Here is a 144,179-nt window from a genome sequence, read left to right as displayed (position 1 = left end):
AATACTACAGTTTCTGGAAAATCAGAGAGTATAATATACTTCACTTATCCGGGCAGCTTCCCAAATAGATCACGAGGCAGCAGTAGCTGGCATTGCAGACGTTAACCTCGTAGAAGGGACCCTTATACACAACCCTTTCCTAACAACAACGATGGTGAGAGCACTCAAGGATAGGCTCTGCGTCCTGCTGAGAGACCATTTGGCTGGTCTTCGCACGTTACTCACACAGTGTGGCAGGAAATTGCTTATGCGGCATACTTCCCAAGATGGCGCTGGGTCATGGCTGAATATTATTACTCCTATCGAGTCCTACGATGTGAGCACTGACACTCAGGTCTGGATGGAATACAGTGGGACCGCAAACATCTGTATCGCATCGGAGACATACCTGCCAAAGGGGCACCGACAGTCCAGACAGAACTATAACCCAATGCTCACACAGCCAGACATCGCAGAATCTACTAGAACCACCCTCCAAAACGGCAAAGTGAAGTTGGCACAGTTGGAGGGTGATACTTGGATGGCTGCTTAAGGAATTAATATCCCTAAATACTCACCTGCTGCAATAGATATGAGTAAGAAGGACAGTCCTGACCCTGTGATGATGATGAATGAGAAACCAAAAACAGCAACTGACTGGAAGGATTACTCCCGGTCACTAGAAGGCTTTATCTCAAGTGTATGAGCCCAGCTCATCTCGTTATTACTCTAGCACCTGATACCAGTAGGAGAGGAGTTGGGTGACTGTCTCCTGCATAACGGAACCTGCTTTCATAGCTAGTCGGACATAGAGGGCATAGATTGAGCCATTGATCTTGCCTCATCCTACAACATCTTGTCCAGTACGAAGGCTGTGAGCCGGATCTAATTGATAATTCTACAAGACTGAGACTTACTTCTAATTATAACAAGTTACAATCTACCCTGCTAAACAGGTCTGGAAACTATACTAATCTGTTTTAAGACAAAGTTTACATCCATGTGGCTGATTTCTATTTTGGGACTTTTGCAACCACAGATTGACTTTTCTAGTCTTTATAGGTATACTTTGCACCATAACTGTCTCCAAATATGTGAGCCATGCAACCACATTTTAAGACCTATCCTGCAGTTAATTCTATATCCTTTCTTTATATATATCTCAGCGTGATGTTTATATGGTTTAGGTAATGTTATTTTCTATATTGTTTTAAATAAGCCTGTTCCTAAGTTACAGTTCAAGTAAGAATTATCTCCTAGTAGTCCTAGGCCTTACACACAGCCTACTATATGGCAGCGAACTGAGTGATATTTGTGAATATCTAGTTATCTATTGGGTTATACTGACCAAAGTTAGTGCTTAATTTTGAGCCTTAGGTCCATTGGGATCTCATAGATCAGCAGTATTGATAAGTTTAAAAACAAGGCTAATTTAACCCTACATAACCGTAAAATGTGCATGTATAATGGAATGACATTAGTAGAGGGATACAATAATACTTTATTATCTACTAGTCCTAAAGCCTGTTCACACGGGCCATTTTTTACAGTACAGCGATCCCACCCCTTGCTCTCTTTCCCTCCCCTTCTCTTTTGCTCTCTCTCCCCCTCTCTTTTGCTCTCTCTCCCCTCTCTCTTTTGTGCTCTCTCACCCTCTCTTTTGTGCTTTCTGTCGCTCCATCTCTCTTTTGCTCTCTCAACCCCCTCTTTTGCTCTCTCTCCCCCCTCTCTTTTGCTCTCTCTACCCTTTATTTTGCTCTTTCCCCTCTCTTTTGCTCTGTCTCTCCACCCTCTCTTTTGCTTTCTCTACCCTCTCTCTTTTGCTCTCTCCCCCCTCTCTTTTGCGCTCTCTCCCCCCCTCTCTTTGCACTCTCCCTCTCCCCCTCTCTTTTGCACTCTCTCTGCCCCCCCCTCTTTTGCGCTCTCTCTCTCCCCCTCTCTTTTATGCTCTCTCTCCCCCTTTCTTTTGCACTCTGTCTCTCTCCCTCCTCTCTTTTGCGCTCTCTCTCCCCCCTCTCTTTTGCGCTCTCTCTCCCCCCTCTCTTTTGTGCTCTCTCTCTCCCCCCTCTCTTTTGTGCTCTCTCTTTCCCCCCTCTGTCTTTTGTTATTCTTCAATACCTCAATAAAAAAAAAATATTTTAAAAAAATGTGTTAGCGATGCCAAATTAAAAAAAGTATAAAACAAATACATATAGATTGCAGCATTATAGAAAAACATTAGAAATCACCCCATATGGCAAAACACGCCTGTTAAAATACTACCATTCATATTCAAATTAAAATAGTGGAGAATATATGAATGTGGGGGCATTATAACTAAAATCAAGGAAAGATAAACTCTGTCTTGCAAGTAGTGTGGGGGCGGTCTCTACAGTGTACTGCTCTTAAAAAATCTACATATAGATAAAGATATCACCTATCTTATCTTCTAAAAAGTTATTCTGTATGTATAAAAAGGACATCCATATATATGAAAAAAGAGACATCCATGTAATGGGTCAGCTTATAACCATACTGATTATATATATATATAGATATAAATAAATGTGATAATGGTCCCAAATGCCAATACTCATACCACCAGTACCTGGTACCATATGATACGAAGAAGTAGAGGGATTCGCCCCCAAGTAACCTAGATATGGTTAATCCCCCGGGCAGGCCAATAGTGTCAGGGATCAGGGGCCTAACCACCAAATTATCTGAGTATGTTGATCAGATCTTAAAGCCGATGGTACCTTGTCTAAGATCCTATGTAAGAGATACTCTACACATCTTAGAGCTCCTAGAGGACTTAGTTTGGCATGATAATTATATTTGGGTAACCATGGATGTGTGCTTCTTGTACACATCAATACCCCATGCCTAAGGCATTACCGCAGTTAAATATTTTTCCAACAAATGTGATTATGTAAATGAGACACAAATGGGATTTCTAGAATGTGCAATAGATTTCATTTTAACAAAAAATGATTTCATGTTTGAAAACAAGTATTTCCTACAAACCAGGGGTACTGCAATGCGGACGAAATTCGCCCCTAATTTTGCAAACCTCTATATGGGCTGGTGGGAGAATCTATTTGTTTTCAGCATAAAAAAAAGTCCCTTCAAAGATCAAATTAAACATTGGTATCGTTATATAGATGACATACTCCTTATCTGACAAGGAACAGCAGAAGAACTAGGGGAGTTTGTCAAATATGCGAATAAGCATACACTTAGCTAAAATTTTACCATGGAATGTAGTACTAAAAAGGTTACCTTTCTGAACTTAGAAATTGTACAAGAATGAGGTGGGGTATACACAAATCTGTTTAGGAAGCCGACTGATACCAATGGGTTCCTGCACGCCAAAAGTGGTCACCATGAGAAATGGAAGAGGAATATTCCTCTAGGCCAATTCCAGAGAGCCAAACGTAACTGTACCAAATGTGATGACTTTCTGAAAGAAGCTGAGGTGATCACTAATAGATTTTTGGCAAAAGGATACCCAGAAAATCTATTGGTATAGACACAAGAAGAGGTGGGCAAAATGGATAGATGCAAACTCATTAAGAGTAAGCAAAAAAAGCGAACACAACTAGGAGAAATCTCCGGTAAGCGGAAAGTACAACTTGTGACTAAATATAATAGAGCCGCAAGGGAAATAAAAAAGGCCATTAAGAGATTCTGGCCTATTCTTATGCAGGACCCTGTGCTCAAAGAAACTCTAAGCGAAAGAGGACAGGTAATCTTTAAGAGGAATACCAACCTCAGAAATAAAATAAGTCCTAGTTTGTTGAAACAGAACAAAGTGGATAATTGGCTCGAGAGAAATACTCAGGGCTTCTTTAGATGTGGGAGGAAAGGCTGTACGTGTTGCACCCACATGGACACACATAATCAAGATTTTAGCATCACTAGGGAGGATAGACAATGTAAGATAAAAGGGTTAATGACATGTAAAACCAATTATGTTGTCTATCTCCTTAGCTGTTCGTGTGATAGGATCTATATAGGGCGTACTAAATGCCCTGTTAAGACAAGGTTTATCGAACATCTCAGAAATATAGAAGCAGGCTTGGACACCCATGGAGTCTCAGCCCATTTCCTAGAAGTTCACAATAAGGACAGTACAGGTCTAACAGTACTAGGTATTGAGCATATTAAAAGAGCTGTGAGAGGGGGTGATCGCCTTATACAGGTAAGACAGCGAGAGACCTTCTGGATCCATAGATTGGGTACTATGGGTCCAGGGGGTCATAATTGCGATATAGATTTGGCAGCTTTTCTGGATAGCTAGATTACTTGGGGTGAATCCCTCTACTTCTTAGTTATAACCTATCATATGGTACCAGGTACTGATGGTAGGAGTATTGGCATTTGGGATCGTGATCACATTTATTTATTTTATATATATATATATATATATATAATCAGTATGGTTATAAGCTGACCCATTACATGGATGTCTCTTTTTCATATATATGGATGTACTTTTTATACATACAGAATCACTTTTTAGAAGCTATAAGATAGTTGATATCTTTGTCTATATGTAGATTTTTTCAGAGCAGTACACTGTAGAGACCACCCCCACACTACTTGCAAGACAGCGTTTATCTTTCCTTGATTTTAGTTATAATGCCCCCACATTCACATATTCTCCACTGTCTTAATTTGAATATGAATTGTAGTATTTTAACAGGTGTGTTTTGCCATATGGATTTTTCTTTATGTTTCATAATTTTCCGAGAAGAATTCTGTCTGTATCTGTGTTCAAAGAATATCATATTGTCATAGTATGTCTGTGCACCTTAATATATAAGTGCAGTATACTCACAGAATAATATCAGACAAACGGCTTCAAAGGTGATTTCACAATCTTCCCAAAAAGGGGTTCTGTCTGTATCTGTGTTCAAAGAATATCACATTGACATAGTATGTCTGTGCACCTTAATATATAAGTGCAGTATACTCACAGAATGATATCAGGCAAACAGCTCCACAGGTGATATCACAAAAAACAGCAGGTGATTTCACAAAAAAACAACAATCAGGAAAGGAAAAAAGCTGGCTTTTTTTTTTTTTAATAAAATGTTTATTTTGCTCAACGCAAAAGCGTTTCAACGGCTATACCGTCTTATTCAAGAGCTATTTAAAAACTTTGTATAGCTTACAAAAAATCATATACAATGCCACATCGCAGGTGACCTTAAATACACAATCATGGGCTGTATCTGATACCTCATTGGTTGAGGTCAGATTTACACTCGATTTTAAAAACATTTAAAATAAAAATAAAAAAACAAAATAAATGGTAAACACATATTTAACAATTCATTTAAACAAATGTCTCAAAGTAACATTATTTAAAAAGAAAAAAATATAAACCAATCCTAGATCGTTGTATTTCTCAGTTCCCTTTCAGGTTGTCATCTGTGTGCAAGTTCTCAACCAGGTCCGTTTCTGTATGGCTTGGTCACATGATATTATTCGTCCAATAGTGTAACAGATAGTTGTTGGAAAATATATTCAGGAAAAAGTCTATATTGAACTAAAGCATTAAAAGAAAAAAAAAATTCCACCAAAAAGAGAAAGACACATTGATTAAATTATTGCATTTAAAAAGTCTTTTAAATAGATACAATGATGTTGTTTAATCAATACAATAATGTTGTTAATTTATATCAAAATATATCCTCTCCTTCTAAACATTATGAAATCGAAATATACATTAAGATATAAATCCCCATATGTATTATATTGTATTTATATAGGAGAGTTGCTACTTCATGTATATTGTCCTATCTTGTATGTAAAAGATTAATTTTATACATTAAATACAAAAAATTAATTAAACATCATGTATTTTATCTTATCTTTTCTGTCAAAGTGTCTGTTGTTTATAAAAACTGACAGACATTTGATGTAGTGTTATAAATTCAAGATTTATAAATTGTATTTACACAAAAAATACAAAAAATTAAACATTATGTATATATTTTATCTTATCTTTTCTGTGTGCACCATTAAGTTCTCTTTAAATTCAATGACTTCTGGATGATAATCTTTTATAATATGCCAATTTTTCTTTAGAATGCCAGTAATTTTGTTACTCAGCCTATTGAACTGTGTGACAAAAATGGTCTCCAACGTCGCCCCCACATACGCCAACATTTTCATGAATAATTTTGAGGAATACTATGTATATTCCCATCCATTATTCCAACGCTATGGCGCCTCCTGGTGGAGGTATATTGATGATGTGTTTGGCGTGTGGGGGGGGGGGGGGGCGACGTTGGTAGCCTCTTGTCATTTGTACAAGACTTAAATAATTCAGTTACAGGACTTAAATTCACGTTAAATATGAACGAAGTAGGGATTGAATATTTAGATACATTTGTATATAACAAAGGAGGGTTTTTATATACAGATCTTTACATCAAGAGCACAAATAGGAATAATTTTCTAAAATATGGTAGCTATCATCCTGAAAATATTTTTCAAGCAATCCCTAAAAGATAATTTACTAGAGTCAAACGGATAGTATCAGATAATGATCAATGTAAATATAGCCTAGAACAGATGGCGAATAAGTTTATAAATAGGAATTATCCTCCATCATTGATTACTAAACAATTGGATATAATTTCCAAAGAGAGTAGTACAGAAAAGATAAGAAAAAAACAAGAACCAAACCGTATGCTTTTGTCACACAGTTCAATAGGCTGAGTAACAAAATTACTGGCATTCTAAAGAAAAATTGGCATATTATAAAAGATTGTCATCCAGAAGTCATTGAATTTAAAGAGAACTTAATGGTGGCCTATAAGAAAAATAGGAGTATTAGGGACATGTTGGTGCATTCAGACATTGGTAGCAATAAACAAGATAGCCAAAGAACCATTGGGCCTAAGAAAAATGGTTGCTACCCATGTCTGAATTGCAGCAATTGTAGTTCTATGAGAAAAGGAGAAAACTTTTGTCATCCCACTACTGGGAAAAAAGTCAAAATAAATAAATACCTAACTTGTAGAGCTACATATTGTGTCTATCTCATTAAATGCCCATGTGGCCAAATTTATATTGGCGAGACCTGTAGGGAGGTAAGGGAGAGGATAACTGAGCATAAGTCTAACATCAGATGCAAAAATAAAGAAGCTCCAGTTTCCTCTCACTTCCTCTCTATGGGTCACAATATTAGTCAACTTAGGTTTCAAATTCTGGAACAAGTGGATAGGCCAAGAAGGGGTGGCGATAGAGAGCGATTACTAAAGACCAGGGAGATGTTCTGGGTATACAAATTGGAATCAATGAGGCCAAAAGGAATGAATAAGGATTTTGATTGGAGTCTTTTTTTCTGAAAAAGTTTTTCTGTAGGAAGAATTTCTGCATATATTTGAAATAATATGTAAAACAATATGAGTTGATTGAAACATCTATATAATAGGTTGTGTGTTGTACCTTTTTTAATATTTGTACATAGATGTATATGTTTTTTTAAATAAATGTTCTGTTTATGTATTTATTCACTTCCTGTAATAACTTTGTGTTATATTGAATTATTATATCCACAAGATGGCACTGTTGTGCAATCAGCTTAACACAGGATGTTGAATAACAGGTGAGGGTATATAAAGACATTTACCTGTGTATGTTCAATTATACATGATTAAGAGCCTGTTGAGGCTTGAAACATTGTAATTTTCTGCTGAGGACCCTATGTGAAAATAAAGGTCTTTTAAAGAAGTTTGGTGGCTGGAATATACTTTGTACTTGCATTGTTTGGGACCTGGCAAGTCCTTTATTCCGTGCCCCACTACAAAAGAAGAAGGTGTGCTGTTTTTCCTAAACCTTTTGGTGACAAAGCGGGGAGAAGACCATGAAACACGTTAGGCAACGCCCATTGTTTGTACCAAGGAGACGTGAGTGTGTTCACAGTGCAGTCAGACTAAAGCCGGTATTATTACAGTTCTGCTGTGCAGTTCTTTCATACAATCTCCTTTAATTCCTAAGACTCTCTGACCCTGTTAGCCATATGAACTTTACAGCCATAAAGGACCACACAATACTTTTGGGAGACTTGTGACTGAGACAAGGAGTATGGACAACGGACGGACCCAGTGTGATTGCCTGGTTGAACGGGTTAGAAGGGACAGAGTGACTTTTATCATTGCAGCTACATACCTCATATGTTTGAGGGCACCTTTGTGAGTGCATACGTTTTTATGTTTGGAAATAAAGTGTTACTTTTAATACTGCACTTAGATCTTTTGTACGCTCCATCCATTTGTTCTGTTTTACAGATATACTCATTTCGCAATATTTAAATAATTCTGAAAAAAATAAAATATTAAATATTAAAAGGGAACAATGTAAAGATAATGTAAAAGTAAAGACCTTAATAAATATTCACAAAATTGCAGAAAGGTCCCAATCCCTATTTAATCCTAAAGGTTCAAGTGTACAAAGCTCATGTATCCAGAAAGACTCACGTTGTTTCAACATCAATTCTCTATCCCCACACCTCCTAGGTTTAATTCTATCTCTAATGCATCTTGTTATCTCTCCAACATAGCTCCGCCCACATGGACATTTAACCCTCTAGATGACAAATTGTGTATGACATGTATGATAACCCTTGATCAAATATTTCTTTCCAGTATTAGGATGATAAAATACGAGTTCCTTAATCATGTTACTACAACAAGAGCATCTTAAACATGGATAACATCCTTCATTTTTACTAGTAATATAACCTTGTTTATTGGTTTTAATGTTAGACACAAAGTCTGCTCTAATCAATTTTTGTTGGATGTTGTGACCCCGTTTATATACCGGCATAGGTATTTCAATAAATTCAGGAATTTCTGGATTACATTTAGCTAGGATACCCCAATGTTTCTTAATGATCCCCTGGATTAAGTGACTGTGCATTGAAATCAGAGACAAAAAACATCCGTTGGTAATTTTTCTTAACTTTACCCTTCTTAGGACACAATAATGTCTCTCTAGCGGTGGATGAAACCAATGAGTGGTTACCCTGTGTGGCGTGCAGTACCGTGAGTGCTGGTCTGAACTGTTTGTTCCTGCCCAGTGTTTTAAAACCATAGGATTTTCAGAAGTTTTCATTCTTCATTCATTTCATTCTGTGTCAGTTCTGGCATGAGCAAATTTGTCTCCCTGAAATCTAGTTTATTCCCTAGCCTAGAATCTTTATGACATAAGATAAAACCTCCTGCAAAGGCCTCCTTTTTCCACGTAGGGCTGTGACAGGAAGCACAAATGTAGAGGAAAAAATAAATAAAAAGGTAAAATCCATTTAAAAAGATGAATAATACATATTGCAATGATTTCTATTTAGTATAAGCAACTGCGTAGTGCTTTGTTTATTACAACAATGAAACAGACTGTTTAACATCCCTTTAATATTGGTATGAAAATGATTCTGTATGCCAAAAAAAAATTGTCCTTGGCAGATTTAATAAGGACAATAACTCTTTGCTACTATTTGAAATGAAATACAGCATCCAAATTCTTCTCTCATGCCGTAATATAGCTAGTCTTATAAGACTTAGGGCAATTAAGCAAGCAAAGATAAAGGACTGGTAATGGCTTTTATAAATGAATACTAGCTCGCCAACTTGACTCCCAAATTATCAAGGCCAGATTTAGGGAACTTCCAATCTCTCAGTAATGAAAGAGAACAGGCAGAGAATGCAATTCTAAAATATGAGGATGTACCAGTGTATTATTGAACAGTAATCTACTTAGACAATTACCCTGCGCTTATTGTAAGGTAATCTACACAAACAATTACCCTACGCTTATTGTAAGGTAATCTACACAGACAATTACCCTGCACTTACTGTAAGGTATCTACATCAGTGGCGACTTTAGGAACAAAATATAGGGGGGGCACATAAGATACAACAGTCAAAACTGGGGGGGGGGCACTAATAATTAGGTGGCTGCCTCGTGTAGGGTTGCCACCTTTTCTTTAAGCCAAACCCAAACATTAGCGTAGCGCTGACATTTTTTGTAGATGTGTATATGTCAGGACTTTGTGTGTGAGAGAGGGGGAGATAGGGTGAGCAAGGGACTGCGTGTGTGTGAGAGGGGGAGATAGGGCGAGCAAGGGACTGCGTGTGTGTGAGAGGGGGAGATAGGGTGAGCAAGGGACTGCGTGTGAGAGAGGGGGAGATAGGGTGAGCAAGGAACTGCGTGTGTGTGAGAGGGGGAGATAGGGTGAGCAAGGGACTGCGTGTGTGTGAGAGGGGGAGATAGGGTGAGCAAGGGACTGTGTGTGTGTGTGAGAGGGGGAGATAGGGTGAGCAAGGGACTGCGTGTGTGTGTGAGAGGGGGAGATAGGGTGAGCAAGGGACTGTGTATGTGAGAGAGGGGGAGATAGGGTGAGCAAAGGACTGCGTGTGTGTGAGAGGGGGAGATAGGGTGAGCAAGGGACTGTGTGTGTGAGAGGGGGAGATAGGGTGAGATTAAGGAAAATCCCCATATAGTGGGTCCTGGAAAAGAAATCCATATATTTAACCCTGTGCTCTCTTTATCTAGGGAAAACAAGAGGTCAAGTATTACACAATGGCCACAATCATGGGGTTAAGTCATTAGTTATACTGATTTTAAACAATGTTTGCACCATATTACTTTGTCTAATAGGCATCAAGAAACATCTTTTTTTTGTTAGTGTTAGTCAAGGTTTAGGATTTATGCACCATATGCTGATGCGTGTCAAGCCTCCCCCTGAGCACTCAGCGTTCCTGTGAGTGGGTTGGTCCCTGGGAGGAGGTGCAGAGCATAACCTGGAAAGGAGGTGTCTGCTCTGTAGCAGGTGATTGGCGGACTGGTGTAAGTGTAAGCATGAGAGTGGCCAATCAGAATTTGCAACCGCCAAGGGGGGCCTCAGAATCCGATGGAGGTTTTGGCCATCGGATTTTGCGTCCAGCCTATCGTGCATGTTCAGCTCATTGTTAGTACCCTAATAGGTGTACATCTAACGCATGCTCTATAGCCTGGTCTTGGAATCGGATGGCCCTAAGGTCCATTGTATTGTGAGACGCCCCCTAGCAAAACATACACTACAATTGTTTTTTAGACTCCCGCTATCAATACAGCTGGTTTAGGGTCTGAGCAGTCGGGCATGGCACGTAAGGGGCCCCATCGCCACTGCTGCATCCATTCGTTTAAATATGCAAGTAAATGCTTAAGCATATTACACGTTGCGACGGGTCTCAAGTTTTAGGATTGATGGCTACATTTATATTTCATATCCACAACGGTGTAGTGTTGAAATCTGTGACCGTTGGTCGCATGCGCCCATTGTGGTTAGAAAATCACTACACCGGCTCAGACACACGCCCCCACAGCCTACAAAACAATTCCTGACTTGACTTCTCTTAGTTATCATCAATGAAGGGAGGGGGCAGCAGGACAAATACAATGATTATCAGTGACAAATTCAATCTACATAGAAAGAGTTATTATTAAATCCGGTATTAGCAGTGTGATTGTAATACAATCATATTGCTAACACCGTATTTAATATTAAATGTATCGCAAATGTTATGCAGTTCTTTTTTAAACTTATTTTTACATAATGTTATGGTGCTTCGTAAATACACAGTCACTCTGTGTCAGATTACCCACCTCCTGGACTAGAGACCTAGATTACTGGCATCCTCAGAGACACTTTGCCACAGCTGTTCCCCGCATGCCTCGCTGCCCGCACTGAGTCAGGCCAGTTAACACAGCACATGTAGTCACGTGTGCCAATAACTGCACTGACTGACTGTGCCGGTATTGGGTGTAATTGTGGTCATGTGATGACCATTTGGTGGAGGGCACAATAGGAATTAAAAAATTTTTTTTAAAATAAATCAACATTACTGCAGCCCGGGGCTGGCGGGGGGGGTGGGCAAGCCATTTCTTGGGAGGGGCAATTGCCCCCCTTGCCCCCCTGTGGCGACGCCACTGATCTACATAGACAATTATTCTGCGTTTATTAAAAGATGATCTTCATAGACAATTATCCTGCGTTTATTGAAAGATAATCTTCATAGACAATTATCCTGTGTTTATTGAAAGATAATCTTAATAGACAATTACCCTGCACTTACTGTAAGGTAATCTACACAGACAATTACCCTGCGCTTACTGTAAGGTTATCTACACAGACAATTACCCTGCACTTACTGTAAGGTATCTACATAGACAATTATTCTGCGTTTATTGAAAGATAATCTTCATAGACAATTACCTTGCGTTTATTGAAAGATAATCTTCATAGACAATTATCCTGCACTTACTGTAAAGTTTTCTACAAAGACAATTACCCTGTGCTTACTGTAAGGTAATCTACACAGACAAAACAAAGTCAGGGACCAGCACACTGGAACGGAGTGGTGCACGGTAGACCTTAGGGCGCTGCAAAGCCCTAACACAAATATGCAATAACAAGCAAGGTCTCCAGCACTATTTAGACAGTCTTTATTAGTACACAGATAGCGACGTTATCTCGTAATACCGGCGCTATGGAAGTCCCATTGAAAATTAAAAGTGCGGTACTGACGTTGCGTGACGGCCAAAAAGGTGTGCGGTACACCTATACCTACAAGACTTGTTATAGCGGTGTTAGGGAAAAAGCACCGTTATGAAGCATAACGATTATTTTTCACTCATAACGCAAAGCTCATAATCTAGCTGTAAATCTGTTAAACAGTCATAAAGGAGAATTTTGGCTCAATAAGAAGAAATGTTAAATCATCTGCAAATAATGAAAGTTCATTGAACATATCATGAAGCAAAATCCTATGCATTTGACAGCTTTCTTGCATAGCTTCAGACTAAACATCAGTAGTCAAGATTGAGAGGGTATAGCAGCCACTCCTGACAAAATCCATTATAGATTTTAGATTATAGATACATAATATTTTATATAATAGAAACCCTGCCTTCTTTGAATAAATGTGTTGTGATTTTAATTAATTCAATCTTTTCACCAAAAATGTTGACATTTATATTGATCAGGGAGTTTGAACTTTAACTCTCAGAAATGAGGTGGTCTTTCTCTACTTTCAGAGCTAACAGGAATTCACAAAACAAAAAAACTGTCCCCTCACAAAAGCATTATTAAAAACTCTTGTAATATCATGGCAATCAGTGGGAAAAGCTTCATATAAAATGAGAAGAAAACCCTTTGGACATCTGAACATGGTAACTTATCGATGTCTCTATTTTCTCTAATAAGATGGGGCCAGCAAGGCCTTTCCCCCCAAAGGAAGGGAAAGAGAATAAAAAAAAATAAAAAAATACCCTGTACTTCATCCCTCTTTACCACAATTGAAGAGTCCAAGTCCTAAAGAGACTACTACAATGATGATAGTCTAACCAATCTCATTCTATGAATAAACTATCCTCTCGTTTAGCTTAAAGGGACACTGCACTATACAATTTGATTCCCCTTAATGTGTTCCAAATGACTTGTCATATCTATGGACATTGTTCTCTTGTTTATTCTGTATCTGAAATTGCTGTTTTTACTCATTTAAACCATCTCCTGTTTAACCCATATTGGTAGATTGAAAGACAAAAGTCTAACAGGAAAGTAAATATTTTTTGTTTTTTGCGCCAAAGTTCCAATTTCCTATTTATTAAAAAACACTGATGGAATACTGATCAGATTTAGTTCTGAGATAAGAGTAATACACTGTACTCATTCATCTGATAAAGTAAAGAATAACTTATTCAGGTAATAACTTTTACTATGCAGAATCAAATCAGCAGGTTATTTTAGTTAAAATATCCTGAATATGCTGCTTACGCAGGAATTTTAATTTTGTCTTTTTTTCTATAATACATTAAATACAGTGCTATTTGCTCTGGGATTTCTGAAATGCGCTTCACGTATGAGAGCATAGTTTTGTTGGCTACCAAATTTTAAGGAACACAAATTGCTGTTAGCATTGAGGGTAAGTGGCGTTGCCAGAATGTAATAGGGTGATACTTGGAGGACTAACTGCATTTTGGAGTTGGCCACACCAGGGGGGGTGAGACCAGGCATGTCACGTGAGATTTGATTATGTTATGGGCATGCGTGTGGCTGGGTGTGACATGTCTAGTAAAAGCAAACGTGAAAAATTTGAAGTTTGCATATAAAGGCTAATTAGAACAAAACACTAAATATAATTGCATAAGCACATCTACAAAAACCATAACACAATACAGAAATGCACAATCGAAAACAAAACAAAATGCAATAGAAACTAGTCAAAATCTAATGATCCAATTAAAGAGAGCTCTCATATATTTTCATTAAAAAAAACATCCTTAAAATGTTAATTTATAAAGATTTGTAAATGGGACATTCCAAAATTAGCTTTATTTTATTTTTTATGAATGGTATTTTTTTAATATATTAGATTTGAAAATAGTACCTGTTTGCACTATTAGTACTTAATAAAGGGAGGACACAGGAAATGTGTGAAATAAATACATTTTATTAACAACTTATGCTAAAGAAAGTAATGATTATACATTCAGCAATACTTAGTTTTGATTGTTAATGGCTTGTTAGTCGCTAAATATGGCATAAACTTGCAGAGAAGAAAACAGATAATACACACAGAGGGAACTCCATCTTATCTGGTAACAAACACTTTGTAGATGTTCAGTCTTGCTTATCTCAGCAGGAACAGTCCAGGTTCAACACTGTAATGATATCCAGAAGCAACACTGAACCAAACTTCAGTCTGCATCTCTCTCTCCCTGCATGGTGTCAGACAGACAGTTATGACTTGCCTACAGCACTTTGCCCCCTTCCACAGAATCGCAGAACTAACCTTTTATTACAAGATTGTAAACAATAAATTAACAAGAAGTGAAGTAGCTACTTTCATGCATGTTGTTTAAAAACATTATAATATGTAGTCATAATAGAGCTTGTTTCTCATAGCGCTATGCATTACTGAAAGACTATATTGTTTCAGCCGTCACACTGACGACATGATACAATAATCATGTGATGTTAATATGACCACTCAGCAGTGCTTTACAAATCTTCTCAGCTGATCATTTAAACCGGTGTGATATTAATAACACTCAGCTAGATTGCGAGTTTTGCATTATGACTCAAATAGCATCGTCATGCTTCATAACAATGCTTTTTCCCTAACGCCGCTATTACAAGTCTTGTCAGAATAGGTTTATCGCACACCTTTTTGGCGTCACGCAACGTCAGTACCGCACTTTACGAAAAGTCCTTTTTCAATGGGACTTCCATAGCGCTGGTATTACGAGTTTGCCTGGGAGGCCAAAAAAGTCAGCGGTACATTCTAAAAGGACAAGATCCGTACCTCCATCTAAAGTCAGTAGTTATGAGTTTTATGTTACAAAGCTGTAGCATAAACTCATAACTAAACTATCACAAAGTACACTAACACCCATAAACTACCTATTAACCCCTAAACCGAGGCCCTCCCGCATTGCAAACACTAAAGTAAAATTATTAACCCCTAATCTGCCGCTCCTGACATCTCCGCCACTTAAAAAATGTATTAATCCCTATTCCGCCGCTCCCCGACATCGTCGCCACTATAATAAAATGATTAACCCCTAAACCGCCGCCCTCCCGCATCGCAAACACTATTTAAATATAATTAACCCCTAATCTTCCGTCTGCCCACACAACGCTATAATAAACCTATTAATCCCTAAACCACAAGCCCCCCACAATGAAATATACTATAATAAACCTATTAACCCCTAAACCAAAAGCCCCCCACAACAAAATATACTAAATTAAACTATTAACCCCTAAACCTCTGGCCTCCCACATCACTACATAAATATATTATGGATGAAGACTCGTCGAGGGTTAGTGTTAGGTTTTTTTAAGGGTTTATTGGGTGGGTTTTATTTTTAGCTTAGGGTTTAGGCAATGTAAAAGAGCTAAATGCCCTTTTAAGGGCAATGCCCATCCAAATGCCCTTTTCAGGGCAATGGTTAGCTTAGGTTTATTTAGATAGGTTTATTTGGGGGGTTTGGTTGTGTGGGTGGTGGGTTTTACTGTTGGGGGGTGTTTGTAATTTTTTTTTAGGCGTTAATAACTGTATTTAGATGGCGGCGATATCGGGAGCGGCAGATTAGGGGTAATAGTTTTATTTAGGTGGTTTTATTTAGGTGGCAGCGATGTTAAGGGCGTCAGATTAGGGGTTAATAACATTATGTAGGTGGCGGCGATGTCGGGGGCGCAAGATTAGGGGTGTTTAGACATGGTTTTTATGTTAGGGTGTTTTGTTTAAACATAACTTTTTCTTTCCCCATAGACATCAATGGGGCTGCGTTACGGAGCTTTTCTTTCCCCGATCGCAGGTGTTAGGCTTTGTTTTTGCCCGCTCTCCCCATTGATGTCTATGGGGAAATCGTGCATGAGCACGTCAAAGCAGCGCTTGTATTTGGGTGAAGCATGGAGCTCAACACCACCATATCGCCCATGCAAGCCTGCTTTTTGCAAACCTGTAATAGCAGCGCTATAGGGAGTGAAATAACACTGAGAATGTTGCGGTCATTAATTTCCCTATAGAGCTCAAAACTCGTAATCTGGCTGACTATGTCCTAAATTACGAGTTTTGTGTTACGGTGTGGTACGGCTATACCGCTGAAAATTTGACCATTGCGCGTGGAATGGCTGGTAATTCATATTATGTGTAAGGCGGTATAGGCTGTAACGCAAGCATTTTAGCCTTAATGCAACCCTCCATTCCACACTTAAAAAATGACGTTTAAGTGCGGAATTTTCCATAGCGCCATATAACAGGTTGTACGGTCTGGCTAAAAAGCTTGCGTAACAGCCTATACCGACACGATCTATTCTGCAATCTGAGACCAGTAGTTATGAGTTTTGTGAAACATGTTTTGCAAAATCCATAACTAAAATGTTACAAAGTACACTAACACCCATAAACTACCTATTAACCCCTGAACCGCCACCCTCCCGACACTAAAATAAACCTATTAACCCCTAATCTGCTGGCCCCCCACATCGCTGACACTAAAATAAACCTATTAACCCCTAAACCGCTGGACCCCCACATTGCAAAACACTAAAATAAACTATTAACCCCTAAACCTAACACCCCCTAACTTTAAATTAAAAGTTACAATATAACTATTTTTAAATAAATTTAAAAAAAATACTTACCTGTGAAATAAAAAAAACTAACATTTGTATGAGCATTGTCCTTAAAAGGGCATCCAGCTCTTTTACACTGCCCATCCCTAATCTAAAAAAACCCCACCCAATTTAAAAAAAATAAATAAAACCTAATACTAACCCCATAAAATCTACTCACGGTTCCTGAAGTCTGGGCATCCATCTTCATCCAGGCGGCGAGAAGTCTTCATCCAGGTGGCAACATCTTCATCCATTGCGGGCCATCTTCTTTATTCATCCCAGTGTCGCGGAACTGTGGAGGCGCGGAGCTTCTTTGCCGGCGGCGCGGACATCCAGCGTGGAGGATCCTTTTCATACAGTCACCGCCGTACGCTAAAGCTTGAATGCAAGGTACCCGTTTAAAAATGGGGTACCTTGCATTCCTATTGGCTGACATTTTCAATCAGTTAGACAATGCGGAGGCAGGAACAGGCGTGCCACGTGAGATTTGGGCATGTTATGGGCATGGCTGGGTGTGACTGGGTGGGCGGGCCTGAGGAAGCCATCATCAGAGCAGAGGTGGGAAAAGCAAGGGGGGGGAATCACAGTTACGAAACATGGGGAGGCCAGCCATTATGCTGGGAAGGCTAGTGGCCCCTGAGTCTCCACCTGTTAAGGGCTAACTTTTTTTTTTGCTGGCTAAATTCTTTTCAGCTTCTTTCTTGCAACATATTGTTAGTTGCTGACACACTGGATTAGATGCAATAAAGTATACTACAAATATCTGAAAGGCCATAAAATCCCTCCTTGAGGATCAATGCCCTAAAATAAGGTAACCCTAAATAGATGTTCTCCTTAAAACAAGGTAAAAACAAATCTCAAAAATTTTTTTAAAATAGTAGTTTGCACTTAAACAGCTAATTAGCACAAATCACTAAATATTATTGCATAAGAACATTTACTAAAACAATAATAAAATACAGAAATACACAAGAGACAACAAAACAAAATGCAATAGAAAGTAGCCAAAATCTAATGATTCAATTGAAGAGAGCTTACATATATTTTCATTAAAAAAGTCCTTAATATATTAAATCATAAAGTTGTGTAAATGGAACATTCCAAAATTAGCTTTATTTTTATTTTTTGTAAAAATGGTGCTTTTTAATAATAATACCTTAAATATAGGCAGACTTTTGAGAATGTTAATATGGTGTTAATACATGAGGCAGATTAATATGTTTGTTTTGAAAGTTAAACTGCGTTCTTTAAGCCATTACACTGATGACATGATACAATGATCATGTGATGGTAATATGACCAATCTGCAGGGCTTTACAAATCATGTATTCTCTTAGCTGATCATTTAAACCAGTTTGATATTAGTAACCCTGTTTTATTCAGCAATATTCTAAAGAGAAAGTCTTAAAATAATTTTCAAATCATCTATCAAGCATGTAATTGTTATTTATCAGTATCCATACTACCAGAGCTCACAGGCGGTGTATGACTCTGTACTTGTGTGTTCTGAATTCTCATTTACTGCGCAATAAATCGAGCAGCCAATTTAAGTGACGGTCAATGTTGATGAATTAGTGTCCGGTTTTTAATTATCCAAATAAAAACAAGGGCACTTTAATTCATCAAAATTGACATTTCACTCGTTTACTTCAAATACTTACCTTTTAATCCTGACAGCCGATCCAGCGATTCCCCCGCCCGCCAGAAGTCTCTTCATACATCAGAAATGACGAATCAGGCTTCCTCCAATCACGGCTTCCCCCCTGGGGGAATCATGGCCTGAGGCAACGCCGTGATTGGAGGAAGCCGGATTCGTCATTTTGGACCCGCGAAGATGGCTTGCGGCGGACGGAGGATGCGCTGCAGTGGCTGTCAGGATTAAAAGGTTTTTGAAGAAAACGAGTGAAATGTCAATTTTTATGAATTAAAGTGCCCTTGTTTTTAATAGGATTATTAAAAACCGGGCACAAATTCATCAATTCACTTTAAAGGGCCATAATACCCAAATGTTGAAGTGAATGCAGTATATCTGTAAAAAGCTGACTAGAAAATATCTCCTGAACATCTCTATGTAAAAAAGAAAGATATTTTACCTCAAAAGTTTCTCAGTAGCCACCTCCCATTGTAAAGGATTTCTAAGCAGCATATTAGCATGTCTGTTTTGGGACAGCTGAAAGGATGAGCCTCGTGCACTCTCATATTATTTCCCTATTCAGCTTACTATGAAATCTCATGAGAGTTAAGTCAAATCTCATGAGATCACAGTAAGAGAGTTCATGACCTCAGCACTGCTGATGCTGATTGGCTGCTGTTCATTTCTTCCTTTTTTTTTTTACCTGCAGCTTGGAGCAGCTGAGCAGCTGAGTATAACTTTTTACACAGAACTTACTCTGCTGAGCTGAGGAGATTGTGAGGTAAAATATCTTCCTTTTTTACATAGAGATGCTCAGGTGATATTTTCCTGTCAGTTTTTTACAGTTATACTGCATCAGTTTCAAGTGATTTAGCATATGAGTATTATGTCCCTTTAACTTGGAGCTTACTGGTCATTATCTACTCTACTAGAGCAGTCTATCTTCCTGACAGGTCAAATAAAATTCTAAGTGTTTTGGAATTACACACCTTTTGAAGCAATAATGTGTTTGAGAATAAAGATTACCAAGTCTTGCTAAATATATTGCTCTACAACTTTTTTTTTTTAAAAGTGAACAAAACTCAGTCGCCTAGATTACGAGTCTTGCGTTAGCCTTAAAAAGCAGCATTGAGAGGTCCCAACACTGCTTTTTAACGCCCGCTGATATTACGAGTCTGGCAGGTACAGGTGTACCGCTCACTTTTTTTCCGCGACTCGAGCATACCGCAAATCCCCTTATGTCAATTGCGTATCCTATCTTTCCAATGGGATTTTCCTAACGCCGGTATTACGAGTCTTGGAAAAAGTGAGTGGTAGACCCTCTCCTGTCAAGACTCCTACCTCATTTAAAAGTCAGTAGTTAAGAGTTTTATGGGCTAACGCCATAACATAAAACTCTTAACTAAAGTGATAAAAAGTACACTAACACCCATAAACTACCTATTAACCCCTAAACCGAGGCCCCCCCGCACATCGCAAACACTTAAATACATTTTTTAACCCCTAATCTGCCGACCAGACATCGCGGCCACTGTAATAAATATATTAACACTTAAACCGCCGCTCTCCCGCATCGCAAACACTAGTTAAATTTTATTACCCCTAATCTGCCGTCCCTAACATCGCCGACACCTACCTTCATTTATTAACCCCTAATCTGCCGCCCCCAACGTCGCCGCCACTATATTAAATGTATTAACCCCTAAACCTAACCCCCCTAACTTAAATATAATTTAAAATAATCGAAAAAAAATTACTACAATTAAATAAATTATTCCTTTTTTAAACTAAATACTTACCTATAAAATAAACCCTAAGCTAGCTAAAATATAACTAATAATTACATTGTAGCTATCTCAGGGTTTATTTTTATTTTACAGGCAACTTTGTATTTATTTTAACTAGGTACAATAGTTATTAAATAGTTATTTTGGGGGGCTTTTTTATTTTCATAGGGCTCTTAGATTAGGTGTAATTAGTTTAAATATTTGATAATTTATTTTTTATTTTGTGTAACTTAGTGTTTATTTTTTTGTAACTTACGGCTAGATTTAGAGTTTTGCGGCCAAAGGGGTGCGTTAGCTACGCGTGTTTCCCCCCCCCCCGCACCTTTTAAACAACGCTGGTATTTAGAGTTCTCTGAAGGGCTGCGTTAGGCTCCAAAAAGGGAGCGTACAGGCATATTTACCGCCACTTCAACTCTCAATACCAGCGTTGCTTACGGACGCGTCCAGCTTCAAAAACGTGCTCGTGCACGATTCCCCCATAGGAAACATTGGGGCAGTTTGAGCTGAAAAAAAACCTAACACCTGCAAAAAAGCAGCGTTCAGCTCCTAACGCAGCCCCATTGTTTCCTATGGGGAAGCACTTCCTAAGTCTGCACCTAACACCCTAACATGAACCCCCGAGTCTAAACACCCCTAACCTTACACTTATTAACCTCTAATCTGCCATCCCCAGCATCGCCAACACCTGCATTATACTATTAACCCCTAATCTGCCGCTCCGTACACCGCCGCAACCTACATAATCCCTATGTACCCCTAATCTGCTGCCCCTAACACCACCGACCCCTATATTATATTTATTAACCCCTAATCTGCCCCCCCAACGTCGCCGCTACCTACCTACACTTATTAACCCCTAATCTGCCGACCGGACCTCGCCGCTACTATAATAAATGTATTAACCCCTAAAGCTAAGTCTAACCCTAACCCTAACACCCCCCTAAGTTAAATATAATTTTAATCTAACAAAATAAAATAAATCTTATTAAATAAATTATTCCTATTTAAAGCTAAATACTTACCTGTAAAATAAACCCTAATATAGCTACAATATAACGAATAATTACATTGTAGCTATTTTAGGATTTATATTTATTTTACAGGCAACTTTGTATTTATTTTAACCAGGTACAATAGCTATTAAATAGTTAATAACTATTTAATAGCTACCTAGTTAAAATAATTACAAAATTACCTGTAAAATAAATCCTAACCTAAGTTACAATTAAACCTAACACTACACTATCAATAAATGAATTAAATAAATTACCTACAATTATCTACAATTAAATCAACTAAACTAAATTACAAAAAATAAAAAAAGATTACAAGAATTTTAAACTAATTACACCTACTCTAAGCCCCCTAAAAAAATAACAAAGCCCCCCAAAATAAAAAAATGCCCTACCCTATTCTAAAATAAAAAAGTTAACAGCTCTTTTACCTTACCAGCCCTTAAAAGGGCCTTTTGCGGGGCATGCCCCAAAGTCATCAGCTTTTTTGCATTTTAAAAAAACATACAATACCCCCTCCCCCAACATTACAACCCACCACCCACATACCCCTAATCTAACCCAAACCCCCCTTAAAAAAGCTAACACTAAGCCCCTGAAGATCTCCCTACCTTATCTTCACCACGCCGGGTATCACCGATCCATCCAGAAGAGGGTCTGAAGTCTTCATCCTATCCGGCAAGAAGAGGTCCAGAAGAGGCTCCGAAGTCTTCATCCTATCCGGCAAGAATAGGACATCCAGACCGGTAGACATGTTCATCCAGGCGGCGTCTTCTATCTTCATCCATCCGGTGCTGAGCGGGACCATCTTGAAGCAGCCGACGCGGATCCATCCTCTTCTTCTGGCGACTCCCAACGAATGAAGGTTCCTTTAAGGGACGTCATCCAAGATGGCGTCCTTCGAATTCCGATTGGCTGATAGGATTCTATCAGCCAATCGGAATTAAGGTAGGAAAAATCTGATTGGCTGATTGAATCAGCCAATCAGATGCAAGTTCAATCCGATTGGCTGATCCAATTAGCCAATCAGATTGAGTTCGCATTCTATTGGCTGATCGGAACAGATATAGTTTAAATATTTGATCATTTATTTTTTATTTTGTGTAACTTAGTGTTTATTTTTTTGTAACTTACGGCTAGATTTAGAGTTTTGCGGCCAAAGGGGTGCGTTAGCTACGCGTGTTTCCCCCCCCCCCGCACCTTTTAAACAACGCTGGTATTTAGAGTTCTCTGAAGGGCTGCGTTAGGCTCCAAAAAGGGAGCGTACAGGCATATTTACCGCCACTTCAACTCTCAATACCAGCGTTGCTTACGGACGCGTCCAGCTTAAAAAACGTGCTCGTGCACGATTCCCCCATAGGAAACATTGGGGCAGTTTGAGCTGAAAAAAAACCTAACACCTGCAAAAAAGCAGCGTTCAGCTCCTAACGCAGCCCCATTGTTTCCTATGGGGAAGCACTTCCTAAGTCTGCACCTAACACCCTAACATGAACCCCGAGTCTAAACACCCCTAACCTTACACTTATTAACCTCTAATCTGCCATCCCCAGCATCGCCAACACCTGCATTATACTATTAACCCCTAATCTGCCGCTCCGTACACCGCCGCAACCTACATAATCCCTATGTACCCCTAATCTGCTGCCCCTAACACCACCGACCCCTATATTATATTTATTAACCCCTAATCTGCCCCCCCAACGTCGCCGCTACCTACCTACACTTATTAACCCCTAATCTGCCGACCGGACCTCGCCGCTACTATAATAAATGTATTAACCCCTAAAGCTAAGTCTAACCCTAACCCTAACACCCCCCTAAGTTAAATATAATTTTAATCTAACAAAATAAAATAAATCTTATTAAATAAATTATTCCTATTTAAAGCTAAATACTTACCTGTAAAATAAACCCTAATATAGCTACAATATAACGAATAATTACATTGTAGCTATTTTAGGATTTATATTTATTTTACAGGCAACTTTGTATTTATTTTAACCAGGTACAATAGCTATTAAATAGTTAATAACTATTTAATAGCTACCTAGTTAAAATAATTACAAAATTACCTGTAAAATAAATCCTAACCTAAGTTACAATTAAACCTAACACTACACTATCAATAAATTAATTAAATAAATTACCTACAATTATCTACAATTAAATCAACTAAACTAAATTACAAAAAAAACAAACACTAAATTACAAAAAATAAAAAAAGATTACAAGAATTTTAAACTAATTACACCTACTCTAAGCCCCCTAAAAAAATAACAAAGCCCCCCAAAATAAAAAAATGCCCTACCCTATTCTAAAATAAAAAAGTTAACAGCTCTTTTACCTTACCAGCCCTTAAAAGGGCCTTTTGCGGGGCATGCCCCAAAGTCATCAGCTTTTTTGCATTTTAAAAAAACATACAATACCCCCTCCCCCAACATTACAACCCACCACCCACATACCCCTAATCTAACCCAAACCCCCCTTAAAAAACCTAACACTAAGCCCCTGAAGATCTCCCTACCTTATCTTCACCACGCCGGGTATCACCGATCCGTCCAGAAGAGGGTCTGAAGTCTTCATCCTATCCGGCAAGAAGAGGTCCAGAAGAGGCTCCGAAGTCTTCATCCTATCCGGCAAGAATAGGACATCCAGACCGGTAGACATGTTCATCCAGGCGGCGTCTTCTATCTTCATCCATCCGGTGCTGAGCGGGACCATCTTGAAGCAGCCGACGCGGATCCATCCTCTTCTTCCGGCGACTCCCAACGAATGAAGGTTCCTTTAAGGGACGTCATCCAAGATGGCGTCCTTCGAATTCCGATTGGCTGATAGGATTCTATCAGCCAATCGGAATTAAGGTAGGAAAAATCTGATTGGCTGATTGAATCAGCCAATCAGATGCAAGTTCAATCCGATTGGCTGATCCAATTAGCCAATCAGATTGAGTTTGCATTCTATTGGCTGATCGGAACAGCCAATAGAATGCGAGCTCAATCTGATTGGCTGATTGGATCAGCCAATCCGATTGAACTTGAATCTGATTGGCTGGTTTAATCAGCCAATCAGATTTTTCCTACCTTAATTCCTATTGGCTGATAGAATCCTATCAGCCAATCGGAATTCGAGGGACGCCATCTTGGATGACGTCCCTTAAAGGAACCTTAATTCGTCGGGAGTCGACGGAAGAAGAGGATGGATCCACGATGGCTGCTTCAAGATGGTCCCGCTCCGCGCCGGATGGATGAAGATAGAAGACGCCGTCTGGATGAACATGTCTACCGGTCCGGATGTCCTCTTCTTGCCGGATAGGATGAAGACTTCGGAGCCTCTTCTTGCCGGATAGGATGAAGACTTCGGACCCTCTTCTGGACGGATCGGTGATACCCGGCGTGGTGAAGATAAGGTAGGGAGATCTTCAGGGGCTTAGTGTAAGTTTTTTTTTTTTTTTTGTTTTTTTTTGTGTTAAAGTATTTTTATTGAGGTAAAATAGCTTTTACATTACAGTCATATCAGAAAAGGTACAAACAATGCACATCCTGTAGGAATAACACATATCAAGTAATTACAATACATCAACTGAAAACATCAACTCTCAACAAATCAACAGGATATGATATTCTGGTTACCTCATTTTTTAAGATTGTTGGATCGTTATGTCCTCCAAGCAAACAGGCCCACTTAGGGGGCCAGAAACCTTAGCCAGTCACTGAGGACCCAAAAACAGAGCTAAAATCAAGGAGTTTAGTGTCAATGTGAATGACATAGCGCCCAAGTTGGGAGACCATAGGTATCATTAGATTTTAGAAGTACAGCAGTATGCCTAGGTTATTCTTAGTTAACATAATATAGTCATCTCTGCAAACTAATAGGGGTGATATATTAATATGGACTTCTGTTGCTACTGCAAACCTGGGCTGATACAAACATTGAACATTATCAAGTACACAGGTTCCCCACTCTGAGCTAGGAAAATAAAACTGTAGTAACTGCGCCTCATACAACTCTGTAACTTGGTAGGGGAGTAGATGTAGCTAGTCGTCCCAAATCTGCTAGTGCAAGATGAGTAAGACTATGCATCTAAGGTTGCAAGCTCAGGAAAAAGAGTACTCTATCTGGGAGAAATACTTGGGGATCGCATATATTAATCACTCAAAATCTTCGAGCTTAGATCCTCGCATCAGCAATTCTAACTTATTTGTCAAACATATATAAACAAGCCAACATCAACATTAAGATTATGATAGCATACAGTCTGTAGACATAGACACATAGAACAATCCTAACAAATCTATATATTGTAAACATCCGGAGAGCCCTTTTTTTTTTTCCCACGCTCAAAGAGGTGCAGGATACGGTAAGGGCTCTGCGAACAGGGCAGAGACTACCTAACTCTGCCAGAAGGGGTGCAGAGGATAAGGTGATTATCCCTTCCCACACAATTTGTTTCTTCCTCTTTCTTCTCAAGAAAAGAGAAAAAAGGAAAGAGAAAAAAGAAAAAGGGGGGGGGGGAGGGGAAGGGGAGTGGAAAGGGGAAGAGGGCGAGGAGGGGGGGAAGAAAGTGGAAGGAGAAGGTTGGGGAGGGAGGGAAGGGTGGAGTGGAAGAAGGGAGAAGAAGGAAGGGGAGAGGGGTTAGAGAGAGGGGGGAGAAGAGAGGGGAAGGGAAAAGAGGAAGAAGGGGAAGGAGGCAAGAAGGGAAGGGGGGTGAAAGGGAAGGGGGTTAAAGAGGGAGGAAGGAGAGGGTGGGGAGGAAGGAGGGAGAGGGAGGAAGGGGGGGGGAAAGGAAGGACAGGGAGTAAGAGGGGGGCGAAGCCTAAAGTGATAACAGAGTCCCATTTAATAAGCAAACAGTGGTTCTCAAATCGATTTCAGATGGAAATACTTTCACTCTCCGGAGAAGAGGCAGTTATGGCTAGACAGGGCGAGTGAAGGGTGGGAGGGGGGTCAGAGAGGAAGAACATAGGAATAATGAATAGAGATGGGCAGGCGGTATAGAGTTCTGACTTCCTGGGAAGGGAAGAAGGGCGGATGGGAAGGAGAGTGGAGCAGCCAGAAGAGGGTATAGAAGTAGAGGGAGGGTTGAGTATCTGCTAAAGGGGAGGAAATTGGGGAGAGAGGAGATGATGAGGAGAGGAGAGACGAAAAGAGGCCAGGTTGGAATAGGAGAAGGGAGAACGAGTTAGGGGGTTAGGGAAAATAAGGAAAGAATGGAGGGAAGGGAGAGGATAAGAAGAGAGAAAATCATTAGGAACACCCTTGCAGGAACTATAAACTTTAGGTACATAAAAGAACATTAGTGGAACATGATAAACAATTAGTGGTATGAAAACAACTCAGTGAAAAAATTGGTAGTTGGTGAGATTAGATATTCCTTCAACAGTACATTACCAGTTCTCTGGTCATCTCCGACTCCTAGGTGTAGTCCCAATCCGTATAGGGAGATGGTCTACACAGGCAGACCATGTCCCAGTCCTCTAGGGGAGTGAGAGCAAAGTATGTAGAGTCTAAACAACTAGTGTTGGGGGGGGAGGGAAAGAAAACATGGAATGGGGAATGATGTTAAAGGTGCCCAACAGCTGGGCCTCACAGGTTCTTCGGTACCATCTTGGTGCTAGAAAGTAGAACAGTCCTCTCGAGGGTTGGACCGCGATAAGCAGTCTATACACACCCGGAGGAGGGAGGTTGAATAATCATAAGACCTCCATGGGTGGGCTGAGGGTGGTGAGTCATCGTCTGGGGTCTTGTCTAGGTGGCTCTTGTCTGTCCGGGTTCCAAGGCTGGGCTCCAACTCTCAGCAAAGGCCCTGCTCTATGTGGGCGGGGAGGATTCTCATCTCCGTTACCAGCAGGTAGATTCCAGATTCTCAGGAGGTCTTGCGCCTGTCTTGGTGTTAGTGCAGTGTGTTGGGTCCCGTCTTTGGTAATGATCAATTTGGTCGGGAATCCCCACCTGTACCGGATATGTTGATCTCTCAGAGTTTTTGTGGTTTCACTGAAACTTCGTCGTTGCTGGAGCGTGAATGGGGACAGATCAGGATACAGTGAAATATCTTGATATTGATCCGGGAGTTGTGGTTGTCTCAGGGTGACTTTCAGTAGCCTATCTTTGAAGGAAAAATAGTGCAGTTTGGCTATGGTATCCCTGGGCTTGTCCATAGGTAGGTTTTGTGGCCTAGCCGCCCTGTGTATTCTGTCGATTCTTGCATCCTGATCTCCCGATGGACCCAGGATTGATCTGAATAGTGCTTGAGTGAATTTTTCTAGATCCTGGGGCCCCACAGATTCTGGAATTCCCCGAATCCTGACGTTGTTCCGCCTGGAGCGGTCCTCCAAGTCTGCCAGCTTCGCCTCCAAGGAGGACACTTGGTCGGCCAAGTTTTGTGTATAGCTCACCCAATTTGTGTGGTCCACTAGCAGGTCCTCTTGTTTGCGTTCTAAGATATCAGTTTGCTCATTAACTGTGACAATGTCTTTCCTGAGATCGTCAAAGGACCTTTCTAATTTATCAAACCTCTTTGTGAATGACTGGGTCTGTTGATCTAGCAGTAGCTTCATAGAATCTATAGTGATCGTTTCAGACTGTGTGCGGGAGGGTGGTGAGCTCCGCACGCTAGCCCTTCCCTCGGAGATAAAGGGGGAGGCAGATCTATCATCATCTGAGATATCCGGTGATGGGTCCCTGATAGGGAGAAAATGATCTCGAACTGTATGCTTTGAAGGTTTCATTCCCTTGGATTTCCTCTTGGAATATTGCGACATTGGAAGGTAGGTTTACCACTAGTGGTGAGTAGTGGATTAGGAGGTGTTAGGAGGAGAGAGGGTCACTATGAGGGAGACCTGGCAGAATCAGCTGGCTAACACCGGCAGGGAGGGGCGCCCCAGGACTTAGCACATCATAGTTGCGCTACGTGGGTTAAGCAACTATAGAGAGTTCTTTTGGAGGCTGTGTTAGTGGTAAGCTATGATGCAAATAGGCAGGAGTGTGGGTAGTAGGTGACTCCTGGAAGTAACAAGTTTTGACTGGATGTGTCTCTCCCCTAAGGGATCAATGCCACCACTGGGCCTAGACGGGAAAAGGATGTGGGGTATGACCCACTCTAAGAGTTAGAGTGGGAAAGGGAAGAGGAGAGACACTACAGTGTGGTATCTATCTGAGAACCAGGCAGAGGTTTTGAGTCCTGACAGGACCTTGAGGACTGAGCAATGTACAGTACTGAAGGGAGTCTCTGTGATAGCAGGGTCTTGTGGGTGTACTTTGCTTGCTGTGGATAGTCAGTGTTAGAGGCAGAGTAGGTGAGAATTATCTGGTCCTGCAGGTCAGCTCAAATCTCAGGCCCCAAGCTAGTTATGAGGGTTCAGAGTTAAGTGTGCAGGGTAAGGTCTCTAAGTTAGGAGACACACCAGGGTCAGTAGGTTGCTGTAAGGTAGCTTATATGTAAGAGCAGATTTAGGGATAGTCCCCCTTCAGTCGTACAGATCGTTCTTAATTGTCCCTTAAATAGGCAGTCAATAGGCTCAGATTAGTGTTATTGCGGTTACAGAGCCAGTGATTTTTCAGGTGATGTAGTGGGTATGCAGGGATCTGAGTGGAGACCATGCGTTGGGCTTACCCTTATATCTGTGGTCTGCAGCCCGTAGTATGTAGTGCAGGGCTCCGTTCCCCAGCCTGATCAGTCTGGAAGGCTTGGTGAATGAGGATGGCCGCAACTGCTGTTGGTCTGTGGTTGGACCCGGTAGCTACAATCAGGTAATTAGCCCGCCGGGAGGGTGAACTCCGGCGGTAGCGTTGCACTGCAAGATCGCGGCCCAGTGACGTCACAGGTAATGGCGCCGTTCGCGCCTTTTTACCGCCGAGCCGTTTCTTCTAAGGCTGATCAAAGAGGTCTTTCGAAGGCCAGTGATTATTCAGGTGAGCTGCTGGAGAGGTTGAAAGGCCTCCGCTAATGCGGTAGTGTAGAGCCGGTCCTCGGGGCTAATGACAGAAGCTGGGCTAATGGAGGCTACGGGGGTGTTGCGCTGTGCCCAGAAGTGGGATAAAAGTCATCAAACAGGGAGAGGGTCCCAGCCGAGAGCCCAGTCAGATGTTAGCTGATGAGGTAGCAAACTTGAGCAGATTCTGAGCTATAAAAGCAGGTTATTAGGATTATAAACTTTATGGGCTCCAGGAGCTCTATGAACACACGTCTGATCTTGTCTCTAGCCGGCTCCGCCCCCTAGTGTAAGGTTTTTTAAGGGGGGTTTGGGTTAGATTAGGGGTATGTGGGTGGTGGGTTGTAATGTTGGGGGGTATTGTATGTTTTTTTTTTAAATGCAAAAGAGCTGATGACTTTGGGGCATGCCCCGCAAAAGGCCCTTTTAAGGGCTGGTAAGGTAAAAGAGCTGTTAACTTTTTATTTTAGAATAGGGTAGGGCATTTTTTTATTTTGGGGGGCTTTGTTATTTTTTTAGGGGGCTTAGAGTAGGTGTAATTAGTTTAAAATTCTTGTAATCTTTTTTTATTTTTTGTAATTGTGTTTTTTTTGTTGTAATTTAGTTTAGTTGATTTAATTGTAGGTAATTGTAGGTAGTTTAGTTAATTTATTTATTGATAGTGTAGTGTTAGGTTTAATTGTAACTTAGGTTAGGATTTATTTTACAGGTAATTTTGTAATTATTTTAACTAGGTAGCTATTAAATAGTTATTAGAACAAAAGAAGGCAGCACACTGTTCGTATTTGCAAATAAAATAGGATATTTTAATCCAGTAGTCAGTTCATGTAAGTGCAACCATACACACAGGTGAGGAGGTAAGAAGGGGGCGTGTCCTTACGCGTTTCGTGCCGCCAGGCACTTAGTCATAGGATTTTTTTTGTATGGACACTTCGCTTGCAATTTTTACAGCACCGGAAGTCCCTACTCTGTGTTTGTAACACTAACCCAACAGGTCCGCCTGAAGCTACGCCTCTCACCAATACACATTAAATAGTTATTAACTATTTAATAGCTATTGCACCTGGTTAAAATAAATACAAAGTTGCCTGTAAAATAAATATAAATCCTAAAATAGCTACAATATAATTATTCGTTATATTGCAGCTATATTAGGATTTATTTTACAGGTAAGTATTTAGCTTTAAATAGGAATAATTTATTTAATAAGATTTATTTTATTTCGTTAGATTAAAATTATATTTAATTTAGGGGGGTGTTAGGGTTAGGGTTAGACTTAGCTTTAGTGGTTAATAAATTTATTATAGTAGCGGTGAGGTCCGGTCGGCAGATTAGGGGTTAATAAATATAATATAGGGGTCCGCGATGTCAGGGGCAGAAAATTAGGGGTACATAGGGATAATGTAGGTTGCGGCGGTGTGCGGTCGGCAGATTAGGGGTTAAAATTTTTTATTATAGTGGCGGCGATGTGGGGGGACCTCGGTTTAGGGGTACATAGGTAGTTTATGGGTGTTAGTGTACTTTAGAGCACAGTAGTTAAGAGCTTTATGAACCGGCGTTAGCCCATAACTCCTGACTTTTTTCTGCGGCTGGAGTTTTGTCGTTAGAGTTCTAACGCTCACTTCAGCCAAGACTCTAAATACCGGCGTTAGGAAGATCCCATTGAAAAGATAGGATACGCAATTGGCGTATGGGGATCTGCGGTATGGAAAAGTCGCGGCTGGAAAGTGAGCGTTAGACCCTTTCCTGGCTAACTCTAAATACCAGCGGGCGGCCAAAACCAGCGTTAGGACCCCTTAACGCTGGTTTGGACGGCTAACGCAGAACTCTAAATCTAGCCGTATGTGTTTGTTATTTTTTGTAACTTAGTTGTTAGTTTTTTTAAGCTTTGTAATTTTTTATTGTAGATTTAAATTATTTGAGTAGGGTTAGGTGTTTAAATATATAATATAGTTAATTTAATTTGTAGTTTAATGCAGTTTTAGTATAACAGTTTGGGTAGATTAATTATTAGTTTAATATAGTTTAAGGTAAATTTTGTATAATAGTTAGGGTAGATTAATTATTAGTTTAATATAGTTTAAGGTAATTTTAGTATAATAGGGTAGATTAATTAATAGTATAATATAGTTTATTTTAATTCTAAAAGTAAGTTTTAATTTATTATAAGATAGGGATGAGTTAATATTTAATATAAAGTTAGCGGGTTGTTAGGTTTAGGGGTTAATAGGTTAATTTAGTTTATGGCAATGTGGGGGGCTGGCGGTTTAGGGGTTAATAGGTTTAGTAAATGCTAGTGATGTGGGAGGCCAGGGGTTTAGGTGTTAATACATTTATTTAGTTGCGGTGGGCTCCGGGAACGGCGGGATAGGGGTTAATAACTTTATGTAGGTGGCGGCGGGGACGGAGGATGTGCTGCAGTGGCTGTCAGGATTAAAAGGTTTTTGAAGAAAACGAGTGAAATGTCAATTTTGACAGGTCAAATAAGCTTCTAAGTGTTTTGGAATTACACACCTTTTGAAGCAATAATGTGTTTGAGAATAAAGATTACCAGATCTTGCTACATATATTGCTCTACAACTTTTTTTTTTTAAAGTGAACAAAACTTAGTGTAATTAAAATTGTAGTAAAGTTTTCTTGAATTAGTATACATTTATTTAGCTACATAAATTTGTATTCTTAGCTAAATTAAATATAACATTAAAAACTACTGACTGCTTTACAGTGGATTTTTAGTTAAATTATATAGTTACCTCGCAGGACCTGTGCACCTCACATCTGAACTATTGTCTTTCTGCAGCAAAATACAACAGGTTAGTTATAACTATTTTTCCCAATTGAACGTTTAAGATTGCAACTGTCTATAGTCTACACTTTTATGCATCTCAATCCCCAGTACAAGAAGACTTGTGTTTATTTCTGCAATACTAATATCACAAATGGGTTCTTCCATTTGTTTTAATAGCACAAAAACTGCCCTTACATTTTGAGGTGTGATTGTGTCTGAATTATAAAGACTGAGATGTAAATGAAAACCTTTTAAATATTTAAAGGGGATTATGAATAGAGAGTCTAAACTAGGCAGAGCAGAGTTCAATGGACATAAATGCATATGGCAAACAGAAAACATTTAATAGCATATTTTCAGCCATGAATACAATATTTACCTCAAGCATCGTTAATTTTATTCTGCCCAGGAATAGCCGGCACTTTTTTTAAATGTGTTACAAAACTTTCTTCAAATAAAAATGATACTTGATATAAGCAAAACTGTTTTTGACTGAACGATAAATTCTCTCTCTATCTATAAAAAAGCAGGTAATGTCCAACAGGAATTTCTCCAGGTATTGTGTAATTTTTTTATTTCCGTAGTCAAAACAAAACAGATTATACAAAATGCAACACAGTGTAGTAAAAATCATAACACTATAAATACATAATTATGTAGCTTGAAAAATATGGCTGAAATTTCTTCTTAATACATCTATGGTATATCTAACATATTTATGAAATGATGTAATGAAAAACAAATGTTATTTACAAATGGTAAAGTAAAGATTTAATAAAAAACTGTTATAGATATCAATGATCAGGGATTTCTGGGAGACTAGAAGACTGTAGGCCTGGTTGGCGCAGTTGGTGATGTGTAAGAGTGGCCATGTTTGGCTCTATAGAGTTTTATGGTGGGTACCATGTTTCTTATAGAACTAAGCACATAACTTTTCTCCGCTATTCTCAGAAGAGAATTGTTCATGGTTTCCAGATACCTTTGCTGCCACCTAGCGTCTCTTCTAATGTCATGATGAGTAAGATTTAGTTCTGTGTAGATTTCCTGCTGTGCCTACAGGGAAAGCTTACAGATTATCTGAGGTTTGTTTGGATAGACAATAGATAACTATGTTATTGGCATTTACGTGCAATTATCGTTACATTTTTGTACATTTAGGGGGCATGGAAGTGAAATGTAAAATTACAATTTTAAACAGATTACCAATTTTTTTCTGTTATCAGTTACCTTTTTCTCTTTATATCCTTTGTTCAAACTTAGCTCAATTATGTTATAGGATGTAGAAAGCAATAAATATATCATACCATGGTCAAATAAACTGTATAAATAATAACTAATTATCCAAATAACAGGGGTAGGGGTGGATAATATTTATTTTATTTAAACCTACAGCTTCTGCTTTTTTTTTATTTATAGTTTTTTATTGTGGTTTACAAATACAAATAGTGGTGTGTTTGCTGGTTACACCATCACTTATAACTGTATAGACGAACTAATAATTCTCCATCTACCCCTTGCAAGTCAGTATGGAGGAAATGGCACAACGACTACAATACTACTCACTTATGCCATACACGGCAAGGAATACTGATACATTAGACTGTAATATGATATTTTCAGAAGATAAAACTGTTTTACCACTCAGCACCCCGTTTGAGAACATGGAGGATTTGCTTATTAAAGAATAGAAAATACAATGGGACCTATGGACCTTTGAAAAATATAGGTCATTACGAATGGTCCCAAGGGGTCTGAGGCTCTTCAAATTCCCCACTTTTGAGGTGGACATTAACGACAGAGACTTTGTTGATTTATGGAATAATGTACTTACAGAATGCTCAATGAATCTTATGTCGCTCTTAATCCAATACAAAAGTAAATTGTTGGACCAGGTTAAAACAAATAGCAGAGTTACAGGCAGAATTAAATAAATGGAGCACTGCCACTGAATTTGCTAAATTTGACGGCATTCTAAGGGGCTTGGTAGCGAAAGGGAGAGCAGAGATAATGGAAATGAAACATACTAAATATGTAAGAGATAAATATGATTACTCCACAAACGCAGTTTATGAGGCCTACTTATCAAGCCGTCAACTATGCTGCATTCGACGGCACCAATACGCTCGCCTAAGATCGCCTAACATCGCTGCCGCGGACCTGAATACGCTCTCCATATTTACCAAAAAATTGTCAAAAAGCCGCGCACCAAGTACGGAGCGATGAGCAGCGGACTGTTGTTAACTAACAGTCATCGATCTCGCTGCTATTCGGCTTTTTCACAGCTTTATTTGTATACTGTCACTAAACACCACCACTATACTAAAATGATTAACCCCTATCCCGCCGCTCCCGGACCCCGTCGCAACTAAAGTTATTAACCCCTATCCCGCCGCTCCCGGAGCCCACCACAACTCTAATAAAGTTATTAACCCCTATCCCGCCGCTCATGGACCCCGCCGCAACTAAATAAATGTATTAACCCCTAAACCTCTGGCCCCCCACATCACCACCACTTACTAAACCTATTAACCCCTATCTTATAATAAATTTAAACTTACCTTTAGATTTAAATTAACCCCTTAATGACAACTGACGTACCAGGTACGTCATGCATTAACAAGCAGTTAATGATAATAGACGTACCTGGTACGTCAGTTGTCTAACAGAGTGCTGGAAGTGATCACAACCACTTCCAGCAGCTCTGAGGGTATTGCAGTGATGCCTCGATATGGAGGCATCCTGCAATACCCCTTTACAAGCTTCCGATGCAGAGAGAGCCACTCTGTGGCCCTCTCTGCACTGGTAGCGATGGTGCCAATGGTGCCGTTTGACCGGGTATTAGGAGGGAGCGTGTGCGCGCGTGCACGATGCGCGTGCACGATGGGCGCGCGTGCACGAGGGCGTGCACGTGGGCGCGCGTGCATGATGCGCGCGTGCGCGTGCACACATTAGCCACACTGACACCAATGAAGTTAGGAAGGGGGAAAAAAAGTTAAAAAAATTTTTTTTCCATATAAAAGGATCTGGGAGGGGGAGGGGGTGGGGGTATTGTGGGGGGGCTGCTACACTACAGAAATAATTAAAAATAAAAATAAAAGTTAAAAATAAAATTAAAATACTTTGGTTTGTGGGGCCAAACTGGGTACTGGCAGACAGCTGCCAGTACCCAAGATGGCGGTAATTAGGTAGGGGAGAGGGTTAGAGAGCTGGAGGGGGGGATCAGGGAGGTTGGTGCTAAGGAAGGGGTTCATCACAACTAAAATATTTTATTATTTTTATTTAAAAAAAAAAAAAAAAACCTCTTTTATTTAGTACTGGCAGACTTTCTGCCAGTACTTAAGATGGCGGGAACAATTGTGGGGTGGGGGAGGGAAGAGAGCTGTTTGGGAGGGATCAGGGGGTGGGATGTGTCAGGTGGGAGGCTGATCTCTAAAATTAACCCTGCAAGCTCCTTACAAGCTACCTAATTTAACCCCTTCAATGCTGGGCATAATTCACGTGTGGTGCGCAGCAGCATTTAGCGGCCTTCTAATTACCAAAAAGCAACGCCAAAGCCATATAAGTCTGCTATTTCTCAACAAAGGGGATCCCAGAGAAGCTTTTACAACAATTTCTGCCATAATAACACAAGCTGTTTGTAAATAATTTCAGTGAGAAACCTAAAATTGTGAAAAATGTAAAGTTTTTTTTTTATTTGCTCGCATTTGGCGGTGAAATGGTGGCATAAAATATACCAAAATGGGCCTAGATCAATACTTGGGGTTGTCTACTACACTACACTAAAGCTAAAATTAACACTACAAGCTCCCTACAAGCTCCCTAATTAACCCCTTCACTCCTGGACATAAAACACGTGTGGTGCGCAGCGGCATTTAGCGGCCTTCTAATTACCAAAACGCAACCACAAAGCCATATAAGTCTGTTATTTCTGAAAAAGGGGATCCCAGAGAAGAATTTACAACCATTTGTGCCATAATTGCAGAAGCTGTTTATAAATAATTTCAGTGGGAAACCTAAAGTTTGTGACAAAATTTGTGAAAAAGTGAACTTTTTTTTTATTTTTATCGCATTTGGCGGTGAAATGGTGGCATGAAATATACCAAAATGGGCCTAGATCAATACTTTGGGATGTCTTCTAAAACAAAATATATACATGTCAAGGGATATTCAGGTATTCCTGACAGATATCAGGGTTCCAAAGTAACTAGCGCTAATTTTGAAAAAAAGTGGTTTGGAAATAGTAAAGTGCTACTTGTATTTATTGCCCCATAAATTGCAAAAAAAGCAAAGAACGTGCAAACATTGGGTATTTCTAAACTCAGGACAAAATTTATAAACTATTTAGCATCAGTGTTTTTTGGTGATTGTAGATGTGTAACAGATTTTGGGGGTCAAAGTTAGAAAAAGTGTGTTTTTTTCCATTTTTTCCTCATATTTTATCATTTTTTTTTTTAGTAAATTATAAGATATGATGAAAATAATGGTATCTTTAGAAATTCCATTTAATGGCGAGAAAAACGGTATATAATATGTGTGGGTACAGTAAACGAGTAAGAGGAAAATTACAGCTAAACGCAAACACTGCAGAAATGTAAAAATAGCCATTGTCATTAAGGGTAAGAAAATTGAAAAATGGTCCGGTCATTAAGGGGTTAAACTATATTAAACTATATTAAACTAATAATGAATCTACCCTAACTATTAGACTAAAATTACATTAAACTATATTAAACTATTAATTAATCTACCCTAACTATTAGACTAAAATTACATTAAACTACAAATTAAATTAACTATAGTATATATTTAAACACCTAACCCTACTCAAATAATTTAAATCTACAATAAAAAATTACAAAGTTACAAAAAACTAACAACTAAGTTACAAAAAATAACAAACATTAAGTTACAAAAAAAAAATAAACACTAAGTTACACAAAATAAAAAATAAATTATCAAATATTTAAACTAATTACACCTAATCTAAGAGCCCTATGAAAATAAAAAAGCTCCCCCAAAATAAAAAAACCCCTAACCTACAATAAACTACCAATGGCCCTTAAAGGGGCCTTTTGCGGGACATTGCCTCAAAGAAATCAGCTCTTTTACCTGTAAATAAAAAATACAAATACCCCCCAACAGTAAAACCCACCACCCACACAACCAACCCCCTCAAATAAAAATAGAAACTGTAAGTGGATCTTCAGGGGTTAGTGTTAGGATTTTTTAAGGGTTTATTGGGTGGGTTTTATTTTTAGGTTAGGCTTTGGGCAGCAATAGAGCTAAATGCCCTTCTAAGGGCAATGCCCATACAAATGGGGAGCTTAGGTTTTTTAGTTAGGTTTTTATTTGGGGGTTGGTTGTGTGGGTGGTGGGTTTTACTGTTGGGGGGGTATTTGTATTTTTTATTTACAGGTAAAAGAGCTAATTTCTTTGTGGCAATGCCCCACAAAAGGCCCTTTTAAGGGCCATTGGTAGTTTATTGTAGGTTAGGGGTTTTTTTATATTTTCCTAGGGCTCTTAGATTAGGTGTAATTAGTTTAAATATTTGATCATTTAGTTTTTAAATTGTGTAACTTAGTGTTTATTTTTTTTTGTAACTTAGTGTTTGTTATTTTTTGTAACTTAGTTGTTGGAATAAAAATAAAGAGAAACTTGGCCAAGCCAGGAAAATACGTTTTTTGTAACTTTGTAATTTTTTATTGTAGATTTAAATTATTTGAGTAGGGTTAGGTGTTTAAATATATAATATAGTTAATTTAATTTGTAGTTTAATGTAGTTTTAGTATAACAGTTAGGGTAGATTAATTATTAGTTTAATATAGTTTAAGGTAATTTTAGTATAATAGTTAGGGTAGATTAATTATTAGTTTAATATAGTTTTAGGTAATTTTAGTATAATAGTTAGGGTAGATGAATTAATAGTTTAATATAGTTTATTTTAATTCTAAATGTAAGTTTTAATTTATTATAAGATAGGGATGAGTTAATATTTAATATAAAGTTAGCGGGTTGTTAGGTTTAGGGGTTAATAGGTTAATTTAGTTTATGGCGACGTGGGGGCTGGCGGTTTAGGGGTTAATAGGTTTAGTAAATGCTAGTGATGTGGGAGGCAAGGGGTTTATGGGGTTAATACATTTATTTAGTTGCGGTGGGCTCCGGGAGCGGCGGGATAGGGGTTAGTAACTTTATGTAGGTGTTGGCGGTGTCGGGGCGGTAGATTAGGGGTTAATAAGTATAATGTAGGTGGCGGCGGTGTCAGGCGGCAGATTAGGGGTTAATAAATATAATGTAGGTGGCGGCGGTGTTGGGGCAGCAGATTAGGAGTTAACAAGTATAATGTAGGTGGCGGTGGTGTCGGGGCGGCAGATTAGGGGTTAATAACATAATGTAGGTGGCGGCACTGTAGGGGGCGGCAGATTAGGGGTGTTTAGGGCTTATGTTAGGGTGTTAGGTGTAAATGTAACTTTTATTCTCCCATAGAAATCAATGGGATATCGGGCAGCAGCGAACATGAGCTTTCGCTGATTTCAGACTCCCATTGATTCCTATGGCATCCGCCGCCTCCAGGGTGGCGGATTGAAAAGCAGGTACACTGGGCCGGAATAGTGGCGAGCGTACCTGGTAGATATTTGTTAACTAGCAAAAGTTGTCAGATAGTGCCGAATTTGCATTCGTAAAATCTGTAATGACATAAGCATCGATCTGTGTCGGATTGAGACCGATGGATCGTATGTTACGTCACAGATTTCAACTTTTGCCTGTCTATAGGCTTTAATAACTAAGGGGAATCAGGCTCTCCATAATTACGCTGCGGAATTCCAGTGTATTTGCGGTTGACGGCTTCATAAGTAGGCCTCTATATCTGGAATAAAAAGCAAAGGGGTACGCATAGACAAATGCAACCAAGATTTGGTAGAAGGAGACGAGGCAATAGGAATAGAAGTAATAACAAAAAAAATACTAATAATAATAAAACGAAAAGTGTTACATTCTCAGGGAGTGAAACTGATTACAGTACAGATGAGGCACAGTCTGATAATGAGTTTATTAACCCCACTTCTACTCAGGGTATTCTAAAGAATACTGGCCCTGTTCCTATCAATTATGTACATACTGCACCACATAGTAAGACATTATATCCAGTGGTAAGACCAAAAGATACCTCAATACAACATTTACGTGTATTAGTGACTAACAATCATGGAAATCAGGGTCTATTGGAGAAGGTTTTTCCTCAGGATCAAGACAACCAGGGAGGAGGGGTATGGTAACAAACTAAGGAAATAAAAGTACTACACAGAACCAAGCCAGATACCAACTGAGAGCCACAAAACCACAGTTGAAGTACAAACAAATGAGCAGAATAATTTAATTAACCTTTCCTCCTTTTCTCTAACTGATGATCAAATTAGAGTCCTTAGTTTAGGCCTGAGCTTTTCTCCATCCAACCAATTGGATGTTTTTCAGACCCTCTTGGATCTAAATAGATTCATTAGAACAGTAACTCTGAGAAAACGTTTCTTTAGCAGTTCCACACAGATGCAAACTACTTTAAAACAGGATTCTCCTAACCCTGAATTAAGTTTCACTGATACATGTTACACAATCACATTACATCAATTACAGATGGAATCAAATCCTGAAGAAAGAGGTGATAGAAATAGAGGTCCTACTTTCAAAATAAATCTACATTTTATCCCATTTAAAATAGGGGTAGTATTGAGACATTTTACAATAGGGTAGAAAAGGATTTAGTAGCTCTTAAGGGACAAAACCTTAACCAAAAACAAAATTTAAGTCAAAATGAGAGAAAAGCTATTAAACAACTTTGAGATAATACTGAATTAACTATACAAAAATTTGACAAGGGAGGTATGGTTGTGGTCATGAATTGTGAATCCTATGTTCAGGAAGCCCTTAGACAGCTTAGTAACCCTAAAGAATATTCTATTCTAAAGGGAGATCCCACTTTTGCTTTTGAATCTGATCTGAAAAGTATCTTGGATGAAGGGGTGGAACAGGTTTTTTTGGATGTAGCTACTTTAGAATTTTTGCTGCCTGACTATCCTAAAATACCCCTGTTCCATCATTTCCCCAAAGTACATAAATCTCTGCATAACGTGAAAGGCCGTCCTATAGTCAGTGGTGTTGACTCATTGCTTGGTAATTTGTCAGAATGGATTGATTATATTCTACAACCCCTTGTTTGTTCCCTACCGTCACACCTACGTGATACCAAAAATGTCCTACAAATGATCCAAGATGTAAAGGGGACAAGGAGATCCAGATGGTTGACAGTGGATGCAGTCTCTTTATATTCTTGCATTCCCCATGTCAAAGGACTGGAGGCCATATGTTTCTTCTTGGAACACTTTACAGATTTTACAGAGGAATTCAAAGTCTACATAGTTAGGGTAGTAGGTTTTCTGTTGACTCACAACTTTTTTCTGTTTGAGGGGGTTTACTATCTCCAAAGATGTGGAACAGCCATGGGGGCGAAGTTCGCACCCTCATATCCTAATTTATTTTTAGGCTTTTGGGAGTTTTTCCACATCTTTGGGGATGGTAGCCCCTACAGACGCTATGTATCACTTTATAAGCGGTACATAGACAACCTGTTATTCGTTTGGACTAGTACAGACATTCAGGCAAGAGAGTTTGTCGACTATCTTAACAGAAATGATATGGGTCTTAAGTTCACTTATGAGTTAAATGCCATTAGTATTAACTATTTGGACCATTTCTCTGGAGGCTCTACCAAATGGGAATATTAAAACCAAGGCTTATAGGAAACCAATATCAGGGAACTCTGTTCTATTTGGCACTAGTTGTCACCCTAAACATGTCCCACAAGCTATAGCAAAGGAAGAGTTTATTAGACTCAAACGGAACTGTTCAGATCCCAATGATTACAGCAGACTGTCCACTGACCTGGAGAAAAGACTAATACAAAGAAAATAGCCTCGCAATGAAGATCACGGGACAGCCTTCTGGAGTCCAATCAGACAGATAAGAGAACTTTTGAAGGGGTGACCTTTGTAACCAATCATAGTAGCCAATTCCCCCAAGTCTGCGCCATAATTCGGAAACACTTTCCGATTCTGAAGGCAGATGACAGATTGATAGAAACAGTACAAAAGGGTTTAAGATGTTCATATAAAAAAGGCCCTACTTTGGGATCCATGTTATCTCCTACCATGCTACCAAGTAAAAATAAAACTAATAGTTCCTGGTTAAAACATGTTGGTATGTACAGATGTGGTCATTCAAGATGTAAACCCTGTGATTATGCTAAGATTACCTCAACGTTTTTGAGATCTTTCACAGGGAAAGTCTACAATATCAGATCATGTATGAACTGTACATCTAAATATGTCATCTATTTAATAGAATGTGCCCAGTGTAAGGTCAAGTACGTAGGGCTCACTTCCAGGGATGTGAACACCAGAATTAGGGAGCATTTCTCCTCCTTTAAAACTGTAAGGTCATCTACCCCTATTGTACAGCATTTTGTCATACTACATAAAAGTAACATGACCTCTTTTTCTTGGTGTGCTATTGAAAAAAAAATCTGCAAACCCAAAAGAGGGGGCAATATTGATCACATCCTGGAAAAGAGAGAAGCGTACTGGATTTTCACACTGGGTACCAGGGTACCCAAGGGATTACATTCTAAATATGATATCATGAATATATGGGAAACGTAGTCCAGTGAGTGATTTGATTAATGTTATACTGTTCCCCTGGAAGCAGATGGATTCTGACAAGATTATGTCTCAAGGTTAATGCCATCAATGGCTTTCCTATACCCTCATAGGATCAGCAGTTATATCTGCTTTTATATCTTTAGTAACTTATTATTAACTATTAACTTATCATATATTTTAATAAGAAACTGTTTTTTTACTGTACTTATGTTATATACGATTGATTTGCAATAACAAGTTGCCTTAGCGCTATCCTAATGTGATAAGTTTTGTAGCGATTTAACTTCATACTTTCAATAGAAAGGTGGATCTCACATGTTACATTAATCATTTAAGAGTCTTGGGGGCCCGTTATCCCATCTACTCATCAATGTTATTATTACTATTATTATTTTGTTTATTTGCAGGTATTCCAAAGTATTATTTCTTACATATTATATACTATGTCCATTGTACATCTATTCTAAGTTATATTCCTTCCTGTATTCCATTGGGGTGGTCTCACTCATCAACGGTTTATTAGTTGTATGAAGAGGGTGTGTTTTCAGTTTTAACCTATCAGGTTTCAAGTATTAGTATTTTAACAGATGTGACACACAGGTACTACAGGCTATGACTACGGCTGCAAGCCGAAACGCATAAGCCAATAGTGCCACACCACTTCACTTCGTTTATTTGTTTGTATGGTATTGTTTGCCTTTACTGGATGTGAACTTTTAACTGGATATGAATAAATTTTGATTTTACTGCAACCCAGCGGATCCCCCATTTTTCTTTCAACTTATTACAAATACAAATGTCATAGAGTTTGCACAAAACCAAATACTCATCCAGTTGAACAGAAAGATTATATGCGGTTACATACATATTAGCTTATCAAATTACAACTTTAACCATGATGTTTATGCAAATCTTCATATAGCTGGATGACTCAACATTTGATCTGTAACAAACTACTAAGAATTAAAGGTGCAAACTACAAAATAAACCTCTTTTTCTTTTTAGTTCTCTTGTTCGGCCCTCCTAGAACACTTCAGGCCACTTTTGTGCCTGTGACACAGAAAGAACTACAAGGAGGGAGAAATATAGTGGAGGCCACTCTTGGACCTCCAGAATGACAGTCTTCAGCAAAATTTATGATCTGTAGACTATATTGCAACTTCTAATCTAGTCTTATAATCATATACTGAAGAATAAAGATATTCTAAGGATATACTAGAGCTACAGCAGGAATACTTCAAAATGCAATGGTTTACGTTCGAGTAACATAAAAATATTAAAAATGGATCCCAAAATGGATAATAGCAGCCACTCTTGGACTGCTTAAGATTGTAACTACCTTGATCAGGGAAATTTTAGAAGAAAACTATGAGACTACTCTTTGGTCTTGATACTAGAATATATCTTGTTTAGGAGAATATTATAACTGGACATCTGAAAATTTAACATATCTAAGTTAAGATTTAGACTGTACTATCGACACTGTTCACAAGTCAATTTAATAGCTTTAAATTAAATGTAGACAGCAAAGGTGAGGAAAATTTGGGACCAGATATACAAACAATTTTCATCTATTTATAAAATATACTATATAAATATTGTGACAGATACCTCGGCTAGCCCAACTGGGTAGTTCCACCAAAAGGGTCCTGCTTCCTCCATGCCAACTGCAGCTGCCAAGTGATTACAGCCAGTAACCCTTCCTGATACCAGACAGCACCAGTATTCAGGATCCCACCCTGTGACAGACTCCGGTTACCCCGACTAGGTAGCTCTGCCAGAGGGTCCTTCCTATCCCTGACAACAGGTCGCTATGTAGCAGAGAAAATGATTATAGCAAGAGTCCACCCAAATAACTAGACAGGCTAGCATTCAGGTGAAACAAGAACTGGACTTTATTAGGAAACACACACTCCTTTTATACACAAAGGGTCTTATCTTACTCCCCAATCTCCCGCCATTCCCGTCCCTCCAGAAAGGCTGGCACCTACCATAGCAGCCACAGTCCCACAGAGTCCAAGGACACAGAGGTGGTGATTTTGGGGTAATCCCAGGGGAGCGGTGGCACTTCCAGGGTGTCATCTTGGTCCCCAGATGCCACAGTCCAAAAGGCGGTGTGATTTGTTACTGGGTACCGGAGTTACAGCACGGTAAAGATAGGGGGTAGTGGTGTCCAAAACCCCCGGTTCCCAAAGGAACTCCCCTCAAGCAATTCTCCCACCACTTGTCCTCCATAGGGGCTACCAATCCCCAAAAGAGCGGAGCTCTGTGGCAAAGGGCCAATGAAGCAAGCAGGGGTAAAGTTAGCAGGTGTCTGGTGTGATGTGGCCAACCGGGAATTCCAGGAGCCTGGCCAACCTGAGAGGGGTTAGGCGGGTATCCGTTGCAGTGCGGCCGGAAGTTCCAGGAGCCTGGCCAGCCTAGAAGGGTTTTCCCGGTCAGAGATCAGCTCTTCTCTGACAAAGTTCACATAGTAGAAACAACAGATATCACAAATCTGGGAGATCCCGTAAGCCCTAATGGCCAAATTTGATGTACCAAGGAGTTAGCCAGGTAGTGGGGGGAAGCCTGGGTGGTCTGATATCCATGAAACCCTTCCCTTCCAGTTTGGCAGACCCAGCTAGACCGTTAACGGGTCTGCCTGGGGCTGTCCAACGATGGTTCTCCACTTGTCAGTTGCGGGGAGAGGTCATCCCATCCCTCCTGGACTTGGGGCATCCATGGTGTTTCCCGCTGGACTTCATTCCCTATGCCCGGGGATAGTCACCCAATGCAGAGTCCCAAACAAGTTTTCTAAGGCAGGCTCCAAAACAGTAGCTCTCCCACAAGTCCCAGTGTCTTTAAGTCCCATGACCACACTGCCTCCCTCTGTGACCCCCGGCTGAGTACCTGCCGACCCACCCACAAACAAAGCCATTGCCAGTTTCCTGGCTGTAGGTTGAAGTTGCTCCTTGGTGGGGCAGGCAAAACTCGGGTGCCCAAAATTTTGGCACCAACTGCATGAGTGGGTATCCCCCCTGCCTAATGCGACGCCTGCCCCCTGTGAGAAATCCTCCTTGACAGGTATAGGGTAGGGATCATGCCAAGCTGTTGGGGAGAGAGACCGGCTGTCTGCTGGAAGGGTATCTGCCACTGGGGAGGGAGGTTGGCTACCTACGCTTCCTGGAAAACTGCTCTGCCATTGGGTAGGGAGACAGACTGTCTCCACTCCCTGGAAGGGGTTTAGCTGCTGGGGAGAGAGGTCTGCCACCTCCTCTCCCTGAAAGGGGTGCTGCCACTGGGGAGGGAGACCGACTGTCTCCTCTCTCAGGTAGGGGTTCTGTGGAAGGGGAGGGAGGGTGACTAACTCCGCTCCCGAGGGACAGTTCGGCAGCTGGGGAGAGAGACTGGCTGTCTCCTCTCCCAGGAAGGGGTTCTGTTGACAAGGAGGGAGGATGGCTACCTCCGCTCCCGGGGGATGGCTCTGCCGCTTGGGAGAGAAACCGACTGCCGTCTGTAAGGGTTAACTGACTTTGCCTGTTATTGTTACTGTTTCTTTAACTGAACCTGCCTATTTAAGGCACCTCCTCCCAGCTTCTATTGCTGGTTAATTGAGTTTCTCATGAACACTACGCCGCAACAGGTTCTCTGTTGTTCCTGCCTATTATCTAACTACTGTGTCAGTTTTCCTTTCAGCTATCTACTTGTTCCTGGAGGTCAACTATTTATTTGCTGATTCCCCTCTAGCACGGAATTCAACTACTGAGCAATTCCTGTGCATTCCTACCTGCTGCACTGGCAACTAACACAGTTATCTACAGCTCTCAGGAGACACAGCCTTCTGACAATTACGTCATCAGCTGCAGCCGAGAGCTCCACTCTGCTTCTCTCACACAAGCAGCTCCAGAGACGCCGGACTGTTCTCTCCTCTCCCCAGCTCAGAGGTAGCCACGCATAACACCAGGTCAGAGTTTATCTATCCGATCTCACTGATTGCTATAAATAGTTTGAACTGTCTGCATAGTGCTCTGTGTTATTACTGGGAACGCTGTATACATCCTGCCTATCGTACCTCATTAACTGTTGTGACTCTTTGCTAACATTTAAGTAGATTCCAGCCACCTGCCTTGGAGATTCAATGTTTACTTAAACTCTGTGAGCATAAGTATTCTGCTGGCACATATTAACACACAAAAGGCAACCTTACTATTAACTTGGTTTCCTATTGTGTAACAAAACCTCTAGAAAGTATGACCCTGTGCTATATTTACTTCTAATCCATTCTAAACTATAGCAACAGCTTCCAGATTCCTCCTGAATCTTACAGAATTAACCAGCCATAAGAAGGAGTTAGTGTAATTTCCTACACAGTTAATTCCTGTTATATCTACTATAATACATTATGGATCAAGAGACTCTGTGCACTCAAATGCAAGCTCTCTCTGATCGAATGGATGCCTTATCTAATTCATTCCACGAACTTCAAGTGGAGAATCAGGCCCTAAAAGCCTGCTTAAGGGAGGTACTTACCCCCAAGACCACAGCTACAGAAACACACCCTGAGCCCTTGGTCTCCCCCGCCAGAAAAATTCTCTGGTGACAGATCACGCTTTAGGGAGTTCAGAAATTCCTGTTTGCTTCTTTTTGAAATGAAGCCAAGGACTTAACCCTCAGAACGTGTAAGAGTCCTCACGGTAATCTCATATCTCAGGGGGGAACCCAGGGCCTGGGCTGACACACTATATGAGAGTCAGGATTCAATAATAGGATCACTCTCAGCCTTTTTTTCTCAAATGTCCGCATTATATGATGACCCTTTTAAACAGGTCTCAGCTGAAAACACACTCAGGTCTTTGAAACAAAGGAGAAATCCAGTAGAGAATTATATCACCCAGTTTAAGATTTCTGCTCGCGACTCTGAGTGGAACGAAGTCTCTCTCAAGACCCAGTTTCGCTCAGGCTTAACTGAGGAGATTAAGGACGAGCTCTCACGTACAGGGATCCCTGACTCTCTAGAGGACTTGTTTACTCTTACTATCACCATTGACAGGCGCCTCAGGGAGCGACGATCTGAAAAAGCTGTAACCTCCAAGAATTACTTCCCAGCACCCACCTACCAAAGTAAAGAGACACCTCAACCTATGGATATAGGTTTTATTAAGGGGCCTTTGACACCTCAGGAAAAGTTCAGGAGAAAATTGCACAGCCTCTGCATGTACTGCGCCTGCCCATCACATGATGTGAAGGAATGTCCTGTCCTCTTAAAGAATAAGAAGGGTAAGAGCAGTAGCCCTGCATTCAGTTCCCTAACCAAAACCATTAATACTTTGTTCATAACTACTCCTCTTCTCTTACAGTGGGATCACTCCAGGATAACCACTGAAGCAATTATAGATACTGGTTATTGTAGGAACTTTATCGATCAAGATTTTGTGAAAAGAAATAAAATTCCTGTTTTGAACAAGCATAACCCAGTCTCTGTCAAGGTCATTGATGGTTCCTTACTTTCTTCTGGTCCTGTCACACATCAAACTATAACACTTCAGGTAACCTCATGCATACAAGCCTCAGAAGCACTCACGTTTGATGTAATTTCATCCCCCATGTTTAATGTCAAACTTGGGATACAGTGGTTAACTACACACAAACCTTACATAAATTGGGTTGATCTAAGCCTTATGCCTACCTCAACCATTAAGAAAAACAAAGACACTATTGATCAAGTTTTATTACACACCCTTGAATCTAAGCTACCCGCACACTATTCAGAATTTACAGATGTTTTTGATAAAAAGGATGCGGAGAGCTTACCCCCACACAGGACCTATGATTGTCCGATTGACCTATTACCAGGGGTATCTATCCCATATGGTCATATATACCCCCTCTCTAAGCCTGAGCTAGAACATCTCAAAAACTACATAGACGAAAACCTCAGGAAGGGCTTCATAAGACCCAGTACGTCTCCTGCTGGTGCAGGGATATTCTTTGTGACTAATAAAGACGGCACGTTAAGACCTATTATAGATTATAGGGAGCTTAATAAACGTACTCGTAAGAACAGATACCCTCTCCCACTCATTCCTGAGCTGATTGAAAGATTAAGAGGTGCCTCGATTTTCACCAAATTGGATCTCTGGGGTGCCTATAATCTTATACGAATGAGAGCTGGGGATGAATGGCTCACTGCTTTTAGGACCAGATACGGTCTTTTTGAATACACAGTGATGCCATTCGGGTTGTGCAACGCCCCAGCAACATTTCAGTGTCTTATCAATGACCTCTTCAGGGACATTTTGGATATCTATGTAGTCGTCTATCTAGACGATATATTGATCTTTTCTCAGAATATTGAACAACATAGAATCCATGTAAGAGAAGTGTTGACTAGGTTAAGAAAGAACAATCTTTATGCCAAATTAGAAAAATGTATCTTTGAAGCTAGTGAAATAACGTTCCTGGGATATGAAATCTCTCCTCTTGGCATTAAAATGCAGAATGACAAGGTACAAGCTATTCTTGATTGGCCTGTCCCACAGACAAAGAAAGATGTGCAGCGTTTCCTAGGTTTTTCTAACTTTTATAGGAAATTTATACCTGGTTTCGCTGCCATCACCAAACCTTTAACTGACCTCACGAGGTTAAACCTTCCCTTCAAATGGTCTACCCATACACAATCTGTATTCGATCTCCTAAAGGCAAGATTCACTTCGGCACCAATACTGCAGTATCCAGACATGGACAAACAGTTCATATTGGAAGTGGATGCCTCGGATTTTGCCATTGGGGCAGTCCTCTCTCAAAGGAAGTCGTTTAAGGAACCCCTACACCCCGTCGCCTTCTTCTCCCGGCTCATGCAACCAGCTGAGTTGAACTATCCAGTGGGATAGAAGGAGTTACTGGCTATCAAGTGTTCATTTGACCACTGGCGACACTTACTTGAAGGTGCCACTCAGCCTACAGTGATATACACAGATCACAAAAACTTACAGTACTTGCAGTCAAATCGAACCCTATCCTCTAGGCAACTCAGATGGAGTCTGTATTTCTCCCGGTTTCTATATGTCATCACCTACCGACCTGGTACCAAAAACGGTAAGGCCGACGCTCTTTCTAGACAGGCACATAGAATAACAATGTCTAATACTCCCTCCACTGTTGTCCCTAAGCATTGCATCCTTGGAGTTCTTACCAACATGATCCCCCTGCTCAAAGAAGCAATTGCCGCTGATCCTTCTCTGCCCCAGACTGACATTGTTAAGGACACAGATGGGTTGATCCATAAGGACGGGAAGTTGTATGTTCCATTCTCCTTGAGGCCTTATGTCCTCAGATCTGTACACGATTCACCTTTGGCAGGACATATGGGTGCCGAAAAAACCGCTGAGCTTTTGAAACGGTCATTTTGGTGGTCCTCCATGAATAAAGACTTAAAGGGACAGTATACTGTAAAATAGTTTTTCCCTTAATGTGTTTACAATTGCTTTTTTTACCAACTGCAGAGTAAAAAATGTATGAAAATTAGCTTTTTAAGGTTTATTTCTGTATATTAAAGCTCTGATTTTGTGTTTTGAAGCCACAGCCTAATAAAATAGGTTGAGCTTGTAGGTATAATCAGATCTCATTACTGTATCACATTGTGTACATATACCTGGTTCTTTATCTTTTATCTGTCCTTAAAACAATCACCAATACTTTGAGAGAACAATGGAAAATCAACATTTTATTACCTTATCTCTGCTTTATCACACTGGGAGTGTAATTTCTTCTGCTGGCTTTGTTTACAAAGCTTATCTATAGCTGGTACGCGCGGCCACAAACTTTCAGAATAGGTGGGGATACCACATGCTAAACTAACAATTTCAAATGCCAATATAAGGGTAAAGGAGCTACTTGTAAACAATTTAATACACTCCAGCAGGTAAAGTGGATCATTGGGAACAAATTAAAGGGGAGAAAATTTTTGAGTAAACTGTCCCTTTAAAAGAATTCCTCTTAAACTGTTCAGTTTGTGCGACATCTAAGCATTCGAGACAATTACCTATGGGACTCTTGCAATCCCTTCCAGTACCACAAACTCCCTGGGAAGCTGTATCTATGGACTTCATGGTAGACCTTCCAGTTTCCAACACTTATACTACTATATTGGTTGTCACTGACTTATTCTCGAAGATGGCACACTTTGTTCCCATTCACTCTCTGCCAACTTCCAAACAGACATCTGACTTATTCCTTCAACATGTTGTCCGTTTACATGGGATTCCTAAGATCTTAGTTAGTGACCGTGGAACCCAGTTCACGTCCAAGTTTTGGAAACATCTATGTAAGGCCTTACATATCGATCAAAAGCTTAGCTCTGCATACCATCCTCAGACGAATGGGCAAACTGAGAGGGTCAATCAATGGCTTGAGCAGTATCTGCGCTGCTTCTGCTCACAGCAACAGGATACTTGGGCTACTTACTTACCCCTTGCGGAGTTTGCCTATAACAATAACAAGAGCTCTTCTACAGGTTACTCTCCTTTCTTCATTAATTATGGGTTACATCCATCGTTCACCTTGTTCCCTAGGATCGATACGCCCTGTCCTCAGGTCAACGATCTTATAAACGACATATCGGCATTATTTCCCATTGTACGGGACAACATTCTCCATGCTCAATCCTCCCAACAAAAATACTACAATTTACGCCATCGTCTTAGTCCTCAATACACTGTGGGTCAATACGTCTGGCTTTCTACAAAAAACCTAAGGATCACCTACCCATGTAGGAAACTGGGCAAACTTTATATTGGACCATACCCCATCCTCCGTGTCAACAGTCCTGTTTCTGTTACTTTGAGACTTCCATCTTCTTTCAAGATTCACCCGACGTTTCATGTATCCCTGATAAAACCTTGCACTTCACCTCCCTCCGCTTCATCTCAGCTTGACTCCGACCTCGAAGTTGGTCCTGAGGTTCAGTATGAGGTGCATAGCATCCTGGATTCACGCATCCGTCGTAGGAACCTTTTCTATCTGGTGCATTGGAAGGACTTCGGTCATGAAGATGACTCCTGGGAGCCTGCTTCCAATGTTTCCGCTCCGAGATTGGTTTCCCTTTTTCACAGGCGGAACCCGGATCGCCCTAGACCTTGAACCTCGCTGTGGTTCCTTGTGGGGGGGGGGGCTGTGTAAGGGTTAACTGACTTTGCCTGTTATTGTTACTGTTTCTTTAACTGAACCTGCCTATTTAAGGCACCTCCTCCCAGCTTCTATTGCTGGTTAATTGAGTTTCTCATGAACACTACGCCGCAACAGGTTCTCTGTTGTTCCTGCCTATTATCTAACTACTGTGTCAGTTTTCCTTTCAGCTATCTACTTGTTCCTGGAGGTCAACTATTTATTTGCTGATTCCCCTCTAGCACGGAATTCAACTACTGAGCAATTCCTGTGCATTCCTACCTGCTGCACTGGCAACTAACACAGTTATCTACAGCTCTCAGGAGACACAGCCTTCTGACAATTACGTCATCAGCTGCAGCCGAGAGCTCCGCTCTGCTTCTCTCACACAAGCAGCTCCAGAGACGCCGGACTGTTCTCTCCTCTCCCCAGCTCAGAGGTAGCCACGCATAACACCAGGTCAGAGTTTATCTATCCGATCTCACTGATTGCTATATATAGTTTGAACTGTCTGCATAGTGCTCTGTGTTATTACTGGGAACGCTGTATACATCCTGCCTATCGTACCTCATTAACTGTTGTGACTCTTTGCTAACATTTAAGTAGATTCCAGCCACCTGCCTTGGAGATTCAATGTTTACTTAAACTCTGTGAGCATAAGTATTCTGCTGGCACATATTAACACACAAAAGGCAACCTTACTATTAACTTGGTTTCCTATTGTATAACAAAACCTCTAGAAAGTATGACCCTGTGCTATATTTACTTCTAATCCATTCTAAACTATAGCAACAGCTTCCAGATTCCTCCTGAATCTTACACCGTCTCTCCCTGCACTTGGCTCTGCCGCTGGGGAGAGAGGCTGACTATCTCCTCTCCCAGAAAGGGGTTCTGTTGAAGGGGAGGAAGGACGACTACCTCCGCTCCCATGGGATGGTTCTGTCGCTGGGGAGAGAAACCGACTGCCGTCTCTCCCGGTACTTGTAATCAACCAGGATAGTCAGAAGTTTCACAGTAGAGAGACCCTGACAAGACCTGCCCACAACAATTGCATCTCTCTGACTGAAAAACTAACAGGAATCACAAAGCAAATATTTCGGGATATGAGGCCGTCATTAAATTATGAGGTTATAGCATTCAAAGGTTGAGTCACATCAATGAGAGCATTTTTACCCTATACCAGATCTATGGTGACAGTTCTGCTGTATGTTGAGTAGAGGGATAAGCGTCTTTTGCTCACAGCAGTCCACATCATGTAGTCTAAACAATCTTACAGAGTCCATCTGCGGATTCCGAGTACTCAGACCATCAAACAATATTGCCACTCCCTAACAATCTCGGGTAAGGGAGGCACTCATACCGATGGCATCCCCAGTGTCCCACTCCGATCTAACATGTCAAATTGGCCAAGTAGTCCCTCAGGCAGGCTCTGGTGCCCCAGAAATATAAATCAGTCCAGAAGCAGAGAAACAGGGTCCTCCGTTGTATGGGACTGCTCGGCTATCGCTAAATTGAGCTCTAGCAGCTCCACAGTGTCTGCTTCCTCATGTAACAAAGTTTCAGGAGCAGCTTTCTCCCCAATTGTAGATTCCATGAGAGCTTGGAGATGATCAAGACTAGCGGCAATCTTGAGCTCCTGCTCCTTCAGAAGATTCTGCAGAGTTGCATGAATTTCCCCCATTTCCGAAATAGTGTTGTAACGCAGCCCTAAGATCTCAGTCGGTAGGTTATGGAACTCCGTTTTTACGCCCTTTTAAGGTGTAGCCATATGAAGTACTTTTATGCGGTTTAAGGAAGGAAACGTAGGATGTCTGTTTGCGTTACTTAAATAGTGAGTCACTTTCTACTCGCCTGTGGCTTATGAGGAGATACTCCAGTGTGGTGTTCATTCTCAGCAGGAGAGAGTAGTAGGACGGTGAGGGCAATTTAATACTTCCCAAGATCAGGGACACTTCATGAAAGAGTATTTCATTGTAGCTCTTGCTCAGCACAATCGTTCAAATTCAGTGTCTGAGACTGCAAGCTTTTGCGGGTAAAGTTGTAGAAGAGCAGTGTATCTTATATTAGCTGAATTCTCAGTGAAGTTAAATATATTAGATATATAAGCAGGAGCTCCAAGAAAACACGTCTGTTTTCTTCAAAGGCTAGCTCCGCCCCCTATCTTCAGCTTTTTTAATTTTAGATTTTTTGGTTATTTGATTTTTGGTATCTGTAAGGGATGGGAATCTTAATGATTCCATATACAAATAATGAATCAATTGTCAATGTATTAGCAGTGTATATTACTACTTTAGAGAACATATATTTACAGTATGCACACCTATATACATATTTAGCACATATAGGCCTTTAATGAAAATGCCTTTTCTGAAAGTTACACATGTAGTTCACTGTTTTGCTCTGCAGTCTGTTCTCAGCAGCATCCATATCTAGAAGAAGAAGGGGTGGTCACATTCCAATGAAGAGTGTGAAATGCTGTTAACTTGGACTAATAACTGACATAACACACAGACACACCTTTTACACTGGGGAGGGGGTATGTAACAATTTTGGGAGAATACGTCCTGCTCTAATAGCCAAAATCTGTGCATATAACTTAATGTCAGAATGTTACAGTGAGAGAGGATGAACATTTTCTGGACCATCTGGCAACTTTCAAGGTTTGGGGAGGATTGAAATATATGCCTCTAAAATGCCACTTGGAAATGGGGTGGTTTTGTCTATAGAGTTAAAGAGGTCTGTTAAATGTAACACATAAACTGTCTGTCAAAGTCCTCTCTTTCCTTCTGGTCTAGTTTAAGGACAATGGTGTCAGATAAATATCTACGCATTTTGTTGGCAAAGGAGGAGGTTTCACTTTGCCTTTGATTTGTTTGTATTATAATATAGAATTGTGAGAAATAGTTTTGAAAGGAGTTGGCTATTCTTTTGTAAAATATTTTCAGACTTTCTTCTAGCCCTAGCTAAAATAAAGACAAAAGTACCTGTAAAATAAAACCTAACCTAAGTTACAATTACACCTAACACTACCACTATAATTAAATTAATTCCCTAAATTAAATAAAATTATCTAAAGTACAAAAAACAAACAAACACTAAATTACAGAAAATAATAAACAAATTACAAGCTTTTTAAACTAATTACACCTAATCTAATCCCCCTAACAAAATAAAAAAGCCCCCCAAAATAAAAAAACCCTACCCTACACTATATTACAAATAGCCCTCAAAAGGGCCTTTTGCGGGGCATTGCCCCAAAGTAATCAGCTCTTTTACCTGTAAAAAAAAATTACAAATCCCCCCCAACATTAAAACCCACCACCCACACAACCAACCCTACTCTAAAACCCACCCAATCCCCCCTTAAAAAAACCTAACACTAACCCCCTGAAGATCACCCTACCGGGAGACGTCTTCATCCAACCGGGCAGAAGTGGTCCTCCAGATGGGCAGAAGTCTTCATCCAAGCCGGGCAGAAGTGGTCCTCCAGACAGGCAGAAGTCTTCATCCAGACGGCATCTTCTATCTTCATCCATCCGGCGCGGAGCGGGTCCATCTTCAAGACATCCGACGCGGAGCATCCTTTTCTTTCCACGGCTACGACTGAATGAAGGTTCCTTTAAATGACGTCATCCAAGATGGTGTCCCTTCAATTCCGATTGGCTGATAGAATTCTATCAGCCAATCGGAATTAAGGTAGGAAAAATTCTATTGGCTGATGCAATCAGCCAATAGGATTGAACTACAATCCTATTGGCTGATCCAATCAGCCAATAGGATTGAGTTGGCATTCTATTGGCTGTTCCAATACGGCAACGTTGAGGGCGGCAGATTAGGGGTTAATAAATGTAGGTAGGTGTCTGCTATGTTAGGGACGGCAGATTAGAGGTTAATAAAATTTAACTAGTGTTTGCGAGGCAGGAGTGTGGTGGTTTAGGGGTTAATATATTTATTATAGTGGCGGCGATGTCCGGTTTGGCAGATTAGGGGTTAATATTTTTTTTCAAGTGTTTGCTATGTGGGGGGGGGGGGCCTCGGTTTAGGGGTTAATAGATAGTTTATGGGTGTTGGTGTACTTTTTAGCACTTTAGTTAAGAGTTTTATGTTACGGCGTTGTAACATAAAACTAATAACTACTGACTTTCAGTTTACGGTACCGATCTTGGCGGTATAGGATGTACCACTCACTTTTTGGCCTCCCAGACAGACTCGTAATACCGGCGCTGTGGAAGTCCCATTGAAAAAAGACTTTATGAAAATTGCGTAAGTTAATTTGCGATAAGGCCAAAAAAGTGTGCGGTGCCCCTAAACCTGCAAGACTCGTAATACCAAAGAATAACATGAGAAAATGTAATAAAAAAATATTTTCCATCTGAATCATGAAATTCTCTTGTTATCCTTTGTTAAAGAAGCAATTCACTACTGGGAGCTAGTTAACGCCAATAACATTAAGCATATATGTTTAGCCACCAATCAACAGCTCCTGAGCCTACCTAGGTATCCTTTTCATCAAAGGATACCAAGAGAATAAAACAAATTAGAGAAAGTAAATTGCAAAGTTATTTAAAATCACATGCTCTTTCTGAATCATGAAAGAAAAAAAATTGTGTTTCATGTCCCTTTAAAGGGACAGTCTAGTCAAAATTAAACTTTCATGATTCAGATAGGGCATGCAATTTTAAACAACTTTCCAATTTACTTCTATTATCTAATTTACTCAATTCTTTAGATATCCTTTGTTGAAGAAATAGCAATGCACATGTGTGAGCCAATCACACAAGGCCTTTATGTGCAGCAACCAATCAGCAGCTACTGAGCATATCTAGATATGCTTTTCAGCAAGTGATATCAAGAGATTGAAGCAAATTAGATAATAGAAGTAAATTAGAAAGTTGTTTAAAATGACATGCTCTTTCTAAATTACAAAAGAGAAAAATTGGGTTTCATGTCCCTTTAACTACAAGTTCTTCAATTAAAGTACACTAAATAATTGTTGATACATACATTTAACTTATCAAAATTCAATCAGAGTACATTCCCATAATTTCCTATAACTTTCTATAGAGTTTCACATAACCTGTTTTTATAAACAGGTTATCAATCTATATGATAATTATATACACATTTGGTGTTGGGTCCATACAATGTCCCATAACTTCCTATCATTTCAAATATTATCTATATCTTCTCTAACTGCATCATTAACTCCCTATAGTTTATTTTTATCCATATATGAATATTTCCAAATATACAAAAAATAATTGTTTATATAGTTTCTCTATAATAATTGAATTATTTTAAAAAAAAATCTCCATGTAGACTCTTGGAAGGGATTTTTGATAAAGTTTATACAATAAACTTTTCAGCTTAGCAAAGCATTGGTCCAGGGTCTGTGTTAGATTTCTCTCCAATGTGGCCGCTATAGGGAAATACCTGTATGGTGCAGGATTTAAGTCTGCTGGATAAAAGAGGATCAGCTGCTTTATCTGGTGTTGAGAATATGTTCAGTATGACCGTCGTTGGCAGTCTGCCCTGATGACCGATTTTTTTCCGGTGGGGGGGGTTGCCTATTGATAGACCGCCGTCCGCATTATATTTTTGATCTGTGGCCCTGGGGTCATAAAAACAGCAAATAAACGATGGGATAGAGCCAACCAAAGTGGGGTAGTTGTATCCTTAAATTATATAGTGGATGTTGCAGTTAAAATTCAATAGTCTGTGGATTGAGGATTTTGTTAGAGCTCTCAGAGAAAGTTTTTTTTTAACTAATATTCACCTAGATTATGAGTTTTGCGCTATACTGGGTGCGTTAAGAATGCCATTTAGAGGTACTGAAAAAACTCTTTGTGCTGTGCTTTATGGTGCGTTAAGCTTCATACCACACAAAAGTCAAGTTTACGTGTTCATGCACGCTTTCCCCCATAGACATCAATGGGGAGAAAGTGTTAGGAAAAAAACCCAACACCTGCGATCGCTGAATGGGAAATCGTTGTAGCACAACCCCATGGATGTCTATGGGGAAAAGAAAGTTACGTTTAAACCTAACACCCTAACATAAACCCCCTAAATAAAATAATTAGCCCTAAACCACCAGCCCCCACATCAATACCAATAAACTAAATCTATTAACCCCTAAACAGCCGGGTCCCCACATCGGTACCAATAAACTAAATCTATTTACCCCTAAACTGCCAACCCCCCCACATCAAAAAACACTAAATTAAAATATTAACCTCTAAACCTAACACCCCCTAACTTTAAATTAAACTTACATTATAACTATCTTTAAATAAAACAAAAAACTTGGGGGGCGGGTCCGAACACCGACCAAGATGGCTGCTTTTAACTTTAGCTGAATCCGGGAGCTGATAGATCCGTTGCCTATCGCTTCATAAACTTGTAATCCAAGCCTGGAATTACAACTGTCCTGTAGATTAATATCTGAAAAACAGATTTTTGTGCTTTTTAACTTTGAATTCCAGCCAAGCAGACCGGAATAGATGAGGAACGCAGCGGAGGCCTAACAACAGACCTGGCTCCTCATTTACCCTCCCTGAGTCCTGATTTGTCAGGAATAACAGCCGTATGTACTGTTCAGATCTATTGATACGTAGCTGCTGAAACGTTATGGTAATAACTTCTGTCTTTTCACCCATGGACATAAGTATTTATAGGTAACGGTGCTACTACGGAGTGAGATACGCATTCATTTTATTGTCACCCAGATATTCCGCTACTACCTACAATATCCTGTGGTGAATACAAGAGATCAATTGCTCCAGCATGAAGCCGGCTATATGTCTTGTAGAGGACCTATGTAGCCTCTTTGATGCTTTCCAGGCTGAATGTATAGAGCAGCTACGAATGGCATTTATTAAACCGGAGGTTGACAGGGCTGATCTACAAACAGCCCACTCTCCGATGACAGAAGGTAGATGCAGCGCTTTGGGGCCCCAGCATCAGTTGCCTGCATTCTATAACGACCTGCAAAAACAAGGAGAGGGGGACATATGTCTGACTGGGCGAATCGTTACTTCTGAATATGCCGCCTGTACAAGTAAAGAGAGGGCTAACCGGAGAGACTACGCTGACCACATGGCGCTAAATGACATCTCGCCCCTGACAGGCGAAATGGATCCCAGCACTTTATGCCGCTCAGCTCATAAATCCATTCATTTGGCAGGCATGTTGAAGAAAGCTCAGATATGCAACCCACTTGCTAAAGCCCTGAGAGGTGAAAGGACACTGGGTTTAAAACTTTCCTCATATTACCGGTCACAATCCACGCAAGTCAGCACTGGGGTAAAGCCCTTGCGGTTTCCAACTGAGACATCTGCTGCCCGGACTGCAGCTACTGTGAGTTCCTTAGCCTACAGAATAGGTGTAGGCTGAATAAAACCCTTAACGGTGAACTAATGTGGGTGGCGTAATATCGGACCTTCCTGGGAGAACCTCTATTCAGATTCAAGACCTATAGTTTGGTTTATGGTTTTCAGTATACTTTAGGCCCCGCATAGCACACAGATTATATACCAGGCTATCCCTGTAAATTCGTCCCCCAACTATGGTGTTAATACTTGCTGTGATATGTTACAATCGTTTATGGGGGTGACTGTTTTGCCTAGAGGGGTATATGCACTTATGGGGACTATCACAGTTTGGACAGTTTATGGATGCCTTTTTGTCACCGGTAACGTGTCATCTGTTATGGAGGAGTCCCGCATTCCTTCTGGTAAGACGTAGTGTCTACAGATCTCTCCCGAGACTTTTTTAGAACACAGCCATGCTAAGTGTATACGGCATTTTCGCTATTCAGCACTAGAGATATCAGTTAAGGTTTTATTTAAAGTATTTTGCATAAGGTACTCATTTCTGCAGAACTGTTAACCCGGACTGTCATAGCAGGATTTATTATTGTTGTTTACCCCCTTTATAGATCGTTAGAGCTATATAAATGTTTACTGTACTTTTCTACCTAACTCTCTATATAACCGGTGTAACTCCAGGGACCTGCTTTACATATGTAATTATTAGCCATGTCAATCCCGGTTTACTTATTTACACAAATATAACAGCTACTTGCCTCTTACGTAGAGCATATAAACCTATACCTGATTAAACAAGCTAAGAACTAACTACTAGCTGCATGTGTACAGCAACATAGGCATGAAAATTTTGGTGCACTGAATTTAGTTTTAGTATTACTAAGTATTGTCTCTATGTAACTAGGTGTCATGAAAATGCCTATCTATTTAGTACACTATTGCTTATTGTACACATGCAATTGATCCATAAGGAAGCTCTAGTTAACCTATCCTACTTAGTTGAAACACCACTGCTTTTTCTATTTGTCAAGATAGTGATGACAGTGCTGCTTCCCTTACATGTACAGTAAACAAGCTTGGAAGCGTTTGTATACTTATTTACTCATATTACTATCCATGCCTGCTTGGTTACCTAACATATCCTACAGGGTGTTATTAGACTACGTTTATAGAAGATCACCATTTGAGATCCAAGAGAGGTCTCTTTTATTTGAGTTATCCCTACATTTTCCCATTATTTTCATATGCCTTTTGGTGGTCCAAGAGAGGCCACTACTGATTACTAAGGGAAATTGTCTGTTTAGTTATATTACTACGGGATATTTAATTACATTGTATATTGAAAATGTGAGGTTTGGGAGTGATGTATATGACTATTGTACTGTAGAATGTGCTATATAACTTCATCAATGTCACTGCTGATGTATGATGGTTGTAGTTAATTATGCCTTTAACCTCAATAAAAATATATTAAAAAAAAAAAAAAAAAAACTTACCTGTGAAATGAAAAAAAAAAAGTTTAAACTATAAATTACTATTTTAAATAAATAAATGAAAAATAAAAAGCCTAATATTTACAATATTAAATAATCCTAACATTACGAATAAAATAAAAAAAAAAATTACAAAAAATAAACACTAAGATTACAAAAATAACAAAATTATCCAAAATAATAAAAAGTACACCTCATCTAATAGCCCTATAAAAACAAAAAAGACCCCCAAATTAAAAACACCCCCTAACCCAACAATACAACTACCAATAGCCCTTAAAAGGGCCTTTTGTAAGGCATTGCCCTAAGTTACACAGCTCTTTTACCTAAAAAAAATTACATAGTCCCCCCTAAAAGTAAAACCCCCACCCAAAATAAAAAACCTAAGTCTAAAAAAATCCTAAACTACCCATTGCCTCTAAAGGGGCCTTGCCCTTAAAATGGCATTCAGCTTTTTTACTTCCCATCAAAACCCTAATCTAAAAAAAACCCCAAAAAAACAAAAAACAAACACTAACCCTAGAAAATCTACTCATGGGTTCCTTAAGTCCGGACATATATTTTCATCCAGGCGGCGAGAAGTCTTCATCCAGTCAGCGACATCTTGATCCATCGTGGGGGGAACCTTCTTTCTTCATCCCGGTGTCGAAGAGCTGTGGAGTCGGAGTATCTTTGACGTACACTGAAGCTTAAATGCAAGGTTCCCATTTAAATATGGGGTACCTTGCATTCCTATTGGCTGACATTTTCAAATCAGCCAATAGGATGAGAGCTACTGAAATCCTATTGGCTGTTCAAATAGCCTGTTAGTTATGAATATTTAACATACCAATATTCTTCACATAGAAGAAAATGTTCATTTTATTTTTAAACTATATCTATAAAAACTGTTGAACTAAGCACTCACTGGACTTTAGTCAAAAAGCATATTCTTTATTCCATATATGGAATAAATGCCTTTTTACTTAACTTTAGTGAGTGCTTAGTTCAACAGTTTTTTCTAATAATTTTGAAAGCACCCTGCTGACATGGTTGGTGAGAGTGCGCACGTCTATGTATGTGTATGTGTGTGTGTGTATATATATATATATATATATATATATATATATATATATATATATATATATATATATATATATATATATATTATAAGCAGTGGTAGGAGCACTCCTGGTAAAGAAACAGGCTAATTAAGCCTTTGCTGCCCCGGGTGCACAACGATAAATACACCTTATGTTCAGAGGCGTAACTAGAAACCACAGGGCCCAGGTGCAATAATCTAAGAAGGGCCCCCCCACCACCCCTCCCCCTTCCAAAAAGGTGAATTTAATACAAATATATATTTTTTTTACATTTAACACAGAAAAAAATGTGAATCAGATTACATCTCTGCAAAAGGAGGTACCCTGTGCCCACAGTCTGTGAGATGGTCTGACCCCCTATTACTGTATATATATAGTGACACTATTTAACCCCCCAGTACTGTATATAGTAAGTTAGTGAAACAGTCTGTAATCTGCCGGTGAGATGGCTGGCCTGACCCTACCCGCCCAGTACTTTATAAAGTGACCACAGTAGTCAGTGAGTGACATGGTCCCCCCCCCATACTGTATATAGTGGTACTGTATAGTGACACTGTTTACCCCCTGCCCCCCCATGCTGTAGTAACAAGGTCTGTAATTTGCTGGTTCCACAAACATACACAAACACACATACTACATGCATAAATACACACACAGTCACATACATACACACACACACACACCATACACGCACACATAAACACCAATGGGTAAAACATAAACACTAACCCCTGTAGTCATGTCACACTCACATGATATCAGTGCAGGCAGTGGTAGGTTAACGTCTTTTATTAAAAAAAAATATATATAAAAAAAAAAATTTTTTTTTTTTTTTTTTTTAGGTTGGGCCCCCACCCTGCGACCTCTGCACCCCCTGTAGTTTCGCCCCTGCTTATGTTGGAAGGAAGTCACTCACAGGGTCTTCTCCTTAAAATACAAAGTGTTTTATTAACGTTTCGGGGTTTCCCCCATTTTTAAAACAAGCACAACATCACAATAAAAAATGTACCACCTTATACCCCCGCAATCCTAACACCAATGCGGCGTCCACGGCCGCGTCCCGGAAGTTGCCTTGCGTCACGTGACCCTTATGTCACGTCCATCGTCATGGCAGCCGGGCGCTCAGTCGGGATCGTTGCGTGCATTGCTAAAAACATAAACAGTGCTGTCAGTCATCATAGACCCTGTGTAAGCATATAAGTACATGAAGCTACGGATAGGAAACATCAGCCATATGAATAGCAACGGGGCTTACTAAATAACTCTGTAGTTAATACATCATATGGTAAGATACAGTCTAATTATTACAACATCATAGTTAAAGTCTCGTGATAAAATAATACAGTATCGGCTAGGCATTGCATCCTGTAGAGATTCACAAAGAATAAGACATTGCTGAATGCGGAGGGCAATACGCTCTCCGTATTCAGCATTGCACCAGCAGCTCTTGTGAGCTGCTGGTGCAACGCCGCCCCCTGCAGACTCGCGGCCAATGGGCCGCCAGCAGGGGGTGTTCAATTCCGGTAATTCCTGTCCTCCACATCAGAGCAGGCGGACAGGGTTATGGAGCAGCGGTCTTTGTGACCGCTGCTCCATAACTTGTGTTTCTGGCGAGTCTGAAGACTCGCCAGAAACACAGGCCGTCAATCTCCATTCGGAGCTTGATAGATAGGCCCCATAGCATAAACCAAGAATCGAAATATAAGAAAAATATAAGAAAAAAGACATACCATAAACCAAGAAACGAAATATGGAATAGGTATTAAATTATTTTCTCTACTGTAACAATTATGATAGTATTGCAATACGAACTGTGCATAATCTCAGACTGACATCAATCTCAAAAACATAGTATGAAAAGACAACAATCTATAAGCAACATTGCATGTCAAGATGGACATTAAACCCCTGGGGGTCATGGTCCCCAAGTTGAAAATCCATCTAGATTCTCTTTGTAAGAGTGTTTTGGCTCTATTACCACCCCGTGGGGGTGGGGGAATATGATCAATAATGATGTATTTTAGGTCTGTCACTTTGTGCCCTGCCTCGACAAAGTGTCTGGCCACAGGCTGATCTGATGTTCCATTATCAATAGCAGACCGTATGGCAGAACGGTGGTTGGCCACTCTGGTTCTTAGGTTGTCCACCGTCTTGCCCACGTAAAACATCACACATACACAGTGTAGGAGATACACTATGTATTTTGTGGTGCAGGTCACTCTGTGTTGGATTTTAAATTTTCTTGTGGAGTATGGATGACTAAGTAATTACCTGTGGTAAGACCCCCACAGGTAGTGCATCCCAGGCATCAAAAGCAACCTGGTTTAGTTTTTAACCAGGTATCACTGATATAGCATCCCCTAGGGTCCATTTTTATCAGTTGGTCCTTAAACAATCTGGCATTACGGTATCCAATCCTAGGTGGGGACATGTCTTTAAAGGGTAGATCCTTGTCTGTGGTGAGCAGGGTCCAGTTGTTTCTTAGGGTTTTCACAATCCCCTCTTTCCCCATAGTGTAGGTGGTAGTAAAGGTTAATTTGTTTTCTTTTTTGATTTGCTTTGTACCATATAATAGTTCCCGTTGTGTCTCTTTTTCAGCAGACTTTTTACTTTTCTTCAGTGTATCCTTCTGATAACCCCTCCAGCGGAATTTCGTTTCCATTTCTGACATTTGTATGTTTCTCAAGCCCCCATCTGTGTTGTTCCTGGCTACCCTCTTAAACTGGGAGGTAGGTAATGCCCTTTTTAGGCTAGGTGGATGACAACTTGAAGCGCATAGGATTGAGTTCTTGTCAGTTGGTTTGCTATAGAGGGTTGTGGTGAGGGTATTGTCTTGATTGATGATCCTTATATCCAAGAAGTCCACTGTGTGACGATCATAGGTGATTTTAAATTTGACAGTTGGATGTACCCTGTTTAATTCCTCAAACCAACACAATAGTTCTTCCTCTGTGGCCGTCCATAATAAGAACAGGTCATCTATGTACCTTTTAAACAGCTGTATTCTTGAAAGAGATCCGTGCCCCCATTTTCCAGTTCAGCCGTAAATAAGTTGGCATATAAGGGGGCCATAGTAGTCTAGAGAAGGTTTTAATAGATGGATTGTGGCTGTTGGGGTCATACGTGCTCCTATCCCTGAATTTTGTCTCCTCCCCACTAGTAGTGCCAAAATGTTATTTTAGTCTTTAGTTTAAAAACCAACACAGAGTGGGCGGCGGAGCTAACTGTGGAGCTGAGCACATGCAGGTATTGGGAGCTCCTGCTCTAATATCATAACAAAGTGCACCAAATTACTTTAAAATTAGCGTTTTGGATAGTAGATGGGATGTAAGCTTCATTGAACACATTTTGAGCATCACCAAGACGCATATTTGCAATAATTGGGGGAGTGGAGCAAAGTCAATCTACCGAGAACCGGACAACATGCGGATCACCTCTAACCTCCTTACATTATATTGAGAGAGTGACTACATTACAGAGTACTGTGGATGGACTGGTCAAATACTCCATGGCCCAGCTTTTGGTGGCGATCACTGAGAGCAGCTTATAAAGAGGCGCAAAGCTGCCCATGAAGCAGTGACATCACCGACATTACGATTCCTCCGAGAGTAAAGCGCCAGCTACCTCTACCACCACCATTGGAACTCTTAAACATTAGGATCCATTAGAACCTAGATTCTGGACTCCCATTTTACGCTCATCCTTTTTGGGTAGTTGTGATTCTTCAACCAGTAGAGAAGATGGACTCCCAAATTAAAGACGCACTAGCTGTTCTGGCACTCCGCATAGACGCTCAGTTTAACTCTCTCCTCCAACACCTCTATCTTGACCGGGAGAGCTTGTTTGATGTCCCAGAGGATGATCTCAACACAGTTGTTTACCTACCGGAAGCAGAAGATAACCCACAACATCTCTGCCTCCATGACAAGATAGCAGCTGAGACCAGTGGAGACCTACCTACGCTACTTGAGCGGCCTGTTGGGACGGATCTTCAGATCGCTTTCCTCCTGACCTCAGAGAACTACCCGAACGGTACTTTCATTTATGCAGCTGTTCACTTGGCTCCTGCTTTGAGGTTGCCAGTCGAGGCGGAGCTGGAGAGAGACAGGTCTACCACCAACATTACCGGGGACACTCGCATGTCCATTCCCTGTGGAGCTGATGACATGGGGATTCTCTGGAGCTGCATGGGGGGCTCAGGATCTTTACTCTATAGACCCCTCATTACATTGGACTCTCTGGGTGTGTTTCGCAGCACCCCTACCCCCTCCTCTTGTACCTCCGCTCTTGATGCTAAAAGTCCTATCTCTTCTAATAGCTGCTCCTTCTGGACTACCAGTCATAGGAGTAGGCTAAGAAACACAGATGCTACGCCTTCTATCATTCTTGGCACTAATCAAATGTATTAGGCATGTTGGCTTGTTAGTTAGCCGTAATCTGTTCCCTGCGTTATTGTTATCGCTTCTGTGTTAGTTTTTGGTGTGCTGCCTACAATTGAGTTACTCTAGATCCGTGATTCTCAACAGCCAGGCCGCGGCTCACCACTCTACATATCTCTGAAATTCTGGAAGGGCCTGTCAGAGCACCAGTGCTCATGTCCGCTTGTGCGTTGTCATCGTGTAGTGGCAGGGACCGTGACACAGCGTGAGAAGAACCAGATCGGCTCACAGGTTAGTAAGCCCACTAACACCAATGATGCAACATAATTAGGGCGACCACTGACACCAATGAATGTCTTTTATTATAATTAACCCACTGACACCAATGCATATATATATATATATATTATATATATATATATATATATATATATACAGTATATATATATATATATATATATATATATATGGATCCCACTGACACCAATTAATTTTTATGTAATCAACCTACTGTACACCAATGTATTTATAATTAAATCCCACTGACACAATGAATTATGATATAATTAACCCACTGTACACCAATGTATTTATATATATTTATATCCCACTGACACCTAACCCACTGTATAGCAATGTGTGTGTATATGTATATATATATATATATATATATATATATATATATTACATTTCTGTACAGTGGGTTAATTATATAATAATTAATTGGTGTCAGTGGGATATATATATATATACATATATATATAAATATATATATATATATTTAAAAAATACATGTGTACAGTGGGTTGATTATATAATAACTCCTTGGTGTCAGTAGGATCCATATATATGATATTCACGCAATACTACAGAAACATTGGCACATTTTATTGTTTGATCCAATAATTGCCAAATTTGTAGGGAACACACCATTAATGACCCCAAGGAGAAACCCAAATTTAAAGGACATGTTGCAGAAAAAAGAATTTCCAATGGCACTACTTGTATAGTACTTATAGACTTCTATCCAATAGTAGGATACTTGGGTATTATTGACCCAAGTTCCAGGGTAGGTGCTGTGTATATTAGGGACTACAATTGAAGAAAGTTGTGGAGAAGAGAGAGCTCTGCACAACAAGTATACACTTATAGCACTCTGAAGTCTGGACAAATAAATCACCCTTGGGTGATAATGTGAATCACAGAAATCATATGTAAATACTGTGGTGATTATGGGCAAGATAGATGGAAGAGAACTTGATTAAAAATGAACTTTTATTAAATCATTTAAAAAGATTCTCACATACACACAGTTAAAACTACGACTAGAGGGAATTGACTGGGCGTGCCCTTCAAATAATGTACGCTATGAATATAGCAAGTGTAGGTAGTAGTTATATACTCTAAGAGGTAAATTCTGTATATTGTCTGGCTTATATATAAATGCCAGAACAATTCGGTATTCACCCGGAGATATTTAGACTACTGCCAAGTGTAGACTCTTAACTGGTAAAGCACTGGGGTAAATGAACGTGAGTAATGGAGTTGCCTGAGAAATATAAGGCACTTAAGCAATAACACACTGTTAGCTACTGGGGTGGTAGTTAACATAGAAGGTAATAAATCTGAGAATTCTAAGTGACATTGTCTAGCGGGTAATGTGAGTTTGATAAACAACACTCAAATTAAGGCATATGATGTCTTTAAAAACACTGAGCCCTCACAAGTATTATGCCTAATGATGCATTAGGCATTTATAGAGAACACATACATCTCATGTTGACGATTGCGGTGTGTAAATAAAGGCTAATATACTTGAAATATGCCTCTTGCAGCATAAGAGCGATTAAACACAAATCGTATTAGGGTAGGGCATAGCGTTGATTGAATGTATACGTACTGGAGCAATTTAAAATATATGCTGACTATAGTAGTATTTAACCCACTAGGTAAATTGTTGTACAATGCTGAATACTTAGAATTAAGTCAGTGTGGCAAACTTTCATATGTCGGTAGTAGTTGGTGTTATTGGTGTGATATTGTACTATATTCAGCCTGTTTTCTGATCACATGACCAGATAGAGAATGGTTCCACTGAAATCAGCACACCTATGAAATAATATATAGATACAAGCACCGGAATGAAGTTAGTTTGTGAATAGATATTGTTGCACCCCTAATAATCACAGGGGGTAGCTTACTTATCAGAAGTAATTTTATTTAGCGGCACTTGAAAAAATTCCAGTGTGCTGCAACGGAAACTATCATACACTTTTATATGTGGGGTTAACTATATGCGACTTGTGTTAATTAGCACAGCGTGTGGATGAAAAGCTAAAATATATGCTTTAGTGATGCTAGAAGTGATATTAATACGGCAAATACTTTGCAAGTAAAGACATATACAATGTTTAACGTAGCAATTGATACAGAGAGGTTTTTTGCACTGTAGCAATAGTATAGATAACCACACTTAAATAGTAGTTTGTAAATATCATTGGTTAACCCACGCACATTTATTGTATGTGTATCGGTCAGAGAGCAGAGAGTTAGCTGGCAGCTATGTAAAGTTTATTACCGGTTAGTTGACCAGATATTTGCGCCGTATATTTAAGGCAGTAACTCATAAACTTAATCTGTATGTCATTGGCAGGTATGGTTATAAGGCTGGTTTTAAGTTTGTTAATGCCGTATAGAATGTGTCTGCTAGTCGGGCATTTAAATAAAATTGGTACCATATTTAAACGATATTGTTCTCTATAAATGCCTAATGCATCATTAGGCATAATACTTGTGAGGGCTCAGTGTTTTTAAAGACATCATATGCCTTAATTTGAGTGCTGTTTATCAAACTCACATTACCCGCTAGACAATGTCACTTAGAATTCTCAGATTTATTACCTTCTATGTTAACTACCACCCCAGTAGCTAACAGTGTGTTATTGCTTAAGTGCCTTATATTTCCCGGGCAACTCCATTACTCACGTTCATTTACCCCAGTGCTTTACCAGTTAAGAGTCTACACTTGGCAGTAGTCTAAATATCTCCGGGTGAATACCGAATTGTTCTGGCATTTATATATAAGCCAGACAATATACAGAATTTACCTCTTAGAGTATATAACTACTACCTACACTTTCTATATTCATAGCGTACATTATTTGAAGGGCACGCCCATTCAATTCCCTCTAGTCGTAGTTTTAACTGTGTGCTGTGTGTATGTGAGAATCTTTTTAAATGATTTAATAAAAGTTAATTTTTAATCAAGTTCTCTTCCTTCTATCTTGCCCATAATCACCACAGTATTTACATATGATTTCTGTGATTCACATTATCACCCAAGGGTGATTTATTTGTCCAGACTTCAGAGTGCTATAAGTGTATACTTGTTGTGCAGAGCTCTCTCTTCTCCACAACTTTCTTCAATTAAAGGACATGTTGGTCCATAGTCACTTCAGGTCTACTAATACAAATTGGCTTACAGCAAAAAAATACAAAGATGGGAACTTCAAATGCACACACTGCTCTGTCTGTACAAACATGCTTACAGGGGAAAATTTTTATGACAATCTAGGTCTGCCACATAGGGTAAAGGGTCATATAACCTGTAGAAATGAAGGTGTTATCTATATGGTATCATGTAATTGCCCAATGTTCTATATAGGAAAGACGTATAGAGAACTAAAAGAAAGGATTAAAGAACACAAGCGGGATATTAAAAATAATTGTATAAAGAATAGCAGTGTAGCAAGACATTTTATGGAATTCCATAACAGCAATAACAAAATTTTGCGAATTAGGGGCTTGGAGTTAGTAGACATTAAAAGCAGAGGGGGAAATTTAGACCAAATCTTACTGTGTAGAGAAAGTAAATGGATCTTTAACTTGAAAAGTCTAAAACCTTTGGGTATGAATGAGGAAATACATTTTGGTTCTTTTTTATGAACAAATTATAGATTTTCTATCAAGAAAATATACATATTAAAAAGTTGTTGCTGATCAGTAATGCATGAATTAATGCATATGAAGGGAAAAAATACTCCCCTGTCATATGTCAAGGATTTAAAACTAGTTTATTAATTTTATTTCTCTTGTTAAGTGTATTCAGTCCACGGGTCATCCATTACTTATGGGATATATTCCCTTCCCAACAGGAAGTTGCAAGAGGATCACCCAAGCAGAGCTGCTATATAGCTCCTCCCCTCACATGTCATATCCAGTCATTCTCTTGCAACCCTCAACTAGATAGGAGGTCGTGAGAGGACTGTGGTGTTTTATACTTAGTTTATTTCTTCAATCAAAAGTTTGTTATTTTAAATGGCACCGGAGTGTGCTGTTTTTTCTCAGGCAGTATTTGGAAGAAGAATCTGCCTGCGTTTTCTATGATCTTAGCAGAAGTAACTAAGATCCACTGGCTGTTCTCGCACATTCTGAGGAGTGGGGTAACTTCAGAAAGGGAATAGCGTGCGGGGTCTCCTGCAAATAAGGTATGTGCAGTAAAATATTTTTCTAAGGAATGGAATTGACTAAGAAAATACTGCTGATACCGATGTAATGTAAGTAAAGCCTTAAATGCAGTGATAGCGACTGGTATCAGGCTGATTAAAATATATACAGTAAAGTAATTTTCTAAGGAATGGAATTTGACTAAGAAAATGCTACTAATACTGAATTGATGTAATAAGCCTTAAATGCAGTAGAAGAACTGGTATCAGGCTTATCAATAGAGATACATACTCTTTAAAAAAAGGATGTTTAAAACGTTTGCTGGCATGTTTAATCGTTTTGTGAGGTACATTGGTGATAAACCTTATTGGGGCATAAATTTTTTCCACATGGCTGACTTGTATTTCTGCATAGAAACAGTTAACTGAGGCTCCCACTGTTGTAATAAGGAGTGGGAGGGGCCTATTTTAGCGCTTTTTTGCGCAGTAAAAATTCAGTCTCAGTCTTCCTGCTTCTTCCTGCATGACCCAGGACGTCTCTAGAGAGCTCAGGGGACTTCAAAAGTCATTTTGAGGGAGGTAATCAGTCACAGCAGACCTGTGACAGTGTGTTTGACTGTGTTAAAAAACGTTTTTTTTCTCTATTGCTTATCCGTTTTGGGTACTAAGGGGTTAATCATCCATTTGCAAGTGGGTGCAATGCTCTGCTAACTTAATACATTTTCTGTGAAAATTTGGTTGCTATAACTGATTTGGTTCATTATTATTTCAACTGTGACAGTTTTTTTGTGCTTCTTAAAGGCGCAGTAGCGTTTTCTATATTGCTTGTAAAATTATTTAAAGTGTTTTCCAAGTCTGCTAGTCTTATTGCTAGTCTGTTTAAACATGTCTGACACAGATAAATCTGTTTGTTCACTATGTTTGAAGGCCAGTGTGGAGCCCCATAGAAATATGTGTACTAAATGTATTGATTTCACTTTAAATAATAAAGGTCAGTCTTTATCTATAAAGGAATTATCACCAGACAACGAGGGGGAAGTTATGCCAACTAACTCTCCTCACGTGTCAGTACCTTCGCCTCCCGCTCAGGAGGCGCGTGATATAGTGGCGCCAAGTGCATCAGAGACGCCCATACAAATCACTTTACAAGACATGGCTACTATTATGAATAATACCCTGCCAGAAGTATTATCTAAATTGCCAGAATTAAGAGGCAAGCGCGATTGCTCTGGGATAAGAACAGAGCGCGCTGGTGCTGTGAGAGCCATGTCCGATACTGCGTCACAGTTTGCAGAACATGAGGACGGAGAGCTTCATTCTGTGGGTGACGGATCTGATCCAGGGAAACCGGATTCAGAGATCTCTAATTTTAAATTTAAGCTTGAGAACCTCTGTGTATTGCTAGGGGAGGTTTTAGCGGCTCTGAATGACTGTAACACAGTTGCAATTCCAGAGAAATTATGTAGGCTGGATAGATACTATGCAGTACCGGTGTGTACTGAAGTTTTTCCTATACCTAAAAGGCTTACAGAAATTATTAGCAAGGAGTGGGATAGACCCGGTGTGCCCTTTTCCCCACCTCCTATATTTAGGAAAATGTTTCCAATAGACGCCACTACACGGGACTTATGGCAGACGGTCCCTAAGGTGGAGGGAGCAGTTTCTACTTTAGCTAAGCGTACCACTATTCCGGTGGAGGATAGTTGTGCTTTTTCGGATCCAATGGATAAAAAATTAGAAGGTTACCTTAAGAAAATGTTTGTTCAACAAGGTTTTATCTTACAGCCCCTTGCATGCATTGCGCCTGTCACTGCTGCTGCGGCATTCTGGTTTGAGTCTCTAGAAGAGGCCATTCACACAGCTCCATTGGATGAAATTATGGACAAGCTTAAAGCCCTTAAGTTAGCTAATGCATTTGTTTCTGATGCCATTGTACATTTAACTAAACTAACGGCTAAGAACTCCGGATTCGCCATCCAGGCGCGCAGAGCGCTATGGCTTAAATCCTGGTCAGCTGACGTGACTTCTAATGTTATAGATGTATATCTTGCAGTGCCAAGATGTCAACCATACAAGCTGTGCTCTTGTTGCGGAATCTCCCAACCAGATCCCAAAATGTCAATATATAAAAAGTGCTTAGTGAGTACAGCGCTACAAAATCCTAGAAAGAAGGATTTGTGGCTAAAGATGGTGTCCACGATTGGTATAAATATAAGTGACGAGTTGATAGTATTGCAAATAGCCTATAGGTCTAAGTGCATGAATATTATAATATATACGAACAATACTAACTTATGATGGATCAGATGCTCCTATATGTTAAGCTAAAAACCATTTATTTTGCTAATAACATTTTACTAATAACATTTGATTTAACATATATAGTTAAAAATCCTTGACAATGTGTGTGTACATAATGAAAAATATAAGATATAAAGATGTGTGAAAAAATGTGAAAAAATTAAAAATTCAAAATTAAAAAATATATAAAAAAATATCGAAATATCAAAAATATATCAAAAATATATCAAAAATATATCAAAAATATAAAAATATATAAAAATATAAAATTTGTGATATTACAACTGTGAAAAAATATGTGAAGTGTTTCCAAAAGAATTCTTTTGGAAACACTTCACATATTTTTTCACAGTTGTGATATCACAAATTTTATATTTTTATATATTTTTATATTTTTGATATATTTTTGATATATTTTTGATATATTTTTGATATTTCGATATTTTTTTTATATTTTTTAATTTTGAATTTTTAATTTTTTCACATTTTTTCACACATCTTTATATCTTATATTTTTCATTGGGACACTCTATCAAGTCGATATAACATAGGATCTCATGACCATTCTTCAGTTTTAAGACTGTATTCTGGAACCCCCCTATTTTTATGTGCACATTTTGGTACCATAGATTTGTTTTTATATCCTGTCATAGAACTGTGTTTTAAAGGACTTTTATGTATTTATGTACACACACATTGTCAAGGATTTTTAACTATATATGTTAAATCAAATGTTATTAGTAAAATGTTATTAGCAAAATAAATGGTTTTTAGCTTAACATATAGGAGCATCTGATCCATCATAAGTTATTATTGTTCGTATATATTATAATATTCATGCACTTAGACCTATAGGCTATTTGCAATACTATCAACTCGTCACTTATATTTATACCAATCGTGGACACCATCTTTAGCCACAAATCCTTCTTTCTAGGATTTTGTAGCGCTGTACTCACTAAGCACTTTTTATATATTGACGTGACTTCTAAATCTAAATTGCTTAATATTCCTTTCAAGGGGCAAACCTTATTCGGGCCCGGCTTGAAAGAAATTATCGCTGACATTACTGGAGGTAAGGGTCATACCCTTCCTCAGGACAGGGCCAAATCAAAGGCCAAACAGTCTAATTTTCGTGCCTTTCGAAAACTTCAAGGCAGGAGCAACGTCAACTTCCTCTGCTCCAAAACAGGAAGGAACTGTTGCTCGTTACAGACAGGCCTGGAAAACTAACCAGTCCTGGAACAAGGGCAAGCAGGCCAGAAAACCTGCTACTGCCCCTAAGACAGCATGAAGGGATGGCCCCCTATCCGGAAACGGATCTAGTGGGGGGCAGACTTTCTCTCTTCGCCCAGGCGTGGGCAAGAGATGTCCAGGATCCCTGGGCGTTGGAGATCATATCTCAGGGATATCTTCTGGACTTCAAGGCTTCTCCTCCTCAAGGGAGATTTCATCTTTCAAGGTTATCAGAAAACCAGATAAAGAAAGAGGCATTCCTACGCTGCGTACAAGACCTCCTAGTAATGGGGGTGATCCATCCAGTTCCGCGGACGGAACAAGGACAGGGATTTTATTCAAATCTGTTCGTGGTTCCCAAGAAAGAGGGTACCTTTGCCTTTCTAGACAGGCATTACCAATTTGTAGCTCTCCCCTTCGGGTTGGCTACGGCCCCGAGAATCTTTACAAAGGTTCTGGGCTCTCTGCTGGCGGTTCTAAGACCGCGAGGCATAGCGGTGGCTCTGTATCTAGACGACATCCTGATACAGGCGTCAAGCTTTCAAATTGCCAAGTCTCATACAGAGATAGTTCTGGCATTTCTGAGGTCGCATGGGTGGAAGGTGAACGTGGAAAAGAGTTCTCTATCACCACTCACAAGAGTCTCCTTCCTAGGGACTCTTATAGATTCTGTAGAAATGAAAATTTACCTGACGGAGGCCAGGTTATCAAAACTTTTAAATGCTTGCCGTGTCCTTCATTCCATTCCACGCCCGTCAGTGGTTCAGTGCATGGAAGTAATCGGCTTAATGGTAGCGGCAATGGACATAGTGCCATTTGCTCGCCTGCATCTCAGACCGCTGCAATTGTGCATGCTAGGTCAGTGGAATGGGGATTACTCAGATTTGTCCCCTCTACTAAATCTGGATCAAGAGACCAGAGATTCTCTTCTCTGGTGGCTATCTCGGGTCCATATGTCCAAGGGTATGACCTTTCGCAGGCCAGATTGGACGATTGTAACAACAGACGCCAGCCTTCTAGGCTGGGGCGCAGTCTGGAATTCCCTGAAGGCTCAGGGATCGTGGACTCAAGAGGAGAAACTCCTCCCAATAAATATTCTGGAGTTAAGAGCAATATTCAATGCTCTTCTAGCTTGGCCTCAGTTAGCAACAATGAGGTTCATCAGATTTCAGTCGGACAACATCACGACTGTGGCTTATATCAACCATCAAGGGGGAACCAGGAGCTCCCTAGCGATGTTAGAAGTCTCGAAGATAATTCGCTGGGCAGAGTCTCACTCTTGCCACTTGTCAGCGATCCACATCCCAGGCGTGGAGAACTGGGAGGCGGACTTTCTAAGTCGTCAGACTTTTCATCCGGGGGAGTGGGAACTCCATCCGGAGGTGTTTGCTCAACTGGTCCATCGTTGGGGCAAACCAGAACTGGATCTCATGGCGTCTCGCCAGAACGCCAAACTTCCTCGTTACGGATCCAGGTCCAGGGACCCGGGAGCGACGCTGATAGATGCTCTAGCAGCCCCTTGGTTCTTCAACATGGCTTATGTGTTTCCACCGTTTCCTCTGCTACCTCGACTGATTGCCAAGATCAAACAGGAGAGAGCATCGGTGATTCTGATAGCGCCTGCGTGGCCACGCAGGACCTGGTATGCAGACCTAGTGGACATGTCGTCCTGTCCACCATGGACTCTACCTTTGAGGCAAGACCTTCTAATACAAGGTCCTTTCAATCATCCAAATCTAATTTCTCTGAGACTGACTGCATGGAGATTGAACGCTTGATCCTATCAAAGAGTGGTTTCTCCGAGTCAGTTATTGATACCTTAATACAGGCACGAAAGCCTGTTACCAGGAAAATCTACCATAAGATATGGCGTAAATACCTGTATTGGTGCGAATCCAAGAGTTACTCATGGAGTAAGGTTAGGATTCCTAGGATATTGTCCTTTCTCCAAGAGGGTTTGGAAAAAGGCTTATCAGCTAGTTCTTTAAAGGGACAGATTTCTGCTCTGTCTATTCTTTTGCACAAGAGTCTGGCAGAAGTTCCAGACGTCCAGGCTTTTTGTCAGGCTTTGGCTAGGATTAAGCCTGTGTTTAAAACTGTTGCTCCTCTGTGGAGCTTAAACTTTGTTCTTAAAGTTCTTCAAGGAGTTCCGTTTGAACCCCTTCATTCCGTTGATATTAAACTTTTATCTTGGAAAGTCCTGTTTTTGATGGCTATTTCCTCGGCTCGAAGAGTCTCGGAGTTATCCGCCTTACATTGTGATTCTCCTTATCTGATTTTCCATTCAGACAAGGTAGTTCTGCGTACTAAACCTGGGTTTTTACCTAAGGTAGTCTCTAACAGGAATATCAATCAGGAGATTGTTGTTCCATCATTATGTCCTAATCCTTCTTCAAAGAAGGAACGACTTTTGCATAATCTGGACGTAGTCCGTGCCCTGAAATTCTATTTACAGGCAACTAAAGATTTTCGTCAAACTTCTTCCCTGTTTGTCGTTTACTCTGGACAGAGGAGAGGTCAAAAAGCTTCGGCAACCTCTCTCTCCTTTTGGCTTCGTAGCATAATACGTTTAGCCTATGAGACTGCTGGACAGCAGCCCCCTGAAAGAATTACAGCTCATTCCACTAGAGCTGTGGCTTCCACCTGGGCCTTTAAGAATGAGGCCTCTGTTGAACAGATTTGCAAGGCTGCGACTTGGTCTTCGCTTCACACCTTTTCAAAATTTTACAAATTTGACACTTTTGCTTCTTCGGAGGCTGTTTTTGGGAGAAAGGTTCTACAGGCAGTGGTTCCTTCCGTTTAAGTTCCTGCCTTGTCCCTCCCATCATCCGTGTACTTTAGCTTTGGTATTGGTATCCCATAAGTAATGGATGACCCGTGGACTGAATACACTTAACAAGAGAAAACATAATTTATGCTTACCTGATAAATTTATTTCTCTTGTAGTGTATTCAGTCCATGGCCCACCCTGTCTTTTTTAAGGCAGATCTAAATTTTAATTAAAACTCCAGTCACCACTGCACCCTATGGTTTCTCCTTTCTCGTCTTGTTTCGGTCGAATGACTGGATATGACATGTGAGGGGAGGAGCTATATAGCAGCTCTGCTTGGGTGATCCTCTTGCAACTTCCTGTTGGGAAGGGAATATATCCCATAAGTAATGGATGACCCGTGGACTGAATACACTACAAGAGAAATAAATTTATCAGGTAAGCATAAATTATGTTTTTTCTGAAGCTCAGTTTGTTTGACACAGCAGGCTACCAATTGATAGATAACGATATTATAACCAAGTATCTAAAATTAATAGTGTTATATTTAGTAACAATTGTCAACATTATAAATGTACATGTATAATTTCACCGGGCAATAGATTCAAAACAAAGGAGGAGCTAATTGTATATAACAAAGGAGGAGATCCTCCAATCACTATCAAGCCGGAAGAAGCCTGTATGTTTGAACGGGTGAAACGCGCGTAGCTGCTACTCAGCTGGCTTGACAGCTGCAAGCCGCTGATCCCTACTGCCTGTCTGATAATTATTTTGAGCCACCGAAAAAGGCACGCTTATGCGCTCAAGTGCCTCTGAAATGTTCGTAACTGCTTTGGCATCTTAAAAGGAACACTTGTGGCAATACCAATACTGCAAATGTGACAACATGATGCAAATACCCAACTCTGGAAGAAGGAGATAAGTATACACGACATAAGGTAATACAGCACAAAACCCCAGTCAACCTGAAAATGCCGATAATGTGAAAGCAACACAGAGCTACTTATAAGCTTACATCGACAAAGGTAATATAGCGGTTTGCTGTTTATCATGCATTGTATCCGTGGTTGAAAGGGTTAAAAGTTCACCTGAATTTCTGCAACATCAGCAGTTTGGATGAATGATCTAGAATCAGTATTGTTGAGACAATACCGATAAGCTTTTTACCCTTGGATTATAAATACAGCCTGTTTATGCTGTGATTGGAAATATGAACTTATGAAGGTGATTTGCGAACTCTAAATAACTTGCCTTTTGGTGGGACATTTTGTAGCTTTTAAGCTCAATGTTGTATTTGGAACATTATACAGATGTCAGATGTATGAATCATATGAATATGTACATGCTGTATACTGATATGTTCCTGTTGCAGACTAGCAGTAGACCTATATATGTTGTCCTCTTGTTACAATAATACATTTGTATTATGCATTAACTGGGGGCATATATTTTTCTCTCCTTCACCCTCTTGTGTTTTATGTGTGGAATTTATGATAGGGTAATAATCTAGTGCTGGATAATAGTGGTCTCTTCTCTCTTTTTGTCTTAATTATATATATATATATATATATATATATATATATATATATATATATATATATATATATATATATATATATATATATATATATATACACATAAAAAATGCATTGGTGTACAGTGGGTTTATTAAATAATAATTTATTGGTGTCAGTGGGATATTGGGATATATATGTGTGTGTGTATAAAATAACCCACTGACACACACACACACACACACATACACATATATATATATATATATATATATATATATATATATATATATATATGTGTGTGTGTTAGTGGGTTCATTTTATACATATATATATATATATATACATATATATATGTATACTGTGTGTATATATATATATATATTTATATATATATATATATAAATTCTCCACACTTTACAACCCACTCCCAATGATTACCGGGCCCTGGACAGCTCCGGCTAAAATTTACCGGGCCTTGAGTTCACTTGGCTTGAGAACCCCTGCTCTAGATAACTGTAAATGTGTACAATTGATTTATGTGTTTCTTAGTTAACGATATTATATGTGTTCAAGCAAAAAGAAATCCAGCGAACTCGGGCTTCAAACAAGGGGTGAGTTTATTGAAATCATAAATTCAATAGATTCCAACACAGTGAGAACCAAAAAAAACACTTAAATGAGGGTGGTAAAAATTAAATGAAAAAGAGCTAGGTAATTGCGCTGTGACCTTAGGCTACCAGTCGGTCTTACGCGTTTCGGCTGGAAAGTTTAGCCTTAATCATAGACCTTAAAGTGTAGCCTGTGTTATGCCTTAAAAACTATTCTAGTGATAATTAAGGGAAAACAGCTGGGGTCACAGTGCAATTAATCAATTAATGTTTGCAACAAGCTGATTGGAGGACAGATTATTTCATTTAGATGAATTGTATGTAAAAACATTTTTCTGTTTTATATTATGTATACTAATAGATTGACTGCAAAATGTACATATAAACATATTGAAATGCAGTACTCTTTTCCTTGTAGGATTTGTTAAACAGAAAAATATATAATTGTTAACCATCAGATTTGATCCTTATAAATGGGCAATCCATATAATAACTTGAAAAACAGAGTATTATAAGCAGGATAACATCAATAACAAAAATTATATAAAATTCTACATCATTGTATCTAAGCTTAATTAAGGTATTACTCTTTATCTATACAAATGCATATATGTATCCCAATTATAACTTAAAGACCAAGATCTTCAAAACAGCATGATATAAGTAACATGGTTTGTATGAAGTTCAACATCATTATATGTATACTTTGGAGTGTCATTGCTCTTTATCTATATATATACATATATGAATACCAATTATTCACAGACCTTCACTGTAACTTTTATGTCACTTTATCCTACTTCCAGAAATTAATGATGTCTCCTGCTATATTAAAGCCTTTGGGACGTCTGGTCTGGAGTGTAAAAATCCAGAATGCCTCTCTATAGAGGAGTCGTTGCATTCTATCTCCCCCTCTAGGTTTAGGGAGGATTGTTTCTATTACTTGCCATTTGAAACTGTTCACTGACTTGTGCTCATATATAAAATGATGCACCAAGTCTGAAACATCTCTATCTTTGTCAATGTTATTTAAATGCTCTCTAATACGTGTACGTGCCTCCCTAGAGGAGCACCCTACATATTGCTTTTTACAGACTGTACACTCCACCAGATAAATAACATAGCATGTTCGGCAATTGGTACAAGAGTTCATTAGAAATACTCTTAGTGTGCTTCTGGATTGGAATTTATCAGTTACTGTTGTGTGACTACAGGCTATACAATTGGAAAAATGGCATTTGTAATGCCCTTTTACCTGTAACCAACTACTTGCTGTTGTTGGTGGTTTCTTTATCATACTAGGGGCTACCAGATTTCCAATTGTACGTCCCTTTTTAGAAATATAATTGATACCTTCCCTGGTTAGGTCTCTAAGACTATCCTCCCCTGTCAAAACAGGGAGGTGTTTGTTAATGATGTCACAAATTGCTTTGAATTGAGGACTATAGGTGGTAATAAATTTAGGTTTATTTTCATTAAATCTGTTTAGTGACCCATAACGATTTTTTTGAAACATTTCTCTTCTGTCTAGCCTATCTACTTCTAAAAAGGCCCTTTTTATTACTTTCATTTTATAGCCTCTTTCTAGTAGTTGCTGTTTCAATGTGTCTGACTCTACACGAAAATCACAATCTGTAGTACAATTACGTTTTAGTCTTATAAACTGGCCCTTAGCCACCCCAAACCCTGTATGTTTAGGGTGGCAAGAGCGTGCATGTAGTATAGTATTCGAGGTAATTGGTTTCCTGTATAATGTTGTTGTGACTTTTCGTGTAGATGGATCTCCCATAAGATAGACATCAAGGTAGGCTATCTTACTTATATTTGACGTGTAAGTGAATTGTAAATTGACCTCGTTGTTATTTAGGTATTGGATAAAGCCCTCCATTTCCTCTAATGATCCTAGCCACACAAACAAAAGATCATCAATGTATCTTTTATATGATCTAATAAGATGTTTGTATGGATTAGTATCTCCAAAGACGTGGGACCGCTCCCACCAGCCCATGAAAAGATTAGCATAGGCCGGGGCAAATTTAGCACCCATGGCGGTCCCACGTCTTTGGAGATAGAAAGAATTATCAAATTTAAAATAGTTGTGAACCAGTAAGAAATCCAAGCATGTTAGAATATATTCTTTTAAACTGGTATCATAGTTACTATAATGATCGAGGGAAAATCTAATTGCTCTTAGTCCTAGGTGGTGAGGTATACAGGAATATAGTCCAACAACATCTACTGTTAACCATGAGCATTCATTGCTCCATATGAGCTTATCTAAGCCTGTCAGCAGGTGTGTTGTATCTCTAAGGTAGGAGGGCAGCTGCTGGACGATGGGCTGCAACAGGGACTCTAACCAACCTGACATACTCTCAAAGAGAGATCCTATCCCAGATATAATGGGTCTTCCTTTCACCTCCTCCAAGGATTTATGTACCTTGGGGAGGTGATGGAAGATAGGAATGACTGGTGTTTTTACATATAGATAATCAAAAGTATTTTGATCAATAATACCCCCATGCAGTCCATCGTCCAGCAACTCTAGGAATTGTAATTTGAAGACATTTGTGGGATCACCAGAGAGGGGTAAATACACTTCTGGATCCTTAATCTGTCTTTCAGCTTCCTTTATATAGTCTACTTTATTTAATACCACAATGCTGCCCCCCTTATCAGCAGATCTAATGACTATATCAACTCTTTTAGTTAGAGATTCAATGGCCAGTTTTTGGCCTCTCGTTAGATTCGGGGTGGTCGCATTGTGGCATTTAGAAAGGGAAATCAAATCCTCTTCTACTCTCTTGTGGAAAGCTTCCAGGAAGGGACCTCTGTCCCTAGTAGGGTAAAATATAGACTTTGGTTTGAAGCCAATATGTTCCGTTTTAAGGAATTCATTCTGGATATTTGACTCATAATTAAGCTCATGTAGGGAGAAATAGTCACAGGCCTCCTTAAAATCTACTATATTAATAATAGGCTCTATGTGGCTATTTTCCCTCCAAATATCATGATCTCCAGAATTAACAGGAGATACCTCTGGGGATGTTTTGCCCCAGAAGAATTTCCTGAGTGTGAGATCTCTAATTAAACGATTTACATCAGTTATTGTTTTAAAAAGGTTGAACGTTGTACTAGGGACAAAGTTCAGACCTAGACTCAATACTGAGGTTTCATCTTCTGTCAAAATGGAATTAGAAAGATTAATTATCTTTAAATGCGATATTTGTTGTATCGTCCCCTGCCTCTTCGTCCTCTTTGTCCTCTTCCTATGTTTTTTCCTTTTTCTCCTCCCCCCTCTGTTTCCATCCCTACCTGTCCCAAAGGGCCCTGAACAGTTTGAACACTATTTTTAAGACATGATTTGATTTGTGCATCTGATACTGGAATATCACTTCTATCTACATTTAGAAATTCCCTGCATCTACTATCAGTACTTTCATTATTCCTGTCTCTTTGGCTCGCATTTCAAGTAATTCTTGGTTCTGTTATATATATGTGTAGCTCACGATATTCTAGTCACTTCAGCAATTCTTTGTCCTACTTTCTCCCTTATACAACTCACTCAGTCTATCCTTAACACTATATTTTAGGTCATAAAGGCAGGATACTACATTTTGGTGGTTATACTATAATGTATGCAGTCCTGGCCAAGTGACAGATGTTTACCCTTATATCAAGAGGCCTCCCTTTTAACAATAATTACCACCCTTTATAAACATACATATATGATTGTATCACATGAGAAAACACAGTGTTTAATGGCTTACTCCCATCTATATGTAAACTATACTTTTTCATACATTATATATTCATTGGGCTCGAGGCATGTGAACCTCCAGTTATATCCCAGCAGTCTGTATTAGTTCTAATGGGCAGTCTTTTTTATGCCATATCTTTCTCATTGATCCAGCTACTCAGTTATAGAGGAGAAACTTATGCTTGCCACAGCCATAATTTATTCCTCCTTGTTTAATACTTATATTGTATCAGTTACTAATTTGCTCTATTTATACCCTGAGGTCCAAGAGTGACAGTGTACCTTTTAACCTCTAATTACTTGTACTGTTACCATAAAGCCTATAACTTCAGTCCTGCCCCCCCCCCCCCATTAATATCTCTAGAGGTGCTTACCCGCTGAAAAATTTCCCCCATAAGCGCCATTAGACCCAATTGGGTCATTGATAAGACTAACAGTCCCCACCAGTATTTTCTATATCAATTGGTACATAAGTGACCAGCTCATTAGCCTTTTACGAAAGCTATCCAAAACTAAAAATGGAGGTTTCAGATACTTATATTTAGCACTCATTTTATAATTTGCTTATATCATTGTAATATGCACCATAAAAATGTTATCACATATGTTATGGCATTTATTGTGTTTCTTTTTATCTTCTTTGTGCATAAAATACATAGTGTATCTCCTACACTGTGTATGTGGGATGTTTTACGTGGGCAAGACGGTGGACAACCTAAGAACCAGAATGGCCAACCACCGTTCTGCCATATGGTCTGCTATTGATAAAGGAACATCAGATCAGCCTGTGGCCCGACACTTTGTCAAGGCAGGGCACAAAGTGACAGACCTAAAATACATCATTATTGATCATCTCCCCCCCCCCCCCGGCATGGTAATAGAGCCAAAACACTCTTATAAAGAGAATCTAGATGGATTTTCAACTTGGGGAACTATGACCCCCAGGGAGCTTAATGTCAGTCTGAGATTATGCACAGTTCGTATTGCAATACTATCATAAAGTTACAGTAGAGAAAATAATTTAATACCGATTCCATCTTTCGTTTCTTGGTTTATGCTATGTCTTTTTTCTTATATTTTTCTTATATTTTGATTCTTGGTTTATGCTATGTCTCTTATTCTTTGTGATTCTCTACAGGATGCAATGCCTAGCCGATACTGTATTATTATGAGACATCTCGTATTACTATGAATTTTATCACAAGACTTTAACTATGATGTAAATTATTACCATGAGTTGTAATAATTAGCCTGTATCTTACCATATGATGTATTATCTACCGTGTTATTTAGTAAGCCCCGTTGCTATTCATATGGCTGATGTTTCCTATCCATAGCCTCATGTACTAATATGCTTACACAGGGTCTATGATGACTGACAGCCTGTTTATGTTTTTAGCAATACACGTGACGAACCCGACTGAGTGTCCGGTTGCCATGACGACGGACATGACATAAGGGTCACGTGACGCCTGGCAACTTACGGATGCGGCCGTGGATGCCGCATTGATGTTTTTGCGGCGTCCATATATATATATATATATATATATATATGGACGGCGTATATATATATCCATAAAAAGCATGCACTCACTGGTTTTATGAAAAATAGTGCTTTATTTGCACACAAATTAATCAGTGACGTTTCGGGGATCTCACCCCTTCATCAGACCAAATGTGAACAACAAACAGTGTATTTAACAGGTGATAAGAACCCACCCCTAATCAGAGAAGAACCACCCATTTACATCATTATTTAAATAACATTGTATACAAAAATCATATATTAAGTTTACAGTATCTCACAAAAGTGAGTACACCCCTCACATTTTTGTAAATATTTTATTATATCTTTTCATGTGACAACACTGAAGAAATGACACTTTGCTACAATGTAAAGTAGTGAGTGAACAACTTGTATAACAGTGTAAATTTGCTGTCCCCTCAAAATAACTCAACACACAGCCATTAATGTCTAAACTGTTGGCAACAAAAGTGAGTACACCCCTAAGAGGAAATGTTCAAATTGGGCCCAAAGTGTCAATATTTTGTGTGGCCACCATTATTTTCCAGCACTGTCTTAACCCTCTTGGGCATGGAGTTCACCAGAGATTCACAGGTTGCCACTGGAGACCTCTTCCACTCCTCCATGACGACATCACGGAGCTAGTGAATCTAAGAGACCTTGCGCTCCCCAACCTTCCGTTTGAGGATGCTCCACAGATGCTCAATAGGGTTTAGGTCTGGAGACATGCTTGGCCAGACCACCACCTTTACCCTCAGCTTCTTTAGCAAGACAGTGGTCGTTGGAATACTGCCCTGCGGCCCAGTCTCCAAAGGGAGGGTATCATGCTCTGCTTCAGTATTTCACAGTACATGTCATTCATGGTTCCCTCAATGAAATGTAGCTCCCCAGTGCCGGCAGCACTCATGCAGGGTCAGACCATGACACTCCCAACACCATGCTTGACTGTAGGGAAGACACACTTGTCTTTGTACTCCTCACCTGGTTGCCGCCACACATTCTTTACACCATCTGAACCAAATAGGTTTATCTTGGTCTCATCGGACCGAAGGACATGGTTCCAGTAATACATGTCCTTAGTCTGCTTGTCTTCAGCAAACTGTTTGCGGGCTTTCTTGTGCATCATCTTTAGAAGAGGCTTCCTTCTGGAAAGACAGCCATGCAGGCCAATTTGATGCAGTGTGCTGTGTATGGTCTGAGCACTGACAGGCTAAACCCCCCTCCCCTTTAACCTCTGCAGCAATGCTGGTAGCACTCATACATCTATTGCCCAAAGACAACCTCTGGATATGACGCTGAGCACGTGCACTCAACTTCTTTGGTCGACCATGGTGAGGCCTGTTCTGAGTGCAATCTGTCCTGTGAAACCGCTGTATGGTCTTTCCCACCGCGCTGCAGCTCAGTTTCAGGGTCTTGGCAATCTTCTTATAGCCTAGGCCATCTTTCTGTAGAATAACAATTCTTTTTTTCAGATCCATGCCATGAGGTGCCATGTTAAACTTCCAGTGACCAGTATGAGAGAGTGTGAGAGCGATAACACCAAATTTTACACACCTGCGCCCCATTCACACCTGAGACCTTGTAACACTAACGAGTCACATGACGCCGGGGAGGGAAAATGGCTAATTGGGCCCAATTTGGACATTTCCACTTAGGGGTGTACTCACTTTTGTTGCCAACGGTTTAGACATTAATGGCTGTGTGTTGAGTTATTTTGAGGGGACAGCAAATTTACGCTGTTATACAGGCTGTACACTCACTATTTTACATTGTAGCAAAGTGTCATTTCTTCAGTGTTGTCACATGAAAAGATATAATAAAATATTTACAAAAATGTGTGGGGTGTACTCACTTTTGTGGGATACTGTATATATACATACAAAAAAAGCAATATATACAAGGGGCAGTATAAGTGCATACTGTGTGATATATTTAAATAGTGATCAGAGCTCGAATGGTTAAAGCATTATATCTATTGGCTAGAGAAGCAGCCTAATTTCAACATGGCTGCTCAACGTAGCATATACTCAATAGATTCACATCATTAATATCAACAATATTATTCCGTTTTCCTATGCTTTAACTGAAAGGAGGAATTCATATTTGAATCCAAAAAAAGCCATTTAAGGTACTTTAGAACATTTAAGCTTACCACGTTCAGTCTGACGCTGCTATGCAGAGAACGCTACACGTGTGGAAGGTGGGCATCGCCCCCATGGTGTAATCGAGTGTATCAACCAATCCCTGCATTGAACGTCACAGGGGTGTGTATGTTAACAGATGCATACAATAGCGTGCACTCTGGATATTCTAATTACAGCACAGAGTCATACTAACTTATTATAGATGCATAAGAATGACATTAAAATGACAGCCACAGGATGTACAAGTATTTGCATAATATTTACATTTTAGTAATTGCAGCCTCAAACTCATCAAGTTTTCTGTCTGATTGGAACTGGCACGGTATATGCCTGTGTCTCAATATGACAGGCAGTGTAGTTGTCTCTGGCAGCTTATCACAATTTACAAAACAGTGTGCATCAGTATATCGTATACACAATATTAGATATGGATATAAGTATTCCCTAATATGTAAACTCAGAAATGGGAGATCATTTGATGTATTTTCTTGTTTTATCAATAAAATATTCCTCAGATAGAATGGACTAATATATGGAATAATGCTCTTCTTTAGGCACCATATATACCTGCAGTAATTGAATGGCATAGACTAATGAGTGTTATAGATTGGAGATTTATTAGATCTATATAAAAAAAAAAGGGTATATAAAAATTATTTAAAAAAACGTATCTAAAAAATTCTTATTCTATGATTATGTGTGAATAACATATGTGTCATGTTGAAGTTAGATACCTACAATATTTCCTCTGTAACAGTACTATGAATATATTATTATGGTATATTTCCCTATCAGATCAATCTTGGCCAGTAGTATTCTTATCCCGGCGTCAAGTGGAAGGCTAAGGAAATATTGCAGAACAAAGTGAGTTCAAGAAATGAGGTAAGCAGTACTCATGGTAGTCAGGGCAGTCCTTCACAGAAACAAGAGAAAGGCAATCCAGCCATTAGCAGTTCAGGGTTAACCAGCAGAATAGTCAGGGACAGGCAGAGGTCAGCAACAAAGGTAATCCAGCAGTTTAGCAGTAAAAAAGCAGTAGAATGGCCAGACAGGCAGAGTTCAGCAATGGTAAGGCAATTCAGCAATTCAGGGGTTCAACAGGCAGAGTGGTCAGACAGGCAGATTTCAGCAATCGTTAAGCAATCCAGCAATTCAGGGGTTAAACAGGCAGAGTGGTTAGACAGGCAGAGTTCAGCAATGGTAAAGCAATCCAGCAATTCAGCAGTACAAGCACCCAGGAAAACACAAAGTGAATACCTATACTTGGGCAGTGAAGAGAAGTGAAGGCAGTACTTACGTAAGCGCCTGTTCGCACCAAGGAGACCTCCCAGGTAAAACTAGAGCGGCATCGGATACTATGGCGTGCGGTGATGACAAAATCGCTGCGCGCCCCCAACAACCACTGTGACCATGGCAACAGCCATGCTCATGGAGCTGCGAGTCACACCGCGATCATAGCAATGGCTATGATCACGGAGGAGCGGCGTGACAAGACTACGAGCACTATTTAGCGCTTTCACTAAAGTGCTATTTGTAAACTTTTGGCGCGTTTGGTTGTGCAGGTATTATGAGTTTAAAGTAAAAAGTTATCACTCTTGTGCTAACCCGATGCGCCCAAAAAGCAGAACTTACAATATCACATGTGCGATAGCCTGTTCCCCCATAATAGTCAATGGAGAAAAAAAAGTGGAAAAAGACACTTCTCACGCAAATCCAATCGCATATTCTCAAGTGCGCTAACCCGACATGAAAATATTAATATTTCACATTCTAATGTTCTTCACATAGAAAAATATGTTCTATTTATTCATAAATAAATATTTCTACATAAATCTGATTTTTTTGTTTCTATATATATATATATATATATATATATATATATATATATATATATATATATATATATATATATATACACACACACACACGATTATATATACTGTAGGTATAGAGATATATATATAGAACATATAAACTATGTGCAGAACTTTGGAATGTGAAATATTTACAGTACAAACACAACATAACACTTTATTAACATTTAATATTTCATAAATATGCTTTTACATGTTTATATACTTAAAGGGACATAATACTCATATGCTAAATCACTTGAAACTGATGCAGTATAACTGTAAAAAGCTGACAGGAAAATATCACCTGAGCGTCTCTATGTAAAAAAGGAAGATATTTTACCTCACAATCTCCTCAGCTCAGCAGAGTAAGTTCTGTGTAAAAAGTTATACTCAGCTGCAACCAGCTGCAGGTAAAAATAAAAAAAAAATGAAGAAATGAACAGCAGCCAATCAGCATCAGCAGTGCTGAGGTCATGAACTCTTACTGTGATCTCATGAGATTTGACTTAACTCTCATGAGATTTCATAGTAAGCTTCCTTTACCTGATTGGTGAAATAATATGAGAGTGCACGATGCTCAGCCCCTAAGATGTCCCAGGACAGACACACTAAAATGCTGCTTAGAAATCCTTTACAATGGGAGGTGGCTACTGAGGAACTTTTGAGGTAAAATATCTTTCTTTTTTACATAGAGATGTTCAGGTGATATTTTCTAGTCGGCTTTTTACAGCTATGCTGCATCACTTTCAAGTGTTTAAACATTTGGGTATTATGGCCCTTTAACTGCAAAAGGCTCCAATGCACTTCTATATGTCTATATATGTGTACATATGTATTTATGTGTTTATATGTGTAAATGTCTGAATACATATATACACATATAAATATGTATGTACACATATATAGACATATACATCTTTAGACTTCTATATTTATGTTTCTCAATGTGTTAAATCCTGTTGCCTGCTTTTTTTCTAACACCCCTTATAACTTTTTTGTGAAATATTTTTTTTTTATTAGATGGTGTTATTATAAGTGTAAGTGTATTTTGTAATGTATTTTTGATGTGTTTTGTGAAACTTTTTTGTTTCAAAAAATAGAATCACAGCTCTGAGGACACGCTAACCTGGCGAGAGATAACTTGAATTGTGCTCAAGCGATTGCATTTACTCTCAACGTGTAATACCAGAGCAATTTAACCTGGGCGCAAATGATGGCGAAAAACTGATATCACATGCGCACAAACTGGCCTTAAAAATTAAAAGAACATTTTCTTCTAAGTGAAGAACATTGGAATGTTAAATCTTTATAACACAGTAAAACATATTACAATATATAAAAAAATGGTATAAAAATCAATTGTCAGGTTTAAATGTAGTGGAAAGCGCTTCAAAGTATATATATGACGATGTGTATACACTTGTATATATGAATAAATGCATGTACAGTATATTCATATATACACTTGCAAATATGTGAATATATACATATTTACACATATATAAATACGTGTGTGTATATATATATATATATATATACACACACACATATACACTCATACACATATTTAGACATATATGTATGTCAAATACCTTTTCATATACCATATTTTTATCAGATAGAGTATATAAGTGTAATACTGTACTTTGCTTTAATATATTTAGGTTGTGTTTTGTTCAACTTTTTTTTAACCCTTACACTTTACGCTAGGTCTTCAGGCACGCTAATCCATTGAGAGCAATGTTCCCTCTCTTTTACAGCTGTGCGGACCTGCCACTGCTCTAACCAAAATATTTTTTCACAACCTGACAACTGGGCATTTATATATCAATATTCAATAAAAAAATATTTAAATTTGTAGTTTTTTATAATAATTTTTACCGTCAATCTAATCTGTTGTGAAATGATTTCTTTATTAATGCTAATTATTGCTCTGATATAGAAAGAGTAACATTGCTTGTTCATGTGTATTATGCTTACTGGGCAGTGGGGACTTGTATCAGACACTTACACTTTATAGTTCAGTGCACTTCCACATGCAGACTAACATGATATATAATATACACATATCTTATACAATGCAACATACACCATATGTACCCCCAGCAATCTGTTGTAGGTATACATACCTAGAGGTGCTGCCCTGCTTTCAGTTGCCTTGCCAGGGATAGGTGGCACTGGCATAATGGCTGGTCTCTCAAATGTGATCATCACTTGGTAGAGGGCCGGACCCTACACTCGCAACCAAGCCCCCCCCATGACAGGTCTCGGACCCTCACATGTCACGGCCCCGCACATATCATCGGTGGCCTCCCTGTTACTTCTGGAGACACTTGCCTTGGCAAGATCTGAGGCTGAGCCCTTCTCCCCTTCATCACTCCTTTATGTGGAGGAATTAGAGCCGACACCACTCAGCATTTCACGTGGGACAAAAACAGAGAGTCCTGACCTGTTTGAGCCATGATTCCTTTACTGATGGTGCCCCTGTCCAACCCTGACTCTTTACAAACTGTAGAAGTAGACTGTTCCACAGAGCCTACTAACTGCACTGATCACTGTGGTTTCCACCTCAGCGTTCCTTCAAACAATTGTTCAAAGGAAGACCGAAGATGAAACCACTGTGATCAGTGCAGTTAGAAGGCTGTGAGGAACGGTCTACTTCTACAGTTTGTAGCAAGTGTGTAGTTGAAAATAAAGTAGCCAAATTTACGATTGAGATGCTTCTTCCACCTCCAGAATCAGCCATATTTTCATCCTCATTTAATTAACACGTGCGCGGGGCCTCACAAATTACTGCATTGCTGTGCTCGTTAAAGGGAAAATTGATTAAGTGCAAATTTTGTTTGCGCTCAAGTGCAACAGTTTACTTTCAATTTGTAATGTGAGCACTAGTTAGTGTGGTCACAATATTGCTTATGCTTGCCACTTGTAATCTAGCCCTCTGTATTTATCTCTCTGCTGCTATTGCAAGCACATTGGAGAGACTTGTTTAACTTCAATAATTCTACACTCTATCAATTGTATTAAAATGCCTAATTTCCTCATTTGGATGAGATAAAACTTGATCAGCATTATCAAAGTAAGACAGGTATATTATAATACTAGTCCTAAAGCCCGTTCACACGGGCCATTTTTTGCAGTACAGCGGTCCCACCCCTTGCTCTCTCTCCCCCTCTCTATTGCTCTCTCACCCCCTCTCTTTAGCGCTCTCTCCCCCTCTCTTTCGCGTTCTCTCCCCCTCTCTTTTGCGTTCTCTCTCACTCAACCTCTCTTTTGCTCTCTCTCTCCCCCCTCTCTTTTGCTCCCTCTCCCCTCCCCCTCTCTTTTGCTCTTTCTCCTCCTCTCTTTTGAGCTCTCTACCCATCTCATTTGCGCTCTCTCCCCCCTCTCTTTTGTGCACTTTCCCCATCTCTTTTGCACACTATCCCCCTCTCTTTTGCGCACTATCCCCCCTCTCTTTTGCGCTCTCTCCCCCCTCTCTTTTGCTCTCTCTCTCCCCCATCTCTTTTGCGCTCTCTCCCCCCTCTCTTTTGCACACTGTCCCCCCTCTCTTTTACGCTCTCTCAACCCGCTCTCTTTTGCATTCTCTCTCTCTTTTGCGCTCTCTCTCTCCCCCCTCTTTTGCGCGCTCTCTCTCCCCCCTCTCTTTTGTGCTCTCTCTCTCTCACCCTCTCTTTTGCTCTCTCTCCCCCTCTTTTGCTGTCTCTCTCCCTCTCTTTTGCTCTCTCTCCCCCTCTTTTGCTGTCTCTCTCCCTCTCTTTTGCTCTCTCTCTTTCCCCTCTCGTTTGCTCTCTCTCCTCTCGTTTGCTCTCTCTCTCCTCTCATTTGCTCTCTCTCCTCTCTTTTGCTGTCTCTCTCCCTCTCTTTTGCGCTCTCTCCTCCCCCTCTCTTTTGTGCTCTCTCCCCCTCTCTTTTGCATTCTCTCTCGCTCCACCTCTCTTTTGCTCTCTCTCTCCCCCCTCTTTTGCTCCCTCTCTCTCCCCCCTCTCTTTTGCTCTCTCTCCCCCTCTCTTTTGCGCTCTCTCCTCCATCTCTTTTGCGCTCTCTCCCCCCCTCTCTTTTGCGCTCTCTCCCCCCTCTCTTTTGCGCACTCTCCCCCCCTCTCTTTTGCGCACTCTCCCCCCTCTCTTTTGCGCACTCTCCCCCCTCTTTTTTGCGCACTCTCCCCCTCTCTTTTGCGCTCTCTCCCCCTCTCTTTTGCTCTCTCTCTCCCCCATCTATTTTGCTCTCTCTCCCCCCTCTCTTTTGCGCACTCTCCCCCCTCTCTTTTACGCTCGCTCAACCCCCTCTCTTTTGCGTTCGCTCTCTCTTTTGCACGCTCTCTCTCCCCCTCTCTTTTGTGCTCTCTCTCACCCTCTCTTTTGCTCTCTCTCCCCCTCTTTTGCTGTCTCTCTCCCTCTCTTTTGCTCTCTCTCTCCCCCTCTTTTGCTGTCTCTCTCCCTCTCTTTTGCTATCTCTCTTCCCCCTCTTGTTTGCTCTCTCTCCTCTCGTTTGCTCTCTCTCCCCCTCTTTTGCTGTCTCTCTCCCTCTCTTTTGCTCTCTCTCTTCCCCCTCTCATTTGCTCTCTCTCCTCTCATTTGCTCTCTCTCTCCTCTCTTTTGCTGTCTCTCTACCTCTCTTTTGCTGTCTCTCTACCTCTCTTTTGCGCTCTCTCCCCCTCTCTTTTGCGCTCTCTCCCCCTCTCTTTTGCGCTCTCTCCCCCTCTCTTTTGCGCTCTCTCCCCCTCTCTTTTGTGCTCTCTCCCCCTCTCTTTTGCGCTTTCTCCCCCTCTCTTTTGCGCTCTCTCCCCCTCTCTTTTGTGCTCTCTCCCCCCTCTCTTTTGCGCTCTCTCCCCCTCTCTTTTGCTGTCTCCCTCCCCCCTCTCTTTTGCTGTCTCTCTCCCTCCTCTTGTTTGCTCTCTCTCCTCTCGTTTGCTCTCTCTCCCTCTCTTTTGCTGTCTCTCTCCCTCTCTTTTGCTCTCTCTCTTCCCCCTCTCATTTGCTCTCTCTCCTCTCGTTTGCTTTCTCTCTCCTCTCTTTTGCTGTCTCTCTACCTCTCTTTTGCTGTCTCTCTACCTCTCTTTTGCGCTCTCTCCCCCTCTCTTTTGCGCTCTCTCCCCCTCTCTTTTGCGCTCTCTCCCCCTCTCTTTTGCGCTCTCTCCCCCTCTCTTTTGTGCTCTCTCCCCCTCTCTTTTGCGCTCTCTCCCCCCTCTCTTTTGCGCTCTCTCCCCCTCTCTTTTGCGCTCTCTCCCCCCTCTCTTTTGTGCTCTCTCCCCCCCTCTGTTTTGTGCTCTCTCCCCCCTCTCTTTTGCGCTCTCTCCCCCTCTCTTTTGCTGTCTCTCTCCCCCCTATCTTTTGCTGTCTCTCTCCCTCCTCTCTTTTGCTGTCTCTCTCCCCCCTCTCTTTTGCTGTTTCTCTCCCTCCTCTCTTTTGCTGTCTCTCTCCCCCTCTCTTTTGCTGTCTCTCTCCCCCCTCTCTTTTGCTGTCTCTCTCCCCCTCTCTTTTTTGCTGTCTCTCTCTCCCTCTCTCTATTCCCCCTCTTCTGCTCTCTTTATCCACCCTCTTCTGCTCTCTCTATCCCCCCTCTTTAGAGCTCGAGTCTCTGTCTCTCGGCATCTGGCCCCGCCCGCCCCCCGCATCACGCCCAGCCCGCTTGCGTCACGCCAGGCCCCGCACCACGCCCGACCCCGCCCGCGTCACGCCCAACCTTTTCCGTGTCACGTCTGGCCCACTCGCGCCAGGTCCGGCCTCGCCCATGTCACACCCCGGGTCACGCCCACGTCACGCCCGTCCGGTCACGCCCATGTCACGCCCATCCAGCCACGCCCACTCCGCGTGCGCCTGGCCATGCCCACTCCACCACACGACACCAGGTCAGTTGGAAGGCCAGGTGTGTTTGTCCTCGCGCGCAGTCTCTACTGCGCATGACAGCTTCGGACAAACACACTTGGCCTTTTATTATATAGGATATTCTAGCAACAGGTGACAGCTCCAATGAAAATTAGCAACAAAAAAAAAAAGATATATATTGACATATATCCTTGCTAAAACAACAAATCTAATGGTGGCCTAAGACTTTTGCACAGTACTGTATGTATGTTTTTGCCTATCCCTCCCTGTGTCTGTCTGACTGTATGTTTGTTTGCCTGTCTAGCCCAGCCTGTGGTTGAGAAATATATAGTCTCACTAGTGCATTGCTGCTTCTTCAACCAAGGATACAAAGAAAATGAAGCTAATTTGATAATGGAAGTAAATTGGAAAGTTGTTTCAAATCATATGATCTGTCTGAATCATTAAAGAAAAATGTTAGGTTTCTTTAAAGTTTTAATGATTTTAGCTTCCCTTTAAAGGACCAGTAAATACAGTAGATTTGCATAATCAACAAATGCATGATAAAAAGACAATGCAATCTCAAACTTCAAATGAGTCGTAGATTTTGTTCTGACAAATTTTAAAGTTAAGTCTATTTCCACTCCAATCGTATCACGTGATAGCCATCAGCCAATCACAAATGCATATACATATTCTGAGAATTTTTGCACATGCTCAATAGGAGTCTGTGACTCAAAAAGTGTAATTATAAAAAGACTATGCATGTTTTGTTAATGAAAGTAAATTGGAAAGTTATTTAAAATGGCATGCTCTATCTGAATCAATAAAGTTTAATTTTGACTTTAGTGTCCCTTTACGTGAACATCCAAAATTATCCATCTTTGTTTAACTATTCATTCTGTTTTTCTCTTCTATTATAACACTTATACAGATTCCTAGTGATCTGATAGTTGTATGGCAACAACCCTTTTGAATATATAATGGTTTTGTGTAGCTACTATGTAGCAAATACAGTTCAACACACTGAGAACTATGGAAAGCCACTATGCAGCACAAATAATAAATTAACTTTAAGGAAAAAGTAAAAATCCTTAATGCAATAATGACTTGCACATTAAAGGGAAACGTAAAATAATCCTTTATACCAGCAAAAGGTTTTATGCAGTGGTTTGTTTGATACTTGCAATTTTTGGTGAAGTTCTCTTAGGTCTGTGCTGCTGAATTCCAAATCAAAGCTGGAGGAGGGATCTCAGGATTGCCTTTTAGGAGTGATTGAAGAGATTCAAAAGATATCCTTGTGCAGCATGCAAAAATAGTTCCAAAAGGTTGTGAACTGTAAACAAGAAACACATTCCCAGGCTGGCAGTTATTTGACCATTTTAGTTGTCAACTTACCGGCCCCAAAGCTTACCTAACTTAATCACACATAACATAAAATAAGACACAGACTCAATAGAATTTTGGTATAAAAAATCTGGCCACACCTGTTTATTAAATAACACACAATTAAATATCAAAAATATAACAACCTTGAAAGTTGCACCACATAACCAACTGTTTTAAACTCAGACCAACCTGGGATGCTAGTCTCATTTGTTACATCGACCAGACCATATTTTGCTTCGCCTGGACCTAGCACTAGGCTAAGTCCATTACTTTTCCTAATAACCAGCTTCAAGGAACCCCATGCCCATGAAGCTAATTATCTAGCTCTCCCACCCCTTGGGGAGGCTGCCAAACAGCTTTGCCTTGGTCGTCTACCTTGAAAATGATGACTAACACCCCGCTACAGCTGTGACAAAAGCAACATCATAGGGAGGGAGGGAAACTGGGATAACTGGCACCCACTGTATCAATTTTTTTTCTGTAATGGCGCCAACATCATGTTCCTGCCCTTATATTCCCCCCACCATTACCACTCCTCTAAAACCCTCCCAGGGGCCTATCTCCTCCCCTCTGGTCTAAAGCCCCTCCTCCTATGCTCACACGTATAAGGGGCATACAAAGCATACCTAACTTAATTACACATAACATAAAATAAGACACAAACTCAATAGAATTTTGGTATAAAATATCTGGCCACAGCCTGTTTATTAAATAACACTCAATTAAATATCAAAAATATAACTTAACCTTGAAAGTTGCACCACATAACCAACTCATTTGATTACCTCGACCAGGCCGTTTTCTGCTTCACCTGGACCTAGTACTAGGCTAAGTCCGTTACTTTTTTTAACCTAATAACCATCTTCAAGGAACCCCATGCCCATGAAGCTTATATCTAGCTCTCCCATCCCTTGGGAGGCTGCCAAACAGCTTTGCCTTGGTCATCCACCTTAAAAATGATAACTAATACCCCGCCAAAAACTGGGCCGATACCACAGCCCCGTTCCGCCACCCCTCATACAAGCATTTTCAACTTCTCCTGAATATTCAAAATGAAAAGACTCAGTCCAAAATCATTTAAATAACTCCGTCCCCCATGTCCTAAATCTACTAAATCATAGTGGTGAACAACGACCCCATCAATTTTCTTAACAAAAGAAGACACCAACTTATTAATTTTCTTCCTACTGATATTCAACCTAGCCTGGTCCCAGGCTGCACGCCAGATCAATCATGGCACCATATTTGACCATACAATTATTAACTTCAGGAATACCTCCCTCAACCTGGACAAGTCCTTTTTAATCCTCCTCACCAACTCCTTCTGAGGCAAAAAACCCAAATCATTGCCCCCTGCATGTACCACCAAAATATTTGGAGGAGATAACTGCTTAGCATGGCCCACCACCGACGACAGAACTTGATCCCACCGAAAACCTCGCACTGTAGGTCATCCTCCCTGCTCGTGGCCGTTCTTCTGGCCCAGAAGATAAACGAATGTCCCACAACCCACAATTGAACTGAACTTACAAAACAAACAAAACAGGACAATTAAACCTGAAACTGAGGCCGCACATAAGTACAGAACCGATAACAGTTCCACCTCCCCATACCCCGTATCACTTCAACACTTAAACCCAACACCGAGGCTTCAGTAGCCCCACCGATTCTAAAAGAGTGGGACCCAAAATCCACAGGATTTAAACCTAGAATTGTCAGGGCCTTCCCCAACACAGCCCGGAACTGATATTGAGACAGATCCCTGCCGTCAACATGCGCAAACAATGATCCCCCCACCATTCGCCGTATTTTAATAAACTGCTGCATAGCGAAGCAAAGGCAAGTGTTGACCCCTGGGGGAAAAACCCCCACTGATCTTCCTTTCCCCAACTGATCAGTCTTGGATCTACGCAACAGGATTGACACTTGCGAGTCCGTCACCACCACATCAGCAGCTCCCAAACCACCATGAACCCATTGATTGGCACTAATTAACTCAGATATCCGAAAGGCCCCAAAGAAGGCTAACAAAAAAGCTGCCTAAAAACAGTATTACCTCATAGACAGAGGAGCATACACCGTTCAACGCTTCACATAGTTTAACCAATAATGCAAAAGAAATCGGGCGATGAAGGTCAACATGGCAACTCCCCCTTTTAAGCCCTTTTACAATCTGCCGTATGCAAAACAATTTTGTAATATCAGTCACTTTCAGTAACTGGAACCTGAATGCAAGGGCCGACAACCTCTTATCCACAGCAGAAGGTGAAAGTCTGTCTAACTTCCAACTCCAAATCCACTCCATCAGTACTCTTTGACACTCCACATCGCCATCCACAAACCCATGGCTTGCTAACCGCTCCTCCCAAACGGCCCACAACTTCGAGTAAGCAGACCACGTACTTGGAGTCAAGGATGGTCTTACCATATTGACAAGTCCTCCGTTCCAAGGTTCTACAGGGATTCCGGGAAATTCTTCCCCTCTACGTCTGCCTGAGGAGCCAGCTTTCAAAAGCGCTGCCACTGCAATCGAGAAAGAGCATCAGAAATTGAGTTTTGCACCCCAGGTATATGCTTAGCACGCACCAAGACATTCAGCCGCATACACTGCAGCACCAAAACTCTCGACAACCTAATCACCGGTGGGGAAGAGGAACGCAAGCTGTTAATTGCGGTTACCACACCCATATTATCAATTGAAAAGAGAACAGACCTGTCCCTAATCATATGTTTCCACACAAACAGAGCCACTAAAATGGGGAACAACTCCAGAAAAACCAAATTCTTCACCAAATCTGTCAACTTCCACTCACTGGGCCATTCAGACACACACCACTCATTTCCCAGAATAGCCCCAAAACCCTTACTACCAGCGGCATCTATTACGAGACCCAGTTCCTTATTGGAGACTCTTGGAGCCTGGATCAGAGCAGACCCGTTAAAATGTTCAAGGAAAACACGTAGATCCTTCTTATGGGGTGCTGACAGCCGTATTAAGTGATGAGGTTCTGCCAAACCCCCGCCATAGCCAGAGAAAGTCTGCGGCAAAAAACTCTCCCCATAGGGATAATACAGCAGGCAAAATTCAATTTTCCCAGTAAAGACTGTATTTCTACCAATTTTAATTTTTTAGCAGATAAGAAGTATTGTAATCCCTGCAGCATGTCCTCAATTTTACTGCTGGGCCCTCAGATTTTTCCATAGCAATCGGTACACCAAAAGTCTCAGCTATTTGATAAAACTTATCCCGCAGCTCAGCACAAACAGACGCACCCGAAGGACCTACAAACAAAAAATCATCCAAATAATGGACAAGAGAGGACCTTCCAGATTTCTGTTGCACCACCCATTACAAGAACGTGCTAAAGCTTTCGAATAGGGAACAAGAAATAGAGCACCCCATGGGCAGGCATAAATCAACATAAAATGCCCCATCAAAAAAGCAACCCAACAACTTTTGAGAAATCGAGTGCACCAACAATAACCTAAAAGCCGCCTAAATATCAACTTTTGCCAGTAAAGCGTGCCTACCAGCCTCCCTCACCAGCGCAATCGCGTTGTCAAACAACGCGTATTTTACCAAAGCCAAATCTGGGGAAATCCCATCATTAACAGAAGAACCTTTTAGAAAAGACAGATGGTGTATAAGCTGGAATTTTCCAGGCTTGCGCTTAGGTACCACACCCAGCAGAGAAATCCTCAAGCCCGGAAAAGACAGACAAGAAAAAGGACCAACCATATGTCCCAAGTCAACTTCCTTCTGAAGTTTTTTCCTAACAACCTGAGGCCACTCCCTAGGGAACTTCAAATTTTACACAAAAACCTCAGACCCCCTCCACAGATGGAATAATAAAACCAAAAGAAAAACCATGCAACAGCACGGCGGCCCTCTCCCTACATCCCTTCTCGCTGGCATAGCGACCTAACCAGCGCGTCATCCTTTCCTCCTTGATTGGGGATGCCCCCTGTCTGTCCTTTTTTGAAGCACTTTGCGAATGCATGGAAACCCCCACAGCCGGAGCACTCGTGCCTAAACTTGCAGGAGGAACCCCACTTGCACTGACCATTGCAATTAAATGCAAAGCAGAACCCTTTTCTGCTCACTGCCGGCGAACTTGTTGCGGATGATCCGCCGGCCATCGCTCGAAAGGGCTGTGCTGCCCCCAAAGGAGTCATTACCTTAAGCCATAGACCCATATCATGGTCATTCCACTTCATGTCAGGCTTAACAGCGAGACGCTGACGAAAATACTAGTCATACGTCCACCACGCCATACACCCATAGGTAAATTGAGCCGTGGCTATCTCGTCGAGATAACAAAAAAGGGGGGCCCCTTGCTCAGGAAATTTGTCAGACATAACACTAGCGTAAATCACGAAAGCCTGGAACCAGTTCGTAAATGTTCTTGGCTATTTTCTATATCGCATTTACGCTCGTCCTCCTCTTTTTTATTTGCCTCTTTTTTGTAATCATCAGGAACCTCAATAGACTGCTCCAAAGCAAACAATGAAAACAACTCAATATACTCCCGTTTCCAAATCTTATCCCTAGTCTTGTTACTAAGGTGCATGCCCAATGGACCTATGGAACACAGGCAAGACCTAGATTTTGCAGTATCCGCAACCCGTAATTCTGGGTTGACCCCCAGGCTACTGTGGGAACCCCCCGAAATGTCAGGGCCCGCACCTCCCCCAATTCCAGCAGGAGCCATCAGGTGGCTGCGTGCCACCCTGGATACAGAGAGACCCAACAATCAGAACACCAGTCACTAAAAGTGCCCAGGCCTTAACCGCTGGCAGCTGGGAAGGAGCAGATACCATCGAGGACTCAACTTTACTTAATAACTCCCTCAACCCTTCCAACAAATTAACTGAAAGTACACTGCCACCAGGCACCCCCCCCACACACAGCATTTAAACCCCCCACAGATTGTGACCCCTGACATGTCTCACCTGCCACAGCTGTTGTAGCATGATCTCCCCTCTCAGGCAGCTGTCCACAAGCTGTCCCCACGACGGATGACCATGTACAAACTTGCGGTACTTGTGAAACAACATTCTGTTGATTAGCCTCAATGAACTCTTGACGGCTGTCTTGGACCCTTTGCCCAGCATGTACAGCCATAGTCACCCCAAGCATCCCTGCATCTTTTTGCACTAGTCCCTCCCATGCTAGAGGGGGTATCCCCCCTCCACTCTCTGTTCTTAAAACAACCCCTGCCTCTATGGAGACTTCCATCGTCTATCCCTCTGCCTCCTGCATGCACAACTGAACCTGACCTGCCCGCCATAGAACTACTGGCTAAAAACAACACTTTTCCTGAAACTCCTACCCTTTTTCCAGGCTTGGCATGGACCCTAGATATTATCCCACCCCTAGTTTTTTTCCAACTTACTGGAGCGGTACAACCTGTCCATACCGCAGATGCCACAGACTCGCACAATGCTGAGCTGTCACCGGGGTCCAATCAGATAGACTCAGTCCACGATTCGGCCAGGCAGAAAGAATCATCCTCTCCGCCGTCTACAGGTCCCCCCACCTCAATCAGTTCCACAGCTGAGCTCCTAAAGCCCAACGCTACACCTCATCAGCTGCAGAAAGGCCCATCAACCCCTTATCACCACCAACATATTGACCCACAGAAGGAGGCTGTACAGTCCCAGTGGAAAGACCCAACACCACAACCCAAAGCTTTATAATTGGGGGAAGGGGGGACAACATCTTCCCCATCTGAAGAACTGGGGAAAGATTCAATGACTGAGTGGGTCTAAGCAGACATTGGGGGTGCCCCTACCCCGAGGCCCTTTATTCAGCGTGCCCCTTTTTCTTGGCCTATGCATGGGGGCACGAGAAGATTTCCCATGTGATCTCCCTAATCCAGGGCCCCCTCTCAAAACCTGATGTGCCATGCTGGGGCCTGCTACTGGTTCATCATTAAACAAGCTCTTAAGACCCTCATCCCTAACCCCCACATACTGAAAGCCCACTCTAATCCCAGTTGACACATCAGAGCTCTCCCTAAGCCCAGGTACAGGCTCCATAACTACCAAGCCTTCTCTACCCACATCTGAACCCCTTTCCAAGGATGACACATGCCTAGCCACAGTTGCGGTTTCTACCGCCCACCCCACCAGCACCCTCCTCCCCAGAGCCAACCACTACCTCAGGCCCAACCGGGCTGTGTGACCGGTCCATCAAGCCCTCACCTGGACCATCCGTCAAAGACCCATGGATGTTCGCGACTACCAACAATTGACGATCCGACGACCGGACGGCGTGGAAGTGCGGCGGGACAATCTCCTGGAGTTGCTGCTTGGACTCCTCCTTCTACGAATTCCTCCCTGACTCAGCTCAGGGCTAAGCCGCTCCGGCGGTCGAGAGCGCCGCGTGTGATGGGCCCTAACCGCTGATGGAGACTCCCTTCTGCTCCTCCAAGGAATCTGGAAAGCTGCTCCTGCAGCCAGGCCGAGCCTCAATCACCGGCAGCCTCCCTGAGTTTACCAAGGAGTTCCTTAATCTCCATGATGCAGGAGATAAAACTGGGATAACTGGCACCTACTGTATCAATAATTTTTTACTGGAATGGCGCCAACATCATGTTCCTGCCCTTATATACCCCCCACACCGTTACCACTCCTCTAAAACCCTCCCAGGGGCCTATCTCCTCCCCTCTGGTCAAAAGCCTCCACCTATGCTCACATGTATATGGGGCATATCTTTCTCACTGTAGCAATGGATGAGTATATAACTGAAACCGGGAGTCTTCAATACTTTAGACTATAGATGGCTGGCTTGCCACCAACTTGCATTCATCAAGGTGCTTGCTGGTGATTAAAGGGACAGTCAAGTCCAAAAAAAACTTTCAGGATTCAAATAGGGCATATAATTTTAAACAACTTTCTAATTTACTTTTATCACCAATTTTGCTTTGGTCTCTTGGTATTCTTAGTTGAAAGCTAAACCTAGGAGGTTCATATGCTAATTTCTAAGACCTTGAAGGCCACCTCTAATTTTGACAGTTTTTAACCACTAGAGGGCATTAGTTCATGTGTTTCATATAGATAACATTGAGGTCATGCACGTAAAGTTACCTAGGAGTGAGCACTGATTGTCTAAAATTCAAGTCTGTCAAAAGAACTGAAGTAAGGGGGCAGTTTGCAGAGGCTTAGAAACAAGGTAATCACAGGGATAAAAAGTGTATTATTACATTAGTTATGCAAAACTGGGGAATGGGTAATAAAGGGATTATCTATCTTTTTAAACAACAACATTTCTGGTGTTGACTGTCCCTTTAAGTACCTGTCTGGATAATTTGAACTTTTCTTAAAGGTGTAGTAGTCTCTATTTTCTGAATATTACACCTATATTTTTAAACCAGTTATTGTACAGAGAAAGCAAAATAGACAATGCTATAAATATCAAGAGCTATTTATTTTAATTGAATTTAATTAAAATACCAGTATAATGTATAGAGATTTGTAATGATTTTAAGTATAAATAAACCATGCATTCCAGCTAGTGCAATTATGTATGCTGTACAAGGCACTGCCAGCACCAATTCAAAAATGTAAACCTCCATTACATAAATGACTGTTTAGTAAGAAAATATATACTTTTACTAATGTTAGTTCACAGCTGAGTTGTCATTAAATACAGCTTTTCTCAGGAGCATCTAACACATTTGAAATGATTTATCTATACAAATTAAAAAGTGATAGTTCTGGCTTATATTACACTAGTAAATATAAGTCTTTACTATATGGAACGATGGTAAAAATGATATATTCAGTGACATGATTTGGAAGGATATTTTTTTACTAATTGATCGTTGTAGCTTTTGGGCAGAGGGCAAAATAATGTTTGAAAGTATCTTCTGATCTATTTACAGACTGTGAGGAATAGATCCTTTAGCAAACATTTTTTGCTGCCCACATATGTATAGGTCTACAATTAGAAAATAACTTACACAGAAGTTGGATCTTTAATAATGTACATAGCACATCAAATGGTATCTTCTTCCTGTATAATTGGGATGTTACATTTCAGCTCTATGCCTCATTAGTCAGCGCAAAATATACACATTGAACAGGATGTCTCTAGCGCTATAATTACATTTGACTTGTCCTTTTGTTTTCTTTGACTTAATAGGTTCGTTTTTGTTCTGTATAGAATAGCTTTTTTTGTATGTAGGTTAAAAAATATTGCAGTTAAAGGGACATTCCAGCCAAATTTGGAATCCACAAGGATGCATTTCAGTTTTGAATATAAGCATGTTTGTAATATACATGTAATAGCAAAAATGTTTCTAATAAAAGCTATAGCTGTTTCAAAAGTGTATTTAAATATGTACCGTGCACCAGTATTTTAAACACAACACATACTCAGAGAGCCTAAGGTGTTTGTACCATCTGGTAATGACTCAATTTGTTAATTGCTGACATGAAACAAGCCCCACTTATGCTCTGAGCAGCTGCAGTATTTAAAATGCTGGTGCACTAAAAATATCTAGTTATGCTTCACATGCACATGCAGAGAAAAATGCTAACACTAATACAGTGATATATTTTACTAGAAGAATTTTTGCCAATGCATGTGTATTGCAAATATGATTCTACTCAAAGATGTAATTCATCTATGTGCATTTAAATTTTGACCGGAATGCCCCTTTAAAAGGACATGGAACCCATTTTTCTTTTTCAAGGTTCAGATAGAGAATACAATATTAAGCAACTTTACAATGTACTTATATTATCAAATGTGCTTCATTCTCTTGGTGTCCTTTGTTGAAGGAGCAACAGTGCACTACTAGGAGCTAGCTAAACACATTGAGGGATATTTATCAAGCTGTCAACTGCAAATACGCTGGAATTCCGCAGCGTAATTGTGGCAAGCTAGATTCGACCTAGTTATCAAAGCCTACGGACTGGCAAAAGTTGAAATTTGTGACGTAACATACGATCCGCTGGTCTCAGTCCGACACAGATCGATACTTACGTCATTACAGATGTTCCGAATACAAATTCGGCACTATCTGACACCTTTTGCCATTTATCAACTTTCTAACAGGTACACTTGCCACTATTCCGGCCCAGCGTACCTGGTTTTCAATCCGCCACCCTGGAGGCCGCGGATGCCATAGGACTCAATGGGAATCTGAATGCAGTGAAAGTTTATGTTTGATGCTGCCAGATATCCCATTGATTTCTATGGTAGAATAAAAGTTAAGTTTACACCTAATCTGCCGCCCCGACATCACCGTCACCTACATAATGTTATTAACCCCTATTCCGTTACTCCCGGACCCCACCACAACTAAATAAATGTATTAACCCCTATCCTTCCGCTTCCAGACCCTGCCACAACTAAATAAATGTATTAACCCCTATACCTCTGCTCCCCGACACCGCCGCAACTAAATAAATGTATCAACCCCTATCCCGCCATTTCCCAACACTGCCCCAACTAAATAAATGTATTAACCCCTATCCCTCGGCAAATAAATAAATGTATTAACCCCTAAACCCCGGCCTCCCACATCACTACCACTTACTAAACCTATTAACCCCTAAACTGCCAGCCCCCCACATCGACATAAACTAAATTAAGCTATTAACCCCTAAACCTAACAACCCGCTAACTTTACATTAAATATTAACTCATCCCTATCTTATAATAAATTTAAACTTACCTTTAGAATTAAAATAAACTATATTAAACTATTAATTAACCTACCCTAACTATTATACTAAAATTACATTTAACTAAAAATTAAATTAACTATATTACATAATTAAAAACCTAACCCTACTCAAATTATTTAAATCTACTATAAAGAATTACTAAGTTACAAAAAAATAACAACTAAATTACACAAAATAAAAAACACTAAGTTACACAAAATAAAAAACACTAAGTTACACAAAATATAAAATAAATGATCAAATATTTAAACTAATTACACCTAATCTAATAGCCCTATCAAAATAAAAAAAAAACTAGCTTACAATAAACTACCAATGGCCCTTAAAAGGGCCTTTTGCAGGGTATTGCCCCAAAGAAATCAGATCTTTTACCTCTAAAATAAAATACAAACACCCCTAACAGTAAAACCCACCACCCACACAACCAAACCCCCCAAATAAAAACCTATCCAAAAATCCTAACCTCCCCATTGCCCTGAAAAGGGCATTTGTAAAAAAAAAAACCTTAAAAAAAACCTAATACTAACCCAAGAAGATCCACTTACAGTTTTCGAAGACCAGACATCCATCCTTACCCAAGCGGCAGAAGTCCTCAGCGAAGCCGGCAGAAGTCTTCATCCAAGCGGGTGGAAGTCTTCATCCAACTGGGCAGAAGTCTTCATCCAGACGGCATCTTCTATCTTCATCCATCCATCCGGCGCGGAGTGGCTCCATCTTCAAGACATCCGGCGCGGAGCATCCTATTCTTCTGATGGTCAGCGACGAATGAAGTTTCCCTTTAAGGTACATCATCCAAGATGGCGTCCCTTACATTCTGATTGGCTGACAGAATTCTATCAGCCAATCAGAATTAAGGTGGAAAAAAATCCTATTGGCTGTTGCAATCAGCCAATAGGATTGAGCTTTCATCCTATTGGCTGATCAAATCAGCCAATAAGATTGAGCTTGCATTCTATTGGCTATTCCAATCAGCCAATAGAATGTGAGCTCAATATATATATATATATATATATATATATATATATATATATATATATGCCATATAGCACATCTTCCTTTTTTGTACATGTAAATAGATATTGTACGTGTTTTTCATCTTACCTTATTTTTATACCTGACCAGTTTCTTCAAATGTCTTAACTAGTAAGAACTTAGAGTATTATTGCATTTGTATATAAGTCGTTATATAACTGTTGCTAATAGTAATAGGAATCTTATATATGTTTTGCCTAATATTTACCTTGAGTAGGTTAATTAGGGACTTAGAAATCTATATACTTAATATTGCATTAAATTGTAGTTCTGATATGCTCTCTTTCTTGGTGGATAATGTGCTGACAGCCTGAGGCATAGTGAGCTCTATAGAGTGGAGCTGGGAAAGTTAGGCAATTAAGGGGATTTCCCTATGCAAACAGCTGTTATGAGCACACCAACCTAGCAAGAGTTAACTACTGAATGTATGCTTTACGTTACTAGCAATCAATATGATTTAAAGGGACTGTGTAGCCAGTAGTAGCATGGTCTATGAGTAAGGCAGGAGCTGAAACGCGTAAGACCGCTGGTACTCTGGCTTTCTTTGCTTTTACACGGATTTAAAGTGATGGTAAATTCACTTCCATAACTTCACATAGTATGAAAACTCTTCTCCAAACTAGCATATTGATATGCTTATTTTGTTCCAATGTCATATCTACTTTTAATACTGAGCTTTTTGTCAGGCTCCGTTACCTGATTCAATGCAGCCTCTCTGAATAATTTTCCCTTAGGCTTCTTTGACTAGCAGCTCTTTCAGCCAATCAGAGCCTCACCATGCGCCCCATGTAAGTTAATAACAGTACGCTCCCGTGCTTGGAACTCAGGCTGGAAGTTGAACTGCGCAAACATAACTGCTACGCTATTTGCGCAACATAAACAGTGAGGCTACTTACAGTATGTTAACAGTAAGCAGTCTCACTGTTTATGTTGGGCAAATAGCGTAGCAGTTGCGTTTGCACAGTTCAACTTCCAGCCTGAGTTCCAAGCACGGGAGCGTACTGTTATTAACTTACATGGGGGGCATGGCAAGGCTCTGATTGGCTGAAAGAGCTGCCACTCAAAGAAGCCTAAGGGAAAATTATTCAGAGAGGCTGCATTGAATCAGGTAACGGAGCCTGACAAAAACGCTCAGTATTAAAAGTAGATTTGACATTGGAACAAAATAAGCATATCAATATAAAGAGTTTTCATACTATGAGAAGTTATGGAAGTGAATTTGCCATCACTTTAATGGACTTTTTATCTATAATTTCATTCAATGTTTTTTACGAATCCGTTTATTTTATAAAATATGTTTTTTCATTAAAGACTACATGGTAAACCTATGACAAAAACATAATTTATGTAAGAACTTACCTGATAAATTCATTTCTTTCATATTGGCAAGAGTCCTTTTGAGGAACCAGCAAATTCTTCTTTTTGAGAGGGCTGAATCAACTTCTTGGCTGCCTAATCTTCTGCCCCAATCACTCAGGCCAACTCGATGCTGTTTGTGTGGTCTGTCAGGGGCTCTCCCACCTGACACATAAAGAGTGTCTCCTGACACTCCACAGGCCGCTAAAGGCTACATGCACTCGGCATCCCTCACTGGGTCTCAGTCACCCGGGACATGTAGTGCGTCTCTGTTAACATATCATGTACACCCTTCACAGAAAAAAACTACTTTCTTTCATGTAATTGGCAAGAGTCCATGAGCTAGTGACGTATGGGACATACAGTCCTACCAGGAGGGGCAAAGTTTCTCAAACCTCAAAATGCCTACAAATACACCCCTCACCACACCCACAATTCAGTTTAACAAACAACCAAGTAGTGGGGTGATAAAGAAAGGAGTAAAAAACATCAAAAAAAGGAATTTGGAAATAATTATGCTTTATATAAAAAATCATAACCACCATAAAAAGGGTAGGTCTCATGGACTCTTGCCAATATGAAAGAAATTAATTTATCAGGTAAGTTCTTATATAAATTATGTTTTCTTTCATGTAATTGGCAAGAGTCCATGAGCTAGTGACATATAGGATAGTAATATCCAAGATGTGGAACTCCACAGAAGAGTCACTAGAGAGGGAGGGATAAAAATAAACAGCATTTTTCCGCTGAAAAAAATAATCCACAACCCAAAATATAAATGTATTCTCATAAATGAAAAGAAAAAACTTAAACATAAGCAGGGGAATCAAACTGAAACAGCTGCCTGAATAACTTTTCTACCAAAAACTGCTTCCGATGAAGCAAATACATCAAAACTGTAGAATTTAGTAGATGTATGCAAAGAAGACCAAGTTTCTGCTTTGGAAATCTGATCAACTGAAGTTTCATTCTTAAAAGCCCACGAAGTGGAGACTGATCTAGTAGAATGAGCTGTAATTCTCTGAGGCAGGGCCTGACCCGACTCCAAATAAGCCTGATGAATCAAAAGCTTTAACCAAGATGCCAAGGAAATGGCAGAAGCCTTCTGACCTTTCCTAGAACCAGAAAAGATAACAAATAGACTAGAAGTCTTCCTGAAATCTTTAGTAGCTTCAATATAATATTTCAAAGCTCTTACAACATTCAAAGAATGTAAGAGTCTCTCCAAGGAATTCTTAGGATTAGGACACAAAGAAGGAACAACAATTAATCTATTAATGTTGTTATAATTCACAACCTTAGGTAGAAATTTAAATGAAGTCCGCAAAACTGCCTTATCCTGATGGGAAATAAAAAAAGGAGATTCACAAGAAAGAGCAGATAATTTGGAAACTCTTCTAGCAGAAGAGATGGCCAAAGGGAACAACATTTTCGAAGAAAGTAGTTTAATGTCCAAAGAATGCATAGGCTCAAACGGAGGAACCTGTAAAGCCTTCAAAACCAAATTAAGACTCCAAGGAAGAGAGATTGATTTAATGACAGGCTTGATACGGACCAAAGTCTGTACAAAACAGTGAATATCAGGAAGCTTAGCAATCTTTCTGTGAAATAAAACAGAAACAGCAGAGATTTGTCCCTTCAAGGAACTTGCAGATAAACCTTTATCCAAACCATCCTGAAGAAACGGTAAAATTCTAGGAATTGTAAAAGAATGCCAGGAGAATTTATGAGAACACCATAAAATATAAGTCTTCCAAACTCGATAATAAATCTTCCTAGAAACAGATTTACGAGTCTGTAACATAGTATTAATCACTGACTCAGAGAAACCTCTATGACTAAGCACTAGGCGTTCAATTGCCATACCTTCAAATTTAATGATTTGAGATCCTGATGGAAAAACGGACCTTGAGACAGAAGGTCTGGCCTTAAAGGAAGTGGCCAAGGTTGGCAACTGGACATCCAAACAAGATTTGCATACCAAAACCTGTGAGGGCATGCTAGAGCTACCAGCAACACAAACGAGTGTTCCATGATGATCTTGGAAATCACTCTTGGAAGAAGAACTAGAGTCAGGAAAATATAAGCAGGTTGGTAACACCAAGGAACTGCTAACGCATCCACCGCCTCCGCCTGTAGATCCCTGGACCTGGACAGGTACCTGGGAAGTTTCTTGTTTAGATGGGAAGCCATCAGATCTATTTCTGGAAGACCCCACATCTGAACAATCTGAGAAAACACATCTGGATGGAGCGACCACTCCCCCGGATGTAAAGTCTGACGGCTAAGATAATCCGCTTCCCAATTGTCTATACCTGTGATATGAACGGCAGAAATTAGACAGGAGCTGGATTCCGCCCAAGCAAGTATCCAAGATACTTCTTTCATAGCTTGGGGACTGTGAGTCCCACCCTGATGATTGACATATGCTACAGTTGTGATATTGTCTGTTTGAAAACAAATGAACGGTTCTCTCTTCAACAGAGGCCAAACCTGAAGAGCCCTGAAAATAGCACAGAGTTCTAAAATATTGATTGGTAACCTCGCCTCTTGAGATTTCCAAACCCCTTGTGCTGTCAGAGATCCCCAGACAGCTCCCCAACCTGAAATACTTGCCTCTGTTGTGATCACAGTCCAGGTTGGACGAACAAAAGAGGCCCCTTGAACTATACAATGGTGATCTAACCACCAAGTCAGAGAGAGTCAAACATTGGGATTTAAGGATATTGTGATATCTTTGTATAATCCCTGCACCATTGATTCAGCATACAAAGCTGGAGAGGTGTCATATGAAAATGAGCAAAGGGGATCGCGTCCGATGCTGCAGTCATGAGACCTAAAACTTCCATGCACATAGCTACTGAAGGGAATGATTGAGACTGAAGGTTCCGACAAGCTGAAACCAATTTTAATCGTCTCTTGTCTATTACAGACAGAGTCATTGACACTGAATCTATCTGGAAACCTAAAAAGGTGACCCTTGTCTGAGGAATCAAGGAACTTTTTGGTAAATTGATCCTCCAACCATGTCTTTGAAGAAACAACACTAGTTGATTCATGTGAGATTCTGCAGAATGCAAAGACTGAACTAGTACCAAGATATCGTCCAAATAAGGAAACACTGCAATTACCCCGTTCTCTGATTACAGAGAGTAGGGCACCGAGAACCTTTGAAAAGATTCTTGGAGCTGTCGCTAGGCCAAATGGAAGAGCGACAAATTGGTAATGCTTGTCTAGAAAAGAGAATCTCAGAAACTGATAGTGGTCTGGATGAATCGGAAAATGAAAATATGCATCCTGTAATTCTATCGTTTTCATATAATGCCCTTGGTGAACAAAAGGCAGAATAGTCCTTATAGTCACCATTTTTAAAGTTGGCACTCTTACAAAATGATACAAAATTTTCAGATCCAGAACTGGCCTGAATTAATTTTCTTTCTTTGGAACAATGAATAGATTTGAATAAAACCCCAGACCCAGTTCCTAAAACGGAACTGGTATGATTACCCCTGAAAGCTCCAGGTCTGAAACACACTTCAGAAAAGCCTGAGCCTTTATTGGATTTGCTGGGATGCATGAGAGAAAAACATCTTCTCACAGGAGGTCTTACTCTGAATCCTATTCGGTACCCTTGAGAGACAATACTCTGAATCCATTGACTTTGGACAGAAATGTCTTTGAAGAATCTTAATCTGCCCCCTACCAGCTGAGCTGGAATGAGGGCCGCACCTTCATGCAGACTTGGGGGCTGGCTTTGGTTTCTTAAATGGTTTTGGATTTACTCCAACTTGAAGAAAGTTTCCAATTGGAACCAGATTCTTTGGGAGAAGGATTAGGTTTCTGTTCCTTATTTTGTCGAAAGGAATGAAAACGGTTAGAAGCTTTAGATTTACCCTTAGGTTTTTTTATCCTGAGGCAAAAAAACTCCCTTCCCCCAGTGACAGTTGAAATAATTGAATCCAACTGAGAAACAAATAAATTATTACATTGGAAAGAAAGAGATAGTAATCTAGACTTAGATACCATGGCAGCATTCCAATATTTGAGCCATGAAGCTCTTCTAGCTAAAATAGCTAAAGACATAGATTTAACATCAATTTTGATGATATCAAAAATGGCATCACAGATAAAATGATTAGAATGTTGATGCAAGCGAACAATGCTAGACAAATCAGGATCCATTTCCTTTTGCTCTAAACTTTCCAACCAAAACGTTGATGCAGCTGCAACATCAGCCATAGAAATGGCAGGCCTGAGAAGATAGCCAGAATATAAATAAGCTTTCCTTACATAAGATTCAAGTTTCCTATCTAAAGGGTCCTTAAAGGAAGTACTATCTTCCAAATGAATAGTAGTACGTTTGGCAAGAGTAGAAATAGCCCCATCAACTTTGGGGATCTTTTCCCAAAACTCCAATCTAACTGCTGGCAAAAGATACATTTTTTTTAAACCTTGAAGAAGGTAACTGGAAAAACTTCCAGTGTAAACACAAGTATCAAGAGGACTAGTTTCCTCAATATCCAATGTAATCAACACCTCTTTTAACAAGGAACGAATATACTCCATTAAATAAATAAGTAGATTTGTCAGTGTCAATATCTGAGGAAGGATCTTCTGAATCAGATAGATCCTCATCAGAGAAGGATAATTCAGTATTTTGTCAGTCATTTGAAATTTCATCAACTTTATGAGAAGTTTTAAAAGAACTTTCACATTTATTAGAAGGCGGGATAGCAGACAAAGCCTTCTGAATCGCATCAGCAATAAAATCTTTTATATTCACAGGGATATCATGTACATTAGATGTTGAAGGAACAACAGGCATTGTACTATTACTGATGGATACATTCTCTGAATGTAAAAGCTTATCATGACAACTATTACATAACATAGCTGGAGATATAAATGATGGGTATGTATGTATGTGTATGTATGTATATGTATGTGTATATATATATATATATATATATATATATATATATATGTGTATATGTGTGTATATATATATATATATATTATATATATATGTTATATGGGTAATTTGAATCTCACATATTAAGCATATTGAGGGTAACTTTAAATCTAGTATCAAATGTTTATAAAGCAGCATTCCACAAGTTTCTTTTTGTATAAGTTGTAACATATGTTTCTAATATAAGTTCCTCTCTACAAATGGATATGGGCATATTCTGTTATGTGCTATAACAACATTCTTATTTCCTGTGGGCCCGTTATGCAGATGTGAAGTTAACTACGTTTTTTATATATTTCCTGTGACCTCATGTATGATGTATACATTCCTATAAATTCTTTGTGTGTTCTTCAAATAAACGGGACTTTTGTGAAAACACTCAGTTGCATGTGTGTGTGATTTCAGTGGTCACCCCAGGGCCCTGAAGAAAACGTGTGCCGCACCCTTATCAGCCAGAGCAGAGCTAAGGAACAAAAGAAGTGACCCTACAAAACTGGCGTCAGAAGTGGAATGAAACAGGGAACTCTCGGAAGGTGAGTTGAACAAAGAGTCTTTTTATTCTGACCTTTTTTCTCTTACCACGAGACCCCTTAAGTTTCATTTTACATAGGAATAGTTGGGGAATATATATATGTGAATCTTTGGTAGATTCTAAAAGAGGAATAATAGATTTTTTTGGTAAAAATCAGGTTAAATATATATATGAATCTTTGGTAGATTCTAATCAAATCTTTGATTAAAAATAAAAAAAATAAAAAGGGAATAAGATTTCTTTGGTAGAAATCAGGTTATATAAAGTCTGGCTGAAGGGTTAAAACACACGTTTTCTTATTGCTTGCTTTTGAAATATTGCTGTATGGCTAACATTGTTTTAAAGTTATAAGATAAATACTGCATTGTTTATATGAATTCTTATGCTGCTTGTTTTTAAATATGCTGTATGGCAAAATACTGTTTATTTGTATAAAGTGTTAAGGAAGTAAAATACTGCTTATTGTTTAAAGTATTAAGAAAGTAAACTGTTGTTAATATGTATTGCTGTTTCTAAATGTTAGTTAAAACGCTACATTTTTTTCTGGTGAAGGGTGACCTTTGACCTAGAGATAATTAATGCCAGAAACTACTGAAAGGATCAGCATAGTGATATTTTTTTTTCTTTCTCTTGTTGTAAACTTAAGCATTAAGCACAATGACTGGTAACGGAGTACAACCATTCTAGTTAATGGGGTTTATGCAAAAAGATTCAATAATTAATTGCTCTTAAAGGTAAAGGTATTGTATATTTTTATTTTTATTATTTTTTATTATTTATTTTTTTTTATTTTTTTTGTGTTGTATTGTATTTTGTTGTAAATGTTTTAAAAGATAAGTTAGGAGTTGAGAATGGGCAAATCCCAGTCTAAACAATTTCCATCACCTAGACCAGGTGAAAATTGTAAAGATTATGTGGGAAGGGTGTCGCCCGATGGGTTTATGTATATTATTCCTTGGGTTCAGAATATGGCAGAATGGACAGAAGCTATGAGAAGCTCTGATCCATTCCCCAGAGAGGGGGATAATGATACATTTCATATGAAAATGGTAAAAGGGTTGTGTCTAGGTGATGAAGAGGCATTTCCATGGTATAATGGTGATCCAAGATGGAATATGGATTATATGAAAAAGGGTGGGGAAAATTGGCTGACTGTTGCTCCATACTGGCGATATATTGATATAGATGGGAATAAAAAGAAGGGTAAAAGTGAGAAGCAAAAACAGAAAACATATTCACCCCCCCTGCCCCATATAATGCCCCTCACCTACCTTTGCCATCATATAACAGACTATATCCTAGCCTCCCATCCCCTAGTGACATAGATCTAGAGACTATTGCTATTGCCTCTGCTCAGGTACCCCAGGAATGGACCTTGCCAGGACCTTCTGTAACTCCCCGATACCAGGTCACTAAACCCCCAATTATGCCCAAACCCCCGATTAAGGTTGAACCAGTAACACCTTCCTACCCCCCCTACAATAACCCCACAATATAAAAGAGGGAATGAAGAAGTAGAGGAGGAGGAGGCAGCTGTACCAGAAGCTAGTATGCCATTTCTTACTGTGGGGAGACCAATTAATTATTAAACCTTTGTCCCCGGGTGAATTAAGGGAAATTACCAAGGGAGCCCCAAACCCCCGTCAACATCCATCAGCTTGTATTATGTATTTAAAAAGAATGTTACAAGGACAAAACATGACACAGACAGATATAAGAATTATTATTGATGCACTTCTAGACTATGACCCTGAATCAGGTTGGGAGTGGGGTAATGTAAAGAGTATTAGTAAATTGAGTCGAGATCCAACAATTAACTATGCCCTAAACACACGTGAAGGACTTGATGAAATGTGGACAGAATTAAGTATAGAAATGCATAGAATATGGAAGGATAAACAAAGTATGTCAATTGCACTAGCGTGCAAACAGAATACAAAGGAAACAGTAGTAGAATTTGTTAAGCGTTTTTATAAATGCTGGAAGGAAGAGGCTGGAATGGAATCAGGAGATGCAATGGGCTCTCTGAAGGTCCAGACTTGCATTAGTAATATGCAACCTCAGCTTTCTTTGTTGGTGAAACAACTTGTCTCTGATTGGCCAGAGTTGACTCCAGCAGAATTCTTGAAAAGAATTCATGAAAAAGAAGGGGCAGGTTGTTTTGACATCAGGAAATTAGAGGGAAAAAAACGCTGCTTTTTATCAAAAGCAGAGTTTACAACATATCCCTACCATCCTCAAAGCTCAGGGATTGTAGAAAGAATGAATCGCAATATCAAGGAAAAACTTTTAAAGGCAACAGCAGGTACATGGGTTAAATGGCAAAACTATTTACCTGCGATTTTAGCAGAAATCAGAATGACCCCAAATAGGACAACCAGGTTGTCTCCATTTGAGGTCCTAATGGGTAGACCATTCCCGACTCCATGGGTAAAAGGCCCACTTATCATTAAAAATGGTGATTTAGATTGTATTAAGGAACAATATGTAAAACAATTGATTGATAAATTGAATGGCATCTATGGTGATGTGTCTTCCCGTTTACCTCTTCCCTCACAGGAACCAACCCATCCTTTCAAGCCTGGAGATCTGGTCTGCATTTGCCAGCTGAATAAAGCAAAGAAAGGAGGTTTCCCGTTCAGCAAGCCAGTCACTGTGATCGCTGTAACCAGGACTGCCGTACTGACTGATGACAAGGACATCTGGATACACGCTTCACGAGTGAAACTCTGTCCAAAGAGAGGAGAAGCGGGTGACAAGCTATCGGTCACCCCTCACAAAGGAGAAGTGGGTGATAAGGTATTGATCACTCCTCACAAAGACCAGGATGACGATCTCAATCATGGATCCAAGACATTTCTGCAAGATCTTCCTTTTCCTAATGGGGATATTGATATTTGTGTATATCCCAATAGTATTAATAACGGCATGTTATTACACACCTGAAGATGCTGGACACTTTACACCTATTTGTTTACTATTATTAACATTGTTTAACTGTTACATGTCTTGTACTTTACGAAAGAAAATATCAGGTATGATACAAGATGCAGAAAAAGTTCAACTGCAAAATTTAATTAGAGGTAGACCCAGATAGTTTATATTGTAGGAACATTACAGATTATGTGATCACGATGTGATCAAAGAGGGGAATGATGGGTATGTATGTATGTGTATGTATGTATATGTATGTGTATATATATATATATATATATGTGTATATGTGTGTATATATATATATATTATATATATATGTTATATGGGTAATTCTAATCTCACATATTAAGCATATTGAGGGTAACTTTAAATCTAGTATCAAATGTTTATAAAGCAGCATTCCACAAGTTTCTTTTTGTATAAGTTGTAACATATGTTTCTAATATAAGTTCCTCTCTACAAATGGATATGGGCATATTCTGTTATGTGCTATAACAACATTCTTATTTCCTGTGGGCCCCTTATGCAGATGTGAAGTTAACTACGTTTTTTATATATTTCCTGTGACCTCATGTATGATGTATACATTCCTATAAATTCTTTGTGTGTTCTTCAAATAAACGGGACTTTTGTGAAAACACTCAGTTGCATGTGTGTGTGATTTCAGTGGTCACCCCAGGGCCCTGAAGAAAACGTGTGCCGCACCCTTATCAGCCAGAGCAGAGCTAAGGAACAAAAGAAGTGACCCTACAATAATCTCCACAGATTTACAACAGATACACTTAGCTTTGGTAGAGCTGTTATATGGCAGCAGGGTTCCAACAGTGGTTTCTGAGACAGGATCAGATTGAGACATCTTGCAAATGTAAGAGAAAAAAACAATATATAAAGCAAAATTATCAATTTCCTTATATGGCAGTTTCAGGAATGGGAAAAAATGCAAACAGCATAGCCTTCTGACATAGAAAAAAAGAAAAGAGGCATATAGGAATGGGGTTTAAATAATGAAATTATTTGGCGCCAAGTATGACGCACAACGCAAAATGAAATCCGGAAATGACACACTTGCGTCATTGCAGACGCAACCTTGTGCAAGGAAACTCTGTGTCAACTAAGACGCCGGAAATGATGAATTTGCGTCACCGAACGTACCTTCGCACCAAAAAATTTGAAAAAGGACTATACCCCAGGTAAGAAAAATATTTTCCTAAATATGTTTTTTCCCAAATATGAAACTGAAAGTCTGCAAAAGGAAATATACATAAACCTGACTCATGGCAAATATAAGTACAATGAATATATTTAGAACTTTCAATTAATACATAAAGTGCCAAACCATAGCTGAGAGTGTCTTAAGTAATGAAAACATACTTACCTAAAGACACCCATCCACATATAGCCAAACCAGTACTGAAACGGTTATCAGTAGAGGTAATGGAATATGAGAGTATATTGTCGATCTGAAAAGGGAGGTAGGAGATGAATCTCTATGACCGATAACTGAGAAGCTATGAAATAGATCCCCGTGAGGAAAACCATTGCATTCAATAGGTGATACTCCCTTCACATCCCTCTGACATTCACTGTACTCTGAGAGGAATCAGGCTTCAAAATGTTGAGAAGCGCATATCAACATAGAAATCAACATAGAAATCAAGCACAAACTGAGTTGAGGTTTGGGAAACTTTGCCCCTCCTGGTAGGATTGTATATCCCATACGTCACTAGCTCATGGACTCTTGCCAATTACATGAAAGAAAGTAGTTTTTTTCGGTGAAGGGTGTACATGATATGTTAACAGAGACGCACTACATGTCCCGGGTGACTGAGACCCGGTGAGGGATGCCGAGTGCATGTAGCACTCGGCATCCCTCACTCTTTATGTGTCTTTATGTGTCAGGTGGGAGAGCCCCTGACAGACCACACAAACAGCATCGAGTTGGCCTGAGTGATTGGGGCAGAAGATTAGGCAGCCAAGAAGTTGATTCAGCCCTCTCAAAAAGAAGAATTTGCTGGTTCCTCAAAAGGCTCCCTTGTAGAAATAAGGGAGCCTTTTCCACCACAAACCTGCGTAAGTGTAGGCACCTGCTTTTATTACCCAGGGCTGGAGTCCTGTGACACATGGGGGAAAGAAAGATACACTCCCAAGGAGAAACTGAGGTGCTGTGAGTTTAGCACTTAAAGGAGTGTGAAAGGGGATACCAGCAAACTAGAGTCAAGCTGGCTATTTGAAGATAAAGGTACCTGTCCTTTTTAATCAAGAATAAACATCAAGTAATGTATGGAGAGACCAGAGGAACAAGCAAGTAAAGAGTAATGAGAACAATTAGGGATAGATTACAAGTGGTGCATGATAAGCAATATCGCAACTGCGGTAATTTGTCCACTTATTACAAATTGAAGGTAAACAGGTGTGCAAAATTTGAGCTTGGTGGGTCAGTGCGAATGAAGACCTCACTTAAAGTGTAAGAACATTTTTTTTTTGCACCAAGCACAACATAAGTACATTAAAACAAAGTATATAAAATATTATTCATATAAATATTTAAAATAACGTTTTTTATTCTATATTATTATATTTATGTGTTTATATATGTATATACATACATATACACATATAAACACATCTATACACACACATAAATATATATATATATATACAGTATATATATATACATATATATATATATATATATATATATATATATATATATATATATATATATACACTCTGGAGCCCTTTTCATTCAAATACCTTAAAAGTTTAAAAATCCTTTTTATTCAATTTTAATATTTAATAAAGTCGTTTAATGTGTTTTTACTGTAAATATTTAACATTCCAATCTTCTTCAATTAGAAGAAATAGTTTTTTGTATTTTTTAATATATCGTTATATATATATATATATATATATATATATATATATATATACAGTATATATATATATATATATATATATATATATATATATATATACAGTATATATATATATATATATATATATAAATCTATACCTATCTATCCATATAGATATATAGGTATAGATATAAATTTTTCAAAAATAATCATAAATATACATAGAAATATATATTTGAAAATAAAAATAACATTATCTTCTATGTGAAGAACACTGGAATGTAAAATATTCATAACTACCTTCAGATTTAGAGCTGTAGATCTAGCACAGTAACAGGTTAGCGTGCAAATGCACTCCATGGAAGTCTATGGAGAGAAGTTAATGAGGTCACAATCTTAGCGAGCATTGTGTTTTGCTTGCGCACAAATAATTTACTTTAAAATTGTAATACGCATGCTAACTGCTCGCGTTAAAAGTTTGTTATGAGCAGTGTTTGCGCACAAGCGGAAAAAAATGATCGCTCCACTTGCAATGTGGCCCTTAGATGGGTGAGAAAATCTCTGTTGTGTTTTTTGTCTTCTTTTTATCTGTTGTTCCCAGTATACATTCAGCTTGAATGAATAAAATGTAATTCCCAAAGGAAAAACTATGAGGATGCGCTATTAGACCAAGAAAATATATAAAAAAATATATATAAAAAATAAAAATTAAAAAATAGTGTTAATAAAAAATATATATAAAAAAATAGTAATATAAATGTGAATTCCTAGGATTAAAATGGCCCTAGTAGGTAATAAAACCTGAGGTGTCTAAAAAACTATTGTTTGAGAGTACATAAATAGTGAAAAAAGTGTAAAAAGAATTTGTGTGAAATGCAAAATATTGTGAAAATCCAAAAAATAAAATGGTAATGTGTGTCAAATACTTATGCTGAAAGTGCACGGTTTGTGAAATAAGAAAATACAAAAGTTGTTTTAACAATTAATATAGAATAATAATGACATCTATAAGTAATGAAGAGTCCGTTAAAGTGTCCAAACAAAAATGTCCAAAAATATTAAAACAAAAGTGTGTTGATAAAATTTGATTGCTCGGCAAGCTCCACTTGTATCCACGGTGTGATGGGTCAGGTGTCTATGATAAAACATAAACAAGGGGCGCCAACATAGTGTAATTCGTACAAAACCAAGTGAGATGTGACTGTGTGCAATATGCTACTCACAAGAGAAGTGGCACCTTAAGCCAATAAGGTGCTAACAGGCAGGTTGACATTCAAAACCAGCAGTCAGTACGCTGGGGGTCTCAAACGTGAGACCCATGGATTCTGGATGATAGCGTAAGAGGTAGCAGTGATAATCCTTCCAAACCGACAACCAGGTGTGTGCTCAGGAGGCAGGAGTGTTCTCCCCAAGGCTGCTCATAGGCTAAAAGTCCGTATCAGACAGCTTGCTGTGTCAACGCACAGATTCTTGATAAGTATCCCAAACGGAAAAAAATATGCAGGTACCACAGAAAACCGGGTCGTGGTTTAAAAGGCAGGTTATCTTTATTTCTTTTTTGCAACGCGTTTCTCGGTCAGCACAGGACCGTTTTATCAGGCATAATAAGGTATGATAATGCATCCTATTTAAACCCAAACATGACCTGGATATAATGATAGAGGTCATCTTTATATAACATATTAAAATCTAATATCTGATTCAATAAAATGCATTTAACATTTATACATAATTAAAAATCCATTTACGAAAATCACAATAATCAGGGTAAGTAAGTGTATATAAAAATATATGTAAAACATGATATGTAATAGAAAAATGTATACGACAAGACGGCTACAAAAGACATCAAAAATATCTAAGTTTTGTTAGCTGCTTTGAAGCCCATTGAAAAAGAATTATTGGCCAAAACAAAATAAAAAAAAAATATATAGTATCCATCAGAGATATCAATTTGTGATTATTTGAAAGGACAATGTATTAAAGCGAGATACGCTAAAGAGGCATAAAATAAATGTAACCTCAGTCATATGTAATAACATAACTAAAATATATATTATGACCCTATCTCTAATCCCTGTTAGACCTGACTGGACTCGAACTAGGGACCTTGTGTGTACAGGGCAATCGTAAGATAGAGGGATCTATCTAAGATGACAGATATATGATCTGTATAACTAAAATAAATGGAAGATGTGATGTGCACTAGGTGCGGTCGCCAATGGCGAAACTCAGTGTGTTAGGTGTAGAGCTGGCGTGTTATATCTATGATACCTATAAAAAGAATGGTGTGTTTAGTGTAATGTAACCATATATGATTGATCTTCTAAAAATGTGACAAAAAGGTAACTAGCAATATTGTAACCTAAAATAAGAATGATGTTGTGGAGGGCTAATTAGAATCGACACCCATCAAGAGATGGAACAATAGAAGTGTGTCGGGATACTCGTATAGTGAATCTAAAGAGCATGTGATTCATAAAAGACTGAATGTGTGATATATGATGTATAATAGTGACGTATAATAGTGACTAAGGGAGACATAAGGTAAATCTCTGCCATTGTGTAAAAAACTGTAATATGTTGATAAATAAACCCTATCTCTAAACATCGTCAATAACTAATTTGACTCGAACTCGGGACCTTGTGTATGCAGGATGGTCGTCATACGGATGGAGCTAACTGAAATAACAGATATATAATCTGTTTAACTGAAATAAATTATTAATGTGATGTGCAAATATTGCAATCGCATATAGCTGGAGACTCTGTGAGTGGGATGAAAAACGGAGTGTAATAACGGTGATGAAAGAAAAATATGTCTGGTTTGATGTAACCATGTATGATTTGTCTTCTGAAATAAGTAGTAACTAAGTCACTAGCATAAATGTATCCAGAACTAAGAATGAAGTTATGAAGACCTGTTAGAGTAGAAAAGTTTCATTGTATTGGTTCTATTGATAAAGTGGATTAATATCTAGAGGGACCCATTAAAAGAAGTTTTATGAAAAGTATATGGAATATATCAAAGTATATGTACAATAAAATAAAATATAAAGGTGTAGTAAGACTACAACTTTCTAGACAGAAAATATAATAGAGACATAAATAATTATTAAACAAATACCTATCGGCTAGATTACGAGTTTTGCGTTATGGGTGAAAAAGCAGCGTTATGGTTCTTTGTCACTACCGCTGGTAGTACGAGTTTTGCAGGTAAAGCTGTACCGCACACTTTTTTGGCCGTAACGCAACGTAACTACCGCAGCTTTCTAAAAGTCCTTTTTCAATGGGACTTCCATAGCGCCGTTATTACAAGTTTGCCTGTCCGGCCAAAAAGTGAGCGGTACAGCCTATACCGTCAAGATCCATACCGTAAACTGAAAGTCAGTAGTTATGAGTTTTACGCTACAAAGCTGTAGCATAAAACTCATAACTAAAGTGTTAAAAAGTACACTAACACCCATAAACTACCTATTAACCCCTTAACCGAGGCCCTCCCGCATCACAAACACTAAAATAAATGTATTAACCCCTAATCTGCCGCTCTAGACATCGCCGCCACTAGAAAAAAATATTAACCTCTAATTCCGCCGTACTCCCGCTTATTAACCCCTAATCTGCTGCCCCCAATGTCGTCGCTACCTACCTACACTTATTAACCCCTAATCTGCCGCCCCCAACGTCGCCGCCACTATACTATATATAAGTTATAAACCCCTAAACCTAACCCTAAGTCTAACCCTAACACCCACTAACTTGAAAATAATTAAAATAAATCTAAATAAAAATTACAATTAATACCTAAATAATTCCTATTTAAAACTAAATACCTGTAAAATAAACCTTAAGATAGCTACAATATACTAATAGTTACATTGTAGCTATCTTAGGTTTTATTTTTATTTCACAGCTAGGTTTGTATTTATTTTAACTAGGTAGACTAGTTAGTAACCTAGCTAAAATAAATACAAATTTATCTGTAAAATAAAACCTAACCTGAGTTACACTAACACCTAACCTTACACTACAATTAAATAAATTACATTAATTAGATACAATTAACTAAATTACAAAAAAAGCAAACACTAAATTACACAAAATAAAAAAGAAATTATCAAATATATAAACTAATTACACCTAATCTAATAGCCCTATCAAAATAAAAAAGCCCCCCCAAAATAAAAAAAAACCCTAGCCTAAACTAAACTACTAAATATTTGATAATTTCTTTTTTATTTTGTGTAATTTAGTGTTTGTTTGTTTTTTTAATTTAGTTAATTGTATTAAAATTAATGTAATTTATTTAATTGTAGTGTAAGGTTAGGTGTTAGTGTAACTCAGGTTAGGTTTTATATTACAGGTAAGTTTGAATTTATTTTAACTAGGTAGCTAGTAAATAGTTAATAACTATTTACTAACTAGTCTACCTAGTTAAAATAAATACAAACTTAGCTGTGAAATAAAAATAAAACCTAAGCTAGCTACAATGTAACTATTAGTTATATTGTAGTTAGCTTAGGGTTTATTTTACAGGTAAGTATTTAGTTTTAAATTGGAATTATTAAGGTATTAATTGTAATTTTTATTTAGATTTATTTTAATTATGTTCAAGTTAGTGGGTGTTAGGCTTAGACTTAGGGTTAGGTTTAGGGGTTTATAGGTTTTGGGGCTTTAGTATAGTGGCAGCGACGTTGGGGGCGGCAGATTAGAGGTTAATAAGTGTAGGTAGGTAGCGACGACATTGGGGGCAGCAGATTAGGGGTTAATAAGTGTAGGTAGGTAGCGACGACATTGGGGCAGCAGATTAGGGGTTAATAAGTGTAGGTAGGTGTCGGCGATGTTAGGGGCGGCAGATTAGGGGTTAATAAGTGTAGGTAGGTGGCGGCGATGTTAGGGGTGGCAGATTAGGGGTTAATAAGTGTAGGTAGGTGACGGCGACATTGGGGCAGCAGATTAGGGGTTAATAACTGTAATGTAGGTGTCGGCGGTGTCGGGACAGCAGATTAGGGGTTAATAAGTGTAATGTAGGTGCCGGCGATGTCGGGGGCGGCAGATTAGGGGTGTTTAAGATCGGGGTTTATGTTAGGGTGTTAGGCGTAAACATAGCTTTTCTTTCCCCATAGGAATCAATGGGGCTGCGTTACGGAGCTTTACGCTCCTTTATTGCAGGTGTTAGGCTTTTTTTTAGACGGCTCTCCCCATTGATGTCTATGGGGAAATCGTGCACGAGCACGTAAAAGCAGCTCACAGCAGTGCTGGTATTTGGGTGCGGTATGGAGCTCAATGGAGCTTTACGCTGACATATTGCCTGCTAACGCCGGGTTTATGAAAACCTGTAATAGCAGCGCTATAGGGAGGTGAGCGGTGACAATAACTTGCAAGTTAGCACCGAGCCGCTCATAACGCAAAATTCGTAATCTAGCCGTATCTTATTTATCCCTAAAACTGAGTCTTCACAAAAGGCAATAGAAGAAATATCCTTAGAGATCAAACAATTTACAATGAAACTCACAGCTGATAAATTCCAATAAAATATAAATCAGAAAGAGATTGAGAATTTACAAAAACAAGTTAGATCATTAAAGAATAATATGCATAATCTAGAAAATAGATCCAGGAGGAGTTGGTTTAGCTGAGAAAATAACAAATCAGGACTTACTTCAGACTTGAATAAGTTACTTAAAATTCAAGAAGAAAAAATCCTATTAGCAGTGGCAAAAGTACACAGAGTGGAAAATGAACCAAGTCACAGTTGACAATTTAAGGTTTACAAGACAGATTGTGATTACATTTCTCAACCTTCAGTTTAAGATTTTGGTTACAAGAGCATTTAAAAAGATACCAGAATTATTTTGCAATGGGGATTTTTTATTTTTTTATTTCAGGATTAGTCTGTGGAGGTACTTTTAAGAAAATGATGGAGTTTACCCCAATTTGTGAAAAACTCTTTAAAGAAAGCAAACGATTCTCATTACTATGCCCAGCTAAATTGAAAGTGTGCTGAAAATCTGGGACTACAGTTGTAATCAAAATTACTCAACCCCCATTGCAAATCAGGTTAATTGTCAAAATATACAGATTTTCAGCTGTTTGAAATTAACAAATCAAACAAAAGCAATTGAAATAGCTCAACACAACGAATACTTCAGGTGTTTTCCCCAAATTCAACTGAAAATGCAACTTTTAATGAATTCTGCAGGCTCAAAATTTTTCAACCCTTTCATGGCAAGCATCTTTAGTACTTAGTAGAGTACCCTTTTACTGTTATGACCTGCTGCAGACGAGATGCATAATCAAACATAAAGAAAGGGTCATGGACCACTCTGAAATAAAACTTTGCTTTTATTTGATCCGTTTAAAAACTGATGTTTGAGGTTCAGGTGAAGTCTGCTATGTCTTAATTTGGAAGGTCTTGTATTAAAGAGTATTCCTTTACTTTGAATAAAAGGTGTGTTGCTCTTTTATGTTCTAAGCAGATAATCAAGGTTTAAATTACCTGAATAGACAAGGAGAGACTATTAATGTGAAATCTTAATATAGAGCAATGAAATATTGTTCAGAATGGAGTCTGTAGACTTATTCAGATAGATTGCAGTTCAAACTCTCAGTAGCAAATGAATAACCAAGTCTGAGTTCAATGTAAACCACTTCCAGTCTTCACGCACACACACATTCACTCTAAAATATGTACAGATCCCAAGCAAACAATCTCTCAAATTTTTGCAGAATATGCAGAGTTAACCTTATAATAGAGGCTTCCTGTAGGCAGGGATGTTATTCCACTCAGAGTGTAAGAACAAAATCAGTGTCTTAGAGTAAGCAGCGAAACAGGCAGTTCCGGTGGAAACAATCGTTATTTGTACTTGAATAAGGATTCTTGCAACAAGAGTAACATATACAGATACAAGCACAGTGATTTAGATAAGCATACGATACCCGGTAACCATTTCTGAGAGAGGAGTCCTGAGCAGAGACCGCCGTTAGCGATCGGCAAGCAGTGTGTGTGCGACTTAGTTCCCAGGACGCGGAGGCAAGTAGATCCGGTTGCGTAGGAATCTTAGGCCGGTCAGAGAACTGAAATCGCTGGGAGAAATAATCCAAAGAATTCTGTAGTAAGGTAGTACGGAGGTTTGCTGTAGAATGACCTGAGAGGGAGAAAGAAATGCTAGCAAGTGGTAGTAACTGTAAAGCTTCAATCTTCAGGCAAGGTCTGTTTGATAAAGCTGCTTAATAAAGGGAGGATGATGAGATGGGAGGGGATAACCCTTAAAGGGATATCACAGCTACCCAGCTGACGTGTTTCGGATTTTACGCTGTAATCAGAGCTGTATGTTACCATATGCACCTTGCTTTAATAAAAAAAGGACATGCTTCGCTCTGATAGGTTAAAAACACTCTGACATCATGCACCATTCACCTGTACACTAATAGTTGCTGATTAAGCAACAGTATAGATATACAAAGTTTAACATTTTCAACTTGTACGAAACATCTTAAACTTTTACACATATTAAGAATTTTTAAATATTTAAAACATTTTAATAATAAACCCGGTATCAAACCACATATGTAGATAATTTGCCTCAATGTGCTGAACGTGGCACAGGAACAGGGGAAGGTATCTATATAAGTATATCTATACTGTTGCTTAATCAGCAACTATTAGTGTACAGGTGAATGGTGCATGATGTCAGAGTGTTTTTAACCTATAAGAACGAAGCATGTCCTTTTTATTAAAGCAAGGTGCATATGGTAACATACAGCTATGATTACGGCGTAAAAGCCGAAACGCATCAGCTGGGTTTAATTTCATAGTGCTCCTTGACCCTTTCTTTTATGTTTGATTGTACCTGAGCCGTGAGTTGAGCACTGAACTAACATCGCTAGAAGGTTTGGGCGCACACAGGGAGACCACAGAAGTAAAATTTTTCCCTATGAGTGTTGTAATTTGTCAGAGAACTAGGGGTGAGTTTTGTCTCCAGTTTAACTGGGGGATTGCAATAAACGAGATGCATAGCCAGACACCAGCTTCTGGCAGCGTTTATGAGGAATCTTAGCCCATTTCTCATGAGCAATGGCCTCCAGTTCAGAAATATTCTTGGGTTTGCGTGGTGCAACCGCCTTCTAAAAATCCCACCAGAGATTTTCTATGTGGTTAAAGTCAGGTGACTGTGATGGCCACTATAGAATCTTCCAGGACTTCTTCTGCAACCAAGCCTTGGTGGAATTTGAGGTATGCTTGGGATCATTGTCCTGTTGGAAGGTCCAATGATGCCCAAGCTTAGGCTTCCTTACAGACAGCATGACGTTTTCTCCTAGGATTTCCTGATACCTCAGTGAATCTATCTTGCATTACACACACTGCAGATTTCCAGCTGATGCAAAGCAGCCCCAGAGGATCACTGAGCCACCCCCCATGCTTAGCTGTAGGCAGAGTGTTCTTTTCAGCATATGCTTCATTCTTCTTCCTTCAGACATACCGCTGATCCATCGGGCCTAAAAGTTCACGTTTTGCTTCATTGCTCCAAAGAAAAGAATCCCAAAACTTCTGTGGCTTATTTATATGATTTTGAGCATATTGGAGCCGACTTTTCTTGTGCTTTTGGGTCAGTAGTGGTGTACGTCTTGGAGTTCTGGCATGGAAACCTTCTGCGTTTAGTATGCGCCTTACTGTGCAAATGGAAACCTCAGTGCCTGTTGCCACCAAGTCTTGCTGAAGGTCTTTTGCAGTCACTCAAGGGTTTTTCTCAACATGCTTTCTCAGAAATCTGGTTGCAGCCATTGATAGCTTCCTTTTTCTACCCATTCAGGTAGTGTAACCACTGTTCCTTTAACTTTGAACTTGCGAACTATGCTTCCATTTGTGTCTCTAGGAACATTCAGTGCCTGCACTATTTTTTTGTATCCTGTTTATGAAGGGTGATGATCTCTTCTCTTAACTTTTTGGACCATTCTTTTGACTTAACCATATTTCTGTTCCAATCAGTCAATAGGACTTGAGCAGCTCTCATCCTATTGGCTGTTCCAATCAGCCAATAGGATGAGAGCTCAATCCTATTGGCTGATTGAAACAGCCAATAGGATTGAGCTCAATCCTATTGGCTGATTGAACCAGCCAATAGGATTTTTGCAGCTCTAATCCTATTGGCTGATTGGAACCTTTCAGCCAATAGGAATGCAAGGGATACCATCTTGGATGACGTCACTTGCATTCAAGTTCCAGTTTATGGCGGCGACCATTTTGAAGAGGAGCTCTGCGTCGGTTGTCTTCAGTATGGACCCGCTCCGCGCGGGATGGATGAAGATAGAAGAGGCCGCATGGATGAAGACTTTGTCGGATGGATGAAGATGGAAGAGGCCGCCCGGATGAAGGCTTCTTGCCGCCCGGATGAAGACTTCTTGCCAGCTGGATGGATCCTTCAAGCGGAACGTCAAAAACTGTAAGTGGATCGTTGGGGGTAAGTTTTAGGTTTATTTAAGCATTTTTTGGGTGGGTTTTATTTTTAGAGTAGGGCTTGGGCAGGTAAAAGAGCTAAATGCCCTTTTCAGGGCAATGGGGAGCTTAGGTTTTTTAGATAGGGTTTTTATTTTGGGGGTTTGGTTGGGTGGGTTTTACTGTTGGAGGCTGTTTGTATTTTTTTTTATAGGTAAAAGAGCTGATTTATTTGGGGCAATGCCCCGCAAAAGGCCCTTTTAAGGGCCAATGGTAGTTTATTGTAGCCTGGGGGGGTATTTTGGGGGGCTTTTTTATTTTTATAGGGCTATTAGATTAGGTGTGGTTTGCTTTTTTTCGTAATTTAGTGTTTTTTATTTTTTGTAACTTAGTGTTTATGTTTTTTTTGTAATTTAGTAATGTTTAATAGTATATTTAAATAATTTGAGTAGGGTTAGGGTTTTTTTAATATGTATTATAGTTAATTTAATTGGTAGTTTAATGTAATTTTAGTATAATAGTTAGGGTAGGTTAATTAATAGTTTAGAATTAGTTTATTGTAATTCTACAGGTAAGTTTAAATTTATTTTAAGATAGGGATGTTGTAATTTTAATGTAAAGTTAGCAGGTTGTTAGGTTAAGGGGTTAATAGCTTAATTTAGTTTATGGCGATGTGGGGGGCTAACGGTTTAGGGGTTAATAGGTTTAGTTAATAGTAGTGATGTGGGTGGCCAGAGGTTTAGGGGTTAATACGTTTTTTTAGTGGCGGCGGGGTCCGGGAGCGGCGGGATAGGAGTTAATAAATTTTAATTAGATTGCGGTGGTGTTGGGGAGCGGCGGGATAGGGGTTAATAACTTTATTAAAGTTGCGGTGGGGTCCGGGAGTGGCGGGATAGGGGTTAAACATTTTAGTATAGTGGCGGCGTTTAGTGAAAGGGTATAAATAAAGTTGGGAAAAAGCCAAATAGACGTGAGATCGATGATTGTTAGTTAACAACAGTCTGATGCTCATTGCCCCGTACTTGGTGCGCGGCTTTTTGCCGGCTTTTTTTTATAAATATGGAGATCGTATTCAGGTCTGCGGCCGCTATGTTAGGCGAGCGTATTGGTGCCGGCGAATGCAGCATAGTTGAGGCTTTGATAAATATCCCCCCTGAAAGGGAACTTTTTTTTAAATTATTTTCTTTCCAAAATTATTATATTTTTTCAAGTGTTACCCTTTCTTCTAAGTTTAAAACATATAATTTTACTTAATAAAATATTTCAAAAGTTTATATGGAAGGGTTGCAGGAAAATTGATTTGAATTTCCTATTACATAGGAAAATTAAATATTTACCTCAAATAGCTTTAGAGAATTTCAGTTAGAAAGAATCTTCAACGGCAGAAAGTTTGCAAATAGTAATAATAGGTAATTGGGTAACTAAATACATTTACAGGGTAATCCCCCTATTCCCCAATAAATTATGTCAAAATCATTTAAAAATTGGCAAGAATGGGGTTTGACAAACCTAGGACAAGAATTAAAAAAAATATACAGGTAACCCTCAGTTTACGCCGAGGTTAGGTTCCAGAAGGAATGGTTGTAAATCAAAACCGTTGTAAATTGAAACCCAGTTTATAATGTAAGTCAATGGGAAGTGAGGGAATTAGGTTCCAGGCTCCTCTCAAAATTGTCATAATAAACACCTAATACATTATTTTTAAAGCTTTGAAGTGAAGACTTTAAATGCTAAACAGCATTATAAACCTAATAAAATAATCACACAACACAGTATATATAATTAAACTAAGTTAAATGAACAAAAACATTTGCTAAACAGCATTATAAACCTAATAAAATAATCACACAACACAGACTTTACTTGCATTTTTCTGCAAACAGTTCTTTCTATGCATTCCAATCTGGACTGGTTTATAGACAGGAAGATCTTGTTCCTTTGCAATCTGCTCGATAGCTCAGGTCTGGTTAAACTGATTAATTTAAGCTTGCTTGGCTTGCATATCTTTGCTGCAACACAAGCGGACAGCTCCACCTACTGGCTATTGTAATCAATTCACTGCTTCTCAATGCTTTTCAATAGCAGTCACATGACTGAAAAAAAGGTTGTTATTCTGAAACGGTGCAAATTAAACCGTTGTAAACCGAGGGCCACCTGTATTTAGATTGCAACAATTACAAGAAAAGAATCCTATTGCGGATAAGCACAGATATGATTTTATTTAGATCAAACTTTATGTACAAAATACAATTTACAAAAAAGAAGAATGCCTGGAAGATGAAAAAACTCAAATGATCTTCTTATTGGAGCTTTTAATAAAAATAAATTCTCTTGCAATTTTGCTTAATCAAATTAATGGTGATAGATCTATTTATTAATCAGACATAAATGGATAAGTTTAGAATGTAATAACTGAATGTTATGATATAAATAATAATAATGCATAAATCCATTAAATTACAAATTTAGAAGCACCTAATACATTGTTGCATTTGGCATGCCTAATATATGTTTGGAAATGTAAATTTGATGAACTAATATTAGCCATTTTATATGGTTCTGTCCTATGATCAAAAAGTTCTAGAATAGAGTTTGAGTATTGACTTGGAAACTATGTAAAAGGAGGATAAAATTAGATATGAAATTTCAAGGCTGTTTAAGTCCCAAAGGTTTTTAGAACCATGAGTTGTTTTGTAAGGTCTTTTTTTTTACCTGGAGGCTAATATGAAGGAATTAGATCCATAATAAAGCTCCAAAATTTAGAGAACTAAAAATAATAATTTTAACAACTATTATAGAACAGTTTGATGTTAAAGAAGTGAAAACAAGGGTTAAAATTTTCTGGAAAAGTGGGACATTTTTATTATTTAAATGTCAAGAGCTATACAGAAACAAATATTGCTTAATTCTGTATATGTACTTGAAGCAACATTAAGAGTAATATGGATAATCAATGAGGAAGATGATGTAGAGTATTTTTAATTTTTTTTCTATTTTACCACTATTAACACAAGAAGATGATGAGATGATTTACTGGGTTTTTTTAAACACGTGATAATGAATTTATTTACCTTTTATTTTTCATTTTTTCTTTCACTAATATTATCACAATATAATTTATATATATAGTTTTTTTTAACACAAGACAATTCATTTTTGTTAGGATGAGGGTTTTTTTAGGTTAGAATTTTTTAAAATAGGGATTATACTGTATGGGCTCAAAGAAATGAGGTCTCATGTGTAAGGGGGAAAAAAAGCAGGCAAATGGTTTTAACAAAGAGATACATACATATAAATATCTAAAGATGTGCATGTATGCATATGTTTATATGTGTGTACGGATGTATTTATGTATTTACAGACATACGTATACATACAATGAGGGGAAAAAATATTTGATCCCCTGTTGATTTTGTACATTTGCCCACTGACAAAGAAATGATCAGTCTATAATTTTAATAGTAGGTTTAGTTGAACAGTGAGAGACAGAATAACAACAAAACAATCCAGAAAAACGCATTTCAAAAAAGTTATAAATTGATTTGCATTTTAATGAGTGAAATAAGTATTTGATCCCCTATCAATCAGCAAGATTTCTGGCTCCCAGGTGTCTTTTATACAGGTAACGAGCTGAGATTAGGAGCACTCTCTTAAAGGGAGTGCTCCTAATCTCAGCTTGTTACCTGTATAAAAGACACCTGTCCACAGAAGCAATCAATCAATCAGATTCCAAACTCTCCACCATGGCCAAGATCAAAGAGCTGTCCAAGGATGTCAGGGACAAGATTGTGGACCTACACAAGGCTGGAATGGGCTACAAGACCATCGCCAAGCAGCTTGGTGAGAAAGTGACAACAGTTGGTGCATATATTTATATACACACTTACATGCACCCAATACACACACACATTATGAGATTTATGACATTTTCCTCTGGTGAGCGCTGAGTGGTCCTGCCTACTTCTACTGCTTCCCCAGCACTGCTGTTTTACTCCCAGGCTAGTAGCATTTTATATCTCCTTTTAGTTCTTTAAAAAAAAAAAAAAAAAGTCTATTACTCAGAGGTATAAGGATTCAACTTGATTTATTAGCCAGCAGAAGTAAATAGAACAAATTGACCTACATTGAACAACAATGATGCAGCAGTAATAAGGTTAAAGGGACATTAAACCCAAGCATTTTCTTTTATGGTTCAGATGGAGCATAACATGTAAACAACTTTCCAATTTATGTCTATTATAAATTTAGCTTCAGTCTCTTGGAATCCTTTCTTGAAAAAACAGCAATGCACTACTGGGAACTAGCTGAACACATTTATAAGCCAATAACAAGAGGCATATATGTGCAGCCACCAATCAGCAGCTAGCTCCCAGCTTCTGAGCCGTTCTGCTTTTCAACAAAGGACGCCAAAGAAACTAAGCAAATTAGATAAAATAAGTAAATTGGAAAGTTGTTTAAATTTGTGTGCTCTGCCTGAATCACGAAAGAAAAATGTTGCGTTTCATTTCTCTTTAACTGGGTGACAATGTTTCTCTCAAATTATGACCACTTCTAATACATGGGAGCCTATTTATGATGGTGCGAACAGACATGATCCGATATAGCGCATCATGTCCGCTGCACAACGATAAATGCCGACAGCATATGCTCTCGGCATTTATCATTGCACCAACAGTTCTGGTGTAATACCACCCCCTGCAGATTTGCGGCCAATCGGCCACTAGCAGGGGGTGTCAATCAACCCGATCGTATTCGATCAGGTGGATTTCTTTCGATTTCTGTCCGCCGCCTCAGAGCAGGCTGACAGGTTATAGAGTAGCGGTCTTTAGAAAAAAGACGGGGTATCAAGCTCCATATGGAAAAAAACATGGGGCATCAAGCTCCATACGAAATTTGATAAATATGCCCCATGAAGTTGTCTCCAAATTAAAGTAATTTCTATTTCAGTCCAAAACTAATTTAATTTGTTAGAGGAAGTGACTAGTGTTCCTTTAGTACAGCCTTTATGCAATTTCAGATGAACATGTATTGTCTATGGAACAAAAAGGAAATGGCTACCCTTTAAAGGTGCGCTATATAAAAACCACAGCAAATTATATAATAAGGACAACAGTCTTAGGTAAATAGATACAAATCCGATGATACGGCAGCAACTGTCTATCTTCTTGTATGTTTTAACGACCTACGAAACTACACTATGGGGTGCCTCCTTTTTTGTCTTTCAGGACATAGTCTATGGAACATGTATTGTCTGTCTGGTTGATCTGTGACTTACTGATTTATAAGCGGAAACTGTATTAGAATGCAAAACATATGGAGCAGCACAGCTCTGCGCATAATACAGAGAAGATATCCAGATAATAAGATGACATTATAACAAATGCGGTAGACGGTAGTCAAGTTATTTTGCAACTTGTAATACCTGTGCAACCCCAAAAACGCAAAAACCTTAATGCGCGCTGTGTTTTCGAAAATGCGAAAAATAGATTTGCCGCGCAACTTTTAATCTTGCCCTCAGTGTTTACTGTCCCCTTAATTAGTGTAATCCAATGTAGTTGCCTGTTAAAGTGATTATCTGCATTGCAGAGCCTAACTTGAATGTGAATGTATTTTGTTAATAACACATTACTGCAGTGGCGTTTTAAGGTTTTGTGCTGCCCTATGCACTCAAAATTCTGCTGCCCCACTTCGCCTCTAGTAAAGTGAATTTTTTATTGCATTTCCAAAATAAATGTTCACACACACAGTCACAGATACACACAGAGTTATGCACATACACGCACACATATACACAAACACACACAGTCACAGATACACACAGAGTTATGCACATACACACACGCACACATATACACAAACACACACAGTCACAGATACACACAGAGTTATGCACATACACGCACACATATACACAAACACACACAGTCACAGATACACACAGAGTTATGCACATACACACATGCACACATATACACAAACACACACACCTATCTCTGCAATATACAAAAAACAAACAAACATAGATTTCTTGAAACAATACTTCCCCAAACACAATACTAAGTGCTGGTAGCCAACAGAAATAAGGGCAATAGCTATCTGAATAAAAGAAAGGTTCAGAACTACCTCTAAACTGTAAGCTCCATGGGCAGTCTCTTATTATACCCCCTAGATTGTAAGCTCTTTGGGCAAAATCTCCCTTATATACCTGTATAATACTTCTAAAATAGCTGTAAGCTTCTTACAAGTATAGCCACAAAAAAAGTGCTGCCCCTCCCAATTTGCTGCCCTAGCAAATCAGTATTAAAAAAGCAGATACAGCACATGTGTTAAAAAAAAGAAAAAAAAAGCTAGAAGTGAGCTTTTTGCGCGTCTGGTAGCGCTTGTATTACAAGTTAAAAAGTAAAAAGTTTTTGCTCGCACGCAAACTCGATGTGCGCAAAAAGCTAGAGTTAGAATATAATATAAAGTTAGAATATCGCAACTGAATTAACTTAAAAAAAATTAAATTACATAAAAAAATAAACAAAGCTATCCAAAATAAAAAAATTTAATCTAAACTAATACCCTATAAAAATTAAAAATCCCCCCAAAATAAAAAAACACCCCCTAATCTAATACTAAACTACCAATAGCCCTTAAAAGGGCCTTTATAGGGCATTGCTTTAAGTTATACAGCTCTTTTACTTTATAAAATTACCAATTTTAAAACCCCCCACCCAACCAACCCCCCCAAAATAAAAAAACCTAACACTAAAAATAACCTAAACTGCCCATTGCCCCTAAAGGGGCATTTGTATGGGCATTGCCCTTAAAAGGGCATTCAGCTCTTTTACTGCCCTTAAAAGGGCAATCAGCTCTTTTACAGCCTATTAAATCCCTAATCTTAAAAATAAAAATCCCCCAAAAATAAAAAAAATCCTAAAACTAAGTCCCAGATAGGTACTCACTGTTCCTGAAGTCTGGCGGAGAAGGTCTTCTTCCAGGTGGCTCCATCATCTTCTATCTTCTTCCAGAGCGAAGGCGGCACGGAGCGGAGGTGCGGAGCTGGCTTTCCCGATGCATGGATTCTCAGATTGGGCTGCTGCTCCTAACTTTCACAATAATAATGTCAGACACAAATTATTTTAATCAGTTTAATCTCCTTACTGAGAGTTGTGGTCTCATGATGAACCTTTAGGAGCAGTGAACATTATAGCTTGCAAAGGGCTGTAGGAGTAATTATGGATCTATCTGGTATGGCCTCAAAATATTTATGAATTTTTGGCAAAGTGTACAAAAGTCAGGCACACAGAAACTGTTGTTGATAAGTACAGTGAGGCCCCGGTTTACGCACGACTCGGTATACGAAATTTCGGTTTACGAAATCGAAATTTGAAGAAAATTTGACTCGGTTTACGAATTTTTTTCGCAATACGAAACAAAATGCCGGTTTGCCCCCCTCGGTTTACGAATATTTTTCGCAATACGAAACCAGTGGCCCCTGTGCCCCCTGCATACTCAAGTATGATTGAATTAATGAAGTTTGGGTACCAGTGTAGAGGTGTTGGAGAGGTTTTGGAGCCATTTTGCAGCAAGTTGTTGAGCCTTTTGGAGCCATTTGCAGCAAGTTGTTAAGCCTTTTGGAGCCATTTGCAGCAAGTTGTGGAGCCTTTTGGAGACATTGGAGCCATTTGCAGCAAGTTGTTAAGCCTTTTGGAGCCTTTTGGAGCCTTTTTTGGACACTTTACTTGAATTTTTTCGGACCTCCGGAACGCATTAATTGATTTTCAATGCATTCCTATGGGAAACCGTGTTTCGGTTTACGAATTTTTCGCAATACGAAACGACCCGGAGAACGAATTAAATTCGTAAACCGAGGCCTCACTGTACTAACAAATCAGTATCAATCCTACACTGCTGGTTTGCACTCTTCAATGTTACTTATCTTATGTTAAAGTTGGCGTGATTAATAGCACATTGTATACCTTTGTATAAAATCATTAATTTGGCTCTTGGAGGGATGATATGAATTACCAAAAATAACACTTGCCTTGTCCATAGCCAGGATCACAATATAATTATCTTTGGTCAGTAACCTCTTTCTTGTTTAAATAATAACATAGAGGGGGAGTGCTGGGAACAGCTTGAAGATAATCTATCAAATATCTACAGATATTTTTATCATCAACCTGCATCATATATTCACCTAGATTTAGAGTTTTGCGTTAGAAGGGGTGCGTTAGCTACTCGTGGTTTTTTCCCCCCGCACCTTTTAAACAACGCTGGTATTGAGAGTTCTCTGAAGGGCTGCGTTAGGCTCCAAAAAGGGAGCGTACAGGCATATTTACCTCCACTTCAACTCTCAATACCAGCGTTGCTTACGGACGCGGCCAGCTTCAAAAACGTGCTCGTGCACGATTCCCCCATAGGAAACAATGGGGCAGTTTGAGCTGAAAAAAAACCTAACACCTGCAAAAAAGCAGCGTTCAGCTCCTAACGCAGCCCCATTGTTTCCTATGGGGAAACAGTTCCTAAGTCTGCACCTAACACCCTAACATGAACCCCGAGTCTAAAAACCCCTAACCTTACACTTATTAACCCCTAATCTGCCACCCCCGCTATCGCTGACCCCTGCATGCTATTATTAACCCCTAATCTGCCGCTCCGTACACCGCCACAACCTACATTATACCTATGTACCCCTAATCTGCTGCCCCTAACATCGCCAACACCTATATTATATTTATTAACCCCTAATCTGCCGCCCCCAACGTCGCCGCTACCTACCTGCACTTATTAACCCCTAATCTGCCGACCGGACCTCGCCGCCACTATAATAAATGTATTAACCCCTAAACCGCCGCACTCCCGCCTCAAAAACTCTATAATAAATAGTATTAACCCCTAATCTGCCCTCCCTAACATCGCCAACACCTAACTTCAAGTATTAACCCCTAATCTGCCAACCGGACCTCACCGCTACTATAATAAATGTATTAACCCCTAAAGCTAAGTCTAACCCTAACCCTAACACCCCCTAAGTTAAATATAATTTTTATCTAACGAAATAAATTAACTATTATTAAATACATTAATCCTATTTAAAGCTAAATACTTACCTGTAAAATAAACCCTAAAATAGCTACAATATAACTAATAATTATATTGTAGCTATTTTAGGATTTATATTTATTTTACAGGCAACTTTGTATTTATTTTAACTAGGTACAATAGCTATTAAATAGTTAATAACTATTTAATAGCTACCTAGTTAAAATAATTACAAAATTACCTGTAAAATAAATCCTAACCTAAGTTACAATTAAACCTAACACTACACTATCAATAAGTTAATTAAATAAACTAGCTACAATTATCTACAATTAAATCAACTAAACTAAATTACAAAAAAAAAAAAAAAACCGCCACCTATAAAAAAAATAATTAACCCCTATCCTGCCCCCATACACCGCCGCCACCTATAATAAATTTATTAACTCCTATCCTGCCCCCCCTACACCGCCGCCACCTATAATAAATTTATTAAACCCTATCCTGTCCCCCCTACACCGCCGCCACCTATAATAAACTTATTAACCCCTATCCTGCCCCCTTACACCGCCGCCACCCATAATACATTTATTAATGAGAATGAGGAAAAAGAAGCGCTGAGTCTTTGAGTATATGCAAAGGGTTTTATGAGGAGCAGACTTCCATACTAGACTTCGGGTAAGCTCCTATCTTACGCGTTTCGCGCATGAGCACATGCGCTTCATCAGAGATCGGAATCGGAATTAAGGTAGGATCCAATCAGCCAATCAGATTCAAGTTCAATCCGATTGGCTGATCCAATCAGCCAATCAGATTGAGCTTGCATTCTATTGCCTGTTCCGATCAGCCAATAGAATGCGAGCTCAATCTGATTGGCTGATTGGATCAGCCAATCAGATTTTTCCTACCTTAATTCCGATTGGCTGATAGAATCCTATCAGCCAATCAGAATTCGAGGGACGCCATCTTGGACGATGTCACTTAAAGGAATATTCATTTGGCGAGTAGGCGTCGGTGGAAGAAGATGGCTCAGCGTCGGCTGCTTTGAAGATGGCTCCGCTCCGGATGGATGAAGATTGAAGACGCCGCCTGGATGAAGACTTCTATCGGATGGAAGACCTCTTCAGCGCCCCTTGGATGAAGACTTATATCGGATGGAAGACCTTTCAGTGCCCCTTGGATGATGACTTCGGCCGCTGCGGATGTCCTCTTCTGTTCCATCGGTGGTTGGCTGGCTGAAGACGGCTAAAGGTAGGATGATCTTCAGGGGGGTAGTGTTAGGTTTTTTTAAGGGGGGATTGGGTGGGTTAGAGTAGGGGTATGTGGGTGGTGGGTTTTAATGTTGGGGGGGTTGTATTTTATTTAACATGCAAAAGAGCTGAATACTTTGGGGCATGCCCCGCAAAAGGCCCTTTTAAGGGCTGGTAAGGTAATAGAGCTGTTAACTTTCGTAATTTAGAATAGGGTAGGGCATTTTTTTATTTTGGGGGGCTTTGTTATTTTATTAGGGGGCTTAGATTAGGTGTAAAATCTTGTAATATTTTTTTATTTTTTGTACTTTAGTTAGTTTATTTAATTGTATTTAATTGTAGGTATTTGTAGATAATTAATTTAATTTATTTAATGATACTGTAGTGTTAGGTTTAATTGTAACTTAGGTTAGGATTTATTTTACATGTAATTTTGTATTTCTTTTAGCTAGGTAGTTATTAAATAGTTAATAACTATTTAATAACTATTCTAACTAGTTAAAATAAATACAAAGTTACCTGTAAAATAAATATAAATCCTAAAATAGCTACAATGTAATTATTAATTACATTGTAGCTATCTTAGGGTTTATTTTACAGGTAAGTATTTATTTTTAAATATGAATAATTTAGTTAATGATAGTGTAGTGTTAGGTGTAACTTAGGTTAGTTTTTATTTTACAGGTAAATTTGTCTTTATTTTAACTAGGTAGCTATTAAATAGTTAATAACTATTTAATAGCTATTGTACCTAGTTAAAATAAATTCAAATTTGCCTGTAAAATAAAAATAAATCCTAAAATAGCTACAATGTAATTACTAGTAATATTGTAGCTATATTAGGGTTTATTTTATAGGTAAGTATTTAGTTTTAAATAGGAATAACTACGGTAATTTAATAAGAGTAATATTTATTTAGATTTATTTAATTAATATTTAAGTTAGGGGGGTGTTAGGGTTAGACTTAGGTTTAGGGGTTAATAATTTTATTATAGGTTGCGGCGGTATAGGGGGGGCAGGATAGGGGTTAATAAGTTTAATATAGGTTGCGGCGGGGTCCGGGAGCGGCGGTTTAGGGGTTAATAATTTTATTATAGGTTGCGGCGGTATAGGGGGGGCTGGATAGGGGTTAATAAGTTTAATATAGGTTGCGGCGGGGTCCGGGAGCGGCGGTTTAGGGGTTAAACAATTTATTTAGTTGCGGCGGGGTACAGGATCGGCAGGATAGGGGTTAATAAATTTATTATAGGTGGCGGCGGTAGAGGGGGGGCAGGATAGGGGTTAATAGGTATTATGTAGGTGGCGGCGGGGTCCAGGAGCGGCGGTTTAGGGGTTAATCAGTTTATTAGAGTGGCGGTGGGCTCAGGGAGCAGTGGTTTAGGGGTTAATACCTTTATTATAGTTGCGGTGGGGTCTAGGAGTGGCGGTTTAGGGGTTAATAACTTTATTTAGTTGCGGGGGGCTCCGGGGGCGCCGGTATAGGGGGTAGAACAGTTCAGTTTAGTGTGGGTGCTTAGTGACAGCTTATCAATAAAGCTGGGAAAAAGCCGAAGAGCAGCGAGATCGGATGAGTGATAACTATCACAGTCCGCTGCTCATCGCCCGGTGCGCGGCTTTTTGACAGCTTTTTTGATAACTTTGGCGAGCGTATTCAGGTCCGCGGCGGCGATGTGAGGCGAGCTTAGGCGAGCATATTAGGGCCGGCGATGGCAGGTAAGTAGACACGTTGATAACTAGAGGCCATTATCTTGATATTCTTTAATGAAAAGCATATCTAGATAGGCTCAGTAGCTTCTGATTGGTGGCTGCACATATATGCCTCATGTGATTGGTTTACCCTTGCGCACTGTTTTTTCTTTAACAAAAGATATCTAAAGAATGAAGCAAATTAGATAATAGAAGTAAATTGGAATGTTGTTTAAAATTGTATTTTCTATCTGAATCATGAAAGAATTTTTTTGGGTTTAATGTCCCTTTAACCCCTTAATGACCACAGCACTTTTCCATTTTCTGACCGTTTGGGACCAAGGCTATTTTTGCATTTCTGCAGTGTTTGTGTTTAGCTGTAATTTTACTCTTACTCATTTACTGTACCCACACATATTATATACCGTTTTTCTCGCCATTAAATGGACTTTCTAAAGATACCATTATTTTCATCATATTTTATAATTTACTATAAAAAAAATATAAAATATGAGGAAAAATGGAAAAAAACACACTTTTTCTAACTTTGACCCCCAAAATCTGTTACACATCTGCAACCACCAAAAAACACTCATGCTAAATAGTTTCCAAATTTTGTCCTGAGTTTAGAAATACAAAATGTTTACATGTTCTTTGCTTTTTTTGCAAGTTATAGGGCAATAAATACAAAAAGCACTTTGCTATTTCCAAACCACTTTTTTTCAAACTTAGCGCTAGTTACATTGGAACACTGATATCTTCCAGGAATCCCTGAATATCCCTTGACATGTATATATTTTTTTTTAGAAGACATCCCAAAGTATTGATCTAGGCCCATTTTGGTATATTTCATGCCACCATTTCACCGCCAAATGCGATTAAATACAAAAAATTGTTCACTTTTTCACACATTTTGTTACAAACTTTAGGTTTCTCACTGAATTTATTTACAAACAGCTCGTGCAATTATGGCGCAAATGGTTGTAAATGCTTCTCTGGAATCCCCTTTTTTCATAAATAGCAGACATATATGGATTTGGTGTTGCTTTTTGGTAATTAGAAGGCCGCTAAATGCCACTGCGCACCACACGTGTATTATGCCCAGCAATGAAGGGGTTAATTAGGGAGCATGTAGGGAGCTTGTAGGGTTAATTTTAGCTTTATTGTAGTGTAGTAGACAACCCTAAGTATTGATCTAGGCCCATTTTGGTATATTTCATGCCACCATTTCAACGCCAAATGCGATTAAATAAAAAAAAAAGTAAAATTTTTCACAATTTTAGGTTTCTCACTGAAATCATTTACAAACAGCTTGTGCAATTATGGCACAAATGGTTGTAAATGCTTCTCTGGGATCCCCTTTGTTGAGAAATAGCAGACATACATGGCTTTGGCGTTGCTTTTTGGTAATTAGAAGGCCGCTAAATGCCGCTGCGCATCACACGTGTATTATGGCTAGCAGTGAAGGGGTAAATTAGGTAGCATGTAGGGAGCTTGCAGGGTTAATTTTAGCTTTAGTGTAGAGATCAGCCTCCCACCTGACACATTACACCCCCTGATCCCTCCCAAACAGCTCTCTTCCCTCCCCCACCCCACAATTGTCCCCGCCATGTTAAGTACTGGCAGAAAGTCTGCCAGTACTAAAAAAAAAAGCTATCCTTGATAAAAAAAAAAAAAAAAAAAGGCATATTTACATATGCTGCTCTGGAGGATCCCCCCTTAGCCCCCAACCTCCCTGATACCCCCCAAACAGCTCTTTACCCATCCCCCTCTAACTTATTAGTAGCCATCTTTGGTACTGGCAGCTGTCTGCCAGTACCCAGTTTATAGTAAAACATGTTTTATTATTTTTTTTTAAATAATTTTCTGTAGTGTAGCTTGCCCCCCCAAAAGACCAACCCACCACCCCTCCCAGATCTCTCAGATCTACATATATTTAAATATATTTGGCAATCACTGCCACTTTTCTCCCATCATTTTTCTGTAGTGTAGCGGTTCCCACCCGCCTCCTACCCCCGCGCGCGCCCGCTCGCGCACCCTCGTGCACACGCGCGCACCCGGCGTTCCCGCCCACGATCCCGCCCCCCTCCACATCATACGGCCCATCGATGGCCGCCCACCCGCCTCCCAGACTGGCTCCCACCCACCAACGAAACCGGCCATCGATGTCCGGTACAGAGAGGGCCACAGAGTGGCTCTCTCTGCATCGGATGGCCAAGGGGGGTTATTGCAGGATGCCTCGATGTTGAGGCATCACTGCAATAACCGTAAAGCAGCTGGAAGCGAGCAGGATCGCTTCCAGCTGCTTTCCAGACCAAGGACGTACGCCACACGTCCTCGGTCATTAACTGTATTTTTTTTGAGGACGCGTGGCGTACGTCCTTGGTCATTAAGGGGTTAAATAATCTTGCCAGTCCAAAGACCTTTAGTCTTATTTTATTATTCTTATTAGTCTTATTTTTATTTTTCTGATTGGTCACATCATATCATATCTTTATATATTACTAATTGAACACTGTACACGCTGCCTCAAGAGTCTTATTTGTGATTTTTCTTTCCCACTTTCCCACTACTTCCTTGTTCTTATACTATCGTTTCCTCTTGGTTATATGTTTTCTTAAGACATTGAGGCCCATTTATCAAGCTCCGAATGGAGCTTGAGGGCCCGTGTTTCTGGCGAGTCTTCAGGCTCGTCAGAAACACCAGTTATGAAGCAGTGGTCTAAAGACTGCTGTTCCATAACCCTGTCCGCCTGCTCTGATGAGGCGGACAGAGATCGCCACAATTCAACCCGATCGAGTACGATCGGGTTGATTGACACCCCCTGCTGGGGGCCGATTGGCCGTGAGTCTGCAGGGGGCGGCGTTGCACCAGCAGCTCACAAGACCTGCTGGTGCAATGCTGAATACGGAGAGCGTATTGCTCTCCGCATTCAGCGAGGTCCGACAGACCTTTGATAAATAGGCCTCATTGAATCGTCTTGATCTTTTTATATATATATATATGTTCTATAAAATATTTTATTTAATTAAAAAATTCTCAACATAAACTGCAGCACAAGCTCTGCATAAGAGTGAGCAAGTGCTGCAGCTTTATTTCCTCAGCATACATTATAGGTAAATATGCTGTGTGCATCACATGACTGCTGTGCTGCCACAATATGGCGCCATACATAGCCACATCAAGCACTGAATCAGTTTTCTATAAGAAAACACTTTTCTTAAAATATTTGGGGTAAGCTGAACTTCCAGCATAGAGAACTGTACTCAGTTTTTTATTATTCAGTAGAAGATAGTTTTAAGGATTTTTTACAGTCAAGTGTTTAATGTCCCTTTAAAGGAACATAAGCCCCAAACTTTTTTCTTTCATGAGTCAGACAGAGGTGCAATTTTAAACAACTTTCTAATGTACTCCTGTTAATCAAATGCAATTTTGGGGATTTTCTTTATTGAAAACCATGCCTAGGTAGGCTCAGGAGTAGCAATGCACTATTGGGAGCTAGCTGCTGATTGGTAGCTGTACACAAATGCCTCTTTTCTTTGGTTTACCAGATGTGTTCAGCTAGCTCTCAGTAGTGCATTGCTGTTCCTTCAATAAAGGATGCCAGGAGAATGAAGCAAATTTATTAGCATAACTAAATTGGAAAGTTGTTTTATGTCCCTTAAAAAGGGAGACAACTACTTTGGTTTTACAACAGTGACACACGACTGCTGAGTCCAGTTAGTGACAGATATGTGGCAGGGTTGGACTTTTGAAGTCAGACTTGAAAAAACCCACAATATATAGAGTTAGTTAGAGGAAATGTGAGGCAAAATAATGAAGCTATACTGCAAACATTTTTATACATAATTCATTTATGCATAATTGAACATTTTATATTACAATCTCAAAATGTTTTATGTCGCTTTAAGTTTTGTTTTGTAAATCCAAGATTAAGATACAGCATATACTATTGATAAGATTGTATTTACATAGCTGGTGATGCATTTTAATTAGACACTCCTTGACATTACAATCCTCTTATGCTCAGTGATGTCACCAGTAAAATATGCACTTTCAGAGGCCAGATCACAAAGATATTATTGCTTAAAGTGATGTGAAACTCAAATATTTGAACAGCCTGATTAAACAGCCAATAGGATTTAAGCAGCTCTCATGAGAGCTGCTTAAATCCTATTGGCTATTCAAATCAGCCGATAGGATTTAAAGGGACACTAAACCCAAAAGTTTTCTTTCATGATTCAGATAGAGAATACAATTTTAAACAACATTCCAATTTACTTCTATTATCTAATTTGCTTAATTCTTTAGATATCCTTTGCTGAAGAAATAGCAATGCACATTGGTGAGCCAATCACATGAGGCATCTATGTGCAGCCACCAATCAGCAGCGACTGAGCCTATCTAGATATGCTTTTCAGCAAAGGATATAAAGAGAATGACGCAAAATAGATAACAGAAGTAAATTAGAAAGTTGCTTAAAAGTGCATGCTCTTTCTAAATCATGAAAGAAAAAAATTAGGTTTCGTGTCCGTTTAAGCAGCTCTCATTCCTATTGGCTGATTCAAATCAGCCAATAGGAATGAGAACTGCTTAAATCCTATTGGCTGT

The sequence above is a fragment of the Bombina bombina genome, chromosome 4 (genome assembly GCF_027579735.1).
Source record: "Bombina bombina isolate aBomBom1 chromosome 4, aBomBom1.pri, whole genome shotgun sequence".
Lineage (NCBI taxonomy): Eukaryota > Metazoa > Chordata > Amphibia > Anura > Bombinatoridae > Bombina > Bombina bombina.
The sequence above is the reverse complement of the archived record's forward strand: the minus strand, read 5'-3'. Positions refer to the sequence as shown.